The sequence below is a fragment of the Harpia harpyja genome, chromosome 1 (assembly GCF_026419915.1).
Source record: "Harpia harpyja isolate bHarHar1 chromosome 1, bHarHar1 primary haplotype, whole genome shotgun sequence".
In the NCBI taxonomy this organism is placed as follows: domain Eukaryota; kingdom Metazoa; phylum Chordata; class Aves; order Accipitriformes; family Accipitridae; genus Harpia; species Harpia harpyja.
In genome coordinates, this window is record NC_068940.1 from 59645653 (window position 1) to 59789831 (window position 144179).

The window sequence follows — 144179 nt, forward strand, 5'->3', positions numbered from 1 at the left end:
GTTAACAACAGCAAAATTATACTTGAGAATGTACTGTTTGAAAATGATCAGCGCAGAATAGCATACTAGATACAAAATATCTGGAAGACACCTCAGGAATGACTCAGATATTCCTGCAACAAAAATGTTCCTGGAAATGGAGGGAGGCAACTCCAGGCAAGCAGAGTCTAACCCTCCCAACAGCTGTTTCCAATTACAATATTCAAACTAGATCAGCAGAAACACCCCATGACCCCGAAATAGATAGGATACATGAGGACATAGGATGGGATACATGATGCCAGCTGTTTTAAGAACTGGAGAGTAAGGAAGTTTTTTAGGTTAGATCAGCATTATTGTAATAAGTGTCATTCCATGTCTCAAGTTTGACTAGTGTTTTTATTACAGTTTAAACATGCAACATCTGTCAAGCTCTGCATGAAGTAACATCAGTATTTTATTAAGGTAGAACAAATATTTAAAATATTAAATAATCACTATAAATTCTATGTAGTAGCCTAAAGGAGGAAACTGAACCCAAATATTCAAACCTACCTTAGAAATGACCAGTCTCATTAGACAATGAAACAGGCCACCTGAACCTCAACCTCAGAACAAGTTAGAAATGCTTTCACAATAAGTCCTTTCCTTTCTCCTGAAAATAATCCTTTGACATAAACATGTTTAACTGGGAATTAGGATTCATAGCTTCCCATGACTTTAACATGCAGTTAAACCACATCTGAGGTTTGGTAAGAACGCTTCTTTCCAAAGCTAAGTGCACACCAGAAAAGGTAATTGTCTCTCCCACACCCACAAAACAAACTTACTAAGGTGACTACATATTTACTAAGAAAAGTAAACAGTAGAAAACTGACTTAAGCTCTATCTTTCAGCAGCAGCAAATCTCCTCAGGCAAAAGACCTACATGTCCTGGCTTCTTGAGGCAGGTACTTCAAACTGTAACTATATCCAGGCACTGAAACTGGAAGAGTCAACCAGTGAACTCTTCACCAAGTAACTGAGGCCCCATCCATCCTATAAATTACATCACGCTGCTACAAAGAACAGTGGTCCCAAACACCCGCAGCTCTGTACTCTTAAGACATCATCACAAGAATTGCGATCCCTCCAACAAGTAATCATTAAACCACTAGCAAACAGTAAACAAGTACACAGCCTTCCAGCAGTCTCCCCAAGGCTCCACAGGGCCTTAGTGCCAGCTTCTGGGCATAGCCATGAACTATGCAGCAGCTTCTGAATTGAGACTAGATATGTATTCCATATGTTTTAAGTCATCATTTCAGCCTTTAGTTTCCAAAAAGCCTCTTTGGCATCCCACAAGATGACTTCTGCGGAGGCACTTCCATAAAGAAATTTCTTGAAATCCATATGGAACAGCGCAAGAAAACCCTGACAAACTGAATAGCAGAAATAGTCTGGAACAAAATCAAGGTCTTAAGATTTTAAACCTTGCAGTGTACTGAGAAGAAAATGAAGCAGCTACATAATTGTCCACAGAAAGAGCTGACAAAACACACACTTGAGCCCAATCATGTATGTCTGCAAGGCTGATATAAACTGAACCTGCAACAGTCTGACTGATACTGCCATATCCTTCCTTCCAGTAGCACTGGTGTTTGCAACAACTAGGTAGCAAAGCAGTTTGGAAGTTGATCTAGCCAAAAATTAACCTATACTGGTTTTTGGACAGATTAGCTACCTAAACAAGCTTGCTGGCACTAAAGACAGACCAGAAAAACACAGAGCTGACCATAGGGAAAGCTGAACTGCAGCACCTCCAGTCTATAAACACTGTGGAAAAACAATGCAAGTGTCAAAGTTCCTCAACCATAATTTAGCACCTGTTGAAGATTCCTCCCTTTTTATAAGTTATGTGATGACTGTTACAGGACATTTGGAAGAATTCTAGACACTTGCAATGGTTTATCTGGACTGATCCAGAGATCAGTGGGAAAAGCAGCAAACTCAAGCACAGCACCTAGGTTAACACAAGCAGCTAGCTTGTTTTCATAGTTTGACTAAAGTTACACTGTGATGTAATTTTGGTAATATACATATTTACATGACAGTCTAGAATAGTGTTTCTGCTTCCTCAAGTTCAGTACGTGGCTGGTGCCCTATCACAGTCTATTCTAATCACTGAGGGAACTTAGCTTTCTGAGGTTGACAGTGTTGAAGTGTTGCCTTAACACAAAGTGTAAGAGTCATGTCTTCTCTTAGATTAAATTTCTAAACATGGAGGTCTGTAATCTAGAATGTTAACAGAAGACATTCATTTTGTATTGATTTAACCTTATATACCATGAGGAGAGAATTAACAGTAATGGCAGTCATGGTAGAAGAATGAACAATTACACATCACTAGCCTGTCAAAGCTACCCACACTAGAGACTTGCATGGATTCAGAAGCAAGACAGACAAACAGGTACAATGGTACTACAGCCAATTTTCTAGCATAAGCAAATCTAAGGAGGAATGATGGGCTTAAACAGAAGAGGGGGACATCTGCAGAAGAGGCTCCCATACCAAATACCCATAATCAAGCCTCCTGACAAAAGTCAAGTCACATTCATGGGAGCTCCTATGTAAAGCACCTGCTACTACTGAATTTTATTCAGCATTTGATATAGAACAAAGACACTTTTTTCCCCCTTCATAAAATGTAAGAGGCAATGCATAGCATACAAGGATGAACATCTCAGGGTCTTAAGTTAGTGCTGTTCAACTGAGGGAAGCACTTCAAGGACACATTTGAGCTAGTGTCACCTAAGACATACTCGCTACAGCCATTTTCACCCTGTGTTTCAAGTGCACGAAAGCACATTTGGAAGCTAACTTTTGACTGATAAGTCAGGCATCACTCACACTTGCACAGAGCTGCTGCTTCCAGCTATTCTGGAAAGCAACAAAAATGGAGTTCCCTTGAAGGCAATATGCCAGAGCTTGCAGCATGAGCCTCAGCAGTTCACTTTTAAAAGCAGTTCAAGAGCTCTGTATTCAAAAGTTGCCCACAGCATATTCAGTATCATAAACCCAGGGTTTTTGTCAACCATGCTTCAAAAGAAATCTCAATCACATCACTGTGTCCTTTTTGCCCCTGTACACTTAGACTTCAACATTCACTGAAGAAATTTAAGGAAGATTTAAATGTAAGCATTTTGAATTGGCTTGATGAAGTAAATTCTTTAAACAAAGTCTGAAAAAGGCTTCCAAAAGACATACTTGAAAAATAAGGTTTGGCAGAACAAGTCCATAAATCAGGTTCCCTCTAAAACAAGTATCTTATTTATTGTTAACAACCCTATACTCTTCCTTTAGTTAGAAGTTCAGAATATCAGATGTGTATTTTCTAGGAAAAGCAAATATCCATATAGTTATTATTACAGCCAGAAAGGATGACTTAAGATCCACACTCACCAAACCCAAAACTCCACCCAAATAGTTTCACTGCTCTATAGGCAGGAAAGTAAACACGTGACAGAGAAATCTAGAAACAAATGGTATCTGCAAAGCAAAAACGAGCTTCCACTAGGCTCACGCAGGCTGCACTCAACACTGTTATGGAATCTACAGAAGGGATGCCATCCACATCCCTTCTATAGGTTAGGGTTCCGGCTGGCAGAAGCAGCCGCCTTGTGTTGCAGCCATCTCGCTTCACAGTGAGACAAGTTCTGATGCTGATAGGTCAGGGAGTTGATCCTGCTCAAAACAACTTACTTTGCCTCATTAGCCAGTCATATAGTATTACGGTGAAAACTCACATGAACACCCTTAAATTCTTTCAAGGTATTAGCACAGACAGAATGAACACAGGAGCCTTGTTTGAATAACACTCCTATGAAATTCTTGACATAGAAAAAGTTTAAGCTTTCAAATAAAGCATTTGAGGCAGGCACTGCCTTCTTCCATGTGGTTAGTGCCTAGCTGGATGAAGTTTCAACAAAAGCAGAGTAGGAATACCAAAATACATTATCCTTCACATTTTATTAATTGGCTGCTGGCAATGAAGGATGCAGGGAACAAGTGCTCCAGCAGGTGCAAGCACATTTTTATCAAAGGCCGCTGCACAAATGGTGCAAACACACAGGACCGAACACAGGTCATTAAGCAAGAGACATCAAGAAGCAGGTACCACCAAATTCTCTGTCTCCTCTTCACAAATACAGGCAAGCGTTCTCTCTCCCCACAGGTAGACTGCATCAATACGCCAGCCAAATGGAACCTAATAAAATAGAAGCATGTTGGATTTTGCATTTCAAAAAAATCCTTTTATTCCTCTAAGGATTCATCCAGCTGTAGCAAATAAATTTCATTAGTGAAATCTGACTTGGCAAACTCAGTTACTTCATTCATTTTATGACTTCGCCATCTGTTTTACCACCCAATTACAAATGCATAAGTTCTCTTTTGTAGTAGTATTGCAAGAGCATTACTTTTGTAGCCATATTTTGTTCCAGTAACTTCTCCTCCTGTTTACATTCTATGCAGAGCAAATTGCTCCTCCTAAAATCCTAATCATTTTTCTGTTTTATTCAGGGGAAGAGGATTTCATATGCATAACTCACTGAATGAGACTGATTTGCAAACACACAAAGACTTGTAATTAACCTTTTGAGTAGGTGATTCAAGGACACAAGAGTTATAGACCTGATGTTGCATGGTAATACAGCATTCATGAAGTTGAAACACTGTTTAGTCTGATATGTCCCTATTTTTAGATGCTGTTTGTTCTAAAACTATTAGATCTATGATTTGAAAAATCGGTAGAGTCAATCTAGTAGACCTAAAAGACCCAATCCAGCAATTAACTGCCTTTTAGTTCAATATATGCTTGCCAATCATATGATACATGGTAGAGTTTCATGGCTATTTCACATATTGTGGGCATAAAACATGCAGTAGCTAGACATAGATGGCATTTAGTTCATGAACTTAGTATGAAATTATTAATATTCAGGTCAATTTATCAGTTTCCACATTAAGTGACAGTGCAAGGTGATTTTGACCTTGCCCTGCTTAAAATACTGATCAGACTTTTCTTGCAGTACCACAGAATGTATTTCCAAGTTAAATGCTCTCAAATTGTAAAGTAGTAACTTTTTAAAAATGCTTTTTGTTCCTATTTTAATTCTTATACCTCATCATGCATGATAATTCAGAACATTGCAGAACTGTTAAATGACTTACAAGAATGTAAGTGTATAAGTTCTAAGTTTTAACAGAACAAGCTATCTAAAAAATGTTCTTTATACAGCAATGTATGTGAAAATCATGGATCAATTTCTGAACACAGAAGCAAGCATAACATTCATTTGGGTATCAAGTAATCTATCTGGGTAATCAAGTGAAGCAGCTATCAAAAACATCTGATAAACAACCTAAAAATTAGTTTTGTAACCACACTCCAAAGGCAAGGAGTCTTGGAAAAGGCACCATTAAGGATGGTACGCTATTGCACATCACTAGATGGGTCTCAGGTGTGTCTCTCTTCCTATGGCCAAAAATGCAATGCAAAAGCTAAAGGCATTCCAGTGGTGGTCACAGACCAAATCCGGTTTATTTTAAAGGTCAGTCTCCTCAGGGAAGAACTACAAAGAAGTCTGTCTATGGTGAAATCTGATATCTTAATCAACATTTCATTGATTTAATTCTACACATGTTGCAACACTAAACACTACCAAGTGTGAGCTGTATTCCTTTCTGTACACATGAACTTTTAAATTCCAGTGAGAAGTATGTGACCTAATACCTTTTCAATATTGCATGGTGTAATACCGGATTTCCTCTGGCCTACAAAATCTTCACTGCTGCTGACTTATGAAAACATTTTATTTCCAGCTGGTCACCTGCACACTTCCAATTCAGCTGCAGTACTTCTAATAACATCAGTTCTCCACAGAGTCAGAAACTAATTTTACAGTTTTTTAACCCGAGGGCTTTATTTCTTTTACCTTAATACAAACACAGTCAGAGTCCTGCATAAAGTCTGGAAAAGTTAGTGTTGTTAAAACCCATTCCTGTTATTCACAGATAACGGTCAGCATGAAAGATCTTAGTCTGTTGAGAAACAGAAATTATGTTCCTGAAAATGTCTCCTTCAAACTACTGTCAAACCAAGAATAACTATGCCATCCTGACTGGGTTAGTTATGACCATTTCAGTATTTTATCACATTGTATTTCACTGTTCATATTTAAAAAGAAAACCCAAACAACCTAGTATTTGGCTACAGGATTGTTTCTGCTTCAGTCTCTCCTCCCAGAATTATGTTTACCCATATCTGTAAAAAAGTCTTACCTCCTAAAATTGTAGTAAAACCTATTAGAAAGATTACAATATAAAACTTTGCTCCTCAAGCAATGGATGGTTTTCTTAAAATTTACACTTAAGATGACTAGAACTAATTTGCTTTTGCAATGCTTTTCAGAATACTCCAGCCTGAAGAAACTCACTTAAACTATGCATGTTATACACATGGCCTCAGTTCTAACTCATATACCTTGAAGAGAAGAATGCTTTTGTTAGACTATTTCATTCCTCTATCCATTTTGACTGCAAGAGCTATAAAGCTTAACCTTTGCAATACAGAAAATGCAACAGATATAGGTTAACCTTCATTTAATCTTAAGAAAAAGATGCTCTTCTACTAGAAAAGTTCAACATGTGCCAATGCAAGTTACCTAAAAAGATCAACTTTCCCAATAAGATCCAATGAAAAACTTTAAAGAGACAGGACAGTAAAGAAGTTTCTCAAAATAAAAATCTAGACCTTCTACAGTTTTTGAATGATTCTAAACATTTCATATCTCACTCTTTGGGTCTTGGGCAAAGAGGAGTTGAGAAATTCTAGCATTTTGGTGACCAGCTGCACTGTAAAATCTTTCCTTTAAGCGTAACTGTAAGCCCATCAGTAAAACTAATAACTACATGTCCAAAGTTAGTGATTGACAGGGAGCCAGTTGCATGGGAGTATGCACACAAGCTTTCCTAAAATATTTTGTGGGTCAGCTACTGGCCTTTTGAAGAACACCATCAATGTACAAACTATAACCTCCCTTGCTCTGAACACAGGAAATACCAGTTGGCAATGCCTGCAATGCAATTCTTTAACAAAGCACAGAGACATTAAAGATGTACAATATATATTGGTTAAAAGCAAGTATTTTCCCCTCGCAGCAGTAGCAGACGGGTAAAAAGTTGAGATCATCACTAAAGATCCAAGATATTATCAAAACAAGATGTAAGAAAGAGGACTGAGACATAGCTTGGATTAGGATTTGGAATTTAACTCCTCCAAGTCCAAAACACAGCAACAGTTCCTGCCTAAGTGTTGTGGCACAACCATACCCAAGACAAGTTCTTCCCAGAACGAACACTGCATCTGGAAAAATCATGTGGTTAACTTCACCCTTTTTAATATTTCTGAAACAAATGCACCTATTTTTTTTTAATTGTTCTAAAACCAGTCCTTTATATTACGCTATCCACTAAAACAAAATGAGTACTGATGCAAACCAAATTAATAATTCAGACTAGCAGCTTTCTTATTGTTCTTTATCATGGTCTTTTACTTTTTCATTATTGTTCTTATCACAGTCTTCGTCAAACAGGGAAAAACAATCAAGTACTAGCATTTTATGCATTTCAAGTCAGTGGGCGCCTTCCTACCCGGGTACTCCAAAATGTTGCAGGCCACACCAAATTTCATTATGAAAGTTACATGTAGCCATCTTTTCTTCCTTGTAACATTAACCAATTAATAATATTTTAGAGGGTGAACTTGCTTAGCAGAAAGCAGTTCACAGAATCATAGAACAGTTTGGGTTGGAAGGGACCTTAAAGACCATCTAGTTCCAACCCCCCTGCCATGAGCAGGGACACCTTCCACTAGACCAGGTTGCTCAAAGCCCCATCCAACCTGGCCTTGAACAATTCCAGGGATGGGGCATCCACAGCCTCTCTGGGCAACCTGGTCCAGTGCCTCACCACCCTCACAGTGAAGAACTTCTTCCTTACAGCTAATCTAAATCTACCTTCTTTCAATTTAAAACCATTACCCCCTTGTCCTATCACTACACTCCCTGATAAAGAGTCCCTCCCCATCTTTTCTGTAGGCCCCCTTTAGGTACTAGAAGGCTGCTATAAGGTCTCCCCAGAGCCTTCTCTTCTCCAGGCTGAACAACCCCAACTGTCTCAGCCTGTCTTCATAGGGGAGGTGCTCCAGCCCTCTGATCACCTTTGTGGCCCTCCTCTGGACCCCCTCAAGCAGGTCCATGTCCTTCTTATGTTGGGGGCCCCAGAGTTCAGCACAGTACTCTAGGTGGGGTCTCACGAGAGCAGAATCACCTCCCTCGACCTGCTGGTCATGCTTCTTGTGATGCAGCCCAGAATGCGATTGGCTTTCTGGGCTGCGAGTGCACGTTGCGGGGTCATATTCAGTTTTTCATCCACCAATACTCCCAAGTCCTTCTCTGCAAGGCTGCTCTGCTTCTGATATTTAGCCTAATGCATCTGCTCTTTAAATTCTGAATTACAATACTGAACTGTATAGAGGAGTCCAGAGTGCTGTGTTTTCCTTCTAGGTTAAGTTTTCCTGTTTTATTATACCTTACTTCCAGTGCATATGAATGAACTGGAATCTCAAAGCCATCATGCCTGAGCAGCAGCAGACAAAAAATACACAACTTGGAGCATGAAGGAAAGATGCTTTAACAAATCGTACTCATACAGACCAGTGCTGCATCACTGACTTCACAATGTGAACTATATCAATGTAAAACAAATTTCATATTCATTTTCAAATCAGTGACAACTTAAAAAAGGTAAACATATAAAAAGTCAGAGAATTCAAGTTGCAATAAGGTGTACTGAGCTACCAGTCATGACCATACTGGACCAGTCACTGAAGCACTGCAATGAACTCTTAAATTGGATATTGTTAAATATAAATTTTGATCTTGCAGAAACCAGTTGTTAAGAGTGTGCAATTTAGAGAGTTATTTCTTAAAATATAAGAGTTCCAAGGATTGGAATGAAGCTTTATTTGCATGTTACACTACAAAGGTGGAATTGATTTAGGTGGTTAAGTGTGTAAAAATTTTATAATTTAGTGGTGTCATACCAAAATAGCTCTTCCACACAATAACCACCTTAATTCAGTATCTGATTTTGCTTACTTTGATCTCCATAGGTAACAGTGACAGATGGTTAAGGATGAGCTTCTTGGGTCCATCTACTCAAACAACTTCCGTGGCGTGACCTCACCAGTCAAGGGTGGGTTTTGTGACTGACACAGCATGCCTGCAGAAGTCTATCACATTAACATTGTTCTCCTGTCTGTATAGTTTCTTTTATTTTGAGGTCTGAAATAAATCCCACCAGGGAAAGTGTTGCTGGAATTAACTACTTCCATACTAAAAGCTCTTTCAGGAAACAGCACAGCTATACCAACAGGACTACACTGGTACAGCCCTGAAATGACAGATGAGCTTTACTCTGCACTGTCTGATGGGCTTGAATGGGAGTACTAGCAAAGAGAAGGACTATACCACACATAGCTGGCTTTTAACACTCTTCACAGAAGTTTCACATCTGGAAGACTTCCATGTTTACTGCACTCTGTTTAACATTGACGGAAACATTTCTGCCTGCCTATATGTGGGTGTTATACATAAGCATTCTCAGACTGCTATAGACAAGGATCAGAGTTAAAGACCAAGTCTAACAGTGGCACAGAAGGGTATTAAGTTAGCATTTCAGAGAGTAAAATGAAACAGGTACCAAGGCCTGAATGCATGGCTGATCCCTGCTACCTACCTACTAAGCACAGGTGCCAAGCTCCTTCGCAAAATCACATTTTCCATAATTTGCAGGAATACTTGTTTGGTCATACAGCGTATTTACATGCCATTTTTTAATGAAACCTTGTGGGCCACCACACCAGACTTTCCCACACTCTTGCATCAAATGATGTAGTAAACTTACTGTTATAGAGAAAAATACAATACATTAAATGAACTGTACTGGTAGGAATTCAATGTATATTGTAATTGCTTGAACTAAGGAGCCAATATCACAAAATAAGCATCATCAATTCTGCTACAGTAACGACTGCAGAGTTACTATGCAACCAACTCTCTTTATATCTCTTGTTTGTACTACCTTCTTTGCATTCTTGGCTCCTCTCCATATTAGCATTATAAACTGATTACAGCATAGCTTATTTTGAATTCTCTATAGTAACTGTCTTTTTCATTACATCTCTTTATGTTGTCTAACCTCTCCTACACACCTCTTTCTCCATTTTTCCCCTCTACACATAGCCTAGACACTTCAGCGCTACCAATCTATTGCCCTAAAGGTGCTGGGAATTTTGATAGACACAAAACTAATCCTAAACAAAACACTAGTAGTAAATACTAGGCCACCCTCTAGGCAAAGGCAATTAATTCTCTCATTGGGTCGTTCTAAGGCAGCGTTACTGAGCCTACACTATGTTCTTTCCAACTTGCTCCCAACCCTCAATCCAGTCCTGTTTTTTCTGTAGGAATTTCAGATTTTTTTTTTGCTGCTGCATAGCAATTCTAAGACTCAAGAGTATAAGCCTAACCTGATGGTTGTGGGTTGCACATCTACCAAAGAGATTCGACAAGCAGCTGTGCCCACTGACAAATCCTTGGTTGGTAGGTGCTCACTCCAAGTCACAATAGTTAAGAAAACATGACAAGAAGCAAACCAGGATTTAATAACTCCCTGGTCTGTCTGCAAGGCACATTTGCTATAGTTAAAGTGACTCTAAGTTCTTTACATCCACAAGGACTATAAGTAATTTCAGATTCTGCAGACAGTAAGACTTACCAATAACATTTTAGAACTACCCTGAGAGCTGATTTTAAGTACTGCAACACACTAATAACATATAACCATTTCTTCCCTACTTAGTAATTTATAAAATGTAAAACATTTTGTAGAACGTTCAGTGTATGCACAGTAATTATACCAACTGTTCTATTTTCTTGGTCCCTCACATGAATTCTTCATAAGGTAGGAAGGAGACTTAAAACAGTTGTCCCATAATTGCGTGTGTGATGTGGGCAGGCTTTAATATCTTCACAAGAATGCTGTCACTAGCCTACCAAACTACCTTGTTCACCTAAAATAGATTTCAATTTAGATGCAAAGTAATTTCAATAGCTTGGAGCCATTAGAAATTTACCATAAGCTGGCTGTAAGCACTCTCAAGGCTGTGGGGAGTTCCCTGTCTAGAACACATGTGATCAGCAACTTATTCCCAGGACCACTATATCCTAATAGCCCTTGCTAGGGTGTCAAAACAAACAAATCTAATCACAAAGTTCCAGCATTTTTCTCATACAATTATTTGTTCTTCAATTGTGAAACTGCAGGGAAAATAATGCTGTTGGCAATTAGCCAAAATGCAGTTGCCTAAACAACTTTTTATGTAACAAGACCCTGTACCTACATTATTCTTTGATAACGGAGACTGCCATACATCAGTTTCTAAGACAGCAACAGCCTTTGCCTCAGGAATTGTTTTCTTGCAAGTCAGATGCACTTGAAATTTAACAGGAGTAAAAGCTCATCTTAGACAGAACACACCTGTTTCAGGGTAATCCCATAGAAAAAGTATATGCAGGGATGTCAGTGCATGACTTAACTGAGGTTAAGAACACAACCGTTCTTATGAAAGTCAGTCTGAATACAGAAGACACATGGACCACTGCGAGGTCTCCAACAACCCTTACTTAACGGTCTTTTATTCTTCCTTGGTTGCTTTTAGCCAGCACTGCCTTATCCCCTCAGCCACATCTCTCCCTGCCCTGCTACCCCAATTTTTTTTTTCCCAAATAGCCTACTATTCCTACTATTTCTATCAATTATTTATGTGAAGAGTACATGCCCACAGGTGACACAGATAACAAATGCACAGCTAGCAGACATTCTAGCTTTCTCTTTCATAGTTAAAGATTCTCTCTTTAAGGTCTGTAAAAAAAAAAAAAAAAAATTACATTATTTCAAGATTGCCAAAGTGCACGCAACTCAAAATACTGACTTCACCTTAAAATGGTTATATTTTTTCCCTTCCACAAATTCAGAAGAACATGACAAAGCGAAGACTGAGATCAAGGATTCTGCAGCAGTAAAGGAATGCATTCACTATTTAATATCACAGCTTATTTAAGCTCACAGTTGACCTCTCATGCAGTGGACTGAAGGCTTTTTTTGATCTTTTTGTGCAACAGTATGTCATATTCTCCCATTTTTACAGATAAGAAAAGAAGGTAACCATCACAAGCACTGGCAATCCCTGTAACTTCTACCATTCAGAGGCTTCCGCAAAAACTGTTTCACAAGTGTCTCAAAAGCACAGACTAAAGGGTTTAAAGCTACATCAGAGATTTACGTATCACATAGTTGTTCTTCATTCTATTAAGAATGCTCACAATTTTCCAGAAGTGAAATGTTGAGATATGTGCTATTAAATAAGTCATCTGAAAAGAAGAATGAGTATTTTTAATTAAGAATCCAGTTATAATCACTATTTTCGTGATAACTAATAGAATGCCAATATCTTCTCCCAGTCCATGCAGCCCCTCTCCCAGGAGCTCCTCTCTTTTCAGTTTAACTTTCATTGGAAAAGACAAAGAGTGACTGATAGCTTTTTGTGCAGACCTCTCCATAACCTATCTTCAGACACCGAAATGCCAGCAGAGGTATGCATCCCTTTCACTCGTGGAAGCATAACGGTTTTCACTGCAGAATGCAAAGTGCCTCTCCAAGGAGAATTGGAAATGCAAGCTTGACACAAAACATTGGGGTCATTTTGAGTCTGAAAATAAACATTTTGGCAGGACAGTTCAGCGATGCTACAAAGCAGGCACACAGATCATACATAAAAACCTCTCTCCAGGTGACTCTTGGGATAAGGATGGCCCACTTAACATCTTCATTTTTAAAGAGGCTCAATTAAGGGGAAGGAGCTGAAGCTATTCACTTCCATTTAAAAGAAGCCCCAAAGTAAACACCAAATTATTTACCTAACCAAAGGCGTGAGCGTCGAAAGGCTCTTTTATTTAGAGAACTCAATAGGCATACATTGTACTTCTTCCTTTTGTTGCAGGGAAGCACAAGCTGTAGTTACCGGCAACGCCTTTTAACCTAGACCACTACAGAAAAGAAGAGCACACGAAAGCGAGCAGCAATTAAACGTTACAGAAACGCCGCTCTTACTCATCCTCGGACTGCAACGCGCGCACACAGACACACGCACGCACAGCGGCTCCGGCGCCCGGCCGCTGTCTGATACGCTGCCACGGCAGGAGCCGCCGCCGCCGCGGCTGATCCGTCCAGCCCGGCGCGGGCAGGCCGGGCCGGGGAACGAGTGCCCCGGCTCCCTCCCCCGCCGGCCCCGAGGCGCGGCCCCTTTGTTCGGGCGAAGGCGCGGCCGCGCTCCGCCCTCCGCAGGTGCGGGTGTTGGCCGCGGTCACCCCGCGCCCCGGGGACGGGGACGCCGCACCTGCCTCGCCCCGCGGCAGCAGGAGGCGGCCAGACCCCGCCGCCCCGCCACGCCGGCGGCTCCGCCGGCCCCGCCGCCCCCCTCCCCGCTGCCCTCGGCGCCCGGGCGGGCAGCGGCAGGCCTGAGGCGGGAGGCCCCCCCAAGGTCGGCGCCCGTAACCTTCAGGGAGCGGCCGGCCGGCGGGCCCCCGCGGGAGGCTGCGGGCCCCGCCCGCGGCCGCGCCCGCCTCTCCCCACACCGCGGGGTGAGGTCGGCAGGCACAAACCGCCGGCCGGGGGCGGCAGCCGCGCCCCGACACCGAGCCCCGGGCGGGGAAGGAAAGCGGCGGGCGCGGGAAGCCCCCTTCCGCCCGCTTCCCCCGCACCGGAGCGCTTCCCCCGGCGGCGGGCGGGAAGGGGAGAGGGCGGGCGGGAAGGGGTCCCCGCGCTCTTCCCCTCCCCAGCCCCCGGTGGCCAGGCGGCTCCCGGCGGCGCGGCCCGTCGCCCCCGCGCTGCCCCCGGCTCACCTGCGTCGGCGTCGGCGGGGCGAGCTCCGCTGCCCGCTGGAGGAGCGAGTGGGGAGTGGAGGGCGGGGCGGGCGAGGGGGGAGCCCTGGTGCCGCCTGGCGCCGCCCCCGCGCGCAGAGCCGGCGGCGCGCGCGCGCGCGGCCCACGGCACGGAGGGCGGGGCCGGGCCGGGCTGCGCCGCGCCGGCGGCCGCCGCAGAGGCAGGAGCGTCACCGGGCGCGGCCCCGCCCCCCTCCCCGCGCGCGCACGCCAGACGGAGTCAGGCGCCGGGCGGCGCGCGGCGGAGGCGGAGGCGGGGCGGGGGGGAGAGGAGCGAGCGCGCGCGCGGCGGGGCAGAGGCCAGGCCGCCGGTGGTGGGCGGGCGGGCGGCACCCGCTTCCGGAAAGAGGCGGGGCGGTCGGGAGGCAGCTGCTTCCGGCAGAGCGCGCGCGGGCGCGCGGGGCCCCGCCCAGGAGGGGCGTTGGGGCGGGGCGGGGCGAGCCGTTGGGCGGCGGTGAGGGCCGGGGGCGGGCAGCTGGCTTTGCCCCGCGAAGCCGACCTCCGGGACCGGCTCGGGGCCTGCTCCTGGCCGCAGCTGCGGTCCCAAGCGGGGGACGGGCCCTCTGCCTATGTCAGCTCGGTTTGGGGCGCTGCGTCGCGCTCATCCCCGCGGCACATTAACTCTGGAGCCTAATGGTGGCAGAGTGCCTGCTTCTTCGCCTTTGTTTCAGCCGAATCTTTTAAGCGAGACAGTGAGACAAACATCGTAGCTTCATGTCCGCTCCTCCTTCCCCCCAGCTAATCCCCGATCTGGTGAATAGATGAGGCATGTTCTGCCATGGTAAGGAGATAAGTTCCTGACATCTGTCGCTGGATTTATACACACAATTATTTTTAGTGGTGAAAGCAGAACATGAGCTTTCCTCAAGGGACGAGTACAAGCTGAGGAAACATTTAATATACTGAGTTCAAGAAGAATTGTCACTGGCAGAAGGGAACATGAAGCACTGAGATTTTTAGGGGCTTTTTGTATAGTCGTGGACCACTGTGCATGAAGGGTTTTATAGATGCCAAACAAAGCGGGGAGATACCAGAAGAGAGTTTCCATGTTAGTAACAGTAATTCAAATAATAATGATGCCTTAATAACTGTATCTTTCACTGTTAAATCATTGACTTAAATGGGAGCTTTGCATAAACACAGCATGATTTAAACTCCTAAGTGATGTAATGGAACGTAAGCATAATATAGAAATTGGCAGCTCAGTATGTGTTTTTGTTTTATCAGGCTGTAACCATTCAGGGACAACACATATTGGTTTGAGCCCTCCCCTCCTCCTCACAATTACTTGACTGAAAGCAGTTTCTAAGTTTGGAAATTCCAGTTTTTATCACCTTAGCTGGAAATCTTCGACCTCGATGTTCGCATCATACAGCCATTGTGCTCTTATTTGCAAAGCAGGCACACTTTAAAATCTCCCTTGTTCTCTGTGCTCAGTTTTCTGCAATTTTTGACATCTTGGACATTTAGCCAGTGTTTAGTCCATCTCCCTCTAGGATTTAGTTTCATTTGCCTCACATTTCAGTATGAGCTAATTTTTGCGTATTCCACAGAGTCTGAGAAACTGATAGCAATAAAGGAGCGATCCAGATGCAGTTTTTTCTGATTAAAATACCAAAATACATTCATTTACACAAAGAAATGTTGGATTCAGTTAAATGGGGGGTGGGGGGTGGGAAGGAAAGCTGGCAATACTGAGTCTACAGAACAGCCAAAATAAGACACAAAACAGTTTGGATATTTCATGACATGGAAAAATGTACATGCTAGATATGATTAGCCTTTTCATGAGACCACAAAAATGTTGGAAGAGTCTTAGCATGACCCTGTACACATATTGATTCAGGGGTCTTCAAGAAATCCTGGCCCAACATCTGCAGCCCTTTGAGTATCTATATACTGTATTACTTCTTAATACGTATTCCAGAACCCTTCTGTTGGAAGACTGGCTGAGTCATAGTTAAGGTATCATTAATACTGTGGTCTGCAGCCATTCAATACTTCCCAGAGCACAGAGAAGCCAAGAATGATTATTCCCTGTCTTCAACACCTGCATTCAGTCATGCCCTGAAATCACACAGTTTTAAAAATCATCACTTGCGGGAAAGGTGTCACTGGTGGTTGACAAAATACACATGCAGTCACTCCTATTCTCTCTCTCTTGTTCCCTTCATCTTTTCTTGACCAGTAATCGTACTCCTTCCCTTCACATTGTGTGCAAAGGAAGCTCCATTGCTGAAGTCAACCAAGTCTTTGTATTGATTTTAATAGCTGTTTGGATTGTGCCTAAAAAGTATCAAAGACATTCTTTTGGCCATTAGTGCTATGGTTCAGATCAGGAGTACACCTCTGAAACTAAGCTCTCGATTGTCCTGATTTACTCTGCTTTGATTTGCATTGTTGAGTGGTCTTGGAACAGGCAAACTGGATTTGTGTAGGACAGGACACTGAGATGCACTGCAGGAGTGCACCTTGGGCACTTCCACTGCTAATGGGCATTCTGTCCGGGACCAGACTAGAGCTAGTCCAAAATAACCTCCTCCCTGTAATACATATAGTGTGGTTGCCAGGACCTTGATACCAACTATTTCACTCTGTGGAAATGCCCCTTTTGCACCATGCTGCTTGTTAATGGATGTGGCCTTTGTCCTTTTGATCTCCCTTTAGAACTATCTTGTTTAAGACAACAAATGTCATTTTATTTTGAATTTTTGTCCCGTGGCCCAAGCTGCATATCGTAATGCAATAAAAAACAGTTTATAGTGTACCCCTCATCCTCTATTTGTAAAATGCCCCCTGGCACCTTGCCTAAACCAAGTGGAAAAAATGAGCTCTTTAATCCAAAACTAACAGAAATATTTCCATGAAAATGCATTACATTAATAATTCCTATTCAATTGTTAGCAAGTGACCACAGTGACAGTATCTCTGTAGCACCCGTGACATTTTAGGGTGTGACTCTGGCTCCTCAGTGTAAGAGAACAACTGGTCAGAGGAGAGTAGGTATTGCAACTATTCCCCTCCATTGACCGCATAGGAACTTAGGGTTGGGCAGCCCAAGGTAGCAGCATGTTTGAATTGCTCACTGATCTTTGGTGTTTAAATGCTACAGCGGGCACCTAAACCCCTATAGACAGTGTAGTAGACATTTGCAATGTGGCCCTAAAGTTGTATGTAGTGATTGTCCTTTGTTATGTATTAGCATATGTGCCAGTACAGCTCTGCACATAAAATACTTGCGGAGAAAAATTACAAAGTGTAATTAAGCAGAGTTGTAATTAATTGTGTCCTAGTAGTATTTGCATTATGTACCATAATACAACTAAGAAATCAACTGATACTGACAAGAATTTTATTTATTTTAAAAAGCTAAAGATAAGGTGGACATGTCAGACAAAACACGTCTGAATCTTTGGGAAAAACACTGATGTGCAACTTCCTTTCCCAGGGAACAAAAAATACTTGTTCCCTTACTTTAGCACACATTTTACAGCACACAATATGTGTCTAAAGTATGCATAATTTAACACTGTAATTTTATCTTAGATTTCTGTTGACATGAATGAATGAACCACGTTCTTTGGGAAACCACCTTACCACGCGTAAAACTTCTATTCCTCCTTCTAGATCTCAATAAATCATCCAGGGTGAGAGAGACTTCATTTTTCTAAGGGATGAAATAGAAAGGGAACAAAACCACTTCCCGGTTTTTGAGGGCACCCCCCTGTTTCAGCCCAGAATCGATTAGCCTGGCATCTGCTGGGTCTGTGGGTGTGCAGGCCTTTGTGTTGTGAAGTATTGCTGAACTGAAATCAATACAGGGAGGTAGGATTTCCTAGTATTATGGGTAATTTCTTCACTTTTATGCTGGTGGCACAGCTGTATTAGAATTTATTAGACAATGTTTTATTACCAACACATAAAAATGCATGAAATGTATTTATGATTTAATGGAGTTTCTAAGTAGCAGGACTGAAGGAAAGAAACCACCCGGCTCAAATCCACCATGTATTCTGGGGAGAATCACCCCCCCAACAAAAGGAAAGAGCTAGAAACTTTCACCTGCCTCCAGTTTGTACCAGTTGTGAAAAATCATAAGTAACAATGAGTGAAGAATATGGTAAACTGTTGCTTGGCTAATTATCAACATACTCATACTTTCCAAGTTTGTAACTCTGTGTGCTTTTGTGTGTGTTTATGTAAGGGATGGTCAGGTTTTAGGGACATACTACACTTGAGGTATTTAACTGGTATGCCCAAGTGCAGGCTGGGTACGTAGCTCCCACTTTACACAACAGAGAGCAATGGCTGCCTTGAGAGGGTGCTGCATGTATTGGGGGATTGAATCTTCTTCTGAGTATGCCTGTTTCTCTCAAAAAACTAGCAGGAGAATCTGATGTGACAAAGCTTATTTTGGTGCCTGCTGTTAAGCAGTACAACTCCAGGTCTTAGGGGACAGCCTACTGGATTGGGATTCAGGTAATCTTAATTCTACTCTGTGGTGCTTTTGGCTGGGATAGAGTTAATTTTCTTCATAGTAGCTGGTATAGGGCTATGTTTTGGATTTGTGCTGAAAACAGTGCTGATAACACAGGGATGTTTTCGTTACTCCTGAGCAGTGCTTACACAGCATCAAGGCCTTTTCTGCTCCTCACCCCACTCCACCAGCGAGTAGGCTGGGGGTGCACAAGGAGTTGGGAGGGGACACAGCTGGGACAGCTGACCCCAACTGACCAAAGGGATATTCCAGACCATATGACATCACACTCAGCATCTAAAGCTGGGGGGAAGAAGAAGGAAGAGGGGGACATTTACAGTGATGGTGTTTGTCTTCCAAAGTAACTGTTACATGTGATGGAGTGGAGCCCTGCTTTCCCGGAGATGGCTGAACACCTGCCTGCTGATGGGAAGTAGTGAATGAATTCCTTATTTTGCTTTGCTTCTGCACACGGCTTTTGCTTTATCTATTAAACTGTCTTTATCTCAACCCACAAGTTTTCTCACTTTTACCCTTTCGATTCTCTCCCCCATCCCACCAGGGGGGAGCGAGCAAGCAGCTGCGTGGTGCTTAGTTGCTGGCTGGAGTTAAACCACGACATACTCTTACAGTGTCACTAATCTGCTCTGATCCTGGCCAGTCCACTGTCTGTCTGTTTCCCATCCTAACTTTCATCTGCCTTTTATATTTAGAGGTTAAGCTCTACAAGGCAGGAATAGTCTTTCTTTCTCTATGCTTTTGCAGCACATACAACCCAGGGAGTATTTTTGTGATGTGCACAGATAAACATCAGCTATTCTCAAAATGAAGCAGTCCAGTCCAGATATTGAACACCACAAGTCAACACACACACACACAAAGGTTGTGTGGGCTGTTGCTCCTACTACTCTTGCTCAATGCCAAAACATCTTAATCTGTCAGCTGACGGAGGAGCTTCCCATCATCTGTGACTCCCTCCAAACCTGTCACAGGTGTCCCCCTACACTTGCAAACAGATTCATGCTCCCTAAAAACAAGATAGTGGGATTACTGTAATAAACTGTTGGGATGATACTTGCATTTGCTTAGCTCTTAGCTGTCCAAATGACATTATTCTCAGTACTCCATCTGAGCTAGTCATGGTGCTTAGCACTCATAGCTTTCTTACCGTTTTGAAAAGATAATCCATCCCCAAATGCTTTGTGCCTATAGAGAAAGTGCAGTGAAGTGACTTGAATAACAATGAATCCAAGAGTAATGATGAGTTTGCAGTCATTCATCTTGTCATTCAACAGAGCTAGGAGAGATTACATCATTCTAGTAGGTGACTAGGAATCTGGAAATCTGAGATTTGAGGGTTACAGTACAGTTGGTTTGTGAGATATTAGAATAGACAAAAACATTATTAGGAACATAGTTAAAGAATTACCAAATGTCTAAATATATACAGGCACTAAAATGTATAATACAATGTTTATTGCATGTATTTATAAAAAGTTTTCATAGTTTAATTAGTTTTGGTTTTATAAGATATGAAAAGCAGTATCAAATTGCTTAACCAATATAGAAGAATGTAAAATATGTAGTTTATAGGGAGTACCTGTCTACACGACACTGATGTAACATCTTTAACTGGCATTTGTTGGGATTGAGCTCCTTTATGGTATTGTCTTTCCTGAAAAATATGTCCTTCCCACATACTATTTTACTGAAATCAGTATTTGCCACTGTGTGCTGTTTCTTTTTTTAGTCTGCATGTTATATAACCCATATCCTGATATATATTCAGTCAGAGCACTTAAGCCTAACAATCATCTCCAAACCAATATATGTTTAAAATAGCTCAAAGTAGACCTAAAGACACTTCACTTTTCTGTCATGAAAATAACACTAAAAAATTGTAAAAATATTTTTTCTAATCTTAGAGTTGTTTATATAATTATTTCTCTCATCTTTTCCTTTTTATACCTTTTCTGCTTTCAATGTCCTTCCTTTTCTATTGCTCCTCTTTTTCATACTTTATATGGTTTCACACTTACTTCATAGTTTTTACATGTCTTTTTACAGCCTTTCCTCTTGTGTTTCTCCAGTCTCTTTCCCCATCTCTTTCTTTTTCTCTTTCTTTGAAGGTTTCCTTCTTACTTCTGGTGGAGATGTGCTATAGTGAAGTCAGGTAAACTGCAGTTTGGTTTCTAGTTCTGTGGCTGTGGCCAGCTTCAGGAGTCACTTCCTCTCCCCATCTCTCTGTTTCCCAGTCTGGAAAAACAAGATAATTAAACTGCCCTCCTGTGTGTTAACTTTGAGACATACAGGTGGAAATCTCCTTCAAACACAATTATTCTCTTCCTCTATTTCACCTCTTCTCTACCTCAGTTACCTCCTCTATGCTCATCATGATTTTCAGTTCCTCAACTAACTCTTAGCTCCCATTCTTTCCCCCCTTCTAACAGTAACATTTTCAATGTGGACATTCAACATATTATGGTTATTACTAATTCTGCAGATTATGTTCCACCTGTATTTGCTTTATTTCTACCCTGAAGTAGAGCTGTTGCAGCTCTTAAGTGATGGGTTCCATTGATTTCAGCTGACTGATGTCAGTAAAGAACATGAATGATGGTGCAACACCTGATTTTAGTTACAAAAATTATCAGAAGAGTCTTAGAGAGATGAGAGATGTAGGATAAGCAACAAATGTTCAGTTATGAACACCAGTTATAGTGTCCTATGAAACCTTGTAAAAAGAAAATGTGCACATGTGAAGCCAGCCCTCCCATTCATGAGGTGATTTAAATCATGGTCGCACGTCTCTAGTACCTTTGGGAAAAGACTTAGACAAGAACTACTTGGAGATTATAATATTAATGTCAAGGAGAAATCAAATGTTAGCTGTTATCTTGACTATGCTCTGAGGAAAAGATATGCCCTGTCAGTGTCAATGCATTTCTACATCCCTGTCTGTTTGCTACAAACCATTTTTTTGGTGTCTGTCTAAACAGCCTTTGGCTTTGAAGGATCTTAATCACCTTCGGTGACGAGTAGGAAACAGTCAAAGCCTGCCAGTGTTAAGTGCCTCAGATTACAGTGCCAGAAGTGCTATTCAGTAAGTTGTGAAGTAAAACTAGTTCAGTCTATATGGCTGTAGTGAAATAAAATGCAGACACCAACATTCTGATGTTACTCTCAGGAACAAAATATTTACACTCCGTAACTGTGGAGAAGATGTAGAGAGTGAAGGAAAGATGACAAAACATGTTGTAGTATTTATGGGTTGTAAAGCCATAAACTATAGACTGTATCAGACTAAGCTATGATTCATAAAAGCTAAGCAGCACTGGGTTTAGCCTACCTTAGATAGAAGAGCACCTAGGATACATAAAGGAATTGTTTGAATGCTCACCATTTTTGATAAACACTGATTCACATTCCAGTTACATGCCCATTTTATAGCTCTATCACTGCTGATCACTCTAAAATCCCATGGTACTTTGTGAAAGAACACAGTATTACCTCTGATCTCCTGACCAGGTATCAACTCAGATAATCACAGCAACACCTCTTACGCATCCTGCAGTTCTAACTGGAACCACTGGTTTTCACTGACCGCCCCAGGCCTCAATTCTGTATTTAGACTTACTGTGGGCTGTTATGTAGTTGCTGTTTTCTCTGATCAACAGTTCAGCTGAGGGTTTCTGGAAAGATGCAATTTCAAGAAAGTGCTGGAAGCAGGCCAGTAAAGATATTGCTCGTGATTTATTTTTATTTTTATTCTTTAGATGAAAAAAGATCAAGACTGGATGTAAGATTAATAGAAAAAAGCAACCTCCAGCCGCCAAAAAGAAACCAGAAACAAAAAAATACACCAATGTTGCATTGAATATCAAATTCCTGGAATCTTTTCCAAACTGCTGTCATTAAAATGTATCAACAGTATGCAAAGTTTTCCCTTGTTCTGTATTAAGACTAGAGTATTTGCACTGAAACAAATAGTTTACTTGAATTCATGCAAGAATATGAATGGAAAATACATTGACGCTTTCTCAGAAAAACAAAGTGCCATTCAGTGAAATGGAAAAAACATCAGAAATGCAAGAAGTATGAAATTACAAATGTTATTTTCATATGAATCAAAACGTTCCCAGGGCATGCATTGTAAAGCATGTTACGGAGTCAGGAATTTAGCAAGATGTGGAAAACCATTACAAAAATAAACAAAGTGGTAATAATAATGAATTTCTCAAAAGGTCCCTAAAGAAGCATACCAGTTTTAACCCTTTAAAAGGAGATAAGATAACCTCAAATTATTTGAGAGTAAGAAAAGATTTTTTTCTCTGGGGACAACTTATTTTGTAACTGTGCACATGAAAGTTTCTTTCAGCAGCAGTTTTTGCTGAACAGACAAAGAGAGTGATCTAGAGCAGGTAGGCATGCAGGATTCATGTGGTAATTCCTATTATCTTTTATACTAATGATAACGCTTGGCTAGTTGCTTTTTTTTTTTTTCATGAACTGACCCAGGTAAACATTTGTGTATCTAATATGCCTGAGATGCTATGATTAGAACATTTTTAATTATTCAGCACTCTTAACTCTTCTCTTGAGTGTGTTAATTTGATACGACAGTTCTGAATACTGGAACAACACCTTGATCCGAGGAGCTTTCTGACAAAGCCTAAGCTGCTGTTTCTCATGTATGATCTTAGTCAATGTTACAATTTTATGTAGATATGAAGGCTACTACTTGTCTTGGAATATTTGTTATGAAAACCTGGCACTATATTGCAGAAAAATGATGCAAATTCATCTACCTACATACATACATTGGAGCACAATGGAAAAGGTTATTTTGTGTTTAAAAATTAAAGTGAATTTTAGGCTTATCAGCCATGCTGGACTGTGACTACTTAAACTTCAAGTCCTCTGTTTATTTGCAGAACAGCTATTGTGTAGACAAGGTAAGCAGTGGCATGTTTCCCTCCATTATTTTGGAAGTGTTCTCTTCAAGAGGGTCACAAATATTTTACTTTTTTGCTTATTCAGGACATGATCAAACCACTGGAGTCAGTATCAAGATCACTGAGACTCCAATGAGCTCTGGATCAGGGCAAACATTTATGAAAATCACCACAAAAATATTAAACACTACCAAGTTGTGGTATGTCATATATGCACACACCCATTCACATGATCTGGACTGAGGCAGCCTACTTACTTTACATGTGCCATAGTACATGTTCTTGCCCACCGGAAAACATTTCAATACATTGTTCAAGCAAACCCAAGCTAAAATGCCTCTCTAGAAATGCTGAAAACATGTTTTTAAGTGGATGCACTAACTCACAGCTAAAGCTCATTATAATACCTGTAGTCACTTCTAATGTCAGTTTTAAAAATAAATGAATATTTAATAGCATAAACCAAGCTAATAATTTTAGGGAAGTGTGATCTACCATAAGTGTGGAATTACATCATCAATTTCTTTGATCACATTTCACTTCCTTTGTAAAAGCTGAAATGCAAACATATTTAACTCTTCCAGCTGCATTGACTTTCCCAAAGTAATATGCTTGACACCTGTCTGTTTGGAGACAAATACCACTTTTTGGCACATACTTTGTACTTCTCTTGGGATTCCTAGGTTCACACATAGTTTTTTCTGTAATCTTAGTGAGGCCACTGGACTATTTCCTTTCTGCTTATGTACCTGCATACAAGTCCAAGATCATCTCCTTTACATGTTATGAGACTGTTTCAGGCACTGCAGCATGACTGGTGACAGCTGAAAACAGAAAGTATGCTGTAAGACATCTTGAAACACTGCCACACAGGGTTTATGTAGGAGACATGCTCTTCTTGCTCTAGACCTGGCATTCCCTGGTGACCGAGTTTCAAGCTAGTGCCTATACAAAGGTCCAGGATTAAACCTTGAACCCCACACTGCCATCGTGCACTGATTCCTATATACAAGGAGACAAACAATACAAGGTGGCCACAAAAGGATGCACAAATACAGTGCAAACATTATAGATAGCTATAGTATCTTTCCTCCCCACCCCCCACCCCCCCCATCCACCCCTGAACTAGACTAAAAGCTCCCTTGTGGAGTGCTTCCCTGTTTTGCTGAGTGATTGTTGCTATCATACCTCCTCCTGCCTTTCTCAGTTAAATTCAGCCTTTTCCTGACAGTGCTACACCTTCTGAAAAGGTGGGGACAGACATTATGCCTTCTCCTTAGGACTTAGATGTGGAAGAGCATGGCTGACAGGGTGCTTCACTCCTTCTGAAAATTAGCAGAGTTGAAAGGTGATGTTGCTGTGTTTATCAAGCTTCTCAAGTTCAAACACCAACCCCTGGGGACCAGTTTTGTGAGGGAGTAAGCCTTCTGCCTTGCACAGCACCTGTGGGTGCTGTGGTGCAGGTGCTACAAATAGGAGCCCTGGTTTCTTTGTGGTGTGGATGCAGATGGAGGTACAGGGTGGGCTGCAGCCCTCCTGTAGGCATCAAGGTGTGGGTGAGTGGGAACATTAGTGGGGGCATGTTCCTCAGTAGGGGTGCTTGCAAGAGCTGGTCTGGGTCCACTGCTTTCTGTTTGTCCAGCTGGTGGAGGTGGCCTGCTTTATAGGAGAATGTGGTTTCTGCTCTCTCATCCTCCCAGCAGGAGGAAGATGTTGCCAGCCCCCACTCAGCATACCTGCTTGGTGTATGTAAAGGGTATAGCAGTCCCTCTCTTAGTCTGTCTTGCTCCCCCCCTTGCAGTACTGCTAGGTTACAGAGGACAATTCACTGGCTGTTGTGCCCTCTAGGTCAAAGAAGCGCTTTGCAATGTTTCTTCTGGTCCTAAGGGGCAGAGCAGAATCGGTGGCATGTTGCAGGGATGCAATTTCCTCTTATTAATCAGTCTGGAGACTTCCTGCCTGTCTCAGGCTGATGTATTAAGAAGTTTACTCCAGGCTTATTCTTGATGGAATTAGTGGTTATGGGTGTACCATGTCTCAGCAAAAAAACTTTCTTTGAGCCTCTGGATTCTGTGTAAGGCCAGAAAGAATATTTGTAAGGAGACTGATGATGGACTGAAAATGTTCCTTCTGGCCCTGTTCTCCTTCCTTGCTATCCCAATGAGAGAAAAAAAAAAAAAAGTAGTCACAACTCTGCATTGAGATTATCTCTCTGCAAAATCATAGAATAGTTTGGGTTGGAAGGGACCTTTAAAGGTCATCTAGTCCAACCCCCCTGCAATGAGCAGGGATATCTTCTACTAGATCATGTTGCTCAAAGCCCCATCCAACCTGGCCTTGAACACTTCTAGGGATGGGGCATCTACCACCTCTCTGGGCAATCTGTTCCAGTGCCTCACCACCCTCATCATAAAAAATTATCTCTGATTTTTTTTATCTCTAATCAAAATTAGCTCTAATGAGCTCTAGGTGGGTGTAGAAATCTGGGTGCCTAAAACCCATGGCAAGGCCTTGGTATTTATTAACAATACAGATATGAGATTGTGCATAGGTAAAGAAAGCCTAGTTGTTTAACAAGCTGAAGATCGGGCTGCATCTCTGTATTTAATATTGAGAATACTTGCCTATACAAAATCTCCCCCTGCCGTTTTTCTCTCAGAAGTCTTATAAAAATTAGATATTTGTATGCAAAAGTCAACTAAATGTTTTTCTGCCTCCTCTTTGGAAGCATAACACCTATGACCTTACCAAGTTTTTATATTTTTCCTCCTCCAACTTTTCTGGTTGCCAATGTAAATACATGCTGTTATATTTAGAATATTTTGACATGTTTTTCAGGTGCTGCGAGAACTACTTCTACAAATGCTTTAATGGAACAGTTGCATTTAAAATACCAACAAAAACCATGGACTGAAACTCTGAAACTTGTCCATTTTTGCATGGTAAGTATCGCAGATAAGGTGAGAGGATATGTGGCGTAAGAGCAGGTTGTCAAGATGGTTCAAAACCTGCTTGACTTAAAACAAACAAACCAACCCACCAAAACCCCCCCCAACCAACCCCCCCCCCCCCCCCAAAAAAAAAAACAAAACCCCCCCCAAACCCCCAAAGCTGGTGCCTATTATAGCCTGGCTCCTGATTTTTCTTACAATGCTGGATAAAAAAGTTTCCTGCATTATTTTAACACTTTAGAGGTTGTTTCTTGCATTATTTTAACTCTTCAGGAATTAGCACTGATTGTCTTAATACTTTAGGTTATTTTCCATTCATTATAATTAACATATTCATAGTATGTAAAGACAATTTCTTGCCCATAGGAATGAGAGAAAAGACTGTTTTTCAGAAACTGGCCTGAAACCTGCTATCTAGACTCTCTCCTGCAGTCATATACCTTAAGTCATTCCATGTCTCCCACCCTTCCAGTAGCTAATTATATTTAAGAATCATCTTTGTAAAAAGCAGATTAGCATAACTGCTGTGAGCTTAGTATAAAAAGTCACATTTGTTTCCATGCTTCTTTTTATTAATGCTTAACTAAAGCCTTACTCTGAAAACAATGTCCTGAGTGAAAACTTTTCAGCAGCGAATGTTCTGTGTGAATTGAAGTGTGAAGTATGAGAAGTTTTCAGACAAGAGCTGGAAGAGAAGCTGGGAGAGTTTGCTTGCTACTTAAGTTAATATCTTCAGCTGGAACTTGCACCCTGAGTCTAACCAAGTACACAAGTGGTGCTTACTGATCTCTCCTTTTCACTCAGGCAGATTCCTCCTAAAATAAAAGTCTAAGTATTTTCTTAGTTGATCTCTAGTATCACAGTGAAATTGGCTGACACAGCTTGTGTTCAGCTCAAAAGAAAAGGGAATGGAAAGCCACTCCCTGGTCCAAAGGCCTCTGATATATAATTACTGCACAATAGGGTCTTCATGAACCCATTCAGTGCTGCTACTTTAGAGATAGCTACAATCATAGGTCACCTCTATGTTTGACAAAAAGATATAAGTAGTGTTTCGTTGTACTGGGCATCGGTGTTCTGTGTCTCGCATGCAGTGATACTCCTTTTTGGCTAATAATTTAAGTAGTCTTTCTCTGTCTCTTGTTTTCACAAATGTGCTAGGATAAGCCACGGCCTGTCAGTAATGCTCCGGATGATCCATTGCGCTCTTGCATGGAGAAGATACAGAGGACATTAAATGGTAACAAGCTGTCAGATAACTCAAAGGGTATTTTTTTAATATTCTATGGAAACTACCCATCCTTCTCTACTGGTGATGTTCTGCACAAAGAGGTCAAATGTACAAACACAGAGGTGGATATAACACAAGAGACTTGTGACTCATCTTTGGGCTAAGCCTTCAGGCTATAGCTATTCTCAAAGTCTGAGAATGAGCTCTACCCAGCACAGCACTTGTTAATCATAGGGTAATAGTTGTCATTAATAACAAGAAGTCATGCAAGAGATACTATTTTCTCATTACCTAAATCATACGCTTTAAAGCAGGATAATACTAGTTCTACTTCTTGATTGTTGCAGCCTGATTAAATAACATTTCTGGTTTTTTGCAGCTAAATCTTTGTTTTCTGTGATGAACAGATTGGAATCTTTATCCAAACAAAAAGGGTAAGTTTGTTTACGAATAAATGCAAATGAGCAAGCATGGCCCCAAGTCCACTGAGGAATACCATCTGGATGGCTTGTCAACAATACTTTTTTTTAGCTCTGTGTTCTAATGGAGTGTGTTACTTGGAACAGGCGTAACTGCCTATTTTGATTAGCCCTTTGTGCAGGAGGTTGTTGGGTGAAGAGAGGGCATGCATGCCTAGGTCCCAAAGCTACAGACTGAGGTAAATAGTTTTCAGCAAAACAACATAGTAATGCAAAGAGCAGAGCACAAATGTATTGCCTGGTTGGATAGTTTTCAGAAGCCGAGCCAAGGAAGAGTTATTTTTGAAGCATCCCTGGTGTCTCTTCCCACGACCAAGTAAACTATACTCATTTCCTTTCTTCATGTGACAGAAATTTTAGATATACAAGTGTGGTTTGTTTGTTTGTTATTTTCTTTTTCTCTTTCCCTCTCCTCAGGCTTAATGCTCATGTTAGCCCCAGTGGGACTGTCTGCTATATAACGTCGAACATGTTTTATGTAGAAGTTCAGCTGGAGAAGGATGGAAAGGTGGTGGACGTAAAGTTGGCTCACCTCGGAGAAGCTCCTGTGGTAAAGTTAATTTTCTTTGTCTCTCACCTCCCTGTAGTCTCCCACCTGGCCTCCAGCTGCCATGTCAGAAAGCCTTTGGCTTCCTCTTGGTCTTGTCACACCTGCCAGCCTGTGCATGACACTAGCTACCTCTTTAGGCATCTGTCTCACCTAAACTTACAACCCTGTTACAGATATTAAGCACTGTAGTGCTAAATGTTAAGGTAAAACTCGGCTGACATGCCCACCTTCCAAGAATTTTATAGTACCTTGCATAAATATTTGTGTTGTCATACTTCGAAGTTATCAATATACAGTAAATAACAGGCTCTTAAGATATTTTCCTGACAAGGTGTAGTGCAATATATATTCCCAAAGGATGTCTTGGAACTGTTACCAGAGATTCTGTTCCTCCTTCTGCCTTCTTTAGGAGTGTGTGTATTCCAACTAAAGGGGATGTTTTTCTTGCAAAATTTCTCATTAAAAGATTGGCAAAATATCACTCTGCAGTTCACATACCATGTTCTGCAGTTGTTCAGTGTTACAGACAATCCTTCAGATCAAAGATGTAACAGCAAGCTGTGCGGGGTGTGGGGGGGAAGCATAAACTCTGATTTTTATCAGTAAGTATCCAAATCATTACAATAATTTGGAGTTAATTTAGTCCCTTTTTTTCAGCTCCAGTCAGCCCAGGAATTTCAAGTTTTTCTGTTTAACCAGCACAGGGCTGTTGATCACAGCACAGTGAGTGCTGGACAATATTATTAGGATGAAAATGCATATCCAGAGAATTTTAGCACAGTAACTGCCAATAAAAGAAAAATTGGCAAAGTGCTTTTTTTTTTTTTTTCCTGGAAAGAATTTATCAACAAACTATTTCTGTTAATTTTATCCTCTTCCACAGAGACTTTGTTCTTCTAATTATTATATTAATATCATGTATTAACTATTGTAATGTTAGTCTAGTTTTTGTTGGTTGGTGGGGTTTTTTTGTTTTTTTTTGTTTTTTTTTTTTAAGCTAACCATTCAGCTAATCAAAAGTCATGGGAAACAATCTTATCATTACCAATGACATGCTTTTAAGAGATGTTTCACAAAGTATGGTAAGAAACATGAAACTCCTCTCTCTTATTCCTGTAGGTTTGTGATGACTTGGTGCAGCATCTAAGGTAAAGAATCATGTGCAGAGTCTCTTGTTGAATGGAAAGGAATTCCTGAGTCTTGTGTTTCTCTGAGTGTTGTGGAGAAGTCAAGGCTAGGATGGTTTCAGTGTAAGAACTGAAGAAAAAAAAAAAAGAAAAAAAGAAAAAAGCAAGAATCAGGAAACAATAATATGAATCCAGAAAACAACAGAAGAACTGACACCTTTGGGGATTTTATTTTATGTGGGACGTTGGTTCCAGTGCTCCATATTGAAGGTTGGTGGTTGTTGTAACTGCTGTTACCCACTTCCAATTTGTAAATTCAAGGCTAAAACTGAAACAAATATAAATATGAAAAGATACTCCAGGCATCACTTATTTCTCAAGTCATTCCACTGAAAACAGCTAAATTGCATCTGCTTCAATGGAGTGAGGCTCTAGCTGCCAGTTGAACACAGCCTTTGAATACTGGCATTTGTGTTGATTGCAAGAATTGTAGACCTGCTTGGACGTGTGATTCTGGAAATGGACTGATGATGACAATTCAGCACTGGCAGATTTACAGATCCAAACCAGATATTACTTTTCCCCTTCTCTTTCCATAAAATACTAAATAGTCTTCGTATTGCCCTTATGCAAATGTCTTAACTACATGTCCTTCAGGCTTCTGTCACAGCAATGAAAGTAAGGTGATATCACCTGGCCTGTTTTTCTTTGCAAATGCATAGAAGGAGATGTTACTTTAATTTTCTCATGTAGCAGTAGGGCACTATATATATATTTTTTTATTTTTAATTTTTTTTGTTACCACACTTTGTTCTGTATGAATAGTTGCTGTTCCAGGTCAGGCCACTACCTTAAAAGTCCATTTAGAAGTTCTCCAGCCAATATGATCAAGGTTCCAGGTTTTACTAATAATGAGTATATTTAAGAAATTGGATTCTTACTTAAATAACTTGGCAGAACAGTTGAGAGGGAAAGTAAAGAGAAAAAGAATAATCATTGACCTTGCATATTTCATCTCTCTTCTATGTGGACTTGAATGCACCATCAGTTTTTCCAGCCCTTTCTTTCCTCAGAAATGAAGTTATATTATCTTTATGGGTGTAAACAGCTGTGTCTTGCATTTTCCTAGGGTTTTGACTCCCAGTGACGTTAGCTGCCAGCAGTTTGGCTCTGAGCAATGGCATATAGTTACCATTGGCACTGTTGATACTACTTGTCTGCCCTCCTGTTTTTGTTAGGATTTGGCACGAAGTGCAAGTATCACTTCTACACCTCTTGGTGTAGTATTTTATTTGGTTGTAAGGCTGTTGTATGTGTAATGTTTCCTGTGAGTCTCAAAGTAACAAAAATCATGATGAACCAGCCAGCTAATGCAGAGGCTGGTGCTGTGTCTGTGCCTGTACCTGCATGCCTGCTTCCCGCCATTTTCCCTGCTTTACTGCTAGTCCAGTTGGAAAGAGCCATGGAAGAGCTGAGCGACTTGTTTAGGTTTCTGTTTGTAAAGTATTTATCCCAATGTTAAAGTCCAGGCAGGCTTATTTGGTCTCTCTGCTGATCCACATTGCAGCCACATCTGCACGGAAGGGGAAGGTGTGTTTTCTTGAGTACTCTTGTGTTTTCTCTGTGTGACTGCAGCACTAGAGAGTTTAGTAAGGCTTGTAAAATCCACTTAAGCAGGTGAGTAAATACCTGGTGTGTTAGTCCGAGCAGAGCTCCAGGCTATCACAGCTAGTCAGAATCTGCAGGAATTTGGGGTTTTGAGCAGTCTGAACCATTCCTTCACAAACTTATGCAAGTCACTTGTCCCCTGTTCTTTTTTTGGTTGATGTATCTATCAATTGTATTTAAGATCTGTTTCTCTCACAGGGTGCTGTGAAGTGCAATATTAATATAATCCCTGATATTTTGATGAAAAGAACAATGTACAAGTGCATTGTATTAGGGAAGTGTTACTAGTGACTAGCTTTATTGGAACATTAGGAAAAGTGCTTTGCAGCTGATGAGCTGTCAAATTTGTGTATTGTGCACATCTATTGCTTTCAGTAGTGTGTATTTAACCAGTGTCAGCTATAATTACATTGCTTTTTGCAACAGAGCCAAGGACTCACATTTCCTGCTATCTTCTTTAAAAGCAGTACTGCTACTTGCCAGATCTGATAAGGAGGGGGCCTATGTCGCTCTGAAATGGTGCTTTTTCTAGCAAGTTAGATATAAAAGACTTATTATCCATCTCATTTAGTAGCGTGATAGCAATTGTTTCTTTTTGGTAGGATGAAGAACTATGATGCCTTTGGAAAGATTCTAGAAGACCTGTCAAATCTGTATCAAATTCCAGGAAACAGGTTGCAACTTATTTTTACTTGAAAAACTTAAAATTCATAGCCTAGCTTTTGTTTACTTACAAAAATAATAATTTGTCTTCTCTTTCTCCTAGCGAAATGAAAGCTAAGGGATACTTTGCTTTGCAGGCCCTTGAAAAAGATCTTTATTCAATGTCTCTTCTAGACAGGTAACTTGAAGGCTACCTCTTCCTCCCTTTCCCTCCACTCCCACCCCTTCATTTCACTAAAAAACAAGTTAACTGATCTAATTATAGAGCAGGATGTGGAAGGCTAATGAGTTTTCTCCCACTGGAAAGCTTGAAGCCTTTCTGCAGTTTGCCAACCCCAGGCACGTCAAACAAGACGATCTACTGAACTCCTGTGCTTTATCTAAGAGACTTGCTGGGAAACTGGTTGGTTGCAGAGCTTGGGTGTGTGCGCGTGTGACCACCCACTAGGAGCAAACAGTGCATCTGAAAGCCAGCAGTCATGTTTAAATCTCCCTGTGGCAGAAGTAAAATATACCTTTTGGGGGTCCTGCTGTTTGGGTAACTCACTTTGTGCTCAGGTTTTAGATCAGGAGTAGTGGATGCTAGCTTTCTTCCTATCCTTCCTTTTCTGATTTCTCCCTTCAAAGAGTAGGGTTACAGACAGATGGGAAATGGATTTTCCTAAACCCTCTGGTAGTTGTACAATGATTTTCATTCTTTTCAGAAAATCAGAGTTGAGGTCGGTGCTTTCCTTCTGGATTTTTGAAGCATCTTTTCTGATATCTTGCCCATTAAGTACTCTCAGCAAGCATGGCCTTCCGTAATGTGAAACACACTCTTGGCTTATTTTTCTACAGTGTTCCCTTATGAAGCATACTAACTGCATGAACAAATAAATATACTATATCCTTGCTGATCACTGACATCTCAGTAAATATTATTTATGAGTTAAATAGATTATTTGTCCCACCTATGATATAAGTTAATGCACTGCTGAGTTTTAATACACAGTTATGTGATTGTATGGCTGTATGTATTCAGCTGTATGATCACATCTGAGGTTAGAGATTGGTTGGTTGAGTTTATCCAGGTTACTTCCTCACTCCTTGCTCAACCTGCCACTCCAATATTCTTTGTCCCTCTTCATTGCTGGTAAATAGCACATCAAATTGCAACATGAAACAGCTCAGATACAGGGTTGAAACTGGAAGCCCAAGTCCTAGGAGTGATGCATGAGTGGAATGATGGTGTTTTGGAAGCTGCCGTAACAAATGGAGACACAATCTACTTCCAAGAAAACATTGTCTCCCTTTGATTAAGGGTGCAAATTATCCTTTACATTAGCCTAGCTAGCACTGCAACTCGGGAAACACTAATCAAGATGTGTTTTGAACTAGAACACAGGATGTAAACAGAGTTACTGAAGTACTTCACGGAAAAGTAGGACACCTGGTGCCAAGAACTGGAGGTGATTTTTTTTTTCTTTCTTTCCTTTTCTTTCTTCCTGGATTCAATGAATTGTAATTAAAAACCCTACTGAGTTGATCTTTGTTTACAGTAAAGTTCCTCTATTATAAATAAAACATGCTGTAGGGACTTACTCTGTATTCTCAGATAGTGTAGAGATACACAGAAGGAGAAAATACAAAGAGGCCAGGTTGTTTATCAGCTGCTGCAACATTGACTTTGCAGCAGCTGAAAAGCAAAGCCAGCAATATTCTGAGGCTATGTGGGAAACCACAGTTTGGGAGTAACCATGAGATGACAGCGGTAGTAGCTGAGATAATAGTCATGCTGCCTAAAAGGCAAATACAGTCAGTTGGAAAGGTTTTTTTGGTTCATCTATGCTGTCAGAAGTGTGCTTTAACCATTAACGTGTGATAGTTCATAGAAGTACCTCTAATACATGCTACCGCTATCCTATTGCACAGCTTGATGTGAGTGTCCCTTATGCAACTACCACAACTTTCCCTTCTATTTCAGACTAGTCACTGAAGGATAGCAGTTCAGCTAGTTTTTTTTAAGGCTGAACAACAGGTTATTGTGCAAGAGACAGAAACAATCTAGTCTTTTCAAAGATGTCTGATGACTTTATACACTGAGGGTTTAGCTGTTAAATGCTGACTAAGAAAATGCTGTGATTTGAACATATACTGTAATTAGAGATGTACTCTTATGAGGAAACCCCTTCTGCCCATCTACACTGCTCTTGGTTTTTTTTCCTCTTTGTGTACAGATGCCTAGCATATTTCCTCTATTGACATGTGTAGTAACCATTTTTTTTTTTAATTTCTCAGGAACTCCTATGAACATTGAATTTTACATTTCTCCCTATCAAGTTTTGGAAGCAGAACTAAATCCTGGTAAAGCTAGAAAAGTAGAAATAACTAATGTGATAACTTTTTCAGCACAACCTGTTTTGTTAAGCAAAGTTCATTAATGAAACTCAGAACTAAGATTTAAAATTCTAGTTTAGCAGAGTGATTTATGTGATGCACTTTAGCACAATTATAACATACATCAGGAAACTACTTTCCCGTATCTTGGCTTTTGACCCAAATTGAAGTGAGAGTGACATCAAACAAAATAACTGCCTAGCCAGCATGAAAATGACTGGTGGTTGCTTCATCTGTTTCATGGCATGTCCCAAAAGCAGCTATTGCTGCTATCACCATCAGGCAACTTTGGCGTTTTGGGTGTGGTCTATGCAGGCTTCTCCTTGCTGCCCAAGCCATTGTGGCTGTCAGTTGGACCTGACCTTTAAAAGACCTTACCATTGTGTGTTTTGTATGCATAGGATTAATTTACACTGACAGGAGGAAAATAATGCACTTCTCTTTCTCCCTCAGGTTCCCAGGTATGTGGAATAAAAACAGTTGTAACTATTGAAGGCACAGATATGCTCCACAAACTTCCTCTTTCTCCACTGCTTGTAGATTCTAAAGCTGGAGAGGACAGGTGAGGCTCTGGACACTTCTCCATACAGAAATGGACTTAGAAGTCATTGGCATTAACCTCAGCATAACTTACATTTAGCCTCTGCTAAAACAGGAAGCTCATTTTTACTGATGGCATTATGCTCCATACCAACACCCTCTATAACCTGTGGCTTTTACAGTTTTCCCAAACGGACTTCAAAGTTATTGTGTTCATATTTAACTGTGTCAATTGCATTGAACTATGGATTTATTCATAGATTTGAAGCCAGAAGGAGCCACTGGAACAATATTATTTAACTTCCTAGTATTCAACAAGCAACTCCTGCATGGTTTCAGAGTAAATAAAGCATATATTGAGTGATATTACACCTTAACTATACAAAATAGTTTGTCATCCCACCATGGATACTGACACCTTATCTCTCTCTACTTCACTGTTAGGCTGGAGGGAAAGTCCGAAGTAATTCTCTAAAATAAATCACTATAGAACAATTTATAGCAAACACCCTTATGTACTGTTCCTCAGTTTCTGGTGGCTCTCTTTTCCTTTCTGCCAGTCTTCTTCTTAACCTTGTTTTAAAATTTTAAAGGCTATAGTTGCGTTTATAAAGGAAAACTTTTCTCAAGACAAAGTATGGAATGTAGTAAACTACTAGGGATCTGACAGTGGCCTTGCACCAAAAGTCCTTGCTATGTCAATTCCTGTAACAAGCTTTCATTCTTTTTTTCCCCAGCAACCCTGCTTTTTTGCCACTGACTGATGAATTCAGCATGGATTTGCCAGCTTTTTTTGTGCTGAAGTTTCACCAGCCTATTCCTATGTCCTCATCCAGTATTGAAGAGATACAGAGGCTTACAGGCATGTTATAATTGTTTTTAAGACTAAGTACTTCTGTGACAATGCATGTCTTATTTGCTTTTTTTATTTCCCTGTGTTAATGTTGTAAGAGGAAAAACTCGTTTCTGGGGCAGAACCTGTTCTGTTCTATCAACCCAAGTGTAACATTTTAGCAACCAGTGCAAAACACAAAAGTTCTAAGAAAGACAGGACAATTACAGGCAAAGCTGTTAAACACTCTACCTCAAATTCCCATTAGTAAAAAAGGGAATAAGAAAGGAGATTGTTTTTGTCTTTTCAAAACATTGGTTTTGTTTTTAGTATTAGCTTTCATGTACAGTCATAACCTAAACGCTAATAAAAACAAATCACCTGGTTTCAGGAATTCAGATTACTGGCTTGAAACTAGCTCCTCTATATGAGCTGATTGTTCAGTCTACCCTTAAAGAAAAATGCAGTGAAGACTTGTCTACACAAAAATCCTGTTTCTTTGTGGTGAGTATAATGTGCATTTGACACACACTCTGCCCTTGTGCAAGATATATACCGAATTACATTTCCCCATAAGCAAGCAACACAGACTTCCCAGAATCCCAACAGTATTTAAATGGTCTTTAGGAAATAGTTCAAGTTATTTATGAAGCAATATTAGACCCTTTCAAGTAAGTGCGCTTCTCATCCTCATTAATGAAACACTCTGCATGGCTGCTGAAGTCATACTAATTTGTGTGTAACCCAAATATTTACTCTTCTAAAAATTGCTCAGAACTTTATCATTAATACCTTACAAAGAAGGAAACTTATTGGCTGGTGTGAGAAGCAAGTCCCAAGATGGTACTTACCTAGATTTTTGAAGGTCTTTATCATGCTGCATGTCACACTGCATATCACGCTGTTTTAACAAAAAAGTTTTGTTGATTAGGTAACACTAGGAATACTGATTCCTTTTAAAGGGACTGGCAGGAAGAAAAGTGTAAAGTGTTAAAACAGTGATGTCAATTACTATCTAGAGCCATGGTGGTTTAACTGTAGATGGCTTCCCTTTTAGTAACTGTTTTATTAACAATTTTTAATTTAGGCTACATTAGATGTAGAGGAGAAGTTTTAGAATAGAAAATGGTGGCTAAGATGCTTTCTGCCAGACATACTTACTTACATAAAGGGCAACTACAAGACAAACTTCAAAGATTTTTTTTTTTTTTTTGCTAGGAAACATTAATTTTGCAATTCATTCAAAACAAAAGAATAGGGCACTTCTTTCTCTTCTACTAGCAGTGTTAGCAACACCTATTACCTATATAGTTCTTGGAATTTGAGGTCGTGGTACAGAAGGTAGCAGTAAGTTTACACCATGTTAAAATACGGTTTAGCTAAGCTCTTCTCTGTAAAACCCATAAGATGGGATGAATTTTTCATTTCTATTAAATACATGTGAAAGGCACTGTAACTCTTCAGCAATTGCCTAAAATATTAGTACTTGCTGGGAGATTGTTTTGCTTCTGAGTTTAAAGATTTTATTTCTAGAAATAAATTACTAAATTGAATTCTAACCTTGAAAGGAATGTAGGGGAAACCTTTTGCTCCATGATCATACAAGGAAAAGCTCTTTTATTCTGCTCTTCAGCTTTTCTTAATGTAGACCCTGCTAATTAACTGCCCTACCCTGTTCTTAAGGTGACAGTTCCCATTTGGCATCCTGAAGTAGATAACACAATATTGCACTTCTAATTTTGTCATAGAATCACTGTCAACATGAACAGGTGGCAAATTTTTCTTACTGTCTCCTCTTTTCCTCCTCTTCAAATGAATCATTGGGAGATATTCTAGCCAAACATGCTCCTCCAAAGAAAGCAGTAGTGATGGGGGGAGGAACACCATATGACAACCTGAAGAGATTTCAGACAAAACTGCTATCCTATTTGTACAACCATCAAGCAGCAGTACTATGATATTCTTCTGAGAGAAGATCTTGGTTGTTAACATTTCTATAGCCTACGAGGCTCTGAAGAGTAGTTGGAAGAATTGGTGGCACTTGAACTCCTGACCACTTGGCTTGGGGTATATTTGCCTAATTTGGATGCATTTGGGAGGGAGAGTGGACCTTTTACCTTCCTCTAAGGATTATATTTCTACTGAAATGCAGACAGACATGACGGACATGCTAGAAGTCTGTCTTCCAAAATTATTTTTGCTGTCAGATTGTGCAGTTGCCTGATAACATCAAGCTTTACTTTCTTGTTTTCAGTGCTTGAAATATCACCATACTTGTTGTTCAGTCTCTTCCAGATTGCCCAAAGCACTGTTACTTCATAAACAAGGGCTCAGAAAAATCAGATTTAGCAGGAGCCTTCATCAGTAAAATCCCATTTAGTCATCCGAAGTGTGTGCCTGGTGTAATAGAGATTCTTCGACATCAAGTGGCATATAACAGCCTTATTAGCACCTGTGTCTCTGAGAAGCATATAAATGAAGGTAAATCATGTGGTTGAAAGTAACAGCAGAGTATTAGCGAGAAACTAGCTTCTAAGCAGGGTGTTAACAGATTTACTCCCTTGCCAAAATTGTCATTACTTGTGGGGTATTTTAAATGATAAAAAATCCTTAATTCCAGTATTACACTCTGAATATTTTTTAAAAAAATCTCCTAGGCCTGACACTTCTATAAGCATAAACTAAGTTGCCAAAGTAATGAATAATTAGATTCTACTGTATCAGTGTTCTTTAAATTCTGGTATGTGATTCAGCCAGAGTCCAGGTTCAATGGGTGGATATCACTAAATAGTAATTTTATTTCTAGATGATTCAGAACTGCTTTACTTTGAAGTGGTACCACACAAGAACACCAGCTTTTCTGTCTTTTTCCTTCATCCTGTGAAAGAGAATTTAGCCTGTGGTATGTGTGGAATAATTGATACTGTCCTCTTTACTGGGCTGACAAGGTACTTGGTTCTATCTATCTAGGCTCTTGCACTACACTTCTCGGTTACAAATACCTTCTAAGGGCTACACTCAATGGTGTGCAACCCATGAAAAACATGAAGTAGCACTTGTGTACAAACTGCTTACTAAGAAGTGTTCTGTATTCAGCATAAAACAAAGTGAATGCAAATACTCAAATCCTATTCTGTCTTGGCCTGCAGTTAATTAATAAATTGTAACTTCTACTATTTCTGATTTAAGCATATTAGGAAAAAGCAAGTCTTATGCAAGAGCATTGCTGCAAGCCCCTTCCCATTGACTTCAGTCTTACCTCTCTTGAAGCATCAAAATGAAAGAATGGTTTTCAATGTTTGTAAAAATGTTTATTTTGAAATACTTATATTCTGTTCTTTCTTAGTGCTAATTGATGTTATAACCTCCAGAGAAGTCCAATGTCGCCTTCATTTAAATCCTCAAGATCCAACTCTAAATTCTAGTGATGACTTTATAGCAAGAGCTGTGAAGCGGTAAGTAGTTTCATTTTATTTCCTAAGTTGGAATGAACCTCAGATGTCCATTTAATGGAAATATCATGTGCATTCATAATGCCATAAACTCAGCAACCAGAAAACTTCACTCTAGTCAAAAGTTATAATAGTGAGAATAAGTTACTTCAGTGTCTTAAGTACCTCCTTCAAAAATTTTAAGCATTAATAGGGATGGAAAGTGTTTCTTTCTAGTAGAAAGCATGTGGGGCAGGGAAACACTTTTGAATGAAGAGAGTTTCACCTTTTATAAAGATGCTTTTTTCCTTTGTAAATATGCTTTTCTGAAGACTCTAGCTGATGACAGTCTCATGACTGGTATAACTTAGAATAGCATGGAAAGGACTCTTTCCATATCTACCTAATACAAACCAGTGCTTCTTTTCAGAAAGTGAAGTGTTGTGGTGGGCTGACCCTGGCTGGAGGCCAGGTGCCCACCAAAGCTGTTCTATCACTCCCCCCTCCTCAGCTGGACAGGGGAGAGAAAAAATATAACAAAGGGCTCATGGGTCAAGATAAGGACAGGAGAGATCACTCACCAATTACTGTCACAGGCAAAACAGACTCAGCTTGGGGAAAATTAACTCAATTTATTACCAATCAACCAGAGTAGGGTAATGAGAAATAAAACCAAATCTCAAAACACCTTCCCTCCACCCCTCCCTTCTTCCCAGGCACAACTTCACTCCTGAATTCTCTACCTACCCCACCAGCGGTGCAGGGGGATGGGGAATACGGTCAGTTCATCACATGTTATTTCTGCTGCTTCATCCTCCTCAGGGGGAGGACTCATCACACTCTTCCCCTGCTCCAGCATGGGGTCCCTCCCATGGGAGACAGTCCTCCACAAACTTCTCCAATGTGGGTCCTTCCCATGGGCTGCAGTTCTTCATGAACTGCTCCAGTGTGGGTCCCTCCCATGGCGTGCGGTCCTTCAGGCACAGACTGCTCCAGTGTGGGTCTCCCACAGGGTCACAAGTCCTGCCAGAAAACCTGCTTCGTGGGCTCCTCTCTCCACAGATCCGCAGGTCCTGCCAGAAGCCTGCTCCAGCGCGGGCTTCCCACAGGGTCACAGCCTCCTTTGGGCACCCACCTGCTCCAGCGTGGGGTCCTCCACAGGCTGCAGGTGGATATCTGCTCCACCATGGACCTCCATGGACTGCAGGGGGACAGCCTGCCTCACCATGGTCTTCACCACGGGCTGCAGGGGAATCTCTGCTCCGGCGCCTGGAGCATCTCCTCCCTCTCCTTCTTCACTGACCTTGGTGTCTGCAGAGTTGTTTCTCTTACATGTTCTCACTCTCTCTCCGGCTGCCGTTTCTGTGTCCCAGCAACTTCTTTTTCCTTCTTAATTCTGTTATCTCAGTGGCGCTACCACTGTTGCCAACTGGCTTGGCCTTGGCTGGCCCGTCTTAGAGCCAGCTGGTGTTGGCTCTGTCAGACACAGGGGAAGCTTCCAGCAGCTTCTCACAGAAGCCACCCCTGTAACCTCCCCCTGCTACCAAAAACCTTGCCACACAAAGCCAATACAGGTGTATACGGCACATCTACAACACTGTCTCTGGCTTGTTTTCTGAAACAAATTCCGAGAGAGGCAAGTTGCTGTGATATATGAACGTATGCTAGAGAAAGGGCTGAGAGCACTAATTCATTAGGCATAAGCTAGTACACAACTATTATCTATTTGGTGACAGCAAGATCACTGCAGGCTGGATTTTGACCTGTTTAATTAGCCTGCCCTGTCTTAAGTCACAGGATACTATTCCCAGAACCAGGTAACTCTACTGTTACAGTGGAAAAAACCTTCTCTAGTCTAGATAGTGTTTTAGAGAAGATGTGCTCTGCACCTGTCTTATACAAAACATGAAAGTTACAATTATAAAACTCAGCAAGAATTAATATATTTTGATATTATTAGTTTAGGTTTTCATTAAAAGCACCCTTATGACTTTTTTTTTTTTAACCAAACCCTCCCACTCTTTCTATCAAAGCTTCTTTGCACTGCTAAACTCAAAGATCCAGCACTTGACTTTGCTATGTCAATATGTTTCTGGTATAGGACATGTAGTTATATTGTAGTTACAATGTAACACCTATTAGGTTGTACAAGGCAAAAGGATGCAAGGAGGTAGTGCTGTTTTCCACCACACCTATCATTCAGGTGTCAGCCACAGTTTAAAAAAAGTAGTACGCTGAAGAATGGATGAAGTCTATAGTAGTGACTAATGTTTCATTTCTTCTTTCAGTTGCATGTCAGTCCCAGTTGTCATGAGAGCTATCTTCAGGAACGCTGCCAAGGTGAAAGCTGATAGTGAAACACAAGATGTGGAAGTAGACACGAAACAAAAACCTGAACCACCATGTGAGCAAATTATGGATTCTAATAGTCTTGAAGAAAGTCTTTCTGTGGCTGGTCAGCAAGATTTGGTAGTAACAGATAAGCCAAGTATTACAGACAGCCCAAAAGAAAATCTCTCCACAGCCGAACTGGAAACTCTGCGTGATAACACGGAAAAAAGTAGTACCACAGTAAGCACAGAAACTTTGTGCAGAGTGGAGGAAAGTAATTCCACAGCTAGTACAGAAGCTGTTATGATAAATAAGTAAACCACACAATCTACTGTTTGATAATCAAACAAGAAAGAAATATTTTCCCTGGCGTAGATTGCTTTTGCAGAAGTAGTTGGAGAGAACTTGGCAAGCTCACTGTCTACTTAGTAATTTGTGAATGGAGTTTCCTCTTTGCACACTATTAAATATATAGAAGTAATACTCTTGAATTTGCATTTTTAAACTTCCAAATTTGGAAAGTCTAACACTGCTCTAGTAACCTTTATTTTTGTCTGCACCATATTCTACCATACTATGGAAGAAATTTCTAACATACGTGATACAGGCTATAACATAACACATGTACCTGTAGAAAAGTAATGTTTATACATGTCAGCATTATGCTAAATAAATTGAGAAAAAGAAAGTTGTTTGAACAATTTTGTACATACGTAATTAATGCAGACAGCCCTATTTTGTCCACTGTTTCAGAAACAGGTTCCATAAGAGACTCTTAACTGCAATTCTGTTTTCCCCTAATGCAGAAGTGGTACTGAATGGCAGCCAAACTTACAGTCTACCAACTCCATGGCAAGATAATAGTCTTTAGTAAGAAAGTTGTAAACTCAAGTCTCTGAAAACCAAGTAATTTTTACCTTAGCATTTTTCTGGCCTCAAAGTATAAAACTGTTTTAATTTTTTTTTAAGTCAGCTGTTCAAAATTTCAGTTTGTCTCTGTCTAGACCTGCTTTGTCTCAGACATGAAGGAAAGCAACTTAAAACAAGTAAACTCCTCACTTACTGTAAATCAGTTTAATTAGTGTAAAGCAGAGAGGCATTCACAAAGAAAAGACTTCCTGGCCAGAGCAATTTGCAGCTACAGTTAAGGCAAGCAACAGGAAAAGGAGTCAAATACAGAATGTTGGCACAAATACAGAGTTGTCAGAAATACGCATCTGTGGCTGACAACGTGTTTCTACGAGAAGGTGAATAAACCTGGGAAAGGTTGGGAAAAACAGTATGGGAATGAGGGAGAGAGAGTTCAGGCTAGAGCAACTGGCAAAATAAATACAAAAATAACACAAGGAAGTTAATTAGACTGGAAACATGTTCAGTGTGGTCTAACAGGGTAAGAGTAGATGGTCTAACAGTAAAACAATGGAATTGTCAGTAATTCTGCATTTGAAGAGAATGGTGTGTTTTCAGCAAAAGTGAAATAAATATAACTGTATGAGGAGGAAAAAAATTATTTTTAACTGTGAAAAAGTGCACTGCACAATGGTTACAAAAGATGAGAGGATGAATTTGACAAAAGGCAAAAAATTCCTGTATTTTATAAAGTGACTAGAGAGAGTCACAGCCATGCATCAGCCTGCACATGATCCACAAACTGAGAATCAAATCCAGCTGAGATAATTTTAAAAACCACGAGACAGAAAAACTAATGTTCCAGTTGCTGGACATGATGGAGTATATCCAGTGATAAGCCCAGTTGCTCTACTAGCCAAATAGTCTGTTCTTTAACCCAAGCAAGGGTTGACCTTTCAGGATCTGTGCAGAGTTTTGCCTTGCTGCACTCAGACTGCAAGGAACCAACCTCACCATTATTTCTACAAGTGTTTTCACCAAAGCTGCCAACGTCTTCGTGTTTTCCAGCTATAACTTCATTGTACTCTGTCCCAGCTGGAGCTGTGTGATTAAGGTCCATGTCCTGAACAGACTCTAAAATGTGTCCGACATGTGGCTGTTCAATAGAATTCAGATACTTAAGCACATCTTCTTCATGCTTTCCAACCACATCAAGAAGATTATTTATCTTACTTAAAGCAGAATCACATCCATTAAAGTGACACCAGGATAAGAGAGCACTGAAAAGTGAAGAACAACAATAACAAAAGTGATTACATGTACCCACACAAACCTCCAGTTGTTGAAGGGAGGTAGCAATGTGATGAGATTTCTATACTACATAAATGTATATGTTTCATTCACATTTTCTGGGAAATTCAAGCAGTAGAACTGAATATTAAACTTAAAGATGTAGATTCAGATAATTTTGGAAGAGCAGCTGAAGGACGATTTTTAAGAATGATCACTCTACACCCAGGTAGGCAATTCCCTATATTCAAGACGTAAGAATTCTCAGGTTGCTCACTTTGGACAGATTCAAAATGGACTTTTTTTTTTTTTTTTAATTAAAACAAACAAAAAACTGCATGCATGGTCCCTCCACACACACTCTCCACACACACACTACCTTAAGGAGTTTGTAACCTACTTCAGGGTTCCTCTGAACTGGCCACATGTAACCATCAGCTCAGCACCGTGTCTGTAGCCTTGATTAAAACCTTCCTGGAGTGCAAGTTCTTTTGCAGCCTCAATTCCATCCCTATAGCCTTCCTATAATAGGAGTAGTGGAATAGGTTGTTCAGAAAATGAAAAATTGGACCTATGACAATTTCATAACAATAAAAAAAAGTTTAAACAAGTATTCAGTCTCTTAAATGACAGCTTCTAGATTTGAACATCCCTCCCAGCTATACCCGTACTGCCAAACCAAAACATGCTTTTTGCAGTGCATTATGATTTACTGTCTGTAAGATCCAGTTCTTTTCCAGAAGGATCCCCAGAAGGTCAGAAAATAAGAAAAGTATTTTTAGAAACATCAAAAAACGAGACAAATCTGCAGGAAAGCATGCTTGCTTTCATGATGACCAACTCCTTTATGAAAAACTCCTCAGAATACCACATATAGATTTCTAGACATCTAAAAATACATAGGCTGCAAAGCCTTCCCTTTAGCAGAGGTACTTTCCTGTCTGTAATCCATATACTTGTTTTCACAAAACTAATTATTGAGCCTCGCTTCTCTCTTTGCCGGATCTCACTCAATTAAAGAGTTATACTGGAAAAAAGATGCTGATGGAGTGAGTCACATATAAATACAGATAACATTGTGATTGCTTTCTGTAAGAAACAGCTAATGATTGTAATGCAAATTAATTTCTTTATATTCTAATCACATTACCATATAATGTAGAATAATTCTTAACTTTTTTTCACACCAAAATTGCAAGTTGTAAGAGTGAAAACTTCTAATTGCTCACGAGAGAAGAAAACCAGCGGCCTTGCTAGAGAAATAGCCAGGAACAAGAATGTTTCTTTATTTCACCCAACATACAGCTCTAACCTCAATAACATTTTATGATTTTGCAGTATCTACTCATAAAATACCAGAGGGATTTGTGTAAGAACACTAAACAGCCCCTTAAGAAAACTAGTCTTTTCAAGGGACTCAGATGCAGGAAACTTTTCCTTGGAGAATAACACAACAGCTCTGTTGTAACACCCTTCCTCATCAACAGCCTACACAACAGCTTCCATTCATGTTCTTCAGCCAAATGCTGCTCACCCGTGAGCAGACGAGCCCTACTGGCCCCACTCTGAATGATAACGTATCTGTTGAAGTAACCTGGATTTATGTACTTGTTTTGTTCCCTGCAGAATTCCAGGGAAGGAAGGGCTGCAGAAACCAGCTTTCATAAAATATTTTTTTCACTAGAATAAATAAGCCAAAGAGCTACCCAGACCGCAACGTCCAATTGTGGTTCCACATGGAGTCACACATCTTAAATCTGACTGATGAAGAACTCTACTTAAAAACCAAAACATCTCATATTTATTTATTAGCACTGTTTAGCTGTGTTGCCCTACATCTACTAGTGGTATACCTATATACCATATATATGTGTATATATACACAAGTATGAAGCAAATAACTCACATCAGAATTTAGCACTGCCTTTTACAAATGCATATGGTTGTACAGAGGGAGCTGATGTCATGGTAAAACAGTGCTTTGCTCTGATGACTACTAGGATAGAGTTTCTGTAAATCCCTGCTAAACCTTCCTGACATTCAGAAGAAACTATACAATAACTTTTAAGCAGCCACTCTTAGTTTTCTGCTTTAAATCAGCCATATGTTTATCAAGGTATGTATCAGTAAATCTAAAATGGTTAAAAAGACTACTAAATCATTGTTATAGAAATACCTTCAATCTTTTTTTCATGGTGCTGTTCCATTCTTTCTGTAGTAGATACATCTCATCTGCATCTTCATCAAATATATCCTCACTGGATTGGCTGACTGCAACTTGTACCCAGGACATAACAGCAATGATGACTATGACCTCTGTTTATCTGGTAAAAACAATACTGAGAAACTCTCAAAAGTCCCTCTGGCGAAGTGTCAGATTAGAAGTATAGGCAAAAAAATTGAGTTCAGAAGAGAAGTCATGTCAGGAGCTGATTATTCAACCTGTAAATTTGTTTCCACATGGAAAACAGATGCTGTTTACCATCAGGGTGCATCTGTCAAGAGAAGAGAGTCAGATCATCACTGGTAAAGCAACTTCTATAATTTATGAGAACAACTTAAGACAGTAGTTTCTACCCTTCTTATGGCACTGACATGCATATGCACGTCAAATTAGTGTTTTTAAATGTTGCTAGTACATGAACAGCAGGCAGAAACAACTTTATGACTTGATCCTGATAGCAGCTGACAAACAGCTCCACATAGCTTCCATGCGGCGCATTAAGTTTACACACAGGTAATTGTCTGCAGAGTTAATAACTGGCAAGGACTTTCACCTTTGATTTTCAGTTTCCTGGTTATGCCAAATACTTAACCATCTTATAAATCTTGAATAGAAACATTCCTTCATAATTTGAATAAAGAATTAGCTACTTCTACTGCAGAGAGAAGAAAACAGAATTGGATTATTTCATATTTTCCACTGAAAAAAACCTTAAGAAGCCACTCACAACTAATTCATTGCATCGGTGGAAATTCCTACAACCCACAAACGCTGTTTCTCGCAAGGGCGCCAACGGCTCTCAGGGACTCGAGGGTGGCAGGAGCCATCCCGCCCTCGGCCACGCTGCTTTTCCCGGGACACAACGGGCTGGAGTCTCGCCGTCTGCGGGCTCCCTCCCCGCGGCGGGCCAGAGGTGCACCCCACCGTCCCCACGCCCTGCCCAAACCCCGGCCGAGCCCACAGGCCCCCCGCCGCGGCACCGGCCAGGCCCCGACCCGCCATTTCACGGCCGGCCGCTCAGCCCGGCAGGCGCCCAGCTCCCCACAGGCGGCCGCGCTGCGGGGAGCCTTCTACCCCCAGCTAGCGGCGGGCGCAGCCTCCCCTCCCCTCGCCTCGCCTCTCCCAGCTACTCGCTCAGACCCCGCCGCCAGCCTAGCCCCGCGCCCCGTCCCCTCACCACAGCAGCCTCACCACCACGCTCCGCCGCATGCTGCGTGCCACCATGTTAACTGAGGGCAAACAGGCTTCACTGCCGTCGGAAGTAATAGGGGCGCGGCAGCCATGTTGGCCGAGGGCAAGCTCAGCGTAGGCCGCAGGTAAGGAGCCGCCATCTTAACCAGCAGCTCTGTGGCTTCAAAGCCCGTCTGAGACACTGGAGGCGGGCGGCCATCTTGAGTGCGGGCGCAGCCTCGCATCCTCCTCAAGGAGGCGGGGCGGCGTGGCCGGGCCGCTGGGCCCTGCTGCCCGCCGAGGGGTGCGAGTTGTGGGAGGAGGCAGGCCGCCGGCGGGCGAAGGAGCTGTTACTGTGAAGCCCTGTCCCGGCTTTCTGGAGCGAGCGGCGTGTGGCTGCCTCAGGCTAACTCCGGGGGGGGAGTGCTCCCCGGGGGGTGGAGGTTTCGTCCTCTTTTCAGTCATAACTTGTGGAATTTTTTTTAAAAATTGCCTCGTTGGCTTCTGAATCTTCAAGGTCCTTGTGTGTCAGGCGTGCCCTTAAGCTGTCGCCCACAAGATTTAGGCATTACAATAATAAATCCTTTTTAATATGAAGGGTGCCGGCAGGAGTCAAGTGTTTCATTGCTTGCTTCTATTAGAGAAAACAGCAATATCCTTCTGACATAAATGCAACAGAATAATGTGTTTTTCTCGGTGCATGCTGCATTTGGCTTATGAGCATAAGTTTAAACTTGGTTAATCTTCATGAACATACTATACACTGTAGGGGTCGGTCATGTTGCCGAAATCCGGAATAAAACTCCTTAACAGCAATGAGAAGTTAAGAAGCAGGCACTCCTTTATTGCAGCACTGGGCACACGGGGGATCGCTCCACCTATCGTGTGCACCTGTCTGGTTTAACTATACAGTTAAATACACACCTGTTATATATATTCACTAGATTTCCAAACAAAATGTTAATTCCTTTTCAATGATTGGTCTTTTAATCATACCACCTTATTAATATTCTTATGTTAAAACAATCATTGGTCAATTTCACTTAACTCTACTGATTGGAATCCTCGATAAGGGGGTTTCCAAGCAGCAAACTGGTGTCCATGACGGTTTCCTTAGTTTTTGAAACAAAACATAGAAAGACCAGTATCTTCCTGGTGAGGTTTCTATGGTTTGCTTATTTCAAACTTAACAATACTAAGGTTCCTATAGTCACACATAACAGTTCCTAAAGTTTCTAAGTTCCTATGACTACATTTCAAACTTAACACTCCCATACCTATGCTTCACAATTTTCTACTTCTTAATCAAACCAAACTCTTATATATATATAATTGGATTTTAATTTCTTTATCAGAATATTTTCAACATTCCCCCCTTTGAAAGTTTTGAAAATCATTTCAATACTTTCACTATCATTTTACTAATCACTTACTATATGGTGGAGGAAACTCTGAGATTGTTTGTCCATCTTGCTGTCTTGCAACAGCTTGGATGATCATGCGATTAAAAGAAGTTTTACGAGTAATTTGCCTTTTCAAAAAGTAATAAATCAAAATGATCATTACAAAAATTATCAACAAGGTTAATATTGTACTAATCAATGATTTGATCCAAGAACTCTGATTCTAACCTAATCCCTTAAAGATCTTGTCTATCCAACTCTCTTGCATATCTTGTTGCAACTCTTGAGTGTCTTTCTCAATTTTTCCCAATAATTCCAAATCATGTTCCACATCCTGAGTTACATTCGGAATGTGTATACAACAATGGTCTATTCTGTCTTTTAAATATCCACACACTCCGTGTTCTTTGAGTAAAAGCATATCTAAAGCCATTCTATTTTGCAGAGTCATTTTGGAAGTGGCCTGTAATTGTATATTTAGATCTCTAAATCCTTTTCTGGTCACATTGGCCAGTTTCTCTACTTGTCCTGTTAGTTGGTACAGCCAATCTCGATTCCTATATATTGCCAAAGGGGTTAGTAGAGATTCTAGGGTCCAACTAATTCTAACTCCAGTGGAGGGTTCATTCCATTCATCATCTATTTCTGATCTTTTTGCCCGTTCCAATTTTAAATTTTCTAATGATCCTTTAAAAGGAGACTTTTTCCAAATTGGGCATAATGTTGGCATTCCCAAAGTGATTTGTTTTACCTTCTCATCAAGAGGCAGGTGGGTTGTCTAGGTTTCATCACTCATTGCCTAAACTAAGTGTCCTGGACTCTGAATAGTAGTTTTTCTGCAACTAAATATTGTTCCTCTTTTAGGTTTAAAGGTTTCAGTCAATTGAAGATCATTTTTAAGTCCTCTACACAAGCAGCCATACTTCACGGCTGCTGCTAAAGGTGGAATTCTTTGGATTGCCATGTCTTTAGTACTGCAATTGTATATTTTCTCACATTTCCACCAAGGTATTGAATTTTCCTTCTTTCTTAATGTACTCCCTTTGTCATTTACTGATGGTCAAGTTGTAAAAATGGTTCCATCCCAAGTAAAACACCAAGGAGCTTTAGCCATATATTGGAATTGAGACAGTATAGTCATAGACCACACTGAGTCCCAACTAATTGTCCTTTCTAACATTGTCTGATTAGCCTTGTCACATTTCCATTCCATGATCATTCGAGTTGTATTTTTCTTAACTTGTTCATCATAAGTACAATATCTTACATTATGAAATCTCCCAACTTTAATAAAAACAGAATTTAATAATTTTTCACAATCTGCCCTGCTCCCTGGAGACTTCCATTGTTTCTTGATAATTGTCACTTGTTCTTGCCATCCAACTACTGGTCTTTGTTCACAGTGGCTAGTCACATTTCTATGTTCTAAATTAGTCAAATTCATTGTCAAAATTCCCCATGGAACAGATTCACCAGCTGCCCTTGGTATTGGTAAACAGGCAGTAATTTGTGTCACATTCCGGAAATTAGCAAATCCCTTAATCAATCCTACCATCAAATTTTCTTCCTGAGTTTTCTTTGGGAGGTAAATTAATTGTTCAGCTTGTCTCTTATTTCTTGCCTTTTTCTTCAGTTCAATTTGTCTTGCTAGATACTCGCTTTTTCCCTTATCTGTCATCTAACTAATTTCTAATTTGTCAGGATTAAATTCTGGAATCTGAGTAAAATTACATCCCAATCCCAGAATACCTCCATAGTTCACTGTTACTTGTTGTTCAGCCACAATCTCAGACCAGACCCCCACCAATATTATTTTCCAAATCAAAATGCATTTCCCCCAGATTCCAAAATTATATGGAAGATTAGGCATGCTTCAAAGTCAGTTTTAAGGTTCTAGGGTCTCTATATATAACTTTCCAAGATGATGGAGCTTTCTTCACCCGAGTATAGTGGATCCATGCATCTGATTCAGCAATCTTGACAGCGGTGAAAGTAGTCAACAATACTTGAAAGGGTCCTTTCCAGCGTTCCTGAAAAGGTTCAAAAGTCCATGTCTTCACATAGACATAATCACCTGGTTGGAAATCATGTACTGGATTTTCCAAAGACAGAGGTCTGTTCCAAACAACCACACTCCGAAGTGCAGTTAAAGTTTTTCCACATATCCTGTATAGCAGATTCCATTTTCAACAAAGCTGCTACCATCTGTGTACAATTCCCAGTCTGGATTGTCCATAGGTACATCCTTCAGATCCTCTCGACTGGAATATACATACTCAATGGTAGTCAGGCAATCATGTTCCAGTTGTCCTTCTTCCTGTATAGAACTCAAAAAGACTGCAGGATTAGTCAAATTAGTGGTTTTCAAAAGTACATCATCTTGCTCCATCAAAATTACCTGATATTTCATCATTCTGCTTGGGGAGAGCCAATGGCCCCCCTTTTGTTCTAATACTGATATCACCATATGTGGTACATATACCACCATCATCCTTCCCAAAGTCAATTTTCGGGCCTCCTGTATTATCATCACAGTGGCTGCTACTGCTCTCAAACAAGCAGGCCAGCCTTTACTTACAAAGTCCAATTGTTTGGAAAAGTATCCAACCGGTCGCTTCCAACTTCCCATCTTCTGAGTCAGCACTCCCAGTGCAAGGTGTTGTTTCTCATGTACGAATAGCTGGAAGTCTTTAGTTAGATCCGGAAGTCCCAGGGTTGGTGTTGTCATCAGGGCCTGGTTTAGATTCTTGAAAGCTCTCTGCTGATCTGGACCCCATTCAAATGGTGGACCCTTAAGAGCTTCATATAATGGTTTAGTCAACAGACCATAGTTCATTATCCATAGCTGACACCACCCAGTCATTCCCAAAAAGGTTCTCAATTCATGGGTATTTCTCGGCTCCGGGATGTTGCAAATTGCTTCTTTGCGGTCTGTTCCCAACTGTCTTTGTCCTTGTGAGATTTCAAAACCCAGATATATCACAGTCTGTTTTGCTATCTGGGCCTTAGTTCTAGAGATTTTGTATCTGCTTAACCTCAAAAAGTTTAAAAGATCAATTGTTACCTTTATACACGCTGGTCTCTCTTCTGTCGCTATCAATATGTCGTCTACATACTGTAGGAGCAAATGTCCAGGTTTGGGACCATCTTGTTTCCACATCTCAAGTTCTTTTGCTAATTGACTCCCCAAAATTGTTGGACTGTTCTTGAATCCTTGCGGCAATCTTGTCCATGTCAATTGTGTCTTTCGTCCTGTTTTTGGATTTTCCCACTCAAAAGCAAATAATTTTCGACTTCCTTCTTCCAGGGGTATACAAAAGAAAGCATCCTTTAAATCAAGCACTGTAAACCACTGGTGATTCTCCCCTAGAGCTGTTAAAAGTGTATATGGATTGGCCACTACAGGATGTATGTCTTTCACTATCTGATTTATCGCCCTCAAATCCTGTACTAATCTATATTCTCCTGATGGCTTTTTCACTGGTAAAATTGGAGTATTATATTCAGATTCACACTCCTCTAAGATTCCATATTCCAAAAATTTATCAATTAATTTCTTGATTCCCAATCTAGCCTCAGATTTAACTGGATACTCTTTTAATCTCACTGGTTTCACATTTTCCTTCAGTTCTACTTTTACAGGCTGTGCCATTTTAGATTTTCCAGGTATCTCTGTGTTCCAAACTGTAGGGATCACAGCATCATCAACTTCTTGTGGCATCTCCTAAATCTTAACCTTCTCTTATATCATCAATATTTCTCCTGTCTTTGATTCTGGTATTTTTAAAAGAATTTCTCCTCCCTCAAAAGCTATCTGTGCATTTAATTTGGATAACAAATCTCAACCCAACAAGGGTATCGGACATTCTGGCACATACAAAAATTCATGTGTAATTGCCATATTTCCAAATTTTAAATCAAGGGGTTGAAAGAATGGTCTATTTTCTTGTTTCCCAGTCGCTCCAATTATATTCGCTGTTTTATTTCCCAATTTCCCTTTATAAATATTCAAAACAGAATATACTGCTCCCGTATCAACTAAAAATTCAACTTTATCATTTCCCAGCTTAATTGTAACCAGAGGTTCAGCTGGGTTCCCCTCCGGTCCCCTTCATTCATTTAAAGTCATCATTTTTGCTGACTGCCCCATAAAAATCAAAGTCAATTGCTGTTGTTCTGCCTCTGTTTCCAATTTCAAATCAGTATATTTTTTAGCAGTGTCCTTCAATTTTTCCAAAAACACAGAGGGAGATTCATTTTTATCTTGCTTTATCTCATATAATTTAGACCAATTCAAAGCTTTCGGCATTGCATGTTTTACTCCATACAATACCCATTTTTGATACCGAGTTAACCTTCTCCTGTGTACAGGGTCATTTGGATCCCACTGGGGATCTCCCGAAGGAAAACTCTGTTCCAAAGTTCCAGAGAGCATTTCATTCATAAGTGCTGCCTTGCTTGTGCTTTTCCAGTTTTTAATACCATCTGTTTTTCAGTACTATTCAATAAATTATTCTCCCTGACTCAATACTCCTTTCCCATGAATGTGAGGGAGAGAGATCCTGCTCCTCCCTTGGTGGGGCTATTTCTAATTCTAGTTCCATTTCATCTTCTTTTGGTACTGTACATCTAATGCACCTCCTTCCAATATCACAAGCCGAACAACAACTCAGCTTTCTTATTTTCTGAAGTTAATGTCATCACCAAATTGTCTCGACTAATTGACTTGCATTCCTTTTGCCAATCCGTTCTCTGCCTCAAATAAAAGAACAGATCCACATATGGCACTTCATTTACCCTCTCTCCTACAAAATAACATTAACTGTAATATAGTATTATAACTTAAAGTTCCATTTGTTGGCCACTTTTCCTGCTCTTCCAAAACATACAAAGGCCACCAATGATTACAATATTCAATCATTTGACTTTTACGTAAATCACCATGTAATTCACTCCAATGTGCCAATAAACATCCCAATGGTGATGTTTTCGGTATCTTTTCATCAGTGGTTATATTTCCCATACTCTTACTCTTAAATAATTTGGCTAATGCCATTATACTTATATCAAATACCAAATGCACCAAATATCAATTATCAAAGTTCCAAATATTAATAACCAAATATCAAATGCCAAATATCAAATATCAAATACCAAATACCAAACAAATGCAAATGACAATTGTCCCAGATACACAGATGTCCAACCCAGCAATAGCTTTCGCTTATGACTTACGGGCAGACACAGATACACAGATGTCCAACCCAGCCATAGCTTTCGCTTATGACTTACGGGCAGACGCCTAGGCTTCTACACAGATGGGTACCCTCTGAGCCCCAACCCTGCGAAGCTTTTGCCGCGCCTTACGGGCAGGCTATCCGAACAGATTCCAAAAAAGAAGTGCCTTACCCTTTCTCCAGGGAACGTTGCGAGGAGCTTTGCGAGTCGAGAGTGATGGTTCCCCCCGAGAATCCCTCGGTGCCGGCTGGAGTTCGATCACCACTCGATCTCGTCCAGTCTCACTCGCAAGGTCCCATCTGGGTCGCCAAAACTGTTGCCGAAATCCGGAATAAAACTCCTTAACAGCAATGAGAAGTTAAGAAGCAGGCACTCCTTTATTGCAGCGCTGGGCACACGGGGGATCGCTCCACCTATCGTGTGCACCTGTCTGGTTTAACTATACAGTTAAATACACACCTGTTATATATATTCACTAGATTTCCAAACAAAATGTTAATTCCTTTTCAATGATTGGTCTTTTAATCATACCACCTTATTAATATTCTTATGTTAAAACAATCATTGGTCAATTTCACTTAACTCTACTGATTGGAATCCTCGATAAGGGGGTTTCCAAGCAGCAAACTGGTGTCCATGACGGTTTCCTTAGTTTTTGAAACAAAACATAGAAAGACCAGTATCTTCCTGGTGAGGTTTCTATGGTTTGCTTATTTCAAACTTAACAATACTAAGGTTCCTATAGTCACACATAACACAGTTCCTAAAGTTTCTAAGTTCCTATGACTACATTTCAAACTTAACACTCCCATACCTATGCTTCACAATTTTCTACTTCTTAATCAAACCAAACTCTTATATATATATAATTGGATTTTAATTTCTTTATCAGAATATTTTCAACAGTCAGAAAATCAGCATTGTCTCAACACTGTCACCAGGAACATGAACAGTACATTTCCTGACAAGGGCCTGTTTGGAGCGCAGTGGCCGATCCCAGGAATGGAACGCGTGGTACAAGGCTCCTGGAAGGTACCTGGCTAGAGCCATTAGACTGTCAAAAAGGATGGATTGCAACTGTTGCCATAACATCGATGAAGAAATCATGAACTTTAAATGAACTTTGCTTCATTATAATACCAAAACACACCTCCTGGTCGAAGGCTACCCGCCTCCAAGACTTACCACGCCTCGGACACTGACCCTGCGCCTGCGTGATAGCCTCGCTCGAGAAGGGCGGAGACTCCTGAGGCAGAGGTGGAGCAAGGTGTGTTACTAAGCATAAAAGATGACTTCTGAACAACGGAAGTTTGAAGCTTCCCCACCAAGGACCACGACGATCGACGACGCTGGACCCGGGACTGTTAGGACGTCTTGAGATCAGGGGTGGTAGCTATAACTTCTCTTTCTCCTCTCTCTAAACTTAACTTTACTTTTCTCCTTTCTTTCACCCATCCCTAACTATCGCGTGCCTCTTCACAGGCAATACAATAAAGTTTTACTGTGTGATTATTGCTATCCCCTTTGGTGTTGGTCACCTTAATTTTGCACTTTCGAGATCGTAGCAAATGAACCATCACGAGTCCACCGAGTGGACTGCGACATACACGAACCTTGAATTCAAGTTGTATGTTTCTTCAAATTGCCAACTCCTGTTACAGTAAATGCCCTCTTACTGAGTGCTTCTGCAGGTCCCTGAGAGGGACTGTATTTGGTCCTTGTCTAGAGAGGCCGATTCCCCATTTACCAGGCTGGCCATGATACCACACTCACCCTCCAGCGACTGCTGGGTGTCCCACCTCCTGTCCCACGGATGGCTGGCAAGATTCATTACAGCAGGGCTAGGGACACTGCTGTGGATGACAGGAGAGCCTGTCCTCACACTGCACGTACTGAGAGATGAACGATCGCGTGCCGTGACTCACAGAGCCACAGCACTCTCATTCCCCTTGTCCCTCTTGTTTTGCAGAGACAGCCTGTCCTGCTCGTGGCCCTTCTCGGACGCTCGCTGCTGGTTGCATGCTGAGGTATGAGTGGCCAAGCAACCCAAATCTGTCTAGAAACTGGTGTGTCGGGATGAAAAGACACTGGTGCCTCTGGATGGCCAGAACTGTGCATATCTGTTGCTCAGCAGTTAGTATACATGTCCATGACTGCTGATTTCCTAGCCCAGTTCTATCACTTCTACCTCCTGTCCAGTAGAGGCTTATTTAGCTAGCTCTGCCATTTTTTTTAAACAGGCAACAACGCCGAATATAGCCTGCATGCACAGATGCACAGTCACAGAAAAGCCTTCTAGCAACAGAAACTCGTGACCCCTCATGACCAGTCATAATGGTACTACTAAACCTGCATTAACCCCTTGCTTATCCTCTTGCACTCTGTCCCCTCAGCCTCTTGCTCTTCTGGAAAAGATATACAGGTAATGTCTCAGGGTCACTGTGATTTTCCAAAATTCACACTATCTCAGTTTAAATGTCTTACAGTTACCAAAGCTGATCATTCCACGTGGGTGTTTGGTTAACCTTTATAACCATGAGAAACAATGAAGAAAGTTCATATTCCCACCCCTTTCTCTTCATAGTTGTGGGTGGATAATTTGGTGAATCATTGTATACGTAGAGCAGCATCGTTGGGTTATGAAGTGCAGTTGCAACTTGAAGACAAGTTGGTTGTATGCTGTGATGGCCTTGACAGGGCTGCTGGCAGGGCTTGAGGGTGAGGTGTAGTGCCTCAGGGTGTGGATGTTTTCCACACCTCTGTATGTTCTAAATAAAGCAGTATCTGCATATTATGGTGACACTTTGTAATGACACATGCCAAAGGATCAAAACACAAGAACAATATTTCACAGGCTACAAAACAGTTCTGGCATTTTTGCAGAATAAAGAAAAGTTACCTGAAAATGTGAAAAACAAAGTAGTAGTTGATCTGTGACCCGTTGTAAAGTTTGTCACTGCCATATCTAAGATAAAAACTGGCTAATTTTAGGATTGTGGTACCCGTTATACCAAAGGTACCTCTGAGCCATGAACATGCTTGCCTCAGCAGTTACTCCCTGCACACCTGCAGTACTGGGGAGAGGTTACAGAGGAGCCAGTACAAGTCATGCAGAGCTTATGACTACCAAGGGGTTGCAGGAAATTCTGATTTCAGATTTCTGTCGGCTTCAGCTTAGTGGTGAGGTTTGCCATTAAGCAATCAGCCACGAATGAACATGGGCTGCTCCTTTACACCTTTATTATCGTACATAATGCTTCAGATAAAGCATTGCTCCCATTCATATCATTATTACACACTCTTGTCTTTCAGTCGTCAGTGCCTCAAACCCAAACTGATGGGAACAGCCACTGGATTTTGTCATAATGCACAAAGATGCCTCAAGATTTCAAGATTTTTGAAGGGTGGTTGATTACCATAGCCAGGACTTGTGCTGCGTATGGGCTACTCTGTGGGGCAGGATGATCACATTCTCACTAGGGCAATTTCTACTGCTGTGTACTGCTGTCTCTGGCAGAGTTGAGCTAAGGCTTGTGAAGGGCCCAGGGCAGAGGACTATTACACTGTAGGTTATTCTCCAATCATACATGCTTATTGTCATGCACTGACAGAACGATGTTTCATTGGCTCCAATTGTGGGAGTAATACAATTCTTTTAAGAAATCACAGCTCTTAAATGGTGTTTGGATGAATTTCAAGAACATTTAAATCACTGTTCACTTGTTCTCTGTAGTAAACAAGGCTGAAACATAATGGAAAATAGTAAGCTATTGAAATGTGAGGAGATTGAAAACCATCAATATTTAATAAAGATGGTATATGCATTGTCACCAAGCATCACACAAAGTTTCTGAAGAGCCTTAAACCATAAGTCCCTCCCAAAATGCGTATTCTGCCTATGGTCAGGTCTGTAGTCTTTTCCAGGTACGTGGCTCTACTGCCTGGTCAGATTCTAGGCTGTTTTCCTTGAATATGGTGAATAACAGGGCATTGGTAGGACTGCCTACAACAGCAACAAGACAGACACATTCATGCTTACATGCAGCCTTCGTCTCTGTCTTGATCTTGGCTCTCTGCATTTTTCCTTCATGCGAGGTATGGTGGGGTTGTGTACAGCTGGCTGAATGTTGCAATAATAATACAGTGACCTCCAGTGCTTAAATCCTTTGCTTCCAGACCTACCACAGGCAAGGAAACAGTGAGCTAACAGGTTAACTGCAAGGTCATAGGCTTAATGAGGTTTTAAATATTGCAGCTTACAGCACAGGAGACTATAATGACCCTAAATTAAACAAGAGGGTTAAAATAAACCCCTAGGATCAATGATTATTACCAGGGCACAGTAATAAACATACATTTCTGTGTTTTCCTATAACATCTCTCATTCAGGATGTTAAGGGAATTTACTAGTAATGCCTTATCACCCTCTTGTGATGAAGGTAAGTAATACATAGGAATCACTTCCCCGTTTTTGTGAGATCACTTCTCTAATATCTAATCTCTTCTTTAATAACATACGATAATATTACACAATCCTTTGGATCAAAATGTCTCATTTAATGTCAGAAGAAAATGGAAGAATATGGAAGAGAGCTAGGAATTTATGAATATATCAAGGGTAAATGTCTTAACATTCACTTCAAAGCACCACAGGAATCTTTATAACCATTTTGCCATTACTTCTCACACAAGTGTTTTCAAGGGAGAGTATAGTTTTCTGCCTCTTCCTTCCCCCGTATTACCAAAGCACGGAACTCTGATAGTTAAATGTTACAACAAGGCAGTTTTCCTACTTGCAGAATCATTACCATTTCGGATCCTGGCGAAAAAAGAAACCTTCCCTGAATATTCCGTGGACTGCCAGCAGTTTGGCTTGTACTGAATTATAAGTGGAAGTGGTTAAGCAAAGTAATAATTTTTTTTCCCCTCCTTTCCCCAGGCTTGCTTTGAATGTCCCCAGGGAAGCCAGGCTTGCAGTCTGAAAACTGTACTCTGAACTGTTGTGTACTAAACAGAGCAGCACGTACAGTTTATTAACACCAACGCAGTTCCCCTCCATCTGTCATTTTCCTTGGTTTGCTCGCTCCTCAAATGGGTGAAATTTGTTGTCCCCAGATGTAGTCCATATTTTCATTCTGGAACTTCAAAAACAACTTTAACATTGCAAAAAAGATAGTATGGCTGAGGTCAAAACAAGCTATATACACATTCCAGCTCAAGATTAATGCTGACAGAACAGAGTGTAGTATGGGACTACACTATCCTTTTTAGAATATACAACAGAGAAGCAAGGAAGGAATATTCTTAATTGTCTTCAATCTGTTGACAGTGAGATTTTACAGTGTGAAATTCCACATGAACAGAAAAAGGTTATGTCAATAAGGGCAAGAAAATGTAATAAATTCTGTGTTTTGGTTGTGTAGCTGAATCATGTGTCTACTGAAATTGTAGTATCAGTGATGAGTCTGACTGGTTTTGTATCATCAATAAATCAGGACCCTGTAGCTCTGTGACTCAGATATCCTTCAATAAGATTTTTCTACTTTATTGGTTACATTTTTTGATGTAGAGCTGCCTTTTTTGTTTGTGTAATAATTGATTATAATATGCAAATAATTACTGTAAATGTAACTGGTCCAAGGAAAATGCTGTATTCTACTTAAGAATCACACAGACTTTTTATCACTCTTGCATTGCTTCAATGGGAGAGAAGTGCCAGCTCTTTTCCGTTGGCTAAGAGATGAATTGCCCTCTCTGTTTTATCCCTTGTATAAACTCAGGCAAATGATGAAAAACTGCAGGAATAGCAGCTGTACAATGCTGATCCAATTGTCTGAAGTGAATAGAAAAGCTAGAAGGCATAAAACTTGTGGAGTTCACTGATTTCTTTGGCACCTGAAACCATGAGAAAACAATTGTTTCAGTGACAATGCACTGTTTCTGAAAGGTTGAGGTTATGACAAGGGTGGTTAAATGGTGGCTTTTGAATTGCATGTGGGTTGTGAACAATTCCAGTACAGCATGTATGCCATATACGCAGCATGTAATTGGTTGTTTGGCTGTGCTAGCACAAAGGCTGCTGGGCAATTCATATCCTCAGCTGTGGAAGAAAGCGAGCTGGCATCGCTCTGCCTCTTGGAACCCAGCTATACACTGGGGCTGGCTCCCTCCAACAGGGAGCTACAGCCCCCTGCAGAGCCATTGTCACCTGTAAACTGCTACCAGAGCTCTCTGATGAGGGGCCTGCTAGGTGAGACAAAACAATTGCCCAGGACAGCGTATTGCTGGGCACGGCAAAATGTTTATGCCCCTTTTGCCCATTTTTACCTTGCAACTGCTGCTGCAGCCAGGTGGGGTGTTAGATGTTACTGCACCGCCCCAGCAGGGCAGTTGGGCTGTGACTTTCCGTTCTAGCTTCTGTCTTTCTTCCATTCTTAGTCCTTAACCAATGCTGGAAGAGCAAGTACCACTTTGCTGACCGCTCTGGCTCTGATTTATGCTCAGCCAACTGGAGGTGATGGCATGTAGCTAAATACTCAGGTATTTATTCTCCCGCCTTCCATTGAATGTGATCTTACCACTTTCCTGGGTTACTTTCTCAGACCTGCAAGTACAGATGCTCATCTTTCACAATTACCATCCGTGTCAGTGAAAGGTGCTATCTTCAATAGCAACTGCAGGTGCCATGCAGCTAACAGAACAGGGAATTTGACATTTAAACAGGATGAACCATTGCATGTGGCACATCTTGAATATTACTCACTAGTCTGGAAAAGACTGAGCACGGTTACTCATAGTTACTCCACAGTTGTTTCACAGGACTTAACTATATAATTCACACATGCAGTTACCTGCCTATACTTTGCCATTGTATTTTGCTCAGGAACAAACAAATGCAGTTCATCTGACCCAACAATAAACCACCATCTAAACAAGTAACATTAGGTATTTTTTTGTCACTGAATTATTGTGGTCAGTATCTGTCACCCTGACTTATGCTGAGAAGCACATTGCTATTCAGGTAGTTATTGATTTCTGTGGGTTTGCACTCAGGGTGATGCAGTTCTCAGCGTGCAGGATCACAGAGAAGGTGAACTTTCTCATCAAATTTTCAGCAGCAGAAGACTTGCTAGCTCCTTAAGAAAACTGAAACAGCAGTGGCCATGTTACAAGCTCGGGCCCTGACTTTAGAGTAATCAGATGATACATTCAAAGTCCAAAGCCACCTTTTTTACTCATCCAAAAGCTGCAGTGAGTACAGTGGCTCAGTGGGATATGTCAGGCAGGCTTGGCTCATATTTTAAATAGTGATAAAGAAGAGCTTCAAAGTTCTGCAAAGAACTAGGAAAAAAGAGCAAACCATCCTTCCGTTTTGTGAAATAAATGAGGTCACACCTTCAGCAAAACTATATGTTGTATTTTGCCACTGACTCAATGTATCAGCTGACTATAAACAATCTTACAAGTAATGCAGGAATTACATAGCAAAATCAGAATGAATTCAGCACCACTTGAAGGCTGAGAATTGAATTCCATGGCAATGTGACAGGCACTCTAAGTTACAGGAGATGAAATCTAAGGGAAGCTAATTTGAGGCAATTTGTGCAGACACGGCAAAAAGCTCTCTATAGAAATGGGCTACCTCGTTTTATTTCTTCCTAAATCCAGATTCCAGTTGTTTATCTTTCTAACTCCCATACAGATATCAATTCCTCTGAGAAACTTATCTAACTGCAATGGGGTTGTTTGGATAGTTCAACTCAGGTGAAAAATACACCTCAGAATGGCACCTGTGTTATAATTTTAATTATGTAGCAATTGCAAACTGATCACATTGTATATTGTAAGGTTTTAGAGTATCACCTGTCTGTGGAATATTAGTATCAAGGTCTATTCCTGTTATTTGTAGACATGCTGTACACTGAAATTAACTGTCAGTTCTGTTCCCAGAACTTTATAAAAAATTCACATTTTAAAGGCTTTTTCTGAATCATGTAACAAATTAAATTTTTTCTTTTTGTGAACTATCATATTCTATGGAGGAGCACCCATTATCACAATGTTTGGCAAAGGCATTTCCAGTTTATTAAAGAGACTGTGATTTAATAATTTGGCCAATGAAAATCTGCAGGTCCTCTGAGAATCATCTTAGCACATGTGGAATAGGTCCCTTTTTTTCTAGCAAGAAAAAAAGTAGTGTATAAATGTTTTGCTAATCTGCTGAGGGCTACATTTTATCCTCATGCAATATTAGCTTCTCAAGAAAATTCTCAGAATCTATTAAGGCATAAGATGGTGTAGTCTGTGATTACTTGAAAACGTAAAACCTTGTTTTGTCTGTCACTCCTACCCACATACTCCTGTGCAATTGCTGTTTTCTCTTTTCAGAAGCTAAAGCAACACAGACAAACCTTGTTTCCTGAATGACTGATGGGGTAATGAAAATTAATAGTGGCCCCTACAAACAGCATTGATTTTTTAAAATCTCAAAGATTGACACCTTATTTTTGTATTTGAAACAAGCATATGTCTGTTTGTTGTAATAAATGTAGGTATGCATGTATACCCTGATACCTACGAGCATTGTCTGCAGACTCTGAGGAGCTCAGGGGCATATTTCAAATTCACTTCAACAAGGGCACCAGGCTGTGTAATAAGGATTTTGTAAAAATCCATCCCTTAGAATCTTGTAAGTAATCTCTTGGATATCCTACAGGCTCTCTTTCATAAAGCTTTCAACAGAGTTGAGTGGGCTGTGTGCGTGTGTTTGAAGCTGCCCTGATTGAAATGCCAATATTCTCTCTCTCTGTGCTCTGAAATTTACTATTGCAATAAAACAGAAGCATTCCCTTGCATACCAAACTGAAGTGCCTGTGAAGAACAACCACTGAAACCCTCATTTATTTCATGGTTTCGGTTTAATTGACATCAGCGTTCAATCCTTCCTACTGGCCTATTCATTGTCTCCCTCTCCTGGAGATTCAGTCTGGATTCAGTGTACAGCAAATTCATTACTAAACTGCAGCACCTTCCGTCTCTGAAAGGAAGGGGAAAGAAAGAAGTTACACTGTAGTTAGAATAAGAAGAATCTAATCTTAGTATTTTTCTTTTATCTACTTTTTTTGGTCTTTTAAACTTTTAAGTATTTCCCACAACACTCACAGCAAGCAACCCACACCACCTTCCCCATTTCCCTGTCCAAGTCTCTGTTGAGGGAGAATATGTTAAGAGGATACTTACCTATCTCCCTGACTCCAAATAACCAGTGCCAAAGATAGCGTAATACAAATATTTCTGAATAAATCATGAAATGATTGATGGGTAAAAAACATTGCAAACAATGTATTTTAGGCATAATATTTAACCAGCAGCAATAAACCTGCTCATTTTGTAAAGAATATGAGTAATTTGTTTTAATACTAAAGGATAAGAATTCCTGTAATTTGTAAGAATGACCCAACCAGCTCTAATCAGAGACTGGGGAGCATGTGGATGAGTAGCATGCAGTGTGCAAATACATAGGCAATGATGGGAGGAAAAATAAATTGCTCAGAATGGCGAAGGCTCACTGGTACCCACCAGTCCTTCCACAAGAATAGGGCCCAAAATGTGTTTGAAATTAGGGTAGAATAACTGGTGTGGTGTAAAATAAAGAGGGCAAGGAGGCAGGTTTGGTAAAATATTGCCTCACTTGAGGAAATAAAAAAAATTATTACCTGTAGAAAATAGGAAGAATTATATGGGTGGGGCACAGTTCATGGAGTGTAGCCTCCATGTTAATGCAATTTCTTGGGAAAGTGTTGGGGGAAGGATGTGGTAACATATTAGGGAGTACAGTGCTACAGATGATATTTTTTAATACTAAACACACAACGATCCTAATGCTCTTTTAAGCATAGTGAAGACCATGTGGGAAAAAGATCCCCCCAAACCTGGCTTTCTGGTATCTTTCTCCTGTTCTTGGGACAAATCCTCTAGAGCTCTCTCTGACATTTGTATGACAGTAGTTGTTACCTGTGGGGACCACGTAGCCTTAGAGCTCGGCTGTGGTAGGGATGGTATTGTGGAGTAAGATGATTATGAACTCTAGGATAACCACTAAGAAAATACTAATTTACTCTGCACTTACAGCTCACCACATTTGTAAATTGTGTCAAAATTCTGGTAAAAGTTAGGGGCATTGGCCAGTGGGATTTCATAGCAGATGCCACATCAATGCTATACAGCATAGCAGCATGGAGTGAGAGCAGAGCCATTCATAGATGGAGCAAGTTTATTGTCGCTTCCGTAGCTGAGAACTTAGAAAAGGTCCTAACTCTTCACATTACATCTGGCTAAGTGGAAGGACAGTCTCAACTTCTACTGTGGGCTTAGATTCCGCATTGGTACCTGATTAGGAGTCAGTACATTCAAAGTAGCTGAACCAAATCAAAAAAGTGAGGTAGATGCTCTGTTTCTACTCCATTCAGTGCACATTTCCTAAGTGTTTAGTCCTTAAAAAAATAAAGAAAAGAAAAGTAGAGGTATTGTGTAAAAATATCTACAGAATCTAAAGCCCTTCAAAAGAGTACTCTGCTACTAAATAATGTAATGGCGTGTATCACTCATTCATTAAATATCAATAAATAATTTAAAATTATAGGTAATTTGAAATGCTTCTGAAATTATATCCATTCCCCTGTTTGTTCTGTATACACTTGTAAGGGGAGTTTCCTGGGATTTCTTTGGTTTAAACTCTTGATTTTGAAATTTTTCTTTGCAGTCATTAGCATTAAGAGAAAATGGAAGGAGAGTGGATAAATCATTATTTATTTGAGATGACTATTAGGAATGGAATAAAGAAAGATTCCTTGAAATGAGAATAAACCCTTTCTTTGGCAGATTAGCTGCTGGCTTCTAAATCTTCCTCCTGAGAGGACAGTACACAGGAGGTAACAGGATATTATGTCTTTCCCTCCAACTAGCTGTTAGCAGATTTGCAAGAAGTCCAGGCCATCCCTTCATTAGTTCTCATGCCCTGTTTTTGGGCAGCAGGGTGTGATAGTGAGGTGTGGGCCTTGGGTGAAACTTTGGCTTTGCTGACATTGATTCAACAATTCATTGACTTAGTAGCCAGGATTTCAACCCATGTGCCCCAGCCAAGTGCAGGGCACAGGCTAGCCCTCAATGTTTAATTATAAGGTGTGGGTTGTTCAGCAGCATTTTACGTCTATGACAAAAAGAACCTTCAGTCAAATCTTTGTGGGTAATTGACGTATTATTCCTTCTTTGCTGGATCAGAAGTAGTGGCCTGACCTTAACCATGTCACTGTCTTCCTGCTGTATACATTTTCCCCCTCTGTAACAGAAAGCAAGGAACTTTACAGATTCTGAAGCTAAAATAATGAGAATTTGTGTATGCATATGAAACTCATTTCCCAGTACAGTGCCATAGATAAAAATCACAACAAATGTACTTTAGAGTAAATGAATGAAATTTAAGACTGATACTGCAAAATAAATTTGGACTGGCTTTTTTTGGTGGGGGGAACTCATTAGGCTGTGAAAATTAATCACACTGTGCATAGTACCCCATTGGCAAGACATTACTCACTGCAAAATAATTCTGTTGTTTTGGGACTTTGCATGTATACTAGATTGATGGTGATTCAGTGTTTATTGAGATTTTTGGTTTGCATCTCATTTATGTTTATGCCCACCAGATGGTCTTTATTTGTTACAGTATTTCTTAGGAATTTTTTTTTTTATCACAGATTTGAGTGTCTGCAAGATAAAGATGCTCTATAAGTGAAAGAAGAAATTGAGCAATATTAAACATCACAGAAGACAACTGATTGCTAAGGGTAAAGAAAGCAGATTATGGTTACAAATAATAGTTTAAAAGAAAAACCTGAAATGATCTGGATTTTAGTTCTAGGGATAAGATCTTCAACCAAAATGCATATCTTGCTGTGTTTCTAGTCATGGATTTGGGGATTTAAAGTTAGGAAAAAAGCTAAACTAGGTCAGTCTCCAAGAAAACTTTTTTAGTAGCAAGACTTCTTTTCTTCTAAACAAGCCATTAAAATCTCATTGCCTGAGACATTAACACAGAGAAGCCCAGAGTGCTTAATATTGTATTATAAGCGTAATATAGGAGTAGTATAAGAAACAATATCTACCTAAACCTTTTAATCCCTCCTCCTCAGAATAGTAGACTGGTTCGTGTTAGATCCACTGGTCCGAGGTTCAGTCCTCACTGTTGAGTGTTGCAAAGATCAGTGTTACAAGTGGCTTCTTGTATGAGAAACAAATCTTGGCCCTTGGTTTCCAGGGAGGGACACTGACATGTATGCTATCGTTTGTTTGGGTGATATTGATCTTGCTCCCCCCCCTTTCCCCAGTCGCTTCCTGGAATAGGAAAGGCACACAAAGATTTTGCAACCCATGAGAAATCTTTCATCATTTCAGATACTGGAATAGTCTTTTCAGTCTTTAATGGATGAAGCTTTATGAACAGGACTTAGGTCATACATCCTCAAGGAAGAGTTTTGCCACAGTAGATACCAGAAAAGCTTTTGACAAATTTCCAGGAAAAGGACATCTTTCTATAAGATACCTTGATAATCCTGCCATGTACAGATGTAGAAACTGGCTTGAAAAACTCCTGGGTCTGTTAATCTTGCAAAATTCAACTAATAGTCAGATATGCTCTTCATGAAAAGTCAAATGAAAATATAACTCCATAAGGAAAATACAGCTCCATAAATATCTATAGGGAGAATAAAATCAAAGAATAGCCTTAGACAAACCCAGGAGGCAAAAATACTAACTCCAGAAGTCCTTCTGTTTCTGTCATGAAGCTAACTGAATTATTTTCCTTCAACTGTGAAGGAAATCAGTAAGCTTGAGACATGATGCTGAAGGAAAGCTAAAATAACTTGAGTTTGAAACCAGAGACCATTGTCTCAAAAAGAGACAATGCAAACAAGAATTAGTTACATCACAGCACTTTGTTAAAGTGTAACAGTGAAGAACAGGAGGCAGTGGTACCAATTGCTTGGTATAGATTACGAGAGGAAAGTTGTTTTCTGGTAAACTGAATTAAATCCAGAGTGACCAGAGGAGATGGTAGATGGAGTTGGTAGTGAAATATATTCAATAACCTCTAAATCTGTCTCCTTAAGTCCCTTGGTAATGGCAATATTAATGGCAATCATGGTTAGAAGTCTTTCACTAAAATAAATAGAGCTTTGGCTGGAGTCTCCACTTCTTTCACAGAGTAGGTTAAAATAAACTTTCTATTTTCTCACCCATGATATGGTTCTTCCCGTTGGGAAGTACTCAGAGGTGCCTAAGGAAGAATCAGAAACGGTTCTATGAAAGGAAGAAGGGAGGACAAAGCAAGTAAAGATTGGGAGATTTGGAAACCCTGAAAACAGACACCAGATATTTTGCCACGCACAACAAAAAGAGCAAAAGTATTGGTGTATCTGAAGTATGGACAGCAGCTCTGATAACTGATTAAGACTGTAATATATCTATACTGTACACCATTAAGAGCTGAAAAGCAGATAGTAGTTGGTGTTAATTCAAGTTGATCTTTTCTGTGTTGTCCAAGTAGTTTCCCCAGTAACGTGACACATATTCAGGGACCTCACAGGAAAAAAAGACTGGTGACATTTCTGAAAAGATATATCTGGCCTTCAGCAGATAAAATTTTTACCACGCCTTTTCTATTTCTTGATTCTGTATTGACACCTTTCCTCCATCCCCATATGTTCAAGTCCTCCTGAACAAGTTTTCATTTCGTAGAGTCACTACTAAAGCTGTAATCACAGCTGGGTTGGGCACCATGTCTCACCAGCCCAAGGCAACTCAGATTGATTGTTTTTGTGGGACCCAGTGGCAAACAGAAATTACAGCATCTTTACCCTGTTGCAAACACTCCTTTTTTCCTGACCTCTTTCAATTTGAGGAAGATAAAAACTGTCACAATTCTCTTCAGGCAGTAATTTTTCAATAGCCATTGGTGAAAAGCACTATATTTTAATATCTGTGCATTCTTATATGGAACAATGTAGCTATTCAGAGTGAATAGACTTTTCAGGAATTATACAATCCTTTTGTAAAGTTCTTTCTCACTAATCTACAGCTATGCCGTTAAAGATATCCTTGGAGAGATTTAAGAGAGCAGTTCTTTGCTCCACTTTAAATTAAAGGAAAAAAAGAAAAGCATGTGAATTCAGTACTGTTATTAGCTCAGTAACGTGAGTAGTATATGCCTCATCATAAATATCTTTTCTTGTGATGGAGTGGGCAAGAAAATGGTTTTTTTTCTGTAAAAATAATCTTCACTCTTTTGCAGAGCTCTCCTCTGGCCTGTAGGTGTCATAGTAATAATATGGATGAAATAGATAAATCTTAGTCTACTTACATGAAATAACTTTTTGAAAAGCAATGCTCTTGGTAAGTAAATACTGTTATTTATTGAAGCTTTGGAAGTGGAGAAACTACTCTAGTGTATAGACAAGCATACAATATAAAGGATTTCATTGCACATTCTCTACCTCCAAAGGTGATGTTTCTCACGTTTCTCAGCTAAAAAATATTTTTCTCAGAAGTCTTATCCTGAGGCCTCCAAATTTGAACTTGCCTGTCTTGATCCCACTCTTCATCCATTCTCCCTCTCACTCTTGCTTCTTCTTAATATCTAACTCAGATAAGAGTCAGATAAGTGACTAAAAAGATTGAAAGAGCAGCATGTTCCTCCACCCCTTGAGGGAGTAGAGCGGTGGGCTGTAGGTGTAATAAGGCCACAGGATGAAGCTGCAGTGAATACTAGGGAAACATCTAAGGAACCTAGTAGTATCAAATACCAATTCTCAAACTGTTGCCTACTAAGTAGTTAAGGACACCAAAGCTTAGATTTACCCAGGCTAACTTCAAGCCCTTTCCTGAACACCTAAATTAAAAATGTTGTCACATTGTATAATTGATGCAATATTCAAGCATCACCAGGAGAACACTGGTCTACCCAAGATGTCAAGTTCTCTCCAGCTGCAGTGCAAGCCAACAATGAACTCCTATCATGACATCCAAGGTAAATATACAAAGTCATATGGGGTAAAACTAGGCCAGTTTCACAGTAACGATAAGATATAGTAGGATCTGATAACACATTAATAGGCTGCTTACATAAATGTTATTTAATCTACCATTGTTATGCAGACAACTTTGTAAACAGAGTAAAACAGCTATTCTGCTTGGCCAGTGCTCAGCACTACAATTTGTAGAAAGAGCATAATGTCCTCCAGGGGAAGTTTCAGTGGGAATTCTAGTTCATCAAGAACAGAGGTGTTGGAGCCTTGGACATTTGTAAAACATATAGAAGAGTGAACTCTTAGGAACAGTTTTGGGAATGTCAGTTTAAAGCTTTCCCTTTAATAACTGCCTGAAAAATGGGACTAGAAAAAGGAAGTTCTGTATCCTATGCATAAAATGTGCAGTGCAAGAAGGATTAAAATTTAAATATTTAGCCACATGATTAATTAGAATTGGTAACTTTCTGTCTTGAGCCTTCTTTTCTCCTCAAATGCGAGGAGAAATGGTAAACAATTCTTTGATGTAATTTGAAAAATATCTGACCTATGATGTAGGACCCGAGGTGGTAAAAATAGAATCCTTGCTTAGAACCATGAACCCCTCTTCTGGTTTACTAGGTAACTCAGTAAAAATTTCTGTACTTATAGCTGTAGACATTCATTTATAGAAAGATCTAACTTAAGGATTTCTGATTATTGCAGCATGAAACCAGGCTTTAGTAATTCTGAATAAGAAAGGCCCATCAAATATATACTGAGGACCCTAGACCTTGACATTTCTGTGACACGTGGATCTATATATTAATTTCCTCATGTATTTCCAGATAATGATACAATCTTATCCAAGAATTTTAGGATGCAACTAGAGGTCACACTCAGTTTTCTTGGAGCTGTATGGCTTCTTTAGCTCAACATTATTATTTACCCCTGCTACCTGGTGTGATGGGTTAACCCTGGCTGGACGCCAGGTACCCACCAAAGCCGTTCTATCACTCCCCCTCCTTCTCAGCTGGACAGGGGAGAGAAAATATAACAAAGAGCTTGTGGGTCAAGATAAGGACAGGAGAGATCACTCACCAATTACCGTCACGGGCAAAACAGACTCAGCTTGGGGAAAATTAACTCAATTTATTACAAAACAACCAGAGTAGGGTAATGAGAAATAAAACCAAATCTCAGAACAAATTCCCTCCACCCCTCCCTTCTTCCCGGGCACAACTTCACTCCCAGATTCTCTACCAACCCCCCAGCGGCACAGGGGGATGGGGATGGGGTTTACGGTCAGTTCATCACATGTTATTTTCTGCCACTTCATCCTCCTCAGGGGGAGGACTCATCACACTCTTCCCCTGCTCCAGCGTGGGGTCCCACCCACGGGAGACAGTCCTCCACAAACTTCTCCAATGTGGGTCCTTCCCACGGGCTGCAGTTCTTCACGAACTGCTCCAGCATGGGTCCTTTCCACGGTGTGCAGTCCTTCAGGCACAGACTGCTCCAGCGTGGGTCCCCCACGGGGTCACAAGTCCTGCCAGAAAACCTGCTCCGTGGGCTCCTCTCTCCACAGATCCGCAGGTCCTGCCAGAAGCCTGCTCCAGCGTGGGGTTCCCACAGGGTCACAGCCTCCTTAAGGAACCCACCTGCTCCGGTGTGGGGTCCTCCACAGGCTGCAGGTGGACATCTGCTCCACCGTGGACCTCCATGGACTGCAGGGGGACAGCCTGCCTCACCACGGTCTTCACCACGGGCTGCAGGGGAATCTCTGCTCCGGCACCTGGAGCATCTCCTCCCCCTCCTTCTTCACTGACCTGGGTGTCCGCAGGGTTGTTTCTCTTACATGTTCTCACTCCTCTCTCCGGCTGCCGAATACCGCCATCCCAACTTTTTTTCCTTCTTAAAAATGTTATCACAGAGGCGTTACCACTATTGCTGATTGGCTCGGCCTTGGCCGGCAGCGGGTCCGTCTTAGAGCCGGCTGGTATGGGCTCTCTCGAACACAGGGGAAGCTTCCAGCAGCTTCTTACAGAAGCCACCCCTGTAACCCCCCCTGCTACCAAAACCCTGCCACACAAAACCAATACACCTGGAATAAAGCATTTAGCATTTCCGTAGGTATAAAGAGATAACGGCTGCATTTGGAAGCACTAATGGATGTTTACAGCAGATTTTCAAATCTACTTTCAGTACCTGGATATTTCCATTCTGATCCAGATATTTAAAAACCTTCTTAAAGTAGTCTGAATGAAGCTTTGAAGTTCATGCTCTATAACAATCTTACTGCTGATCACATTACACAGTGAAACACTTCACCATGCATTTGCTCCAGACTGTTAACCCTTAGTCAGCTGTAACACACAGAGCGACATGTGCTAGGAGATGATGATAGTTTTGTTCATTTTCTAAGACACTGCCCTCTCAGATACTAGTGTATGTCTGCCAGACATTATGTGCTATTAGAAGAAACTGGGGGGGGGGGGGGGGGGGGGGGGTGTTGCCTTGCGGTCTTCTATTTCAATCTGTTGGTGGGTAGTCTGGTAAGAAAGGGGTGCCTGAAACTTACTGTGTATCTTGTAGCTGGCACCATGCTTGAATTGCTGTTGAAGACAAAGGGAGTAAAAGGTGCTCAGAATCAGCTCTTTAATTCTAAAAGGTCAAGACATGAGGACACTACTCACAATTTCCAACGGAAAGCATATTAGTTTAAGTTTCGAAGGTCTGGGGTCAGTTCCAGGTGCACCCGTGAAGTTGGCTAATCATTCCAATATACAGAAGTCTGAGATGTGTAGAGAGTTTTGGTTTTCATACTACTCAGACTAGTACTGGCTAAATTAGGAGGTCCTGCCTGTCCACCTGCTGTAGAAGTATTTGACTTGTTATGCAAAGTTTCGCTCTGGCTAAACTAGAAGTGACACTAGGAATCGTACTGTGCTCTGCCTATGTTTGAAGGCTGCATCTAAAGCATGTTTTTTGGTCTGTCCCTTGGGAGATCTCCATGTCTTTCAGAATGACAGGGACACGATATGACTCACTTCACACAACTTTGTTTCTTCTGTATAGATATTTACACATCTGAAGAAGTCATCCTTGCCTGCCCTTATAGATATTGGGCAGAAATAGACAATTTAAAGGCATGCTTTTTGATATAGCTAATTGTTGCCTAGAAGTGTCCATTTTTTGCTCCATTGACTCTAAAGGTGCTCCAGACTATTAGCTCAGAGGTAAATGTGCATTTACTCATATAAACCAAACAAAAAAGCCTGATCCCATACAATGAAACAACTAGGAAGATTTCCAGTTACTTCAGGGAAGTCTGAATGCATAAAAAGATAAGCTGGAAGGTTGGATGATGTGAATCTTATTGGATGTTTCTGTATGTAGAAGTATAGCTGAATTCTGCATGAGTTACAACAGCCTAGTTAGAGTAGGCCACACAATGGATTAAATTGCAGTAAGAGCAACCAAGAATGCAGATTGTTTAAAAAAACGAACAAAACCAATCAATATATCAAGATGAATAAAAACATCCCCCATCATCTAATCTGATCCCACTAGGTAGGGTCTAGGGCAACCCTTCTTTAGGACTGAGATGTTACTGGTGAAAAGGGAAAGCTTTCTACATAGGCTGCTGGGAGTACAAGTGGAATGAAAAGAGTTTGGAAAAAGTTTGTAGAAAATAAGACAGAATCTTCTTTTGAAACCTTGAATTTTTTTTTTCTTCCTTTCTGTATCTAGGGATTTCTCATGCCCTTGCAACTATTGTAGTTTACCTTTTTTATAGCTAGTCAGCACACATGCCACTTTTTCTTTTGCAGGCTCTGGAACTTACTGTTGCAACTGAAAAGAGATGCAACAAAGACTTCCTGTCAGAGACAAGGTTGTTCCCCCTCGCCCAGGATAGCCTATTAAAGCTATAGCATCAATGTTTAGAGAAATTCACAACTTTTTCTTCCTTTTATAAAAGGAAAGGGAAACAATAAACAAAAAAAGTAAACAAGAAAAACCTTTTCCAAACCCTATATGAGGCCCATATCAGAAGACTTTGATGATCTTCATCAGAAAAAACAGTGTATCAGTAACTGAGTTCAACAGCCTTACTCAGTAAAGCAACCTAACCCATACAGGCAAAAAATTTTAACGCACGTAAATTACGTTGGTGACAGGAATATTCTCAGGAGCAACAACTGCACTGATTCTTGATGTTTCCTTTTACAAAACAAGAAGTAATCCCTCAATATATCTCAACAATACTGGAATGTCTGTGGTTCAAAGGCACCTGTCACTTGGGAGACTTACCTAGCCCCATAGCTTTTAAACTCAGATAACTAATTAGCATCTGATTTATGAATGCTTCGTATCAGGAAAGAAACCTGAAGTTATTGGAAAGGGTCCTTGTCAGAAAGTTGTGCTTAAGGAAAACTTTACAAGGTTTCTCTGCAACCAGCATTACTTCTTATTCTATGAAGAGGTAAAAAATCCTGTAGAGCTCTTTTAAGTCCCAGGTAACTTTAGAATGAGTTGGTTTTTTTGTGTTTGGGTTTTTTTTTTTGTTTGGTTTGGTTTTTTTTTTAGTTTTTGTTTTGTTTAATGTTTCTCGGAGGAAGAATTGTTAGGTGCAGCACATCTCAATCATACTTTGACTCAACGCATTTTTGTATAACATTCTGGCAAGCAGCGAGAACTCTGTTATTTTGTCAAATTATTATTTATTTAAGGGTTTTCTGTGACTTAATGATGCTCCCATTCTTCTAGGGAACCTTTTAACAGAAAGAATTGCAGAACCTGCTGTTCCAATGTGCTACAGTATGCCAGAGCCTCTGCTCTCAAGAACATAATGTTGAAATGTTAAGTAAATAAAAATAATAAGAGCTGTTTTGAAGGAACTGGTGCAGGCTGGCTATTGTGTGTGCTCCTTAGTATAAATACAGGTATAAAAAAGTTTGGATCCTGACTGAGCTGCAGCAGTAAGAATGGATGTGAATTATATTTTTTAAATTATTTACAACTTCACAGTGTCTGTGGCTTTAAATTATTGATGCTAGTGACAGTAACTGTCAATGAGACAAAGCTTCCACTGAAACAGCAGCAGCAGCATGCTATGGTGCTGGGGACTGGTTTTGTTCAGCCCTTCCAATCCTTCTTATTAAGGAAAAATGTCACTTCTCTCATGTTAGGAGAGCAGAAAAAAGGAAGCAAGATCATTATTAAAGGAGAAGTTTCCTGCAATAGTCTTTGATTGCAGTGTGTGTCTCAGAACTCTTGGGATAGCAAAAATGTTCTAACTGAGCATGAAAGAGGTCAATCTTAGCAGTAAGTGACTGCATAATGTTTGCTATAACACTTTTTTTACCTGTAAGGTTATAGCAGCAAAAAAGTCCCTGCTGCACCACAAAGGATGAGGAAGCACTGCATGTTAGAGAGACTTTAGGGGGCACATTTGTTCCCTCCTACACTCCACAGTGCATTGTCTAGGGCAGTGTAACTCCACATTCAGTCAATACCTCTGGGACAAAGGTATTAGCCTCTCCAGATGTGTTAGAAGCACTTGCACCTCTGTTGGTATAGCAGCAACAATCAGTAGTACTGCAGATCATCTGTCGTCTTTATTACTGCTGCTCTCTCCCGCTGACCTATGCAGCTGTAATCTCCTGAATCTGTCTGTCTATATCTGACAGCTTCCTAATAAAGTTCTGTTGCTTTAGGTGCAAAATGACATGCCTGTTTTAAGTATGGTGGTATAGGGCTCTGTTTTTCCTGCTGGTTTATTCAAGTTCAAAGCAACAACACACTAGGTGAAATTCATGAAAAGAAAAGGAGTACCTTGTGTTATTTGGAGCTGGGAATTTGGTTGGACCCGTTACTGCTGAAAGGAGAGAAGATTCCTGATATGAAAACATCAGCGAGCCACGTGTGTGTGCTGTGTATGTACTGGCAGAATGGAAGAGAGCTGCGTGGAATGTGAAATTGCATCCTGTACTGCTGGGGATCAGGTGCCAAGTTGTATAAAGACAAGTGCTGTATTAAGAGTGGGAAAATGACTGAAGAATGACTCTCTGTAGAGAATGATTTCCAGTGGAGGAGAAGAATCGTTCTGCTTTTTTGTCCTCTTACATGCACGGATGGAAGGAGAGAATCAAAAGTCTTCTGCTGTCATTTAAGAAACAAAGACCATCTTAATGACTTAGGAGATAGTAATAGGCACATGGAAACATGCCTAGGAGTCTGTGAAGCCGCAAGAAATGAAATATGCTTTTATAGTTAAGGTTAAATCTCACTAAAATGGACTTGGATTAATATTGAGGCAATGGCTGCCCTCTGGTAGCAGGTCACCAAAATGGCAGGAGTTCTACCACCACACAGGATCTAAATGGGGCTCATCTGTGTAGCCTAGAGGGACCTCCAGCTCTGCAGCTTTGCATTGCCCAGGGCACTGGTCTCGGGAGGCTATCCCTGGCCCATCAGCCATGCAGAGGCAAGTGCCCTGAATCCACATTGCTCAAGGGGCTAGTCCCTTTTTGCAGCAGAACAGCCACAGTACAGTGTTGGACCTGAGCCCCAATATAGTGGCCATAAGATAATAATAAAAAAAAAAGTTTTCCTTTTTTCCCACCCCTTCAAAAAACCTGAAGTAATGACAGCATTGTCTTGTAACAATGTAACACTAAGTTATAATAAGTATAATCAAGAAACAAGGACTTGGCACAATGACAGAGAGCTAAGCTATTTGACAATGCAAGTGTACTGTACAAGACTTAGAGACCCATGAAAAGATTTGGATAACTGTATTTGGATGGTTGCAACTGCAGTATTAAGGTGAGAATTTAAGGGGTCAGCAAAACCCCCCCCCAGCAACAGAATCTGGTAAGCAAGCTGGCCATAAGAAAAAGCAATGTGAGGAAGCTTTCCAGGTGAATCCTCTTTGACTACAGAAGCCATGACTAAAGAAATAGTCTTGTTTGGTTCCTACAGTGTTTAGGGAAGCAGAACACTGCTTCAGAAATAAAGAAGATTGCCAAGATAACTAAGATGCTCGATCCCATCATTGTTGTTTCTTCTTTCTACTAACACCCCACAGAGGCCTGACATTTGGTTGCTTAGGTCAACCGTGTCTTGGTCCCACCTCCTCAAATGGGTAATGCAGCATCTTGCTCTGCCACCATTTACCTGACCTCCATCATGGTCATAGCATGAAAGTATGCAGTATATTGACAGTGACCTCACAGTTTCTTTCGTACATAAAGATCCTTCCAGCAGCTTTTACTGTAGTTAATAGCGAGACTGCCGACATCATAAGGAAATGGATCACATCATCACTTCTTTGATTCTGTATAAAATATTTAGTGTTCAAGGGCATTGACTATAGAGTACTGACATCACATAGCACCTACAGACTGAAAACATTAAGGTTTTTTGAGACTAACTTGCAGGATCCAGCAAGAATATTTCATTTTGTAGTTTAACCACTAGTTAGTAGCATAACAGCAGAAAATGCAACAACTTTTCTTTTCTTTATATAAAACACTGAGCAGGGGATACTAATGGGAAGATCTCATTGATAATATGCCATGAAGAAATGAAAACTAATGAAATAATAGAACTGTTCATATAACATGGTGCAAAGAAAGCATTTGTAAGCAGAAAATAACATTTCTTATTTGTCTAAATCTATCCTGCATTTCTCTTGTATAAACAGAAAATTCACTGAAGTACATACACGAATTCATTACTTGTAAGAACCATTGCATTTAACATTTTTCACAGATTCTCTATAGTGACATACAACTGTGTTCATTAGGTTGGGTCTTTCTCACTCATCTCATGGGTTTATTGCCTTGCCTGCCACTGAACATAATGGGGTCTGAGGCCTTTCACATATCCTGGGTACAGTGACAAAGCTGAAATGTGTCCTACTGTATAGATTCTTCTATCAAATGCAGGTAGATTTTTCCAGAACCTGGCCACCTGAGCATTTCAGTCTTTTTGACATATATTCTCATATCTTCCACAGAGTTAGCAAAGGACCAATACACAGCTGCATTTTTCTTAGCAAACTAGGAACTGTTGGTCACATCTTACAGGTAGGAAAACTGGGGAACCAGGCAGTGCCCAAAATTAACCAGCTAGTGAATGACAGAGCTAGGAACTGCAGATCTTCTGAGTCCTAGCCCAGTGTGACATCCATTGGGCACTGCGTAGTTTACATTTTACAGAGGAGGGAATTAAAACAAAGAGAAACAAAAGATTTTTGTCTAGGTCATGAGGACAGCCAGCCACGGCAAGTAGCACCCACCTCAAGACTCACTTAGGCTGGTGCTTGTCCCACTGAATACTACTTCTTTATGGACAGAAAGATCCCAGACCGAACTTACCTCACAATAGCACAATGGAGGAGGCAGAGAGCTGAGCAGGTGCTATGGTTTCTTCAGCTCAGGGGAGAAGAATTTCTGTTTACACAGTGCTTTATCCTTCCCAAAGCCATGGTTGGAAGGCTGGCCTAGGGGACAAAACCCTGGATTATCACAAGCGTAGTACTTTCTGTGCTCCAGCCTCTCAATGCAGGCTCCTGTTCATACAGGTCTTGGGTATGGTCTCCCCCCCAAACAGTATTTTTTAAATTTACATATTTTTAACTAGTTTCTATACAGATATATTTAAAAATGGACTAAAACCACAGCAGTGAACAGCAGGTGGTGCTGTAAGACTTGGGATGGAGCCCTCTCCTGACCGGCTCTCTACAATTGTCACTGAAGAGGGAGGAAAACAGGCTGAGCTTTTCCTCTTATCTGTGTAAAAGGTCTATAATTAGAGATTATGCAGATACCGTGACTAAGACGGTTGCACTCGGAAACAAAAAGAAATATTAAGCTGTTTTATACCAGTAATTTATGTTGCTACTTAATATGCTGGAAAAACATGGTAACAGGGTCAGCCCAATTCAGATAAGGGCCCTTTGGTCCCTGCTTTTGGGCTTCTGTTAAAACTTCATCTGGGAGATATTCTAGGGCTGGTAGGAACCTCAGTCTCAAGGTGAATTTTTGCCTGCAAAAAACCAACCAAACAAAAATCACTGAACTCTACTTAGGAAATGGAAAGTTAAAGTGGACAAGTAGAGGATTCTTGCCTTGAACGCCAGTGGAAAATAAACGGGAATTTTGATTTCCATGTCCCCTGCCCTAATTCTTATGTTCTTTTTCTGTTTACATCCATGGTAGGTAGGAGATTAACAAATCCATCATCAAAAAATTTTCAGTTTCACCACTATTAGCACAGTGCTTATTTGCTGTCTCTTCAGGCACCTGATCCCCAGTGTAACACAAAATGTAGTTTTACACTTCAGTTTCACAACACAACAAAAAAGTTTGATTTTTAATTTGTGCCACCACATTAGAAATCAAGTTTTAACTAGCTCCTTAGAGGAGCCTATGTCAAGCTCCTCACCACATTCCCATGGAATGAAGCTAGCCCTCAGCCTTTACACCAGGCAGAATGTTACGTTGTGTTACACTTTAAGAGGCTTGTGCCTTTTGCACAGATTGTTTCTGTGGTCTACGCTGTAGAAAAACCTCAGTAAGAAGAAATGCAGATTTCAGTAACTGCTATCAAAGATCTAATGCCATGTAGACATGCATAAAATAAAGCTTTGTATACCAAAATTGTTGTATCTACATCCAAAGCATTAGGATGCGAATATTTACAAAGGCAAGAAAGGGGGGAGTGGGGGAGAGAAACTACCCAATCTGCTAATGCAATTCCGTAGTAACTTATAATAAATAAAAGTCAATTTAGTTTTCCTGTTTTGTTATTAGTACCCAATGGATCCTATAGCAAACTTGACATAGGAAGTGACAAGGAAAAGCATGAAAGGTTTGGGTTTAAGTTTAGTAACTCAGAAATATTCATGCATTCAGTTAGTACAACAGTTATACTGCTTTATCTTCCATTTGTTTCCTTATAGGGGCAGAACTATAAAACACAGACCCAGTGTTAACAGATGACAGTTATTTTAATATCTGTAGACTTCAGGAAATTTACAGGCCGTTTTAGTGATTTTGTTTGTTTGTTTTTCACTGTTTCAACACAGATAGAAGTACAGTAATATTTTCACTGTTTTTGCTCAAGGACAGAACTGTTTATAATTCTGTTCTTAAACAAAATCACTCACAGACATTTAAATGCCTATTTTAGAAGCCCAGAATTAAAAATTTCTTCTGGATGAGAACTGATTTAGAGAGCAAACAGAAAAGTTTGAATTTCACATACTTTTCAGTTTGAGGAAAAACACACAGGGAAATCTCACAAATAAAAACTACCAATATCACTCTTTCCTCACAAGTTTTGTTTCTTATGATGAAAGGCTGGACCAATAAATGCTTTAGAGAAATATTAACAGGTTTTATCATTAGCTGGAAACTCCTGCATCCTATGTTGATGCAACAATATTATAGGTAATCAAGTACATTCCTACATTGGAAACAAACTGGAAAATCTTTATGAATTCCTTTGGCATTCATTGAAGTGTTTCATATGGCTTCAGAGTAAACCTCATGTAAAACTTCTTAACTGGAATAGCAGCCTATCTGGCTGACTGCCTTTAATTACATGTCAGAGGAAACTTGTAGACCTATTAGCAGAAAATCACGTGTTTAAATGCAGGATTTCACTGCTACTGTTTGTGCTGTTATTTCTGGTAGCTCTGTAACTGAATGTTCAGATGTAATATTTGAAATGAGAAGTATGATTTTCTTCCTTTCTCGCATGGCTGTTTAACTGCTTGTGACTTCTTCCTGCTGGGCAAACGCCCATCCCAGCAGGAGCCTCATTTAGGACTTGCATTATATGTGAAGTCTGTATACTGCAACATCATTCCCAACTGCATTTAGAAAAACCTGTTGCATATTATGTGCCTTTCTTCTCAACTATTCTCAGCTGTTAGCATGACTTCTCCAGATGCTGCTACATTAAGGACAGTGGCTTGCTTTCTTTCTTCCCTTCCTTTCTGTGCTTGTGGAATGAGATTTGACAGTCTTCCCTAGGGACTTCAGACTAAAGTTTTGCATTTGAGAAAGTTGTCACAGAACTTCTCCTGCCTTCTTGATTCCCTTGGCTATACCCTCTGCTAGTTTTAATCTTGTTATATCTCAGCTCAACACATGTCAGCTGGAAATGCTTGAGCTGAACATATTTAGGCCGTATTCCCCTCTGATATAAGGGTGGGAAAGTACAGATCAGCCAATCTGACTCTGGTCATCTCATGTGGCAAGTATAAATCTTTTCACTGAAAAAGCACAGATGAAAATTTGTATTTTATGGCCCCTGCATAGATCCAGGGTAAGTAAAGGTCACATAGCAGGAGATCAAACTCCTTGCATTGACTTACAGGTACTACTTATGTCTGTCTTTTATCCGGAGCTGCCATGGCATAAGGTTGCTCTTCTCTACAGGGAGAGAAGAGGTTGTAGCTGTCAGGGAGCAACATAAGCAGGGCTACGCCATGACAGTGGCCAAGCGAGGAGCCACAGGTGACCCCAGAGCAGACCAGGCCCTCACTGACAGGGTACCATCCCACAGGGCCCAATCTGGGCGAGCAGAGCTGGAGGTTTGAAACAGGGTCCATCAACAGCCTCTGACATGGTGAGGAAAAAAACCATGTCCAGGGTCTGGCCAGAGACAGTACTGGAAACAAGGCTGTGCTGTGGGTCCTAGGTCCATCCAGAAGGCAGGGCTGAAGTCCAGCCACCTACAACACATATCCCAGCTCCAGCCAGGAAAAAAGGCCAGGCTCACACCACCACAGCTCAGCCTAGACAAGAAGTGGGTGTGCTGGTCTGAGCTGAAAGAGGGATCCTGGGCCAATGGGCAGAGGGTGTGGGGAGGCTCCAGGTGAGGCTGGTCAGGGCTATTAGAGCCCACAGGGCCCTGATGGTAGCAGCTGAATGCTTGGCTCTTTTGTGATTGACAAGAGCATGAGCTGCAATGCGCATGTTCTTCAGCTAAGAAAGGAGCTGCTGTATGTGAAACAACAGGCACCAAGGGCTGCATGCTTTACTGATTTGAGGGCATGTGTCAGAGCCAGGGGCTGACCACCTACGCTCTGCATCACCCACTGGGAGCTGCCATTCCCTACTTGCTTCCTTACAGAGCTCCCAGTGACTTTTGTCACCTCTTCCTTCATGCCAGCAGTTGTGTGTTCCTTCCTGACATATGGCAAGAGTCCTTGCTGCTTTGCTTCCTGTGACTGCGCACCAAGCAGCTGGCAAAAACAATCAAATAAGGCAGAACTCCAGTGGGAGTGGTAAGCTCTGAATGATTGCTGATCACCTCCTGGTCTTTGTAAAATGGAATAAGAAAAGAGCTGGAATGAGAGAATGGAGCAACTAAAAGCTCCATTGGAGCCAAAACTCTCTGGAGATTTGGAAAACTCACAGGAAGTTTTAAATAGCATGTCACGCTGTGCTTGCAAGCATCTGTATTAAGATGCCAGCAACAGAGGAAATCAGTTAGAAGGTTGCCCTATTTCTAGAATAGCTGTCTTTGAAGTGCTTTATGTGCCTAACAATCTCCATGTAACTCAGACAAAAGGAAAGTAATGCTACGACTGTTATAAGGAAATTTGAAGAGTATGGCACCACACAACTGCAAACGGTGAAAAATACAAACTCAAGGTGAAACCAGAGAACAGTCTGTGACAGAACTGAGGCCGAAGAGCAATTTTGAAGGGCTAGATATGTTCCCAGCAGGAGATGAGTCTGTGAGCAGAATAAAAAAATTCTGGGGGCTACTACAGAAATAATCAGAATTAAACCCTCATGAAACATTTTGAGTTCACCAGGCAAAGAAAATCAACCAGTCCACACCAAATACTATGGAGGATGGTCAGTGCTCTGAACTTGAAGACATAAGAAAATCCAAACCACTATTAGCCACCTGAGGCAGAAAGTCATGCAGAGCTCAAAGTTTCAGTCCGGCAAAAACAGCAAGTGGAGCTGGCATGTATTCATCTCCCAGGGTGTTTTATGGGGAAATTCATCAATATCTTGATGGGATGGAAGGCATGAAGGTTTAATGGAATGCCGTTTTGATCTGGGAAAAAACACTAGCTGAGCATGGCTGGAGGCACAGAGCAACTATGGAGAGAACCAGAACTAAACTAAAGAAAACTTTAAACCTGTGTGATGGAAGTAACACACCTGGAAGAGATATATGTTTAGATCACAATAAAGCTGAAGGTATCACTAACATAGCTCTGATAGATAAATAAGAAGCTACAAAGTTTCCTTGAAATACTGAATTACAGAGAGAGAATTGCCTCTAATCTGCAAGATGCGCATAGAGCCCTAATAAGGGGTTGGAAAAATGAAGTCAGCAGCAGCTCAGAAATAGATCCTGCAAGACGACATTGTGACCTTCAGCACGGAGTGGCCACTTGAGTGCACTCCCAACCCAGCTTGCTAATCAGAGAAGAGCTCTCAGTTGTCATCATGTTGGAGGCAGACTAAAACACATTTAAGATGTGTATTGCTATCATTTAACTTTATAAACAGAAACAGTAGAGGAGAAAGGGTTAAAAAAATGGCTAGGGACCAGCTCCAGGATGGTTTTTGCCAACCTCCACTTTAAACCATAAACATACAGTTCAGTCCTGAGCTGCCAAATAGTGTCTGCTTGCATGGTGGCTTGCCTACTATGTTTACCACATAATAATTTCCTTTGATCAGCTGGGAGGTGGCTGACCTGGAAAAACCATTGGTGTTACTTTAGTTTCTGATTGTCTTTGGGTCCAAATCTCTGCTGAAGACAGTCAGTATTGCTTAAGGAACTACAATGTTCAATTGTGGGAACAGCAGGAAATCTCAAAGAGTTCAGTAATAATAGTAAATATTGTTTGAAAAGGGTTTAAATGGGCATGCTTTCAAATCCCCTTTCATTTGACAGAAAGATCGGAGAATTTGGAAAGCCATGGCACCTCTGTATGCATGTTTCATTCCTAGCTCTATACAGAAATGCTTCATGATCTTTCAGTAGCTCTTGATAGGCTACTGGGGAGGGAGAAATTGCCAGGGTATAGACAGCATTCTGGTAAGTCTTTTCTCTTGACATGGTAGAAACTGTAAAGCCATTGAGTTGGAAAGTCTTACATTTATGGAAAAATTATCAGGCGTGGCCAAGGATCAGTTGCCTTTTGTTTTCTTTGTCAGTTTTCTTTGTACTGACAGAAAACCGCATTGGAAGGAACCGGAATCTGTCAAGGCCTTTCATGGCTATCAAATGAGAAATACGAAATCCAGCTCTGCCTTATTGTCGTGGTTTAACCCCAGCTGGCAACTAAGCACCATGCAGCAGCTCACTCGCTTCCTCCCCATCCAGTGGGATGGGGGGAGAATCAGGGAAAAAACAAAAAAACCCTCTTGGGTTGAGGTAAGAACAGTTTAATAGAACAGAAAGGAAGAAAATAATAATGATAATAATAACAATAATAAAATGACAATAATAATAATTAAAAAAGAATTGGAATATACAAAACAAGTGATGCACAATGCAGTTTCTCATGACTCACCAACCAATGCCCAGTTAGTTCCTGACCAGCGATGCCCCCTCCAGGCCAACTCCCCCCAGTTTATATACTGGGCATGATGTCACATGGTATGGAATACTCCTTTGGCCAGTTTGGGTCAGCTGCCCTGGCTGTGTCCCCTCCCGACTTCTTGTGCCCCTCCAGCCTTCTTGCTGGCTGGGCATGAGAAGCTGAAAAATCCTTGACTTAGTCTAAACACTACTTAACAACAACTGAAAACATCAGTGTGTTATCAACATTATTCTCACACTAAATCCAAAACATAACACTATACCAGCTACTAGAAAGAAAATTAACTCTATCCCAGCTGAAACCAGGACACTTACTCACGATAAGAAGTTCGTAGGAAAATTTGCATGACACAGCTGTATATCTTGTTAGACATGATGAGAATTTACATATTATGCTGTACATTCATTTCAATATCAAATTTCAAAGGAAAATAAAGGTGTGCTTGTATTGTCCTACTGTCCTGAATTCTACCTCTGATTGCCATTGTTCTGTCCACATTGCTTTATTAACACAGTTTCAGACAACTCTGCTTTATCTACGACAAATTTAAACTTCTGCATGCTGCCACTAAAACAAACCTCTTTCTTTGCCATCCAGCTTTGAGTTTTAGAACATTTACATGGTAGCTGAACTTGTTGATTGTCTAAAGAAATAAAAAAGTGAAAGTGCTAACTTCTGTGATGTGGCCAGGAAACATTGATAAGTGATGAATTCTTCTAATAACACTCTTCTACATTTTCCCAGACTTTGTACTGAAACAAGGTGAGACTTAACTTTGTACTGAAACAAGGTGAGACTTATCCTGGAAATATCTGTACTGATGTCATTGTAGTTACACCACAAATGGACATAGCCCATCAACTGCACTAGAGTTACACTAGACTTGAATCAATTTTTATATATATTGATCAGCATTAGGTCATGATCTTTCCATGAGTATATGCTCAAGAACTCAAGGATAAAGTTGAAGTATAGAATCAGCCAAGAGCATAAATATGACAATTTTACCTCACATTAGCAGTGATAGTGTTTTAGTTTAAAAGGATATCTGCAATATAGTTTTATATTTCTTTTTTTCACAAAAATTTCACCATACCTTGTGGGAAGTGTACTAAGAATGTTCCTTATTAATACCTAGGTTCATGTCAGATACATTAGTCTACTCATCTTCTACTCCAGTGAGGTCTTTTTTTGTGAGAGGTGAAAAGGGAAATTTTTAGCTGTAGCCTACTGAGGTAGCCTATGTTTACATCATGAGAAGAGGCAGAAACATCCATTTATACGCAGTGATAGTAGTCCAACTTTAACTATAGATAACAGGGCATTGAGCTTAACAAGCATAGACCCTTTTACCCCTATGTATTACGTCTATAAAAATGACCCTTGCAAATTTCCCCATCAACGGATTCTGCAAAGAACAAGCATTGATTGAACAGGTGCCACATTCCAATGCTCCAAAGTATAGGCAGAACAAACCCTATCTGATGCTATCCAGTGTGTTGCTTATTACTGCTTAATCTGCCCAGATACATGGTATGATAGTTCAATTGAGGTCATATTGATATTCTTGTCATATTGGATATCAGTGGATGGCAAAACTGACAGTGAGACCCTCTAATTGGGACAGTACCAGCCATTTTCCTTTTTCTTCATAAGCCAATAGTGCGTTATTCTACACAGAGAACTGCAAAAATTCCATGGGCAGTGGGTGATTTTGAAATGAGAATTGCCTAAGTCCATTGAGGTCTTTGTGTGGACTAGAACAGCTAGGGCATCACTTAATCCTGAGTTGTTTAAATTCTTCTCTGGTAATCACAGTCCCCTACTGTTATAATGCAGGTGTACTGCTGTGACTCTATTAGTTGTTCTCCCTGGAATTTCACTACAAATGATTACTGGAACAAGAAGCATCAGTGGGTGGGGGGCAAAGATTTATATTGTAATGAGATGATGTACTCTGTATGGCTTCTAATGCTATCAGTGTCTGCTCGGAAATTAGGTGTGCTATTTCCCCTTTTCATGGCCAAACACAAATTCAGCTGTGGTACTCATGCAAGCTCATTTGCAAAATATATGATACAGTATATGTTCTACACATGTTTTAGATGATCCTCAGAAGTTTTTTGTTCCCTTGTCATTTAGCATCTGCCTTAACTAGTGGTTCCTATTTAATTTCTGTCCTGCTAGCTATGCTTTCACTGAGCCATAGAAGCTAGAGCTAGAAAATAAGACAGCTAGCAACTCTGGGCTAGCAACTGTCTCACAAAAATATGTTTTTACCTTCCTAGAGTATATACAGTACTTTTGCAAGCCTTGTTCAGTTAACCCTTCCTCTTTAGCCAATCACTTAACTCCTTGATACTTTTCCTGCTTTCCATCTGATCTATGTCTTTTTAATTGTAAACCCAGTACTCGATAGGAGTTTGCTCTTGCTAAAGATCACCCAAGTCTTCCTCCGGGGCAAAACCCAGAACTTCTTGTTTATTTTTTCCTTTTTAATCTTCTGGCTGCTTTTGGCACTACTGGTCTCTCCCCTCTCATAAACTGTTTCCTTTCTGGCTTCTCCTGATTTTCCTCTAGCTATTTCCACCATATTTGTAAGGTCTCCCTCACTGTCTGCTACATCCCTCTTTTATCTGTCACAAGTGTCCCTGAAGGCTTTGCCACTGGTCTCATCTCTCTCTGAACCTATTCACAAGAAGAACTTCTGAGAGCTTCCAGCCTTCTGTTCTGAAATAACTTCACTGCAATTAACAGGCTGCATGCTCTTATTCTCCAAAGGTTAGAGACTTAATTTTTCTCACTAACTTGTTTATTTTCATTTCTGGGGAGAGAATGAATGTGGCGAGAGAAACAAGGAGTGACAATATAGTCTATGTAATTGGACCCACAGCCCATGCATTCTAACAGCTGAAACCACCACTGGCTCTGTTATCCAGGAAACCTTAGGATAGAGAAAGTCAGAGAAAAACAAACAAAACTAGACATGGTTATGATATAGAAAATATGTGCTAGAATCATAAAAGTGCCATTTCACAGTTACCATAATGAGAACAGCCTTAGATTTTCCTTTTCTACTTTATTCTTTTTTTTACTACTGAAGTTTGGAGGATGGAGATAAAAAGAGTACAAGACTCTAATAATAAATTACAGACAAAAATGATTCCCCAAATCATATGTACTTTTTAAAATTTCACCAACCAGCTATATACTTTGCTTCTTGAAGTTTGAATTTGTCCCTGCTTTGAGGGTGTGCAGGGTGGCTGAACCAGATAACCTCCTTCCAAAGTTATGTTATTTCTCTAAAAAGCCAGAAGAAACCTATTTTTAAAAAATTCTCTCTTCACTGGCATTTTCATTTAAAGCCTTTTAAAGGGTTTTACTAGCTTCTTAAATGATTTATTTGTCTGAGACAATTGTTATTTACTACATGCTTTACCTCCTTATTCAACCCAGTGTCCTGAGCAAGGCCTCCTTGCAGATCCACTGCTTCCCAGGCTGACAATGATCTGTCACTTGTGATTTCCACCAGTTATAAGTAAGAGAGATGAAATTTATACCTCAGCTGGACCTATCCTCTGAAAACTGCTCTAAAGCAGACATAAAAATGACTCTGGTTTAATCTCTTCAGTTTAACTTCCCTTAGCAATTTTCATGCATACACATAAAAGTCAAATCTATATGCTACCCATGTTTCTTTCCTACAATAAACACATCTAAGGGAACGGTTATAGTTATTTCTGTTTTTAAACTTACTTGGTTCTCAGTTGTTGTAGTGAATAAGACGAATATTGCCTGTATCTTTGTCTGAGAGAGGTAGGTTAGTCACAGATAGCTGTATAATATAGCAAATACTTTTTGCAGTGACTAAGACAAAGTATTTTATTTATCATATGATGTTTTCTTTAAGAACACAGTCATACTGGAATCATTCATTCTCAGCTTTTGTCCAGCTTTTCTGTTGCTAAAGGTGGATGCATGACATATGTAGATGACAAGGGCAAAGTTGTGTTGCTAATGCAGATGAATTTTCTCATGGATTCAGCTTTAGCTGCTCAAATCAGGCCATTACCCAAGATTCTTGGAAATTATTTTGTCTTTGAAAAGAAAGCTAATTTCTTAACTTTGGAACAAAAACTCCATAAGTGTGAAGGGTAATACCTCTTCTCCAGGAGTATCTCATAAACCCCTGCAAATTCACTACTTTTATTCACTACTCTTATTTTTATATCTTTTTTTCCCCCAGGACCCATATTGGCAAAACAAACAAACAAAAGCAAACACTCCCTCCAAACCCAATCCCAAATCAAATTAGATTCCCTATTATAACCACAGGATTTTTCACAGATCTACAACAAGGATGGCTGTTGAACCATTACATGAAAACATGCCTTATTAATAAGGTAGAGCCTTTTCTTAAAAAAAAATGTTAAAAGCAGATGAAAAATTACTTTTGACTCTGCTTAGATTTCTAAATCTTAGTAATACTTTTGACTACTTTCTGAAAGTGTTTTATGATGAGTTGCTATTAGCGATCTACTAAAGCTGAACTCTGCTGTGACAAATGTTAGCACTTTAATTAGCCAATTTGGAAAGAACAAACATAAGAAATATTGAGTCTGTCCTATCCCTGTGAAACTGTAGAATCACTACAAATTTTCTTTCTCCAGCCTACAAGGCAGAGACCACAATGTCTTACTGAAACAGGGACACTCAGTTCCTCCAAGATACCAGCCAGAGGTGGAACATAAGAAAGCTGTGGAAATTGCCGTCTCAGAGACACCCTGCCAGCTTTTGCTGCCTCCAACAATCATCTGCTGCAAATTCTCAATTTTCATCTTAAAATAATGCTTTTATTTTTTGCAGTGGGCAATTACAGGCATCACAGATCACAGGAAAAACAGATGTGCTACTGACCAGTTAACTTAGTCTTGCAGAAAACTGTCTACAGCCAAACAGCAGCAGATGGCAACTTACTGCTGTTCCACTTCATTACCTCGGTAAGGTGTGAATGGCAAGGCTTGTAATTTGTACCACTTAGATACTAACGTTTTTAAGCATAGGGAATTTCTTTCTTTTTAAAAAACAAAGTAACAGCTAACACACACCTTCACTTTTGTGACAGTTGGTCAGAACAGCTAAAGCTGTGAACAGAAGAAATACAAATATCTGAGCTTTCAGCAACAGAGCCTCATAGGTTACATGATAGGTTTCATACCGTATGTAGGGCAGGAGTCTGAGCTTTGTGACATGGGTAGAAAAGTAATTTCATCACTATGGAATTAAAATCAACTGCATTACACTGGAAAAAAAATCTGGTGAAACTGAGAGCAGGAAGGAACTTTGTCTCCTACCCTCTGAGCAAGTACTAAGTCTTTAAATTCCCTATTAGTGTCTCTGCAGAGTAGATAACCAGCTGTTTTCAGAGATTGCTTAGAAATAATCACTAAGGCAAATAATTAGTGTACACAGTCAAGATCCTCGAAGGCACTCGGGTGCCAAATTTTAGGGAGTATGTTGCCTAAAGGATCTTGCAGTGTTTGAGCTTGAAGCTGAGGACTTGAAGTCTTTAGCTATAACATTAATCTGCCATCTACTGACCAGCTACTAGTAAAACAGAATCATTGACCAGCAAAAAGAAATGATTCTGCACATACAAAACAGAGTGAAACAGAAGATATGGAATGATGAGAATGAAAATGAATAATCTCCAAGTGAATATTTTAATTACAGAATCATAGAATCATAGCATCGTTTAGGTTGGAAAAGCATCTTAAGATCATGGAGTCCAACCGTTAACCTAGCACTGCCAAGTCCACCACTAAACCATATCCCTAAGTACTACATCTACACGTCTTTTAAATACCTCCAGGGATGGTGACTCAACCACTTCCTTGGGCAGCCTGTTCCAATGCTTGATAACCCTTTCGGTGAAGAAATAAAGGGGGTTGTAGTGAGGTGGGTGTTGGTCTCTTCTGTCAGGTGTCTGGAGATAGGACAAGAGGAAATGGCCTCAAGTTGAGGCAAGGGAGATTTAGGTTAGATATTAGGAAAAATTTTTTTACTGAGAGGGTTGTCAAACATTGGAATGGGCTGCCCAGGGAAGTGGTTGAGTCACCATCCCTGGAGGTATTCAAAAAGTGAGTGGACAGGGTACTCCAGGGCATGGTTTAGGGGGCATGGTTAATGGTTGGACTCGATGATCTTGAAGGTCTTTTCCAACCAAAATGATTCTATGATTCTATGATTCTATGATTCTATGATAATATTCAATCTAAACGTCCCCTGGGGCAACTTGAGGCCATTTCCTCTTGTTCTATTGCTTGTTAGTTGGTCAAAGAGACCGACACCCACCTTGCTACAACCTCCTTTCAGGCAGTTGTAGAGAGCGATAAGGTCTCCCCTCAGCCTCCTATTCTCCAGGCTAAACAACCCCAGTTCCCTCAGCCGCTCCTTGTAACACTTGTTCTGTAGACCCTTCACCAGCTTCGTTGCTCTTCTTTGGACACGCCCCAACACCTCAATGTCTTTCTTGTAGTGAGGGGCCCAAAACTGAACACAGTATTCAAGGTGCAGCCTCACTAATGCTGAGTTCAGGGGGACAATCACTTCCTTAGTCCTGCTGGCCATGCTATTTCTGATACAAGCCAGGATGCTGTTGGCCTTCTTGGCCAGCTGGGCACACTGCTGGCTCATATTCAGCTGGCTGTTGACCAACAGCACCAGGTCCTTTTCTGCCAGGCAGCTTTCCAGCCAATCTTCCCCAAGCATGTAGTGTTGCATGGGGTTGTTGTGACCCAAGTGCAGGACCTGGCACTTAACCTTGTTGAATATCATACAACTAGCCCCAGCGAATTGATCCAGCCTGTCCAGATCCCTCTTCAGAGCCTTCTTTACCCTCAGGCAGATCAACCCTCCTGCCCAGCTTGGTGTTGTCTGTAAACTTACTGAGGGTGCACTCGATCTCCTCATCTAGGTCATTGATAAAGACATTAAACAGAACTGGCCTCAATACTGAGCCCTGGGGAATACCACTTGTGACAGGCCACCAACTGGATTTAACTCCATTCACCACAACTCTTTGAGTATACCCATCCAAGCCATGAGCAGTCTGTTTCTCCAGGAGCGTGCCTGGTTTTATCCCTTTCCCCCTTCAAATCAAGTTTAAAGGTCTTTCAATGAACCCTGCTAACTCCTGTGCAAAGATCCGTTTCCCCCTTTGAAGACAGGTGTACCCCATCTGTCACCAGCAGGCCTGGTGTCCTGTAAACTGACCCGTGATCAAAAAACCCAAAATTCTGCTGGTGACATGAGGCTTGGAGCCAGGTATTGATCTGCGGGCTCTTCCTGTTTCTTCCCTCACCAACCCCTGCAACTGGAAGGATAGAGGAGAACACTACTTGTGTTCCTGATCCCTTAACCAGTTGTCCCAAGGCCCTGAAGTCTCTCTTGATTGCCCTCGGACTTCTTGTTGCAACTTCATTGCTGCCTACCTGAGAAATCAATAATGTATAATAATCTGAGGGCCGTACCGGGGTAGGAAGCTTTCTCTTCACACTTTTAACCCAGGCCCCAGGGAGGCAGCAGACTTCCCTAAGAAGTGGGTCTGGTCTGCATATGGGGCCTTCTGTTCCCTTCAGAAGGGAGTCTCCTATGACAATGACCAGTCTTTTTTTCTTTATGGAAGCAGTTTTGACACAGGGCATAGGCTGACTTAACCTCGGCGACACCTCTGTGCTAGATGAACCATCACCCTCGTTCTTGTTTGGTTCCACTTGCAGAGCCTCATACCTATTATGCCAGGGCACCTGGGAAGGTGGGGTAGTCACGGATGAGACGCGCCTGCTGCGCCGGGCAGGAACTTGTCGCCATTGCCCCCTATCCCTTGAGTCACTGTGTTCAGCCAGGCGGAGAGAGGATAGGGAATCCTCCGTATCATGCGTCCTGTCTGCCTGTCGCGCCTGTCTCAGGGAAGGTAGGGTGCGATTCCAGTAGTCAGTCTCTCTCTCGCGCTCCCTGATGCTCCTCAACCCACTCACCTCCTCCTGGAGCCCTGTCACCAAGCAGAGGAGTTCCTCTCCCTGGGTGCACCTCCCGTGGTGTGCTCACTGCTGCCATGCAGTACTGGTGTAAGAGCAGGGCACCGCCTGCAGCCTGACACCGGGGTGGCAGCATGTTCCCACCAGAGATCTGTCTGGGCAGCTGCCTCAGTCATGGTGGCTGCAGAGCTTAGAGAGGCCATGGCTTTCTGCTGGGTGAATACCATTGTTCCCTGGTCGAGCTGGCAGAACTTCAGTGACCTTCCTGCATGCCCAGCTGCACAAACTGCCGTGCCATGGCCTGGTTGCTGGTGCTCCCTAAGGGCTTCTTTTATACGTGGCAGGGGGGCTTGGCCACTGTTGCTCCTGGCCCTGCCCAGGTGCCATCAGCCACTGTCACGCAAGCGGCGGGCTCCCGGCGGTTCTCTCAGCTCCCCCCGAGGTTCCCCAGGTTCAGGAAACCCCCGCTGTGCACTGCGCTGGAGCACTCTGCTACGGCTCTTGCTGGCACCAGAGCTGCTCGTGTCACCAGTTCTTGGAGCCCATATAATAATACTTCAGCAACATCTGTTTCCCTGGAGAAAAAATGTAGACTTACTGGAAATCATCAGTTAAATTATAGAGATCTTGGTTAAAGTCCTCGTTGGATCTACTCCTGTTCTATTCCTAGAGGTTTTTGCAAAAATAAGTGAGGGCAAAATATCAAATATTATTCCAACATAACTGCTGAGCCTTCTACTGCTGAGCAACTCTGCCTAGCTCATCTACACTAGTCTTTTCACTGAAATGCCTAGAAACACCTTTGGTGCAAGCAGACAATGGCATACAATTCCCCTGGCTCTGTTTGCTCAGAAAGCACAGTCACCCAAAATAATCCTCAAACAAAGGAGGTGGTTATCCCTCAGTATCTTGGGTGGGACACAGCTGAATTCAGCTAAATGTTATATTTTTCCTTCCCAAAAGAAGAATCCCACATGTACAACTGTCACTTCATCATCAGACATCGCTTCACCGTGGAATTCCTCCTTGGGTTTTGTGAGAATGTGGAACTTACATTTCCAGGTTACAGGTATTTTTAATGCATTTTGACATCAGTATTTCAGCTTCTTTGTCTGAAGAAGGCAACTGCGTGAAACTATGGGCTTGCTCTTCTTAGAAAGATTTTTAAGGATATAGTTTGCTGCATTATTTAAAACTGTCTTTTTCAAGCTGCTTGTAAAATTGTATTTGTAGTTCTTTTAAATTGTTGACATTTTTCCTTGAAATTCTAATTTTTGCAATATCTTCATAGAAATAGGCATGTAAACTTAATACATTATGATATGGAGCCTGAAAGTGTATACCCCTGCCTATGTGAATTCTTCCCCCATGTATCTACTTTTTCATGAATCCTCTGCATGATTCCCTCTCTATTTTTGTGAGAGAAGGTGCTTCATTATTGAAAATGAGAAGGTTGAAGTATCAAGCTGTGCAGTTTCCTACACTGGTAAGAATTGGCATGAAAATACTTTAAAAATATAATCGCTAATGCAAGGAAAAGTTTTAAAAACTGTCAGCTAATAGTATGTTCCTCAAGGCATCCCTAGAATTAAGTATTTTTGTCAATTATTTAGTAAGTGCCTAATTTGCTACTACTGGGGAAGAAAATTACATGGTTGCTTCTAAATTATTAAACAATATTTTGATGGCATTGACAGAGCAAATAGCAAGATATTGACCACAGTCATCATGCTATAGACAAATTCTTGCAGTTTTCCTTTTTATCTTTTTATGTGAAATTGAAGAGAAGAAAAATGTCATTAACTGTTATGAACTATCTGTGCAAACTGTGATTGGAAGCTATGCCAAGAGTTCACCTTCCTTTAGATTTTCTTGTAGAGTCACTAATTTATAGGGATTTTTCTAAGAAAGCATTTAGAGCTTCACAAAGAAACTCGATTGTACTGTACAGTCAATTTTCTGGCTTTACAGGATTTTTGCTCTTCTGATAATCATTGGCTTCAAGGTCTATTTTCAGTCTTTTGAAAGAAATGTCTACATCTTTAATAGCATTTTAATAAAATGATACCTAGACTTTGGTCTCACTCCAACTTTACCTCCTTTTTTAGGCATATTCATCAGGAAAGTTTAATTTACTTTTTTCCTAAATTTCAAGTGTCCAGCAGATCATTGTAAGTGTCACATATTCAAATGTAGATGTCCAGAGAGCTCAAGAGTTCATGATCAGGCACGAGGCAGACACGTAGCCTGCAATTATGGGTGGAGGAAGAGGGAAGGGCTGCTCATAGTGCCTGGTGGAGTTGAGTTTGGATTTTGGACTGAATGTAGGTGGTTACTGTATCTGTGATTTGGACAGGAATTGTCATAGGGGAAGGTTACTCCTGTGTTTTGGAGGAGATGAGAGATCCAGATGAGAACAGGAAAAAAAGGTGTTCACAGTGGAAGCACTGGAGTGTTTCTTTGTATTTGTACATCACAAAATTTGGGTTGATGACCACAGTTATGAGTATATAGCTGTGGCCATGTATAGGAATGATAGAAAGATGGGCCAGAAACCATTACCAATATTTAGGGTGTACAGGAAAATGAGGTAGTGCAGAGTTCTTCAGAGTATGTACTTCAGTGTTGTAGGTCTAGGAGACCTCCATGGTCAAGGGCTTTATTTACAGAACTGGCTGTATTAATTAAATAATCGACAAAGCCCATTTTAGACTCATCATTTGAACATATTTTTCCACACTCTCAGGAGCAATTTTTTTTTCTTTGAAGGATGAGCTCCACCAACACTCAGAATAATTTGCCAATTTATCTCAAGTTCTAGATCCATTAAGAGTAGAGCTTGGCTAACAACTGTTGAAAATAGGAGAAGATGCTCTGCTGACATATCATTGCAGGAGATGCACAAAAGCACACACAGAACTGCATATGCCAGTCTTTTTTTCCCTTCTTTTTTAATGTACCAACCTAGTCATGGTGGCCGCCTCATGAGAGAAAAACCCCAAACCTTAGCTCATTAGTCTCAAATTAGGGTTTTTCCACTGAGAAATATTTCAATAGAACTTGAAAATGTTTAGGCAAAGCCCCTCATTCCTGCAACCTTCTATTCACATAATAGATCATGGAGACTAGTTGGTTAGCAACCTGTAGCAGTGGCCCTTAGAGTTGAGACTAGATGCCCAAAGGGTCCAAAGTACAAAATGGGAGACAAGCCTAGGCAGTATAGATGAGAGGACTGAGAGATGGAAATGAGTGAGTGTCCTGGTTTCAGCTGGGATAGAGTTAACTGTCTTCCTAGTAGCTGGTACAGTGCTATGTTTTGAGTTCAGAGCGAAGAATGTTGATAACACTGATGTTTTCAGTTGTTGCTCAGTAGTGTTTAGACTAATGTCAAGGATTTTTCAGCTTCTCATGCCCAGCCAGTGAGAAAGCTGGAGGGGCACAAGAGGTTGGCACAGGACACAGCCAGGGCACCTGACCCAAACTGGCCAACGGTGTATTCCATACCATGTGACGTCCCATCCAGTACAGAAACGGGGAAGTGGGGGGCAGGGATTCGCCGCTCGGGGGACTGGCTGGGTGTCGGTCGGCGGGTGGTGAGCAATTGCACTGCGTATCATTTGTACATTCCAATCCTTTCATTATTGCTGTTGTCATTTTATTAGTGTTATCATTATCATTATTAGTTTCTTCTTTTCTGTTCTATTAAACCGTTCTTATCTCAACCCACGGGTTTTGCTTCTTTTCCCGATTTTCTCCCCCATCCCACTGGGTGGGGGGGAGTGAGTGAGCGGCTGCGTGGTGTTTAGTTGCTGGCTGGGGTTAAACCACGACAGTCCTTTTTGGCGCCCAACGTGGGGCACGAAGGGTTGAGATAACGACAAACCTGACCAGAGCTTGTTAAAACAAATTTGTTATAAGCATTCATTATATTGGTCTAATAGTTGCTGGTCATTATGTTGATTTATGTGTTCTTAGAGTTGTTGCTCTGGTTTTTAAAGTTCTGTTATGTATCAACTCGCTTGCTGTATGTAGTCCCTCTTCTGCTGCTTATCATCCGTGGGAGGTGGATTAAGGTTTTCGCTTTGATGTATTGTATAACACTGGTTTATGGTATGATAAAGTCATCGGCTGTGGGATTAATCCGGTACTTGCACCCAGCATTGTCACCTTTATACTGTGGAAGCCATCTGTGGGAAACTATTAATAATTATACCATTTACCTTTCCTCCTTGGAAAACCAGTCTATGGGTGGGATACCTTTCTTCCCCTCTCCTTTCTCCTTCAGTCCAGTTACAATGGTGTTTGAGAATTTTGAAAAATTTGAATACTCTTGGGATGTTGGGACCAGCACGGTCCTAGCCCTACTGCTAGGAATTAGCATGCTTCTGAATGTGGTTCAGCTCTCATTTAAGGTTAAACAACTATTTAAGAAAATCACCCAGAGATCTGCCCCAAGGCTGGATAATTATGAGTGGCAGGGTGTGTGGGGTAGTATGGGCAAGTACCTAGAAAAGTGGGCACCTCCAGTGTTTTGGAAATTCACCCCTGAACAAGTGCAGAATCCAGAAGAACTAGTAAAATATTTGGAAAAGGTATGCTGTCACCCCGGCAGCTCCAGAGAGATACAAATTACTGCAACGTGCTGGGGCCTGGCCCATGCCTATCGAGCCCTGTTCGACACCACTCAGTACCCTCAAGGGGAAGAGAAGGTCTCTGGACCTAACAACAAAACGATGAGCACTGTGGCTATCCAAACCTCAGCGACAGGCACTGCAGCCCCTCCAGCCTCGGCAATGAGCATGGCAGCTACCCAAACCTCGGCAACGGGCACTGAGGTCCCTCCAGCCCCAGCAACGAGCACAGCAGCTACCCAAACCTTGGCAACAGGCACTGCGGTTATCCAAGACCCGGCGAGCGGTACTGCAACTGAACCAGCGGACCAACCTGCACCAGTATCAGTTGCCCCCGTACAGAAAAAGAAATATACAAAAAAATCAGTTCGCTTAGCGAAGGATGAAGGCGAACCAGGGTCATCACGGGAACAGGAGGAAGAGGCAGAACCAGAGGTAATAACCCGGTCCCTATCCTTGAGTGAGCTGCGGGATATGCGAAAAGATTTTGGCCGCCGTATAGGTGAGCATATTATCACCTGGCTCCTCCGATGCTGGGACAATGGGGCTAATAGCTTGGAATTAGAAGGTAGGGAAGCCAAGCAGCTGGGATCGCTTGCCAGGGAAGGTGGCATTGACAAGGCAATTGGAAGAGGGACACAAGCCATCAGCCTCTGGAGGCGACTCCTGTCAAGTGTGAAGGAAAGGTACCCCTTTAAGGAAGATGTTATATGTCAATCAAGCAAGTGGACAACCATGGAAAAAGGTATCCAATATCTGAGGGAATTAGCTGTGCTAGAGACAATTCATCATGATCCGGACAACCCACAATTACCCAAAGATCCAGACGAAGTCCAATGCACACAACCCATGTGGCGGAAGTTTGTACGGAGCGCACCATCGTCCTATGCCAACTCACTGGCAATAATGACCTGGAAAGACGAAGAGGGACCGACAGTGGATGAAGTGGCTCGCCAACTCCGTCAATACGAAGAAAATCTCTCCTCCCCCCTACAAGCCTGCATTTTGGCTGTGGAGAAGCTGTCCGAGGATTTCCAGCAATTCAAAGAGGAGATGTCCTGTTGCCCACCTGTAAGGACCAATGTCTCAGCTATTAGGAGTGAGCGCTCCTCTGCCCAAGAGAAAGAATATAGAAGGTACACACCGCGAGGTGCCCTGTGGTTTTACTTACGTGATCATGGAGAGGACATGAGGAAATGGGATGGAAAACCTACCTCGGTCCTAAATGCACGGGTACGTGAGCTGCGAGGAAAAAACACCACAAAAGGGGATTCTACCAGGAAAAATGCCGCTCCGGTTTCCAAACAGAGTAGAAGGGCTGATCTTATTTCTGATCCTCTTGAAGGGACTTCTGAGCCAATTTTACGAGAAGTGAATACTGGATACTCTGACCAGAATTAGAGGGGCCCTGCCTCCAGCCAGGTGGAGGAAAGGGATAACCGGGTCTATTGGACTGTGTGGATTCGATGGCCTGGCACGTTAGACCCACAGGAGTATAAGGCTCTAGTAGACACCGGCGCACAGTGTACTTTAATGCCATCAAGTTATGAAGGGGCAGAACCCATTTGTATTTCTGGTGTGACAGGGGGATCCCAAGAGTTAACTGTATTGGAAGCTGAAGTAAGCCTAACTGGGAATGAATGGCAGAAACACCCCATTGTGACTGGTCCAGAGGCTCCGTGCATCCTTGGCATAGACTATCTCAGGAGAGGGTATTTTAAGGACCCAAAGGGGTATCGATGGGCTTTTGGTATAGCTGCCTTGGAGACGGAGGGCACGGAACAGCTGTCTACCCTGCCTGGTCTCTCTCAAGACCCTTCGATTGTGGGGTTGCTGAGGGTTGAAGAACAACAAGTACCAATTGCTACCACGACGGTGCACCGGCGGCAACATCGCACCAACCGAGACTCTCTGATTCCCATCCACAAGTTGATTCGCCAACTAGAGAGCCAAGGAGTGATCAGCAAAACTCGCTCACCTTTTAATAGTCCCATATGGCCTGTGCGAAAGTCTAATGGGGAGTGGAGACTAACAGTTGACTATCGCGGCCTGAATGAAGTTACGCCACCACTGAGTGCTGCTGTTCCAGATATGCTAGAACTTCAATACGAACTAGAGTCAAAGGCAGCCAAGTGGTATGCTACAATTGACATTGCTAATGCGTTTTTCTCAATCCCTCTGGCAGCAGAGTGTCGTCCACAATTTGCCTTTACTTGGAGGGGTGTCCAGTACACTTGGAATCGATTGCCCCAGGGGTGGAAACACAGCCCCACCATTTGCCATGGACTAATCCAGACTGCACTGGAAAAAGGTGAAGCTCCGGAACACCTGCAATACATTGATGACATCATCGTATGGGGCAACACGGCAGAAGAAGTCTTTGAGAAAGGGAAGAAAATAATCCAAATCCTTCTGAAAGCCGGTTTTGCCATAAAAGAAAGTAAGGTCAAGGGACCTGCACGGGAGATCCAGTTTTTAGGAATAAAATGGCAAGATGGGCGTCGTCAGATCCCAATGGATGTGATTAACAAAATAGCAGCTATGTCTCCACCAACTAATAAAAAGGAAACACAGGCCTTCTTAGGTGTCGTGGGGTTTTGGAGAATGCATATTCCAAATTACAGTCTGATTGTAAGCCCTCTCTATCAAGTGACCCGAAAGAAGAATGATTTTCAATGGGGCCCTGAGCAACAACAAGCCTTTGAACAAATTAAACGGGAGATTGTTCACGCAGTAGCCCTTGGACCAGTCCGGACAGGACAAGATGTTAAAAATGTGCTCTATACTGCAGCTGGGGAGAATGGCCCTACCTGGAGCCTCTGGCAGAAAGCACCTGGGGAGACCCGAGGCCGACCCCTGGGGTTTTGGAGTCGGGGATACAGAGGATCCGAGGCTCGCTATACTCCAACTGAAAAGGAGATATTGGCAGCATATGAAGGAGTTCAAGCTGCCTCAGAAGTTGTTGGTACTGAAACACAGCTCCTCTTAGCACCCCGACTGCCAGTGCTGGGCTGGATGTTCAAAGGGAGGGTCTCCTCTACACATCACGCGACCGATGCCACGTGGAGTAAGTGGATTGCACTGATCACACAACGGGCTCGCATAGGAAACCCCAGTCGCCCAGGAATTTTGGAAGTGATCACGGACTGGCCAGAAGGCAAAGATTTTGGAATGTCGCCAGAGGAGGAGGTGGCACGTGCTGAAGAGGCCCCGCTGTATAATAAACTGCCAGAAAATGAGAGGCAATATGCCCTGTTCACTGACGGATCCTGTCGCATCGTGGGAAAGCATCGGAGGTGGAAAGCTGCCGTATGGAGTCCTACACGACAAGTTGCAGAAACTGCTGAAGGAGAAGGTGAATCGAGTCAGTTTGCAGAGGTGAAAGCCATCCAGCTAGCATTAGATATTGCTGAAAGAGAAAAGTGGCCAGTGCTCTATCTCTATACTGACTCATGGATGGTGGCAAATGCCCTGTGGGGGTGGCTACAGCAATGGAAGCAGAGCAACTGGCAGCGCAGAGGTAAACCCATCTGGGCTGCCGCACTGTGGCAAGATATTGCATCCCGGCTAGAGAATCTGGTTGTAAAAGTACGTCATGTAGATGCTCACATACCCAAGAGTCGGGCCACTGAAGAACATCAAATCAACCAACAGGTGGATCAGGCTGCCAAGATTGAAGTGGCTTAGGTGGACCTGGACTGGCAACATAAGGGTGAGCTATTTATGGCTCGGTGGGCCCATGATACTTCAGGCCATCAGGGAAGAGATGCAACATATAGATGGGCTCGTGACCGAGGGGTGGACTTGACCATGGACACTATTGCACAGGTTATCCATGAATGTGAAACATGTGCTGCAATTAAGCAAGCCAAGCGGTTAAAGCCCCTGTGGTATGGAGGGCGATGGCTGAAATATAAATATGGAGAAGCCTGGCAGATTGACTATATCACACTCCCACAAACTCGCCAAGGCAAGCGCTATGTGCTCACGATGGTGGAAGCAACCACTGGATGGCTGGAAACATATTCTGTGCCCCATGCCACCGCCCGGAACACTATCCTGGGCCTAGAAAAGCAAGTCTTGTGGCGACATGGCACCCCAGAACGAATTGAGTCAGACAACGGGACTCATTTCCGAAACAACCTCATAGACACCTGGGCCAAAGAGCATGGCATTGAGTGGGTGTATCATATCCCCTATCACGCACCAGCCTCTGGGAAAATTGAGCGATACAATGGACTGTTAAAGACTACATTGAGAGCAATGGGGGGTGGAACTTTCAAACATTGGGATACACATTTAGCAAAAGCCACCTGGTTAGTCAACACCAGAGGATCTGCCAATCGGGGTGGCCCTGCCCAGTCAGAATTTTTACATACTGTAGAAGGGGATAAAGTCCCTGTAGTGCACATAAAAAATATGTTAGGGAAGACAGTCTGGGTTACTCCTGCCTCAGGCAAAGGTAAACCCATTCGTGGGATTGCTTTTGCTCAAGGGCCTGGGTGCACTTGGTGGGTGATGCGAAAAGATGGGGAAGTCCGATGTGCCTCAAGGGGATTTAATTTTAGGTGAGAACAGCCAGAATTAAACTGTATATTAGTTGCTATATAACCCTGCTACTGTATATTATCCTTACTATAATTATGTGCTATATCCATAGACTATAGTAAGAATCACTTAGATCAAGCAAGAAAAGAACTGTGATAAAACTGAGCAAAGCGCAGTAGTGATGGAACCAGAACTGACTCCAGCATGCAACAATCCAACGGTGCACACCATCCTCCTGCTGCGCCAAATGTCACCTGCTTGTCACACTGCACTGAAGCCCAATTCTGCTCTACCGACTGAGAGGACTTTGCACCATCCCTCCTGCCCAGAAAGACTGGTATGACAGATGGAGCCCAGAGTCGGAAACTAAATGAACTCAATGAACATTTTATGAACATGACCCATGAACTAAAGGAATGATATCTCTGTGTGTGTATACATATATATATATATCATTGCTCATATGTCTTAAAGGGATGGAAAGGTGATGATTGATCAGGATGTAACTAAAGGTATGGGAACTGTGCATGACGTCAATGGTATAGAATAAGGGGTGGATACTGTCCTGGTTTCAGCTGGGATAGAGTTAACTGTCTTCCTAGTAGCTGGTACAGTGCTATGTTTTGAGTTCAGAGCGAAGAATGTTGATAACACTGATGTTTTCAGTTGTTGCTCAGTAGTGTTTAGACTAATGTCAAGGATTTTTCAGCTTCTCATGCCCAGCCAGTGAGAAAGCTGGAGGGGCACAAGAAGTTGGCACAGGACACAGCCAGGGCACCTGACCCAAACTGGCCAACGGTGTATTCCATACCATGTGACGTCCCATCCAGTACAGAAACGGGGAAGTGGGGGGCAGGGATTCGCCGCTCGGGGGACTGGCTGGGTGTCGGTCGGCGGGTGGTGAGCAATTGCACTGCGTATCATTTGTACATTCCAATCCTTTCATTATTGCTGTTGTCATTTTATTAGTGTTATCATTATCATTATTAGTTTCTTCTTTTCTGTTCTATTAAACCGTTCTTATCTCAACCCACGGGTTTTGCTTCTTTTCCCGATTTTCTCCCCCATCCCACTGGGTGGGGGGGAGTGAGTGAGCGGCTGCGTGGTGTTTAGTTGCTGGCTGGGGTTAAACCACGACAGTGAGAAAATGGCTTTAGAGAAAGTGAAAGCAGAGTTATTAAGAGCCTGGAGTGTAAAGGCAGTGATAAGCAGATGTCTGGAAACATGCACCCACAATGTAGTTGCAGCCCAAAAGTTATTATACCTTCATAACATCTGACAGCTTGTGCTACTGAAACTTGGAAGCCTCTTGCACACCTTCTATGCCTGCACATCTTCTGCAACGATAAATTTCTAAATGACCCCCCTCCCAAAAATGAAGGAGAGAGAGTATCAAAACTGCTACAGAATTATAAAAATTAAGTTCTTGTTTGGATGAGAATCAAATGCATTTAAAACAATCCTGACTGCCTAGGTAGGCTCTTAAGCACAGCTGTCCACCTGCCTTGCCCTAAGAAAGTTTTTTTCCCTCACTTCTGATCTAACCTGTTTTGCTGCAGGTTAAGCCTGTGACCAAATTGCCTCCAAGTAATTTTTAACCTGCATCACATTTAGCATCCACTGGGCTCAAAACACATCATGGATTGGTCCTGTTTCCACTGAAATCAGTGAGAGTTTTGCCACTGAGAACATCACGCTGGCTTTAATTAGGGAACCCTCTTGGTGCCTCTGACAGATGATCATTTTTATATTTCTTCTGCAGGAGTGTGGATATGGGCATGAAGAATGGGATTAATTTTATCTAATGTTAGCACTTTGGCATCCAGTCTAAGTTAATCTTGTAAGATCCCTCTTGAAGTTAATAGGAAGAGGAAGGGAACTTTGGAGGACAGTTCACCCTTCCTGTCTTAGCATGGGATGACTCCCTCTCTGTGAGGTTACTATCTGTCCAAGACAAGGAAACCTGAGATCCTGCTTTTAGATGAGAAAAGGGCAGAAGATACAAAATCTATTCAAAGTGATTGTTTCTTCAAATGGAGCAGTGACTGCACTGACTTTTGGATTAAAGATAAGACTCTGCTAGTGTGGTTGGGCTATGGACTCTGGGGGGAACAATTGGTCCTACTCTGTAATATTAACATAGGACATTACTCTCTATTGCTGTTTTGATGGTTTTACATCTCCAGGGTTCCCACCAAGTAGAAATAACTATTAATTCTGTGTAACATGCCTAACAGAATCCTCTATGCTTGACCAGGAGGTTACAATATTAGTCCAGTGCACATTTATAATAGAAATGTTGCAGTGGGCTGTCAGTGAGGATCACTGTAATCTGGGGAGAGAAATGTCTCCTGCTGATTTTAAGCTCAGTGCTGTAATTCTAAATGGTTTTCTTGGAAGATGCTTAGTCCATGAAATCATTAGAGAAAGACAGATTAGTTGGGCATTCCAGTATCACCACCACAAGCCACTCCTGTGGTACTGCTCAGAAACAGTTTTTTTCCCCCTAGATATTGATGGCCATGTTGAAAAACTTAGCTTGAAAAACAGCACGTAGAAGCACTAATCCACCAATGCACTAACATTCCAACCTGGGTAATCACACATGGATCATCACCTTCAAAGACTTACCCTTTACATAATATGTTACCTTCAAAATTTGAATGAAAGAATTACCAGAACTGCACATAAAAATCACAACTTTTTGTAAGTTCAACCTTTATTGTGTGATCTTTATGAGAAAGCCAACAGATACTGTATCACAACTAAAATGGAAGATAACAACTGCAGAATTTCAAGTCCAAAATTCTCCAAAATTACTTTAGAGCCATTTTTGGAGGGGGGTTACAGCCATAGGAGTGTCCAATTTTTAGAGACTGAGTCCCCTGATATGTCAGTGCTTAGTAGTTTGATGGATTAGGCTGCTATTGAGTATTCAGTCAGTGCCAACATACCTTTTGGTGATTTTGTTTGTTGCTTCCATTCTACCTGTGCACGCATTTTCTCTCAACAAATGGTTTTCCAGGAGTTTTTTAAGCAAAGCTCCAGATCTCTTGAATCCTAGTATGATGTAACTGCTGTCAGTGTTCTTCAGAGAGGTTACAAAAAGAAAACTCTGGTGGTGACTTCTTTCTGAAAGAGCTAAGTCTACATAGCGATTTTGCATTCATTAACATATTTGGGAGCAACCTCTCCCATCTCAGTGCACTTCAGTCGGGTCACTGTGAGTGACACAGAGACTCCCCACTCTCCAGATACAAGGTCTAATGCTGCCGCCCATAACTTCTCTCTCTACTGGGAAAGTCTATCTACCAAGAGGTTAGATTCACCTTGGCAATTCCTCACCAGATAAACAAATACAAATATCTCATGTCACGACCTTTCTGTTCCACATATTCAGCATGTTTCAACAATATAAGCAGACATAGTTCAGGCTCAGAATATATAAACGCAAAGATTGAAATGCCCTTTTGTCCTAGAGTTTGGCACCTTGCAAGGCAGGGGAGCACACTGGCTGCACGGTGCTAGGAAACCAGCTCAGAGGCCGCTTGCACAGCTCATGGCTGGCTGCTATGATTGCCACAGGGACTGTTCAGAGAGGCCTAAACACAGACCAGCCAGTGCAGCTCAAGCACTAGGTTTGTCTCGTGAAAGTTTTTGTGTAAGAAACTGGTGAGCAAAAGGAGGGGGGTGGAATGTTACTTTATATATGGCAAACAAATTACATTGTCATTAATATTGCAAGCCTTTTTTGCAGAAGGAAAAAATCCCTGCTTTATTTTAAGATTTTTAGTATGGTTTATTCTGAGATTTAGAAAACACAAGAGAGTCAGGCCTTCCAGACAAATGCATTTACCTTGACGGAATGCATTTGCAATAGCTTTACAACAATGGCCTAGAGAATACTTGCAATTCACATTGGACTTTTTTTTTCACTGCTTGGAAAATGGACTTGGTTCGCAGGCCTAATTCACAGCTACCACACCTACTCTCTCTGCCCAGAGAGCGAAGAGAATGAATAGGTCAATCACCTGACATATTTCCATCCAATTTCAAGGGTAGAATGTGTTCATTTTCTGACTAATGGCATGTCATTTTGCAGAAGCCTTTGGTCGCGAATTAATCCTAGAATCAAAACAGATTTTCCGGGGAGCAATCTTCCATCAAGTATTGATTTTTTTACACTCATGGAGTCTGTACTCCCTAATTTAACCTGACAATGATTCTGCACAATGGGCTGGGAGCACCTTGGCAACTCACAGAAGGAACTTTCAGTGTCTTTTCTTTCTGTAAAGTAGTGGGGGGGTGGAGGAGGGGGTGGAGAAAAGACCCAAACAACACAGTTAGTCACTGGGGGAGTGTTTACTGTCTGATGTTTTATTTCTGATTATTTGGAATGGAGAAATAATGCTAACTTTAGAAGTCATGTAAGCTGGAGATGTCTCTGAAAGACCCATGACTCTGTGAAATCCTGTTTATGGCAACAGTCCCCTGCTGCTCCTGCACCTTTTCTTCACCCCCAGCACTCTTGGATGCTAATAATACAAAACCTGTAATAGCATCTCTGGTTGCAGCTGATGCTTTTATGAAATGACATTTAACTCTACAATAAATAAATAAATAAATGCTTACACACATAGAAGCATAAAAATGCATCCTTTCCCCAAAAGAAGTTTGTTGACTCTGGCCTCAGATGTCCAGCTACTGAAAGCTATGCTTTGCTTTTGGATTCTCCTGCAAGACAAACTCCTTTGTATCTGCTTCTCTACATGCTCTGTACTAATCATCTGTTGGTCTCTTCTGTCAGGTGGCTGGAGATAGGACAAGAGGAAATGGCCTCAAGTTGAGGCAAGGGAGATTTAGGTTAGATATTAGGAAAAATTTTTTTACTGAGAGGGTTGTCAAACATTGGAATTGGCTGCCCAGGGAAGTGGTTGAGTCACCATCCCTGGAGGTATTCAAAAAGTGAGTGGACAGGGTACTCCAGGGCATGGTTTAGGGGGCATGGTTAATGGTTGGACTTGATGATCTTGAAGGTCTTTTCCAACCAAAATGATTCTATGATTCTATGTTCTAGCTGTTTGTTCTATTTATTTGACTACTTACACCAATGAGATGAAAAATCAATCATTATGAAACAATAAAACACAACAGAATGAAAAGCTAGAAATCATTTAGAGACAGGAAGATTGATGGGACAAGGTGTGAAAAAGAAGTCATCAGAATCTGGTTTTTAAGAGAAAACTAAGATGGGGCATTTTTGGTTTTGAAGGTACCACTGCAGTAGCAAAATATTGCCATGTAATCATCATTCCCAGGTTAAAACGCCTTTCTTAGAGACAAGAAGCAATACATATGTTTAAGAGATAGTGGGTAAAGTGTCCATCCTTCTGCCTTATTCTGAAACTGAAATGGAAGAGGTTTTAAGCATCTTGCACAAAGGTCTTTACAGAAAAATAACAACATCTCTGCTGATGATTTCTCCATTAGAAACGCCACATTACTGGAAACATTGCTATATGACCTGAAGAATAGTACTTTTTTTCCTCTGCCATTTTAGAGACACTCAAAATTTGAGAGGTATTTTGTTGGAAATAATTTTTTTTCTCCTCTATAAAACAGCCTTTCAGCTTTACTTGGAATAGAAGAAATACAAAAGCCTTTTTTGGCCTAACAGGAAAAGGTTTGGAGAAAAACACACCAGTCTTTCCTTCAGCTTGGCCACCACAAACCTAACATAATAGTGTTATCATAATAGTGACTGTGCAAGTGTCTGAGTGATGGAACTCTGTCACTGCCAGTGCTACATTCAAGAGAGAACAAGAAGTGTAGAAGAGGAAAATGGCTTCAGAAAAGACTTAAGCTCATCCTGTGCCTGGCTGAATGAGGACCTAAATTCCTGAAAACTGCCATTCCAGAGTGTAATACAAGAAATATTTGCTGAAAATAAATAAACTGAGATACACAGAAGAGGTCTACATACAGTTTCAGTAATGATATTAAGTAATAAATCAGTAATAGTTACTCCAGAACCCTAACAATACCATATTATTTTTCCATTGTACTATTTTAGGAGTACCTTGGAAACCACAAGATAAGTGTTTTCTGGCCTCATCAAAAAGGTTAGGGTGAAGAGCCCTTGTGTGAAAAGTTTTGAGTGACAGAATATGTTTAAATTGTTACAAATGTTTATAAAAGTGCTTCTAGGTATAAAGATGATGACTGAAATCATACATGGGAACAGCTGAAGACAGCTCTCTTATTGTTAAAGAACTCTTTTCTCGCAAGTTTTTTTTACTTTCATCTCATTTTCCAGAGACAGTTTGAAAGAGGACTGCTTCTTTTCTTCCTTGTTTTATGAAAGTGCCTTTGTACATTAGCAAAGTGCTTTAATAACACGCACTTTGTAAAAGTCAAAAGTGCTCTATTACCCATAAGAATAGAAGTAAATAGCACTTGCTTTAATTGAAAACATCAAACTTTTGTAGCTCTAAACACATCAAAGACACATCCATTTGTGCATCTGTTCCAAAAGGTGAATTCCACTGCTTTTAGGCAGACTGCAAAAGAATCAAGCTTATTAGAGCTATGAGAAATTTTCAAATTGAAATGCCTTTCAACCTTCAAGTGGTTAAAATATGGAAATGGTTAATGCACTTAGCATGTGAAGCCACTTTGAAATAGTGAGTGGTTTAACGATTATCCCCATCAGCTGAGATGTGCCAACTGACCACAGACACTGTCTTAGGTCAGCCTAACTTCAAGGTAACACATAGTGGCTTACATTTTAATGAAACAGGTTAATCTGTAGGTTAACTAGCAAAGGGAGATTTAAGCTGTTGTGTTTTACTTTACAGGAGCATGCACTCAGCCTGTTGCTGTGGCTTGATTGAAGGACAATATGATTTTGAACCACGGGAATTTGACATTTCTTCAAGTGTACTCAAAACTTTAAATACACAGAAAAGTGTAGTGATTTACTTAGTGTCAGTGTAACAAAACTACTTCTAAACTCATTTATCTTCTAGCCTTCAAGACAAAACTTAAAAGGCTTAAGGAGTGTCTTATATTTAGTTGGTCAGTTATTAACTTAACCTGGAATAAGATGTCTCACAGTAGGGGTAAAGAAGTGGCCAGAGTGATTTCTGAGCCAAATCAAATTACATTAATAAACATTTTGAGACCAGATGAAGGCTACTGGCTCTGGCACAGAGTATGGGCCAATGATGAACACAATCACACAACCATGGCTTAACAAGTTACCATCTGTCAGCAGAGCTCTACTAACTGACTGTGATTAGATAGCATTTTGATTAAAAAACTAATGGAAAGGGGACAAACAAAAGCAAAAATCAATCACATCCTCAACCATCAAAATACTAATAGTATTTTAAATATTTGTACAGGACTTGACTTCCTGATTTCTACAGGCATCTTGTCCCTTAAAGGGCGAGCCTTCCTTTTCAGAAGCCGCCTGTCCACTACAATTTATTTGTATTACCATTTGCCTAGAGGCTTGTGTCAGGACTCCAGCCACGTGGTACCAGCATACACAAGTTATTGTCTTTCTCTGCCTGACAAGGGTGGCAATAGTGCTTGGAGTCTCCACAGAGTAACATTGTACACGAGCCCCTGATATAACTCCCATGCTAGGGCTGTACTACAGCCTTAATGGTGCATGATGCTTCCATGTGGATGAAATCACCTTCACATATACTCAGGAGCTTCATCAGTCTCTGAAAGCTACTGTACAAGACTATATATTCCTGAAAGTGAAGCGATGCTGCAACTACCAGCAAAGCCGATACTAGAATCAAACTTTTCTGATTCTCAGGGGCACACTGATAATAACTCCTTGTCCTCCATACTATCAACAGCTTAGAAAGTCATAACAAAAACTTCTCTCACTCTTTAAAGTCAAGCTTAACATGAAAAATACATTTCTTTTTCAACAGAATCATTAGCTCTGTAAATTCCTTAGCCTCCTGCTGCTGCACTTTGCAGTGTGGGCAGGAGGAGGTATTACGTGAAGATTTCTTAAGCATTTTTCAAATCTAAAATTAGAAGTGTATCCATGCAGATTATAGACATTTTGGACAAAATTCTGACACCCCAGGATCAGTAGTCTAATTTTTCATTACTTCAAGCAGGCACATGCTTATGCAAGGTGTTGCCCACAGCACCTAGAACGTTCAGCTGGCACCAATCTTCATGATAAGGGGAGCAAGATGTTGTTAAAAAATTAAATCACATTTAGGACCCCTACTTTCAACTTATTTTAAAAGTGTTTTGAGTCTCCACCAGCTCCTTTTGAAGTGAATAGTGAAGGACCAAGTGTTTTCTACTTTCAGCCAAAAGCCGCAGTTAGAGGTCTGCATTTTGACTTCAGAGCTTAACTTCAGATGCTCTCTTTGATAAAATATACTATTAATTTATTATCAATCACCCCTACATAAGGATGCACATAGCATAAGATATACCATGTGGCATCTCTCATACAGTATGCAGTCAGGGAAAAGATCAAAAAGATAGTGTACGCTTTTTTGTACATATAATTTCAAATTTTTTTTTTTTCTTGCTTTATATCACACCAAAGGTGAGTTGTTGAATTAGAAGAATATCTGTTTAATCAGTTCAGTTCAGGACTAGCTACTTGCAACTAAGAGGCAGTCTGAATTGCACTGTGTTGTTCTAGTATTGCTGAATAAGCGTCACAGGGCCATACCCCGAAAGAAATAGTCTCAGTGGAGGAGCAGCTGAGGGATCTGGGGTTGTTCAGTCTAGAAAAGAGGAGGCTGAGGGGAGACCTTATCGCTCTCTACAACTACCTGAAAGGGGGTTGTAGTGAGGTGGGTGTTGGTCTCTTCTGTCAGGTGTCTGGAGATAGGACAAGAGGAAATGGCCTCAAGTTGAGGCAAGGGAGATTTAGGTTAGATATTAGGAAAAATTTTTTTACTGAGAGGGTTGTCAAACATTGGAATGGGCTGCCCAGGAAAGTGGTTGAGTCATCATCCCTGGAGATATTAAAAAAGCGAGTGGACAGGGTACTCCAGGGCATGGTTTAGGGGGGATGGTTAATGGTTGGACTTGATGATCTTGAAGGTCTTTTCCAACCGAAATGATTCTATGATTCTATGAATAACTGATGACTTCATGAACACAAAACAAATATGTGTGGAAAGACGAAGTGGTCATGGCCAGTCAGGTAAAGGTGTGGTCTGACAAATGTCTACAATTACCTTACAATTTACCCTAACTCACTCATACAGATGCTAGTAATTCAAGGTATCTTACTAGTAACTCTGGTTGCTAATTATCATTACTAACCTGTAAGTTAAGTCCTCATAGTGTAAGCAAAACAAAGAGTTTAAAAAAAAGGCTGCCAAATAGCTGTGTTTACTCTCCCTTCCCTCCCCCCCACCCCAGCTATTCTCTTTCTACTTCACATTTCATTCTTTTTTTTACCCAGTCTATTCTCATCCCCTTGTTTTGAGGACTCTTGTCTGCAGAGCAAGAACTATGTTTCTGATGACTCAATACACCACAGCTGTGGGCTCAGGAATGCAGGTACCAAGTCCTTGTATGTCATCAGCATTGCTGACCTGGCACTAGCATTTAGGTAGCAGCAAAAATGGAATAAAATGCACTAGCTTCATCCTAGCATGGTCAGAGCACACCAAAATTTGGTGAAGCTAAGTGGGGCATTTTAATAGTTGATTGCCCCAAGCTGCTTATTTTCCTCCTCCTATCATCATAGAATCATAGAATAGTTTGGGTTGGAAGGGACCTTCAAGATCACCTAGTTCCAACCCCCCCTGCCGTGGGCAGGGACACCTTCCACTAGACCAGGTTGCTCAAAGCCCCATCCAACCTGGCCTTGAACAATTCCAGGGATGGGGCATCCACAGCCTCTCTGGGCAACCTGGTCCAGTGCCTCACCACCCTCACAGTGAAGAACTTCTTCCTTACAGCTAATCTAAATCTACCTTCTTTCAATTTAAAACCATCACCCCCTTGTCCTATCACTACACTTCCTGATAAAGAGTCCCTCCCCATCTTTCCTGTAGGCCCCCTTTAGGTACTGGAAGGCTGCTATAAGGTCTCCCCAGAGCCTTCTCTTCTCCAGGCTGAACAACCCCAACTGTCTCAGGCTGTCTTCACAGGGGAGGTGCTCCAGCCCCCTGATCATCTTTGTGGCCCTCCTCTGGACCCCCTCAAGCAGGTCCATGTCCTTCTTATGTTGGGGGCCCCAGAGTTGAGCACAGTACTCCAGGTGGGGTCTCACAAGAGCAGAGTAGAGGGGCAGAATCACCTCCCTTGACCTGCTGGTCATGCTTCTTTTGATGCAGCCCAGGATACAGTTGGCTTTTTGGGCTGCAAGTGCACATTGCTGGGTCATGTTAAGCTTCTCATCAACCAACACCCGCAAGTCCTTTTCCTCACGGCTGCTCTCAATCCATTCTCCACCCAGCCTATATTTGTGCTTGGGATTTCCCTGACCCATGTGCAGGACCTTGCCCTTGTCCTTGTTGAACTTCATGATGTTTGCAGGGGCCCACCTCTCAAGCCTGTCAAGGTCCCTCTAGATCGCATCCCTTCCCTCCAGCGTGTTGACTGCACCACACAGCTTGGTGTTGTCAGCAAAGTTGCTGGGGGTGTGCTCAATCCCGCTGTCTATGTTGCTGACAAAGATGTTAAACAGAGCTGGTCCTAATACTGACGCCTGAGGAATGCCACTTGTCACTGGTCTCCACTTGGACATTGAGCCATTGACCACAACTCTTTGAGTGCGACCATTCAGCCAATTCCTTATCCACCGACTGGTCCCTCCATCGAATCCATGTCTCTCCAATTTAGAGACAAGGATGTTGTGCGGGACAGTGTCAAATGCTTTGCACAAGTCCAGGTAGATGACCTCAGTTGCTTCCCTTATCCACCAGTGCTGTAACCCCATCATAGAAGGCCACCAAATTTGTCAGGCACAATTTGCCTTTATTGAAGCCATGTTGGCTGTCACCAATCACCTCCTTATTTTCCAGGTACCTTAGCATAGTTTCCAGGAGGATCCTCTCCATGATCTTGCTCGGCACAGAGGTGAGACTGACTGGCCTGTAGTTCTCTGGGTCTTCCTTTTTCTCCTTTTTGAAAATGGGGGTTATGTTTCCCTTTTTCCAGTCAGTGGGAACTTCCCCAGACTGCCAGGACTTCTCAAATATGGTGGATAGTGGCTTAGCCACTTCATCTGCCATTTCCCTCAGGACTCGCGGATGCATCTCATCAGGTCCCATGGACTTGTGCACCTTCAGGTGCCTCAGATGGTCTTGAACCTGATCTCCTACAGTGGGCAGTTCTTCATTCTCCCAGTCCCTGCCTTTACCTTCTGTGACTCAGGTGGTGTGGCTGGAGCACTTGCCAGTGAAGTCTGAGGCAAAAAAGTCTTTGATTACCTCAGCCTTCTCCATGTCCCAGGTGACCAGTTCTCCTGTTTCCTTCTGGAGAGGGCCCACATTTTCCCTAGTCTTCCTTTTATCACCAACCTACCTATAGAAGCTTTTCATGTTGCCCTTGACATCCCTGGCCAGATTTAATTCTATCGGGGCTTTGGCTTTCCTAACCTGATCCATGGCTGCTCAGACAATTTCTCTGTATTCCTCCCAGGCTACCTGTCCTTGCTTCCACCCTCTGTAGGCTTCCTTTCTGTGTTTGAGTTTGTCCAGGAGCTCCTCGTTCACCCATGCAGGCCTCCTGGAGTTTTTGCCTGACTTCCTCTTTGTTGGGATGCATCGCTCCTGAGCTTGGAGTAGGGGATCCTTGAATATTAACCAGCTTTCTTGGGCCCCTCTTCCCTCCAGGGCTTTATCCCATGGTACTCTACCAAGCAGATCCCTGAAGAGGCTGAAGTCTGCTCTCCTGAAGTCCAGGGTAGCGAGCTTGCTGTGCGCCCTCCTCGCTGCCCTAAGGGTCTTGAGCTCTACCATTTCATGGTCACTGCAGCCAAGGCTGCCCCTGAGCTTCACATTCCCCACCAGCCCCTCCTTGTTGGTGAGAACAAGGTCTGGCATAGCACGTCTCCTAGTTGGCTCCTCTATCATTTGGAGAAGGAGTTTATCATCAATGCATTCCAGGAACCTCCTGGATTGCTTATGCCCTGCCGTGTTGTCCCTCCAACAGATATCGAGGTGGTTGAAGTCCCCCATGAGAACCAGGGCTTGTGAACATGAGGCTGCTTCTATCTGTCTATAGAGGGCCTCATCCACTTGGTTTTCCTGGTCAGGTGGCCTGTAGCAGACCCCCACTATAATGTCACCTGTCCCTGCCCTCCCTTTAATCCTGACCCTTAGGCTCTTGTTTGGCTCCTCATCCATCCCCAGGCAGAGCTCCATGCACTTCAGCTGGTCACTGACATAGAGGGTGACACCCTCTCCTCACCTCCCCTGCCTGTCCTTCGTAAAGGGTCTGTATCCTTCCATGCCAACACTCCAGTCATAGCAGCCATCCCACCGTGTCTCTGTGATGCCAGTAAGATCATAGCCCTGCAGGTGTGCACACGTCTCTAACTCCTCTTGTTTATTCCCCATGCTACATGCATTTGCATAGAGGCATTTATGTTGGAGGGTCTTACAAGTCTATAATATGAACTTACACCTCAGTCATATCAGTGTGTATTGGTTTTGTGTGGCAAGGTTTTGGTAGCGGGTGGGGTTACAGGGGTGGCTTCTGTAAGAAGCTGCTGGAAGCTTCCCCTGTGTTCGACAGAGCCCATACCAGCCGGCTCTAAGACAGACCCGCCGCCGGCCAAGGCCGAGCCAATCAGCGATAGTGGTAACGCCTCTGTGATAACATTTTTAAGAAGGAAAAAAAGTTGGGACGGCGGTATTCGGCAGCCGGAGAGAGGAGTGAGAACATGTAAGAGAAACAACCCTGCGGACACCAAGGTCAGTGAAGAAGGAGGGGGAGGAGATGCTCCAGGCGCCGGAGCAGAGATTCCCCTGCAGCCCGTGGTGAAGACCGTGGTGAGGCAGGCTGTCCCCCTGCAGTCCATGGAGGTCCACGGTGGAGCAGATATCCACCTGCAGCCCGTGGAGGACCCCACGCCGGAGCAGGTGGGTTCCTGAAGGAGGCTGTGACCCCGTGGGAACCCCGCGCTGGAGCAGGTTCCTGGCAGGACCTGCGGATCTGTGGAGAGAGGAGCCCACGGAGCAGGTTTTCTGGCAGGACTTGTGACCCCGTGGGGGGCTCATGCTGGAGCAGTCTGTGCCTGAAGGACTGCACACCGTGGAAAGGACCCATGCTGGAGCAGTTCGTGAAGAACTGCAGCCCGTGGGAAGGACCCACGTTGGAGAAGTTCGTGGAGGACTGTCTCCCGTGGGTGGGACCCCACACTGGAGCAGGGGAAGAGTGTGATGAGTCCTCCCCCTGAGGGGGATGAAGCGGCAGAAAATAACGTGTGATGAACTGACTGTAAACCCCATCCCCGTCCCCCTGTGCCGCTGGGGGGGGTGGTAGAGAATCCGGGAGTGAAGCTGTGCCCGGGAAGAAGGGAGGGGTGGAGGGAAGGTGTTCTGAGATTTGGTTTTATTTCTCATTACCCTACTCCGGTTGATTTGTAATAAATCAAGTTAATTTTTCCCCAAACTGAGTCTGTTTTGCCCGTGACGGTAATTGGTGAGTGATCTCTCCTATCCTTATCTCGACCCACAAGCTCTTTGTTATATTTTTCTCTCCCCTGTCCAGTTGAGAAGGAGGGGGAGTGATAGAACAGCTCTGGTGGGCACCTGGCATCCAGCCAGGGTTAACCCATCACACAGTGGTAGGTCTGGCACTGGTGTGGTTAGACAATGTTCAGAAGCTTATCTAGCAGTTTGCTCCCATAAAAAGAGAGTAGTCCCACTCCCCTTGTCCTTTGTATTGGCTGTAATGCTTCTCTGATAGCATGGTAAGCCAAATTCAATTTACTAATTCAGTGGAAAACTAACTCAGGTAGCCCTTGACCCATTGTGTTTTCTCCTGGATTAATGAGCTGGGTGAGTTTACCTTGCAGTTGGATGAGCATCAGAGCTGGTAGAAGAGAGAGTGAAGGACTGAACAGCCAGGAAAAAGCACTGGAGGCAGCAGAGGTGGGGGCAGGATTGAGCCCCTTTTAGAACCTGCAAGCTCTCAGAGGCACTCAGCTGTATTGCCTCACCATACACTTAAACCCACAGTCATGGGCCATTTGAAACTAGACTGCTAAACCACTTTTTTTAGGGGGGAGAGGGGATGCAATGCAAAAGAGGAAGCAAGAAAAAAGCTGATATCAATCAGCTCTTGGGCAATCAAGATCTTAAGCTGCTGCTGTTTCTGCTGTGGGTCTGCCCATGACCTCAGCAGCAGAGAGCTGTGCTAACGAGTTTGACTTCATGTTTGCCATAGACTGGGAATACACTGACAGTGTGCAGTACCTCATTAAGCCTTCTTGCTCAGCCCTGTCTCTGGGTCTAATGATACATGTATTTCTGATGTAGACAGTCAGGACAAGCCTGGGGAAGAAAAGGTTTCTTGGTCTAACTGTAGAACAAGCACCTCCGAGTGTTCAGGTGGCTCCAGTCTCCAAGATGATCCAGGTGAAGCATTTGCAGACTGCTCCTCTCCAAGGGAGCCTTTCTCCCAAAGCCAAGCTAATATTGCATAGTACCTAACCAGGGGCAGCCAGGGCAGGATGGAAAGGGGATGATCCAGCCAGCAGAACATGCCGGCCAGGAACCGGTCCCACCGTCCCTGAGAGAGGTGAGCAGGGCAGGCTTAGGGAGGGTGGGAAGCTGGGCTCAGCCCAGGTTGTCAGGCAAGCTGGTGGCGATGAGGCTAGTTTGAAGCTACACCAGGACGTTAGCCAGCAGGTTGGGCTGGCTCAGTGGGGTGAAGTGCCAGCGTAGGGCTGTGGGGAGCTGGAGGTCAGCACTCCTGTGGCAGGGACCCATGGCCCTGGGATGGGCTGAAATGGGCTGCTGGGCCATGGGCAGGGGTGGGGGGAGCCCCGGGGTCAGGGCTGGGCAGGAATAGTGAGGTTTGTTAGTGCCCTCAGCACCCTGACAGGACCAGTCTTTGTACAAGTTCACATCCTTGAGAAAATAAACCATAAATCAAACTGGCAAAGCCTGAAAATGCAGCCAGAATTTTTGCCCCTCAAAGAGAAAAGGGCCAGCGACTCCCAGAGTCCACCTGCCACGTTGCCAGCCCTATAGACCTTCTCCAGGGTGGTCCATCCTTGCTTGACCTCTGCCTTCTGAGACAGCTACTAATTTTCAAAATTCCCTCTTTTGCTACTCAGAAATTGCAGGGGAGTGCCTTTAAAATTGCCTCTTCAGTTTTCCATGCATTTGCTAATACACACATACATGTTTACCTACCAAGATAAATGCTGAATCCTAGAAACCAGAATAACTGTCAGCAGTGTGGAACTTTATTTTCAAATATGCAGACATCTATGTTGGTTGCAAGTATTACAGTTGGCGTGCTTTAAACGTCAACACCATTTTAACATCTATAGAAGTCTGTAGAATTAATGATGAGAGAGATTGTTACTGTAAATGTATTGGAAATGGCAGCATTCAGTTTACCTGTAAATGTTAAAACATTGTCTACTAAGAGCTGACAAAGACAATCAGTAGATGTATGCTTTAGTCTGTCAGACGTTCAGCCCCTGAAGACCTGTTCCAGCTCACTTTGTGTTCATCTGAATGTTGCATTCATGGTGCCAAGAGGAGAGGTCTGGCTTGAGATTACAGTGACTTCTGCCCTTAGGAAAGAGAGGGGGGGAAACCATAAATGCCTCGAGATGATCCGAGGGGGCTGCAGTCACGGGTGCTCTGGGTGGTGGGCGCCGAGCGAGTGCTGCAGCAGCGCAGCTAGTACACGCCTGTGCGGAGGGGTGCCAGGGAAGCTACTGTAAAGGCTTTCGGAGGAAGGTAACGGGGCAATCTGCCCGTCTGGGAAGCAAATTGGGAGCAGAGTCCATAGGGCTCTTCTTTGGGGGTGCCCTGCCAAAATGCAAACACTTTGGAGGCTGTGGATACTTCTGTACAACCTTCCAAGTGGTTGTTTGGATGGAAAGTGTCAGTGTTCCCAGAGCTAAGTAAAGTAATTTATGTACTTTCATGTAAATAGCTCTATTACTTTAGATTGTATTGGGTAGTGGAAAATAACCAACAGCATGTATCATTCAACACCAGTGCAGACTGCTGTGAGTAATTTCCGGTAGTGGCAGGCTATCTTGACGGGATAATTTATGTTTGAATTTCATCCATTTTACAATGTAACTTGCTGTTCACCACTGAACTGGATGCTTCCACCACATCTGAGAGCCCTCCTGAATTTGAAGTCTGAGTATGCAGCTGGCTTCTTTTACCCTCCAGAGAGATGCTTCCGCTAATTATCTTATCTGTGCTGTATGTAACATCCCTCAAAGTGGCTAGTGAAGACAGTGCATCTGCCACTTGAAACTTAGTGTAAGCGGTTATTTCAGTTTTAGACTTGGACAATAAAGATGGCACTGCAGCTCAAACCCCCAAATGTCTTCAGAAAGCAAACACAGAAAAGTCACTAATCAAAATTCACTAATGAGTTTCAACACACATGCAGAGAATTTTTTTTTTCCAGTTTTCATTCAAGTCTCATTTATTTTTTAGTACCATTGGCACTGCTTATAATCTAATCTCATGGAATCCAAATTCTCTCCTGCTCACTCCCTTCCTTGCAGATCCTCATAAGAAGTTTTATTATTTTAAAACTGTTCCAAATCTAGGCAGGTGTATAAATATCCTATCCCCCCTCCTCTTGCAACATCGCCTACATCCCCAACAACAAACCTCTGTGAATTTTCTTCCAGGAGGATGTGTAAAAGAACACTTTGAAAAAAGTTGTTAGACTTTTATACGGTTATTTTATGTGTGCATTTCACTTTGCTGCAGGCAATGGCAGATGAAAAAAAATCAATCCATATTTGTACGGAATGAAAAGATGAAAAGAAAAAAAAAACCCTTCCAAAATAATTAGCTGTGTGGTGTAAGGAATGAAATCATCAAAAATACTTGACCTGTTCCCGTGCTGCTGCTGAGCCCTTAAGATACACAAACACATTAAGAAAAATGATTAGGAAGGTTTATTTCAGGGAACAGGCTGCTCTTGTTCTGGACACTGGTGAATGCTAGCCTTTTTCTGAAGCCTGGAACCTCCCCAGTTCTAATTTAGGGGTGAGTGCTTTAAAATGCAAGTGAAGCCAAAAATAACATAGCAAGGCATTTCTTTAGAAAAAGATTAAGTGGGTGAACCATTTGTTCAGCAATGGATTCAAATGTGGCTACAATGGCTACAATGGCCACAACTGAAAAGTTTTATGTATCTATATCTGCATCTATGGCATGTTTGTATATCTATATATAAAAAGAGAAATAGACAAATATAAACATGTATATGCTCGTTTGCATTTGTATGAATATATATTCATATGTACATACACGGTAAACATGGTTAATCTTGCATCCCTTCCAAAAGGCTGAATGCTCCTGTTAAGTCTCTAGAAGATGCAGAAAGGAAATGTAGATGCAATTGGTATGGTTGAAAGATACTTGAAAAATACTTTATTTAAAATGGGAGCACTTCTGAATGGCTTAAACATACAGCCTTACCATGACAGTGCATTAACAGTGGCCAATTCCAGCAGGAAAGATTAATATTACTTATAAAAATCCTGGTGTAGAATGTTTGTTGTACTGCCAACAACACTGTATAGGAGGTGATTTTTTGGTCCCTGGCAATGATTTTTGCACAACGTACTGAGTAATCATTGTCTACAATGCACTTTTTTCCACCATAAAACCTGTAGAAGGAGTGATACGGCCCTCATTTTTCCTCTAGCTTCTAAGGAGAACTCTAAAATATATACCTCATGCCAGCAGTCCATAAACTCCAGTTGTGCTCAGGCACTATGCAACCTGAGGCTACCAAGATCAATAAAATTATTGAACCCACAAATATTTCTACAGCTAGACTTTTGTGGAAAATTTAGAGAAGCATATATATCTGTATGTAGGAAAAATAGACAAAGAGGCCATTGCTGGTAGGAGGAGCAAATTCTGCTGGATTTAGACTGCAAGACAGCCAACACCAGAAATGTGATGTTCATGGTTTGATGCCAGAGCAGTATAAATTCAAGAGATGCAACGCATTTTCAGGAAATGGGTTTAAGGAGGATGGATGACTGGCTCTGGCAATTGCTAATAAGACACAGCATGTTTCCTGCCAAGGTCACTGGTTTTACTCCATTTCATTATCAATTATTAAATATCTCTTCCTCTTATTTATTAGTTTACAAGTTGTTTTCACATGACGGACACCATTTGGTGTCCTATGTGAGGTGAATTGTTGATGACAAATCAGGCTCAAAGCAGAGTGGTATCTGTAACAGGAAAACTGTTGTTACATTGGCAGTAGCTTGCACTCTGTCAGGAGTCTCAAGTGGAAGGACAAGGTCTATGCATGCGTATAGAGCTTGATTTTTTTTTTTTTTTCCTCTCTTGCTGTATGTGCTGTACTGCATCAATGAAAAATATAGGTCTTGATTTTTCTACCAGTCTGATACTTCACATATGCAATAAACTTCCTCCCAGCATGGTAGCAGGGAGTGTACTAGGTGGTCAACAACCAGCTTTCTACTCAGACGTGCTCATGTCCAGGGCCACCTTACCTTATGAAATAAAAATAATGAATTTTAATTTTTCTTCTTCTCCAGAATGGCAGCTTAAATTAGAATTTATGAGATTGAGAGGCAAAGAAGGGATTTGGTCATTTCATAATGGTAAAAAATTAATAAAGAAAAAGGGCAAACTGCTTCAATATTGATATGAAAAACAGGAGCACATTTCAGTTATTTTTTTCTCACAGAATTCCTTGTTTAAAGGAAAGAGTCTCTGAGGTTCATTAACAAAAATACAGGTATTTCTGGCAAGTCAGTCCTCAAACAAATAATTCTCCTTCTTCAGAACAGATATGGGATATTCTTCATGTTGCCAAAAAAAAAAAGAAAAAAGATTAAATATTACTGAGAGGATGTAAGAGAGCAGAAAATTCAAAGCACAATCATAGGTGGTGTGAATCTCCCTAAAGAACATGCTGAAACTCTGAGGCAGTGAATAGTTATCTGCTTGGCGGGAGCGGGGGGGGGGGGGGGGGGGTGTTAGATGGGATGAGGTTTTGGATCCAGCTGTGCTCATGGATGATATTTCTGTGTTCAGCCTTTTCCTCATTCCTTTCTTTTTGCGCCTTTGCCATTGGAGTGGCTTGTGTGATTGCTCTTCAACCTGTTTCAGTCATAGAGACAGGGGTTAGCTTAAAAAATTGGAATACTAGGTGTTTGTTGAGGTTGTCCCAACTGAAATGAGTTAGTGAATGAGAAGAAGAGAGTATCTGCTGGAAGACCTGAAGAGTCAGTCATCTTTGGCAGTTGGGAATAGGGATGAGAAATGGGCGTAGCAGCCGACTTTACTGTTGCAGATGTTTGCAGAGCACATTTGCCTACACCAAGAGAAAACTATTATTATCTTCTGAAACTTGTTGCCTAGCTGATCTGGATATCAGGGTGTTGGGAAAGACTGTAAATTGCATCTGCCAGCTATTTTCATAGTCTTCGACTCCATTCAGGTTGTGCTGTAAACATCAAAGGCAAAGGAAAGCAGTGGCTGAAACACTGAAATGCCTGAAGGAAAATCACTAGGACTGACCAAGAAAATGGGAAAAAATGCATGTTGATTATCAGGACTATACTTAAAAATTACCTTACCAGCTCATGAAAGAAAAGGTCTCCAGGACTGTATTTTAACCAGTTAGCTGTATTCCTTAGCTAAGCCCTCTATTTCATCAGATTTTCCGTTTTGGTGACTGGAAGGTCAGCTCCGCAGTGCTTGCCAGGTCCGCAGTGTCGGAGGTTGCGCAATGAGTTGGCTTCCCTATTCGTATCTCCCATACTGGCATACTGAAGTATCTTACCCTTCAAGAGCTAGGCACCACGTGCTCCAGGTCCCTGCATGGCAGGGCTCCTATTCCAGCCACAGGGTTTATACCAGACAGCTTGTGAGGACACACCCCCAGTGCAGAGAGCTGCCTGTAAGGTTGGTGTGGGCTTCATTTAGCCTTGCAGTACATTTGGCTTGCACAGTGCTCTGTGGTGGGGCATGTGTTCTCCTCTTTGGATGGGTGGGTTCGGGAGAGAGCAGTAAGCCTCGCTGCCAAGCATGATCAACCTTTATTCTGATAAATTGAACTGGATATAGACTTTTCTGGCCTCCTCTAACCCATTTTACTGCACAGGTGCTGAAGGCAGTGAGCTTCAGAGCTTCTTTGAAAGCAGATGAGCATTAGAAGAAGAGGAAAGCATTGAAAAGAAATGTCCAAATCCCGTCCAGTTCTGGAACCAACACTCAAGCAGCTAAACAACAAAGCTACTTCATGTAAACCTATAATCTCGTACACTTGAACATCTCCCCCCCCGGTTTAAATAGGCTGCTTCCAGTGTGCAAAATCTTGCTGACAGTGGCGAACAAAAATGGCCTCAAACCTGCTGCAGATTTTGTTAAATTAATGAATGGAAAGAAGTGTTTATTTCTCTCCTGTGTTCACAAGTAGTCTATTTTTCTGATTTAAACCCTGAGCCAGAAAAATAGACTTTCTAATACAAAACCTCATGAACAGTTTCTATTGGGAGGCTATTTTCCTCTCCCCCTTCCTTTTAATCACCTTCCCAGTGCAACAGGAATGGAATGCTTTTTTCAGCTAGAGTTTTTTTTCATCCTAAATTACAATATAACTGCTGTATTGGAAATGGAAGTGACAGACTGCTTTCTTTTAAAGACAGTACCTCTCCACAGTAAGGAACAGTTTTAAAGGAAGCCAAGGCCTACCTACCTGTTGTGCTGGGGAAAGAGTTGTGCCCATTTATTGTAATTTAAATGCACCCCTGCAACATTTACTTCTCTGAAGAAGTTAGCAGTGAGCTTTGTGAAAGGAAGGATGTGAGGCTAGACAGCCGACTGGTCCTTGGTGGTATGCGTGTTCTGAGGCATCGGTGGCTGGTCTTGTTAATCACATGAAAAATACGAAGAGCTGTGAGCACCAGGACTAATGAAATCTGGTTTCCTAGGATGCGCATCTCTTAGTCGCTCGTGAGCTCAGTGTGATATTTTTTGCTGTAGCTGGGGATTTTAGAAGGACTTTCTACTTGTCCCATGTTGATTCTCTGGTGTTGAGTAAGGGTTGAGCTGACTGCAGCCTATTTCTCACCTGGGAATCTAATCTGCCTCTTTCTTCTCTAGGCTATTTTCATTAAACCTGTAGTTATCTGTGAGGTTTCTTCTCTTCTGTCAGGTTAGTTTGAAACTGGCCAATGTTTTAAAGCATTGAGGTTAAAATTATATGAAATCTAAGTAGATAAAGCAAGCATCCAGTGGGTTGTTTCTTTATGATACCAATCTAACATGGCTATGTGAACATTTAAATACATGCAGAACTGATTACTTACTTGAGACATGATTGGACTAGGCTGGAGATGCTGGCTTTGCATATAGGCACATACAGTGTTACATATTACAGAATTACATATAATTAAAATAGAAAAAATCAAGCTGTGCACAATCAAAAAATAACTATGACATGTGACTCATTGAAAAGGGACATTACCTTCCTGCCCTCTAAAAACTATGAATGATTACATATCAAAGAGGATTTAAATTAGTTTTAGGAAAATTATTTCTATTACTCCAGTAAAATAGTCTTAGGCTCAACATTTATCTTTTAAAAAATGTTAACTTGTTTAGAATGGTCAGGTTTCAATTTTAGTGTGAAATTCAAGCCATTTTCCAGACATAAATGTAACTTGTCATATTCTCATCTTCAGTTGATGTCTGGGGCCACAGGACCCGCTTTTGATATCACACCTTTAACCACAGCAGAAGAAAGAACGTTATAAATAATACAGACTCCTCACAAGCTTGATGTACAGTGAGTGTATGCTCAGCTGATAGCAAGCAATTGATAGGCTTTTATTACTGTGTACGGCTGTTCTAACACATCTTAGGAAGAGAAATATTCTGTCAGTTGTGCCTTTTTTCTTGTTTTTTTTTTTTTTAACAAATGACTGCGAGTTTTGTCTTTTCCTTTCTCAGATGTGGTCTTTGGTCTTTATTATGTATTACCTGTTGAGTAATTTCTTTGAAGATATCATGACCTATAAAGTGCATATGCCCATGTGGATTTTTGATCCCTGCTCTTTGTGTTCCTTACTCTGGATGTGTAGACCACCTGGTGAGTTTTGATCCCCAGACTAGCTGATAAGTCTTAGAGTCAGGTTGCTGATGCACGTGCTTGGGATTAGGTATACCACAGGCACAAAATGGTGCTGCTTTAAGTTCTCCATATTAGTGGTCAGTATGCGAATTTGTTAGGGCACCTTCAGAAGGAAGGATCTTAAATGCAGTGGACCAATAGAGAGCATTTAAAAAATATTTAACGGCTCACACTCTTGCATTTATCCTGTTTCCCCCAATGTTACCCCCCAGACTATCTTCAGTAGCAAGTGCTTCTGGCAGCCATCTGCCGAGTCAGAAACAATAACTGTATTGACTTTAGAAGGAATATGCACATACGTTTCTTGTTGAGATACAGTCCCCTCTGAGTTGTTTGTGTTTCAAAAATAATAAAGGACATATCAAGATTTACTGATGGATGAACTAGAAAAAGTGATAAATATGAGTATCGATTCACAAATGCCTAGGGTAGGTCCAATCCTATGAAGACTTACACGTCACTAAATGTATCTATGAAGGTAGCATCAAAACATCAATAACACTAGTAGGGCAAATAAAGTTACCTACATTATGCACTTGCAAGATCAGTCCCTATAGTTTCCACAACTAGTAACTCAAAATAGCTGTTGCTATTCAAGAAATAACCGCTGCTCTTCAGGTAGCTTAACCTGGATGACTTAAGGGGTAATTTTGGGGATAGTTTCATGCTCCTCTGTTTAAGAACACATAATTGAACTGAAAAGGTCAAAAGGACAGAGACAAGATGGTAAAAAACACCAGAGTGCCTTCTTTTCAAAAAGAAATTAAAGGATCCTCATAGCTTTGTCTTCTTTTCATTTCAGTTGGTCGTTAAAAGACAATTTTATACATTTTCGAGAAAAGGTATCAACAGTTCATGAGAACATGAGATGTTTAAAATTAATAGCATTAAAAACTAGAAGGAATGACTGAATGTCAGCACAAGTTCTTCAATGAATTGAAAACAAAAATGTGGGCAGGCAGAAGTTACCCACTGCAGCCAGAGAGTCCACGGCTCCTGGGGCAATCCTGGCTCCCCTGGGATCAATTGCAAATTGCCATGCAATTCAGATGTGTGCAGTGTCACCATCTTACTCGCTCTCTAAGACCTTCAGCATCCTGGGACCATTTGAGGGACTATTCTGGGACCATTACTGAGAGAGAACATACAAGGAGGGAGATTTTCCTGTTGATGGTACTGGTGGATAGACTGGATGGGGCATGGATTTTTGTTAATTGAAAGCCAGGAGCTCATTACCTGAACACCAGCAGTATGTGATGTCTGAAAAGAAGGAAGCGAGTCCAGACCTGACAAGTTTGTTGATGTTGTGCCGGTGGGGGCTGTGCCACAATTTTAAGCTGCTGCTCCACAAAAACAGAATCTCATGTTCTAGTTCTGGCCCACTCATATAGTCCCTAGCACAGTTTTAGTACTGCCAAAGCCATTTTTTACTGCCCTTTGAGCTTGTGTGTGTGTTTGCAGCCTGAACCAAGACCTACCCACACTGAGTGTGCACATGATCACACACGCAGCTCTTCGGCTGCGAATTGTTTTGACACGAGGCCAGTGATCATGCAATGATACAAGAAGTTCAGTGTCCTTATGAACACAATAAAGTGAAAGACTCATTATTACATGAGCTGCTACATGCCTTCCCTGCAGCTGCTTTGGGGGATTAGACAAGGCTGCTGCTGGCATTTCAGAAGAAATCAAGGCAATTGGGGTCTGGATTAAAAAACACAGTCACTGTTGGTGAGCTACCAGGTGACTCTCTGCTCAGTCCTGACCACTGTTGTCCATAATGTGGCGAAACGCAACAGTAAAGGACTGTGAACGAGATTAAAAACCAAACCTACAGGTCTGTAGAGCAGAGGGAGAGAGAAGGAAAAAACCTTCCAACTTTAATTCTCAATTATTTTCAAGAACATCATGATCTCGTATGGGAGTGACTCATATTAAATCTGAATTCTCAGACTGAAAAACAACCCCAAGAGAACCTTCCCTCTTGATAAGTCTGTTTTGCTTCCTCAGTGCTTGTTTAATTGAAGTTTAAGTCAGTAGAAGAGAATCTTTGCTTACCAAAGCCCTGCTAATACTCCTGAGTTTTTCTCCCAGATACACATTTAGACTGGGTAGTAAAGCAGCTGCACAGGGGAATAGGCCATATAAAAACATGTCTTCTACAGCTTCTGTGTAGTTCTCTGATCTTAGTGCCAGCTTTCCTCCCATCACACCTGTCTTAAGGGAAGGGCGGGGCACAGAGTGAGTTTATAATTTATCATGAATATTGCAAATACATTCTTTTTTGCTAGAAGTACAAAAGAGAGGCTGTGGAAAGAACTGTGCTTCTAAAGCTCTTTGTCCTTAATGTTGCACTTAGGAAGCTTTGAAGTACTGTCATAGCCAAGCTCTAGAAATTTGATTTTTAAGCAGGCAGTAAGGGGTGCGAAGTCTTATAGTCAGCTTTCAGCAGCTTGAAGGTAGGATCTATTTTGAGCTTTCAGTGATCAATGGGAACATAACTGATTCAATTTGCAAAGTCACTATTTCTTGCAACAAAATAGATCCAGGTTATTTAAATAATGGCTAGGTAGGGTCATGTGCCTGTGAGGCAGCTAAAATACCTATAGTATGATCCAAAGAGAAAGTTTTGCATTTTTAAATAGGGTAGGGGGAAAAAGCCTCTAACCAGTGTTTTCTTGTCACTTTATCACTACTGAATGAAAAGATACATGTTCGGATTTTAGTTGATATGCAAGCACAAAGGGTCATTCTCCACATCCTTGTATCATGTAAGTAGATGAATTATGTGGGTTTGAAGTATGGCTGTTAGACCATGGTGTGGCAACATGATGCCTAGAGGAGCTGGTGTAATTTTGATACCCCCATAGGTCTGTAGCATGCTAGGCTGTCCTTATCCATACCATAAGAGGTATGCTGCGGAGCAGGTATTTACCAGTGGGTAGATGTAATGACTACTCAGTCCTAAGGCATCCCTCTTGGGGATGAATGGTGTTGGTACTCCCTCTGTGTAGGTGGTGTGTGGAAACCTGTGGTCACTATTTTTGAAATGAAGCAGGCACATGATGGTTTAGCCCATGATACAAAGAAATGGCAGTGTAGGTAGTACTAAGATATGGCTTCAAATCATCATGGTACCCCAGTGTCTTCTTTCTTGTTCTTGGCTTTTGTTTACCTTTGGATTCAGCTGCTTTTGTTTCAGACCAAAGGAGGATTTGGGCATTTAAAAGCTTATCTACTTTTTCCACATATACTTGTTGGTCTAACAAAAGGCTATACCTCTATCAACTTTGCCCTGCTTATGATGCCTGGATCATCATGTCTACAAGAAAGTTACCTTTTTCCTCTATCTTTCTTATGTATCCCATAAAATGCAGAAAAAACACATGGAAAAGGGAAATTCCAATCTGGAAAAATTCAGGATAAATAAATATCCCAGGTACTCCCTGTATTTTCTATGCAAATAAATATTTTGGTTTTGGTTTTGATTATTTAACACATGGTATTGGAAATGTAAAACAATATTTTACAAAATCAAAGGAAACAGGCTTTGCAAAAGTTTTGTTCCCAAGTCTCAAACACAATGTTCTAATATTGTCAGAGCTTTTTTTCTAGGCTGTTTTTTCCAAAACAACTTTATAATACAACTAATTCATTTCTCAAAAACCTGTTGATTTTTCAGAATCATGTATTTAGACTGAACACAATATGACTCAGTGCAAGTTGCCCAAAACCCAGGTATTTCTGCTACCTAATATCATAATTACAGAAAGAAATGAGGAATGAACCTCATGAGCTCTGCAAAAATGTGAGAAATCATTTGAAAGGCTGACCCAATCTTGTTACCATACTCCCCCTCCATCACTTACCAGGGCTTTGTTATGGGAGCTGTGAAAGCACTGGGAGATTCGCCGTTTCTGGCCTTCATGTCCATCTGTGCTTTGCTCCGCTTGGCCTGGGGGGATAATACACACTCACCTGAGTGATTCCACGATATCCCTGAGGCAGATCCTCTGCTCTGCATATCTGTAGAGAAAATAAGACATCACCAGTGTACATGCCCACTCTGGATACAGAAACAGCATTTAGTTTTGCAGATAAAGTGATGCTCCACAGTGCAAAAGGATTTTCTTTCTTCCTTGCTTTCGAGCATTTAACTATTTTTGTATTGAACTGATGTGAAATTACAAGAGCTCTGGTCATGTGAATAATGCATGAGATTTAAGACAAACACATGAAAGGAGCTTATTTTTCATGTCAAACAATTCTTTATTTTTTATGGTACAAATTAAAAGTGACAGATCTGAAGCTGTTAAGAAATACACAAAGTGCAGCTTTACTGACCATACAGATATTGCTCTAGATTAAGTACAGTTTTTGTCAGTTTTTTTTGTTTTTTTATTTTTTTCATGTTAAGCAACCTGTGCAGATAAATCAGCTTTGGTTTCAAAGTCAGAGTAGTAAGGAGCTTTTAAATATCCAGTTTGGTTTCTTGGTCACAAGTCCACCACATCAACTCCTTTTTTAATTATTCTTATTTTTTAACAACACAATACAGTCCATTTTGTACTGCCATCTTTCCCGCTGCATGCTCCATGCATGGAAAAACAGATCTCTTTGCAGTGCTTCATAAGTGACCCTGGTGACCATTCTGTAGATTATAGCACATAGGACAAAAAAAAATAATAATACTAATAATAATAATAATAATTAATAATAATAATATCACTTTTTAACAATAAATAAACAAATGTGCCCCACATAATCTCAAGTTGGAAACAAGCAAACCACATGACAAAAAGCTCATTACAAAATGTTTTCCAAACAGATTTTACAGTCAAACATTGACATGGAAATCAATTTCCTCTCTTATCTTCTTATTTGAATGTTGGTCAATAACTGGGTACAAGTAGAGTGCTGAGGTAAAACACTGATGAACAGTTTTATTTTTGTATTTATTTTTTTTTTAATAGTAACAGTTTAGTATTGCGAGATTGTCAGCAACATTTAGCCATATCTATACAATGTGCATATACCTACATACATTGAGCTTTGGTCCAGCATTGAGAAGACGAGCAAAGGCATTTTACATATTTCTTTTTGGTTATAGCTTGAGTTCTTTGATACGCCTCTACTTGTTCCTTCCTAGCTCCTTTTTGCTTTCTTGTTCTCTCTTTTTTATTTTCTTTACCTTTTTTTTTTTTTTTTTTTTTTTTTGTGGTAATAACGTAAAGAAAGTGGAACCATTTGAATGCATTTGATTTCTTCAACTGTCCAAAATAGCTTTTTAGTGAAAAACATAAAAAGACAAAATCAGAACAGCAAGTGAACCCTTGGTTCGTTATTCAAATAATACTTTTTTATATATATATATATATATATATTTAAAAAAATTCAATGATCAATAAATTGGAAAACTATTAAACCTTCACATATGACTGAAGAGACTTTTGTTTCATTTGCTGGTAGCAATCTATCTTTTAGTCACATGCAAAATTAAAAGGTATTCAAATGTAATCAATACATGAAAATTGTTTACAAATGGAAACCAGAAATGTTGCCAGTAACAAAATAAAACAAAATATTTATGGCCCCCTAAAGATGTATGACTCACACGTAATTTATCTTCCTAAGAATCTGTTCAGGCACCATTTATGCCTCATAGCAAAAATTTGTTTATAAAAAAATTAATATAAGAAGCATTACAACACTTTATAAATAATTTACAAAACATAATACAAAATTAGAAAACTGTAAAAAAAATCACTGCACATGAATGGTTTTAAGACTGTGGGATGAACATCATTTTTTTCTTCCAAGCTGGCAATTTATATTTATTTTACATTTTCACTGTCCTAGTTATATCCTTCTGATATGTACTTTGGAACAGAAAGAGCTTATATAACTGGTGCCAGCATATTTTTAAACATTTAGTATCTTTCATACACTGTTTAGTTAACTTTTCTTCTTGGGGGATTTTTCTTCACAAAATTTAGAGCAGTCCCTGGGAGAATTGGTAATTTAGTTTTTAGGCAAAGAATCGTTGATGGTTTTGTTCCCAGGCTGTTGATGATGGGGCTGGAGTGTGTGTGTTTGTGTGTGTGCATATGGTCTCAAGGGTGGCTGAACAGGTAATCGTGTATGTGGCCTTAATGACTGGACAATTAGCAGCGTACTGGAGACATGGGTAGGACTTCAGGAGTGTCCACTTCCACATATGATCTTTCCTGCTTCCCTGTTGGCTTCTGGGTGGTCTCCTGATCGTTACACAAATTGAATTGTGGCTACAAGTTGAGGGCTGTTTGGTATAGATAACACAGATATATGCAGATATAGGTATCTATGGATGGAGAGGGAAAAAGAAAACCCAGAGGGGCAGATGTTGCTGTGAGACTCTCTTTACTTCACATGCTCAGCTTGGATAAACCATCTTTTTTGTCCCTCACAATTTGCCTGTGGTTACTGAGGTGTTTTTTCCCCCGGCAGATATTTATATAGAAACAGTCGGAAAAGAGTCAATAACAATTCTCACTCTCCTCCTCATAAAAGCAATACTGAAAATATCCCTAAACATACCCTGCTGAAGCTTAAAGCCTAAAATGCATTTGCTGGACGTAAGCCCAGCTTGGAGTACTGGATCCTCAGTGCTCTCCAACCCTGACCTTTGAGAGAGCTCACATTTAGAGGCAGTTTCTGGCACAGATGATGGTCTCTGAAGCCTTAAAACTCCACCAACCACGCAGCAAATACCCCATTCTACAAGGCAAATCCCATTAATAAAATAGTGAGGGCCAGATTCAAAGCGTAGTGAAATTAATGGAAGTCCCTTTCTTTCCCTAAATTTTGGATACAGCCTGGAGTTCTTGAAAACTCTGTAAGAGAGGTGTTATTTGAAGATTCCAGCACTTCGGGAACCTCCTTCAACGTCCTGGGTAGACCAGCAAAAATCCAGTGCAACCATCCTGAGGTGAGTGAATGCAATCAGGAGCTATACCAGCAGCATTTTACTCTACCACCTCTACAGTGAGCTGAATGAAATCCCCAATGTTATCTTTTGGAAAGTCCTGATCAAGATTCAGCTTCTGCCCTAATAGTGGGCTGAACCCCAAAGGCTGGAGCAGAACTCAGCAGAAGATGAAAATCGCAGGTGACCTTCACGGGTCAGCCCAGGCCGCACTGAGAACCTGCAACACCCTTCTCTCCCTCTGAGCCTTGGTATACTCATAGGTCCAATGATTGGAGTATTTTAGAAGATGCTTGTCCAATCAAAAGGGAAGCCACAGAGCTAAGTTGTCTTTAAAGGGAAATCAATTCACTTGAAATATATTGCAGGTGACCCACCTTACTATTCCCAAAGGGTTTCCCTAAATCCTGATTGCTTAGTCTAGCCAGCAGTCACAGCAAACACCTGCAGAAACACATCCTCCTGCTGAAGACGTCAAAAGGGCAAGCATCAGTATCAGGATGACATAAAAAAAAAGCAGAAGGAACAAAGCACTACCATTGAAACAGTCCACAGTGACGTAACGATCAAAATATCCTCATCACTTCTTGGCCTGTCCGTTTGTTTTCATCAGAATCTCAAGAAATTTCTTTGGCTAGCAGGCTTTGGAGAGAAATTGCTTCAAACAGAACGATAATATAGATGCAGTACTGAACCAAGTGTGCAGTTTATATTTATACTACAAAATGAGTTTTGGTAACCTCTCCAGGTTCATGGCCAAAGGACAGAGAAATCCCAAGCTACACATTCGACAATAAGCACAATGTTCAGCGTGGGCTGACAGTTCAACAGACATAATCCTAATTCTTCTTTGTCCTCTATTGCATTTCAGCATATCAATATAAAAGTGTTCAGATTTCACTTTTCTTTTTAAAAATATGCAAACAGTACTGGGTTATGTGGGTTTGGGGAAGGGGTGGAGAATGAGCTGGAAGTGGGGAGGCAGCAAAAAGAACCAGGGGAAAAAAAAAAAAAAAAAAAGAAACGCAAACCAAGACATATACCCTTAGAAGAGAAATACCAAACCCCGCAAATCACAATAAAAATAAATTATTTTTGGCACCCAAACACTTGGAGATTGCAAAGCTGTTGACTAAAAGAAAAGAAAAGGAGGTGACCACTATGGAATGGCTTAAACACCTGTTTGTACACACCTGCAGGGGGTGGGAACAAGGATGAGAGAAATTAATCCTGTTGTTTTCCTCTTTGCAAAATACAAATGTAAAAATTTGTAACACAATTTTACACTCATAAAAGAGTAGACTAACAATCTAGTTTGCAATGCCATGTTTCTGACTTTGGTTAATAGTTTTCATAGTGAATCAGCACTTGATACCTGAAAGGCTACAATCACTCCTCCAGGTGGCAGGCTTGTATTCTCTTTTAAACAGATAAAAGTGGTTTTTTTCTTTTTTTTCTGTTTTTGTTTTGTTTTGTTTTGTTTTGTTTTTCCTTAAAATGTGTTCACATTTTCATAATATACAGAAAAAAAGTAAGCAGTTATTTGGTTTACTTTAAGTCCATTTTAAAAAACTGGCTTTTTCTTTTTTTGGGGAACTAATTCTACGACACACACACACACTAAGTGTTGTGTATTTTTTTGTTTTGTTTTTTAAATAGGAAAACCCACGGACATTTATAAACTGTTCTGTCCTTCTTGTAGTTTTCTCAGTCTTTTACTTACAAGGGTGATGAACAGGTATTTTCACAGAGTTCAAATGGTTACGTTTCTGTTGGTGCGGGTTTTTTTGTGTGTGGTTTTGTTTTGTTTTGTTTTTAGGAGTTTTCTTCCAGAGAGTCTGTTAAGGGCTCCATAGGAACTGCCGTCGCAGGCTCGTGTTGTTTCAAACGTTTAATTGTGTTCTTCAGTGCTTGCCTCTTATTGCAGAACCAAACTCTAACTACTTCCCGGTCATAGTTCAGTTTCTCTGCAATCTCTGTCATTTCTTGCCCAGAGGGGTGCGTGTTCTTCTCAAAGTGGGCATTCAAGATTTCAAGGGCTTGTGGCGTGAATGAGGTACGCCTCTTGCGCTTTTTAGATGGTTCGCTTCCAATAAACTCGGTAAGGTTCTGCATACCTGCTCGATGGCGGGCCTCAGCCTCAGCCATCCACCGCTCAAGCACCGGCTTTATCTTCTGGGCACTTTTAGGGGTGATGTCCAGCTTTTCAAACCTGGCAGGATACAAAAGGCCAGGGTTCAGTTTGGCTGTCAGACTGCTAGCTATAGTGTTCTCTTGGGCTTCCTGTGGTAGGAAAAAGTGGCTTCTCAGGATGGTGTGTCTGAGGGAAAATTGAGAAAGAAGAGTCTTACACTGATGCTCTGCCAGGGTGGGACTTCCTGCCTGCCTGACTAATTGACTGGCAGAGATAATTTACAATGGATTATGAAAACTATCAGATAGGTATATCTATAAATATATATATAGCTAGATATTTAAGCTAACACAAAACGAGCACTACAACAAAATTCTAAAAGTACACTAAATAATACAGGTTATGAGTCACGTTTTTGTATTTCTGACGATCTTCAAAATCCTTAAGGCTAAGTCTAATTACAGGAAATGACATCAAAAGCAATTGCTCTTTATCATCTCGTCTTTGTGATTAGTCCTTTTGTTTCCCCTCCCATCCCATGTTGTCCAAACACCACAGCTTTAATAATACAAGCCAATGGCAGTTACTAGCCTCTGAATATCAGGTTTCCTCTCCTTTCATTTTTCAGCAATTTTCACTGTTTGCAAGTTAACGCTATATCCCTTTTCTGGGTTGGAAAAAGATTCCCATAGCTACGGTGGTGTTCAGCTGAAACAGCTGGACACTTTGCAATTATCTTGACTGCCCCCACAATGTGCAAAGAAAGACTCATGTTTTCCAGATGAAACCCAGCATAATAGTCTACTAATATGCTGTGGCACCAAGCTGGGTTTATTGTGGGATTTCTGCAAACTGTACCAGAATGATATCATTTCCTGTAAATGAGGTCTTCTATATATCATTTTGCCATCAAAATTCTTTTGCCAAACCAGATTTTGCAAGTATTATAAAACATCTGGAAAAGCAGCCACACAAAGCTTTAATCCCTTCAAAAACAAGCAGAAGAGCTGCATTCACATTTCAAGTCTTATAAGTACTTGTTTCTTTCATTTACCGAGTTCATCCTCTCTTGCTACACATTAAAAAAGTCTTAACCCAAGTCCTCTGATGCCACCCATTCATTTTTCCCCACTTCGCCTATGTCCACCCCGCATACTGCAGTATTTAACGTTGTGGAAAGGCAACAATTAAGTGCGCAGCGCTGCTGCACTCCCCAGCCCGCCCGGTGCTGAAGCACCGCCGCTGCCACTAATCATGATGTGCTCTGGAGATGAGACTGACCGAATCAATGCTTTTGTGTGAAGCAACTCGGTGACTGGAGTTGGCAATTTTTAGTGTCTTTATTCAGCACGTGGCAGCTGCAGAAAATATTCCAGCAAGAAACAAAGCATTTCTCACAAACAAAGAATAAGACAAGAAATAATTTCAGATAATAATGCTCCAAAGAATTTGTAACTGGTGCCTGGGATCCTAGTGTGGTATTGACTGCAAGGTGGCCTTCCTTGGGTGTCCAGTGATATTTCAGGCTGAAGTGTATGTTTTAGAACGCATTGTCTCAGGGTAAGTAAATGCTGTTATTTGCACACAGAACATATCAGCAAGGTGGTATATTGCTGATATGACCTGCACAAGCCACCAGGAGACTCTACTTCTGTCTCCAAGTTGGTCATTCAACTTGCTTACCTTACTGTCCCTTCCATTACCCTGGAGTTTGTGCTGAAACTCCTTTGTTACCATTAAAAGAAAAGTTAAACCTACTATTTCTGAGGAACAGCATACTGCCACTGAAGCAGCTTGTCTTGGTGCTTAACAAGAAATGCACAGTCATAGCAGGTTACTACACCCCAAAGTAATATCCCTCGAGGGCGGTCAAAGGAAATAAAAAACCCTATAACCTTGCAAGTATTTGGGACCAGCTTCTGCACCAAGTCCTCATGTTCTGAGCAATTTGCCCCTCTAAGGAGCCCTCTGTAAAAAGTCTCCACATTCTGGGCTTTTGTTAGCCATGCCTGTGCTCCACCTTCATCTTTATTGGGGTTTTCATGATAATCGGCTAGTGGGGAACCCTTTCTCAGTAAAATTCAACCATCCCCAGTGGTTTTCTCAGGTGTGAGGTAGATGGAGGAAAGGAGAAGACAGCAAACAAGACAAAAGCAAAGGAAACTGCAATTTATCACTTTAAAGTATAGTATGTTAAACAGCAACTTAAGACTACAACAAATTGGCAATTGCTAAAAACTCCACCTGTTTCAGGCATTCTTTACCAATTGACCACAGGGAAGAAAAAAAATAATAAAATTAATCCTTAGCAACAGGGAGCAATAGTATTCATAGCATTGGCATTGCTTGTTAGTGTTGATACTGCAGTACATGTTGTTTCGTATAACGATATACAAGTCTTGAAACAAATTTCCCAGCAGTAGTATCCTTGTATAGACTGAATAAAGGTTATTTTCTACAGAGAGGTATCTTATAAGAAGAAACAGTAGGGGAGACCATAGAAGTGAGAGGATCCTATGGAGCTTTTTGTATTTAACAACAATCAATGGGTTTTATGGAAAATCATTGAGCAAAATGTGAGCTGCAAGCTCACTACCCCATACTGATGTTATTTATAACCTTAGTCTTAAACTGCAGGAAAAGTACACTTCCGTTCTATGGGGAATACATTAAAAGTATAAAGAGCAGATAAAAAGACAGAGCATTTCATGGATCACCAAGAACAAAATCCACTTAAATGAGCTTAGAGTTGGTTTCTTGGCTTTCACTGATGGAGAAGGACTATAAGGCATTGCCCAAGAGGAAAAAGCTGTTACCTAAGTGTGTTTGTTACCTCATGCATAAACATGGGATTACTGTAACACACATACATGCATATACAGTGTTTGCTTCTAACTACTTTTTCACTCTGTCAAGACTGTATTATCATTTCTTATGATTAGGGCCGATTTCTGCTTCTGCTTTGCATACATGGGTTGTCTGGTTTTTTAGGAAACATTTGGGTGATAAAAGATGAATAGCTGCTGGTTTGCAAGATAGCAGGAAGGATAATTTTTTCCCTTCTGTGTTGCCTAGGTAAATCATCATTAACATCCTATATGTGAAGTGCTAACCACAGTAATACAGGTTTTAACTTAGCAGGGATGCAGCCATGAAATACTTGTTCAGTAACCCTATCTGTAGAAAATGGCACAGTATGAAGAGGGTCAGCTGGTGCTTATCCAGCATCAGCAGGGTCTCCAGCTCATCTACTGAATTAAGTCTCAATGCCAGGAACATTGTTTCTCGCTTGTTTAAAAAAGGAGGAGGAAAAAAAAAGACTAAAGTTATTTTAGGGGTAGACAATAAAAACATTTTATCTGCCAGATACCAACATTATCGGCTAATTTAAGTCCCAGATTAAATAATACATTCTAAAGACATGAGACTCAAACACAAGCATGCTCCTCGCAATAGGCTGAATAATTATTAAGAACAGAGAGGAGAGAAGAGAGTTTATGATGTGACTTGTTACCTGCAGATGGCAGACTGGCTATAGGCTGGGCCTTCGGTGGCGCTTAGGGCTTGGCCAACTTGAGTCTGTGTCAGGCCAAGGGACAGGCGCCGGATTTTAAAAGCTTTGGCAAATTCTCGGATTTCTTCCAGATTCACCCCATCCACCTCTCCAGTGGCTGTTTGAGGATCTGTTGAAATATTTTTTTAATCAGGTCAGTTCTTCGCGTCACGTATGAGTGGGCTAGGCTTACACCAGCTTTCATTGTCAAGACATTCATGTTCATTTTTTTTAATACTTAGCCCTTTCTCTTCTTCCCCAAACAGGAACAGGCTTGCCTTGGCAGGCGTGTAACAAAGCATGTTCAGATTGCTAAAATGCTAACTAGGTTGCAGTGTTTCCAGGTGCTGGTGAAAGATTTTCAGAGACATACTTTGTTGCTGAACTCCTGAAAATGGCCAACTCACCTCAGAGTGAGGTGATGCCTGGGCTCCCCACCACCATTTGTGCCTTGCAAAATCTTTCCCAGGCTGACAAGTCATGTTCCCTATTTCCCCTTCTTACCACATACAGAAGGAAGGCTGGTGTTAATATATTTCTCTGCAGTCTGCGGGGAGAGCTAACTATACGCACAAACTGGTTGGGTTTTTAATTTGAAATCAAGACTTTCTGCTTTATCTAAAATTAATGATAAATAAGGAGATTCACAAAACTTCCTTTCCTTTTCCACAATACCCAACCCAAACTCCCAGCTAAACATCCAAAATAACACAGCAAACGAACAAGCCCAAAGAAAACACTGCCTTTAAAAACTCCTTAATTTAAAAATCATCTTTTAAAATATGCCCTTCTGAGAAGCAGCCTTTCAAGCTTTTCATTCTGCCTCCCATCAGGTTGATAATCATGGAGCTGCAACATCAGCCATTAGGTTTTGGATGGTAATGCTGCACAATTTTTTACTTTTACATTAGCCCCTCAGAAGATAATGCTTATGATGCTGTGAGAATAAATCTGTCCTTTCTCTCCATAGCAGTTTACTGACACAGAAGCCTTTGTCCCTGAAAGGGCACATAATAAAGCATGTCTGCCACAGGAAAGCTCCTTTGGTGCTGGATAACTCGGTCAATTTAGGACTTATCAGGGGAAATGACACAACAGCTGGAGAATGGAACTTTTTTTCCCCCCAAGCTACTGATCCCTGGCTAAATGAAAGCGTTTGCCAAGTCGGAGACAGCATGGGACTAGGATGGTGGAAGATTTCAAAGTGTTGTGCAATCCTGCATGTAGTGAAGCCATTCTCCCAGCGAGGCATCTCTATTGTTCTTCACCTCATTCCTCAGACTTCTTAGGTGAAAAGTTTGCAGCACAATAACCCATCAATTTCTGTAAATGCAAGCAGTTGTCCAAGGACGGTGCTAGACTACATTACTATTCTGAACCCTAAATGAGAGTGGCTCCTGCTAGTACTGCTGTAGCTAAGGGCTTGTCAGTATTAAAGTAACAAAGCTTTTATTTTCAGGGGTTTATAAACCCGATGTAAAATTCCCTTATGATGGAAATGTCCTATAAAAAATCTTTTAGTCCAATAATAGACAGAGGGAAGAGGTTTTTCTGCTATATAAATTTAGCCTATATTGATTCATAGCTTGAGTGTAAGAAGCACACATAGCAATAGTATTTTAAAAATACTCATGTATGCAGCCAGGGACCACATGAACTATGCATACAGGTAAAGATGCACATAGGCTGAACCTTGTTTTGACAATGCTCCACACTCAGAATCATCCCTCCTGTTGTCAGTGCTGTGCTTGAGCTCACCTGTGCACACATCCATGCACTCATTCAGTATAAAGCTAGGGTGCATATTATTTGCTTTTAAGTAGTCGGTCCTATGACAGGGGCCACTCAGGTTTGTAAAGTAATTGCCTTTAGAGGTGTGAAGTTTTCCTACTTACCCCAAACACAGTCTATCTAGCATAACAGTTCTGATTTTCAGAGACACAGAATGGAGCTGGATGCTTATCTGCCCTTTGGGTCTCTGAAGAGCAACTGATAAATGTACAAAATATCATAAATGATAATGGCCTCAAAGATTCCCTTGAGTAAAATGCACTAAGATGGTGACCTTCCTCAAGTCTTTCCTTCCTTCACTTTAAGGCCTCTGACTAAGGCTATTAGGGATGTGACAAAAGACAATTCAGGTGTTCCCAAAGAACTTTCAGTAGCAAACACTATGGCAACTGACACCTGTAAATCTTCCCCACTCCTGTTAGGAATAAAAAGGGAGGTAAGAAAGCTAAGGGGTTATTTGCTCGCACATGATTATAGAGAAATTCTGCCAAGTTCTGCTGGATCCTTCTGGTATGGCGCTGTTGCAACAGATAATATCATGGAAAGTCCTTTCCTGCTCGGGGGCTTGGATGAGGGAACAATTAGGCTGAGCTCTCCTTGAGATGAGAAAAAAGCCTGTGATGCACTTCAGGAATATGGGAATAGATGGTAATATATAGCAGAGTATCTGTTGAGAAAGAGGATTCATTCTTACATAGGGTCTTCGGGAGGAGGAAAGTACTAACGGAGGTGGACCAGAACACTGAAGCCTTGTATCCCTGAACTCTAGGGAAAATAGCGTGTGTATCAAATCAGAACCACTTCTACTTCAGGTGTGATTCAAAGCCCTTTGAAATCCATAGTAGTCCCTTGATTTCTGTCAGCTCCATAAAATTCAAATAGTACTATGAAGACCACTCTACTGACATCATCATATAACAGCACTGGTCTGTTTTACTCTATTGCCTTTAAAATGCCATCAATACATAATCTTGGACTCTGTGGACTAATACATAGGCATACATAAACATATACAAACAGATAATGGACTTTGTTTTAATAAGTTCTGAGCTCTCTGAACAGTTAAGTATATAGTGCACTTCACGTTTTAGGAAGTGTGGCTTATTGAAGACTGTAAATAAACTGCTGCTTTTTAAATTAAGTGGACATCCTAGTGAAGGCAGCACAGTGCCAACAGGAAAATAAAAAATACCAATCTCATTGAGTGGTTGGGATCTACAGTAACAGCACTTAAAGACTCCCAGTGTACCTTATGGCTTGATAAAAAAAATGGCTGTTGTGTCTATGAAGCTACTGGGTGCTAGAGAAAGGTGAGAGAGGTGTCTGGGACTATTTTAGGCGATATGTGTACATATTCCCCAACAAAAAGGAAGCCAGCTAAAATTCCCCCAGATGTCCTGGTGGATGGTGAAGTTGGACAAGCAGAGTGGAAGGAATAAAATACAGGCTCTCCTTCTGCATCAAAACCCCTTTTTTTCCTACTGAAGGGAATACTACTCCCACTTTTGAATTCTTGTAAAAATCCCGTATGAGTTTGTTGGTGAGTGCAAATATGCTATGATTTTAATAGTTAGAGGAAAGAGTTGCTACAGACAACTCAGTGCACCCTGAAGGAGAAAGCAAATTTCTGTTACACAGAGTTCTACCATGGGAGGGATTACAGGGGATGATTTCCCCAGTTAGACAGGAGGAGAAATAGCTGGCACAGGAAGTCCAATGGAAAGTAAATTGGATAAGAAAGGCGGGACAAAACATTGTTAATGGACTGGAGCTCAGGGGAAAGAAAGAAGAATAATTTGTTTGTGGGAGGCATTTTAATTTTATGGTAACAGATGACAGTAAAATGAATTTGGAAGTAAGAAAGAAACTTCATGGAGACACAAGTCTCAGAGCATGCGGGGAAACCAGTGATTTCCACAAAGAGAACATATGGTGAAAAAGTTAAAGAAATGAGCAGAGGCATGCATCTGAGAAGAGGAAAATGAAATGGAAAAAAGGAAGAATAATGATGTAGAATTGATGAAGAGAAAACAAAGACAACAGAAGAGAATAGAGAGAGGATGAGATGATATGAAGAAATCATACAGAAGGGACAGGAAGAGTAGAGATGAATCTTGCAGTCCTTGCTTAGGCAGAGCTTCTTTTTAAATGTCCTTTCTTTGGAAACAACCATAATTTTTTGTCTTTAAAATAACTAGCACTTGTTGCTGGTGAGGGATGAAGGGGTGAGGATGAGATAAAAAGGAGAAGCTATGAAGAACACAACAACCGGGGGGGCGGGGAGGACAGGAAATAAAAATAAAGGGAAATTTAAAAAAAAGGGAAGAAAATGCACTTTTTTTAAAATTAGGAAACATGTTAAAGAAAAAATGTAAAATCATAAAGAAAATATGACTAGAATGAAAAGTAAAAGGAATAAAAACAAGTAACAAGGAACACTAAAGTTATTTTATTCTTATTCTGATTCTAGATTCTGATCCCTTTCTCATAGTACTGTAGTAATTTCACTGATGTGAAGTGGCCTCTTGTAAAGAGACTTACTTTCTTTACAGTAAGTATGCAGAACCTTGCCCCAAATAATTATTTACTGAGGTTATGTTGCTCTAAGCAATTTGATTAACAGAATAAGGTAGCTGAATATGCCTAGTTTTACATGAACTTTACTATATTTAGCAACAATTTCAGGAATATGGTAAATCTCTACCAAGGTACTTGACTCTAGGGCGTCTCCTGGAGGACTGGACTGCAGCTTTGGAATGAATGAGGAAAAGGAAACAACAATGTTCCTGCCTCAGGAGCGGTAAAGCAATCAAAGAGATGTTCAGGAGGCCACAAGTTGTTTCTTGCTGCCCTCATGCCTATGGATTTCTTTCGGAACCACTGACCCATCGCAGGCCTCATCCCACTAAAAGACTTTGAATGGACTTCAGCAGACGCTATATTTCAATTGTAGGCCTGTTATACAAAGCTCTGCTAGCCAGTGTGGGAGCTGGGACGCTAAGAAGGCTTTGTTCAATTATGGCCATGGGCTTGACAAAGCGGTGCTCCTGCCCTTCAGGGATCTGCACCCAGAAGCTGAATGGATTCTGCAAAGGAGCAAAACAGGGATGACTTTCTATTTATTTCCCTGTGTGCAGTCACAGTTGTATGCAAATGGGGTTTTAGTTACATGAAACAATTTTCAAATTAGTGAAGATCAATTAAGACTATTTGTCTAAAAAGATGGTATTATCAATGACAATGAAAAGCTGTAAAGGATCCTTTTCATGTTTCTTGTAGGCTTTTTCCACATTACTAGAAACCAGCAGGTAGCTCTCTTGTGCCCTGGAACAATGTCACTTATGAGCCAGCTCAAGCAGGCTTATGTGTGCAGTGTTAGCTCCAGTTTGTGGTTGGCTACATGCTCTCATGAATATGCTGGACAGCCATTAAGGATCATCGAGATGACTGTTCTGTCTGTGTGATAACGCTACGTAAATGGCAGAAATGAGTTGATCTGCCCCTCACACTACTCAGTCTGTTGGTCTTGAATAGCTAGGGACTGGATGAAGCTGGAAACGTAAATTTAAAACAATTCCAGAACTTCTTATTCATGTGTAATTGTCATGCTTTTTTACAGGAGATCCCTATCAATAGCCCCTTCCTTTGGAATGGTCTTATGATCTGGGTCCCAGTGAATTAATTCCCAAGAACACCACCTTCCTCGTTCTGATTGTATGAAAAGTATTTTCTTTACTCTCAGTTCCCCACTTGATTTAATGGACCTTTCTTCTTTTTTGAGCAAGGGTGAAGCACCCCAACTATCTTCTCTGGGCCATTTATTATCTCAGGTAGGGTATTGACTATGGCTAAGTTTGCCTGGCATTTGCCATTATAATTCAAATTTCAGGTCAACTGCTTCTGAGAATGAGGCTGATAAAACATGTTGTTCTGCCTAGGTTTAAAAAAAATGTAATAACCTCTTTTCTTTACGAAGTTTCAGTTTCTCTACAACTTGAAGCATGGCCTTGATAGGTGTCAGGGAGATAGTTGTTATGTCAGTAATGGGCTTCTTGCCATCCCAAGCAAACATCTGTCTCCAACGAGTCCAAGCAGGTGAGCCTCCAAAGCTCATACCTACTCAGTAGAGATTTGCTAGACCTCTGTGTGGAGTTTTTGTTAGGATTTTCTCTGTACTGAGGGTGCTTGAGCCTAAGGCTGAAGTAGACAGAAAAGAAGCCCCCTTCCTGTGGTTGTGGCTCTGGCCTGCTTTGGGCCAGGACAGCAATAAAAACAGAGAGACTGACTTGCCTCTCTTCTTGGTGATCATTTTCCACAATCCTCTGATGGCTTCTAGGGAGGGTGAGAGTGGCATCTGCATGATTTGGATGCAGAGCAGGCAAAAATTAATCTTGAGTCTCAAGAAAAAGAAATGATCAAAAGGGAAGAAACCCTGAAGACTACTAAGGAGCAGGGATTTGAGTTTGGAGTGGAGGGAGAGAGGGCCTGTGCAGAGAGTAGTAATCACTGCGGTAGAGGAAAGAAAACAGGGAAAAAGAGGTGGCACTGGTGGTAAAACAAGGTAGAGGAGGACAGAAACTACCTAATAAAAAGGCTGGTAAAAGGGACACAGATGTGGTCTGGGGACAGAGACTGACTGGGAGCTGAAGGGGGACCAAAACGGGAAGAAGACTTGAGGAATGATGGACTGCGGGGAAAGGACTGCAGGGAGAAGGTAAGAGGAACAAAAGCATGGAGGCGAAGGGAGTGCAGATTGTGTGGAGAACAGCATGAGGAAGTAGTGGACTGGAACAAGACAAGTGGTGGAAGGAGTCAAGCCTGAGAGGAACAAATAGAAAGTCTATGTTCATTAGAGTATCTCCCCCTCTTCCCCAAATTGATATTCCTGTGCCTCATACTCCTCTGCTCTCAGCCAAATCCATGAGCACAGCATGTGTCTTACTCCTTTTAGAGCAGGACCAACAAGATGATAACACAGCCTATCAGCTTTTCCATCCGTTCAGCTGACAGAAGATCTCATATTTCCAACTATGAATATAAGCATTATCTCACCATATGACTGACTTACATTACTATTCTGCTTTTGTAACAACCTTGAAATTTATCCCAGCAAAAAATGAAGCTAGAAGAACATCCTTAGAGTTGCACAAATAAACACTCAGAAGCTACAAAATGCTGGAGTTATAGGAGCCCACAATGCAGTGTAGCACAGTCCTTGAGCCCTGGATTACCAGTTCTTTTTCCCCTGACCCCTGCTTTGTCCAGTGCACAGGACGAATTGTGCTTCATTATGGATGAACTGATTGATGTATTGCCGCCTTACTTGTTCAGTGTGTGGCCCCAGACCTCTATTAAAGCTCTTCGCCAAAGACATTTCCTCTTGAGCTCTTCTGTTTTTTAAATCTTAATTTATTTTCTTGTGTCTCTACAAGATGAGGGTCTTCCCCTTCTCATTCACAGAGAAGTGGACAGATATTAAGGGACAAAGCATTTTGGGGTACCCAGTCTAGGTCAAGTAGGAGATGATTTTTTAGACTGTGTCTTTAAATGGTTCTTTATACAGTTCCACAGTGAAAGTGCACTTAAAATTGTAACTGTGAGTACCAGGTTCTTCTGTAAATTAAAGTCCAGAGTCTCAAGCTGGATATTGAAGGACCACTTGTGAAAAATCTGTTTTAAGTGACTTGCCTGCCATTGCACTGGAATTACATGGCAGACAGAAAGCTTCAGCTCCTCAGCCCTCTACTGCCTGAAGCAAGACCATCCTTCACCCTTCTACAGCTCCCTACATCAAATGTTATGCAAACTGGGGAACAGTTTAGGTAGGGACCAGTATCAGGTAGGGAACAAACCCTGGGACAACAGCCCACCTGTTGCATTAGTAATTCTGATGCATCCCTAGAACAATTCCATTGGAAATACACTAAAAGAAGGATGAGAAAAAAAATCATGATTGCGTGATTTTAATCACAAGGTATATCATTATCATAAAACACATGTTCTAAGAGGACTTGCATACAGTTGAACAGCCAACTATTTTTCTAGCACCTCCTAACTTTTGATGGATTTATCCTGTAAACTTAAAAGGGCTTCTTCCATGTTGCTTTTATCGTGTAGTGCACTTATCCACATGGGGAAATTGACTGGAATAACTATTGTGGGGTAGAGTACCTACCCCTCAATAGTTATTCTAGAATATTTTTTTATAAGAATGTCCACAGGGGAGGCTATTCTGGACTAGCCATTGAAAAGTAACTTATTCTGCACTAGCTATTTTACTCAATTTTCCCACATAGACAAGGGGTAACTCTATGTATTTTTAACGTGAAGCCTCTTATTTGTCTCCTTCCTACAAGCTTGTCTACATATAAAAATTTACTGACTGAGCAATAGCAGTATATTTATGTTACTATAATTATATCTGTATCTATATATTTTATGTACTTACAGCTACCAATGCAGATATTTTTATTCCAGAATAAAAGTATTCACACTGGGATTTATACCAGCATAATTTTACCACTATAGCTCTGCTAGTAATTTCCCCATGTAAACAATCTCTGAAATAATCTAACCAAGATTTTTTCACATCTTCCCTTGCATGACAGTTTCTCCAAG

At 41.3% G+C, this 144179-nt stretch overlaps 3 protein-coding genes and 2 long non-coding RNA genes across 10 annotated transcripts in view; 2 read left to right on the forward strand and 3 right to left on the reverse strand.

Annotated features, from left to right (window-relative positions):
• Window positions 1–498: 498 nt before the first annotated feature.
• On the reverse strand, window positions 499–14361 carry LOC128145658 (uncharacterized). The gene is made up of 4 exons (XR_008236537.1): window positions 14046–14361; window positions 13062–13190; window positions 4136–4225; window positions 499–2253 (listed from the first exon to the last, which is right to left on the reverse strand). It is a non-coding gene; the product is annotated as an uncharacterized LOC128145658 (long non-coding RNA).
• A 13646-nt stretch (window positions 14362–28007) lies between these two features.
• Window positions 28008–35974, forward strand: LOC128153494 (mediator of RNA polymerase II transcription subunit 1-like). The gene is made up of 8 exons (XM_052813299.1): window positions 28008–28727; window positions 29847–30124; window positions 32125–32196; window positions 32289–32363; window positions 33563–33633; window positions 34463–34528; window positions 35015–35123; window positions 35839–35974. The coding sequence occupies exons 3-8, from the start codon at window positions 32126–32128 to the stop codon at window positions 35972–35974; spliced, it is 528 nt and encodes a 175-aa protein (XP_052669259.1). The 5' UTR covers window positions 28008–28727; window positions 29847–30124; window position 32125.
• Window positions 35975–36327: 353 nt separating this feature from the next.
• On the forward strand, window positions 36328–40310 carry LOC128145655 (uncharacterized). Its single transcript, XR_008236536.1, has 4 exons — window positions 36328–36437; window positions 38219–38414; window positions 38740–38835; window positions 39280–40310. It is a non-coding gene; the product is annotated as an uncharacterized LOC128145655 (long non-coding RNA).
• Window positions 40311–42754: 2444 nt separating this feature from the next.
• YAE1 (YAE1 maturation factor of ABCE1) lies at window positions 42755–47363 on the reverse strand. Of its 4 annotated transcripts, none has more exons than XM_052796048.1 (4): window positions 47236–47363; window positions 46011–46329; window positions 44235–44356; window positions 42755–43824 (listed from the first exon to the last, which is right to left on the reverse strand). In XM_052796048.1, the coding sequence occupies exons 2-4, from the start codon at window positions 46125–46127 to the stop codon at window positions 43398–43400; spliced, it is 666 nt and encodes a 221-aa protein (XP_052652008.1). In that variant the 5' UTR covers window positions 46128–46329; window positions 47236–47363; the 3' UTR covers window positions 42755–43397. The 4 variants fall into 4 exon arrangements, with proteins under 4 accessions (XP_052652008.1, XP_052652038.1, XP_052652029.1 ...); XM_052796078.1 differs by having other exon boundaries at window positions 46011–46158; window positions 47236–47302; XM_052796069.1 differs by lacking the exon at window positions 47236–47363 and adding an exon at window positions 46786–47171.
• An 84272-nt stretch (window positions 47364–131635) lies between these two features.
• Window positions 131636–144179, reverse strand: part of POU6F2 (POU class 6 homeobox 2) — a 320035-nt gene continuing 307491 nt past the window's right edge. For 2 of the 3 annotated variants that reach the window (XM_052796135.1, XM_052796145.1), the window contains exons 9-10: window positions 135732–135900; window positions 131636–132403 (exon numbers count right to left, since the gene is read on the reverse strand). In XM_052796135.1, the coding sequence (XP_052652095.1) occupies window positions 131899–132403; window positions 135732–135900 (674 nt within the window). In that variant the 3' untranslated portion in view covers window positions 131636–131898. The remainder of the gene's footprint in view (window positions 132404–135731; window positions 135901–144179) is intronic. The other variant, XM_052796153.1, reaches the window with a different exon arrangement.

Excerpts from the sequence above, each read along its gene's own strand:
- LOC128153494 (XM_052813299.1), top strand. The coding sequence starts at position 32,126 with ATGAAGAACTATGATGCCTTTGGAAAGATTCTAGAAGACCTGTCAAAT. Across the intron at positions 33,634-34,462 it reads CCTGGTGCCAAGAACTGGAG|GAACTCCTATGAACATTGAA; the intron begins GTGATTTTTTTT and ends TTAATTTCTCAG. Across the intron at positions 34,529-35,014 it reads GGAAGCAGAACTAAATCCTG|GTTCCCAGGTATGTGGAATA; the intron begins GTAAAGCTAGAA and ends TTTCTCCCTCAG.
- YAE1 (XM_052796048.1), bottom strand. The coding sequence starts at position 46,127 with ATGTCCTGGGTACAAGTTGCAGTCAGCCAATCCAGTGAGGATATATTT. Across the intron at positions 44,357-46,010 it reads CCATGAAAAAAAGATTGAAG|GAAGGCTATAGGGATGGAAT; the intron begins GTATTTCTATAA and ends CTCCTATTATAG. Across the intron at positions 43,825-44,234 it reads CAGTTCAGAGGAACCCTGAA|TGCTCTCTTATCCTGGTGTC; the intron begins GTAGGTTACAAA and ends TTCACTTTTCAG.